Source organism: Dreissena polymorpha, chromosome 10 (assembly GCF_020536995.1).
Source record: "Dreissena polymorpha isolate Duluth1 chromosome 10, UMN_Dpol_1.0, whole genome shotgun sequence".
In the NCBI taxonomy this organism is placed as follows: Eukaryota; Metazoa; Mollusca; class Bivalvia; order Myida; family Dreissenidae; genus Dreissena; species Dreissena polymorpha.
This window is the reverse complement of record NC_068364.1, coordinates 25,847,482-25,991,660: the sequence shown is the minus strand read 5'-3', so window position 1 is coordinate 25,991,660 and position 144,179 is coordinate 25,847,482. Positions and strand designations below refer to the sequence as shown.

The following is a 144,179-nucleotide window of genomic DNA, read 5'->3' as shown; positions in this document are numbered from 1 at the left end:
GTCCGATGCTTGTCGAAATATGGCGACATAATAATGATCAGTGCTCACGTTATACGGGAACACTTACTAAAGGATCAGTATATTACTTGATATTGCGAATGGTTTAAACTGAATGGATTGGCAAAGACATACCAAAGACACTTGAACGTGTATTGATCATGACCTATATGTGTATACCGTCAAAAAGTAAAGTACCTTTACTTTGATTAATAAAATGTATTGCCGAAATATACATACTACAATGATACTTACGTTGTATGTCGTGTTTCTGAATTTCGCCGCGTATCATTTTGTTTTGAAATCAGGTCGTCCATTTCTTCGCTACTTTCATTTGTTAACGACATATCATCACTTTCATAATAATAATCATCGTCATAATCTATAAATTCAATAGCATATTTTGAAGATTGTCCGGCACTTTCTACAAGTGTGCCGTCTATTTCTACCCTAGTTGATTCACTATTCGACGTCATATCTCCGTTTGTTTTTCATAGGATGAGCATGCGTATCAATGAAAGCGTTTAATCATATTACTGAAACTGCATCATCTACTATTCTCTCCACTCTGAAGATTATTTTACAAACGCCGTGTTTATATTACTCCCTTATCAAGCGTTAAAGCTATTATACTGTGCACAATATTTATGGGACTGCACTGCAAATGGCCACACTGTTTTTGTAAAATTCTTGGTCATGGATGAATTATAAAATCACTTGTGACACGTTTTTAAATGGATAATAAGTTGGTTCCGTTTTCCTAGTTCCTTATTCCTTTTTAGAATAAGGTATAAGAGTTTTGAAGAAAAATAATACATACAATTCTTGAGTAAATTAAAACAAAATAACTCAAATGCATTTACTTAATGTATTACGTTTAAAATACGTATCGCAAAACTTTTCTACTAAGTTTTAAGGAATGATAATCCAGTTCCTTGTTCAGATTAAATAAGGAACATAAAGAGACTCATATATCAAATATATAATTGTAAATGTCGATTGAGAATTAAAAAAAGTGTAGTCAATTTCTTCTAAGTTATCTGTTGTACTGATAACCCAGTGTCATTTTCGCGGCTGAACAAGTACACATATGACTGATAATCACCGAGAACAGCGCCATGTTGTCGGTTCGCACGATCTTTAATCGTGCGTCAATTTTGAAGGTCGCCGGATGTAATGTAGGCATCCAATTGTTCTGAGATAGAACAGCTATTGAAATGTACACACCAACTAACAGCAGTGTAAGTTTCGGTTTTTTAATAAAAAAAGAAATACAGCGCATTTCTATGAAACTTTCCAGTCTTCTAGAGTCATCCTGGCCGGTGGTACCGGTGCACTTTCGCCTTCAAGGTGACGTCAGTGACGTCGAATTGATGACAACGCTGTCCAAAATATTGGCATTCAGTACGAATCGAAAAAGAAACTTGCTTTTTCTTACTAAAAAGTAGTAACATGAACCAAGGAGACCAATATATCAATGCAAATCATTGTAAATGTACGTTTGGTACCAAAAGCATTACCTGCAGTACATCTCTACAAAGATTTATTTAATGATAACCTAGTTCCTATTTCGGTTTGAAAAAGGAATAAGGAACTGGTTCCTTATTCTGTATTCAAATCTAAAAAGGAACTACCATTTTCTTACAAACACCAACACAAAATATAAACCAAAGAGACCGATAAATAAATGACACTAATTGTAAATCTAGAATGGGTATCAAAATATGTATTGTAATACATGTGTGAATAGTTTTTTGTGTGTATTGATAACCATTTTTTTAAGATCGCCGGATGTACGGTTGGCATCCAAGATCGAAAAGACGCGTTTACGGAGATAGAAAATATATTTTTAATAAACACACTCAATTAAAGCGTCTATACGCATTTGCTTTTTATTGAAACACATAATACAGTGGCATCTCGATACAACTGTACAGACTACTACAGGCATCTGGGTCGCTGTTTCCGGTGCAGTCTCGTCTTAAAGGTGACGTCAGTGATATTGGCATTCGGTACGAATACAGCGCTGAACTATTACACTTAGATCAACGAGGGACTGTTACCCAATGAGGTCATAGCCATTGTGTTGATCCCACGGCCTAAAGTCGTATGCCGAGCTTAAAGGTCGCCGGATGAACCGTTGACCTGCATGAGCGAGAAAACGCAAATTCGCATATGAAAAAAATCTATATAGAAAATACACTTGTACAGCTAAGCTAATTTGCTCGCTGGTGTTAAAATTATAAAATAAAATATTGAGGCATCTCGATACAACTTTCAAGTCTACTAGAGGCACATGCCTCCAGTGAAGTATTGCAAAATAGTTGCTAGCTAAGACCATCGGTGTACAATTTTAAATTTTGCTCTTCGCACCAGTCCATCATCGTCAACAGTGGCGTCTACAACTATCGCAAGTGGCCACTGGATTCGCGAAAAATCGATGTTTTAACCAACACATTATCATACACGTGTATGTTTCGACGTCGTTCATGACACTTTTGTCTAAGAGCAATTTGAGAAATATATTCGCTAGTCCACCTTGTCCATAACTGTTCGAGAAGTTATTGCACCCTTCTCCAAAGTTTCTGAAGAGGTCAAAATTGTAATGGGTAGGCTCATGCATATGCGATTTTGCATAAAGAGAAAGATTGGGTGCCAGTGGCTCAACGACATCTGGATTGTCTATTTTACTGACACTTAGCGTACTGGATATGGTGTCCGTCCCACTGTGGGAGCGTTCTTTAGGTCCCCCAACGAAACCAAGTACTGGTTTTACTCAGGAACTGCCTCGAGAGCCTTTACCACCGAGTAAAAGCAAGATTTTGAATCTTCGACGTATCCATCCAGACTATTAAAATTGCTTTGATTAGCACAATTCGAGAGGAGAGAACGAGTTAGCTTTGTCTTGGGAACTACTTAAATCCCAAGAGTTAGTAAGTCGTTCCCTTGAGTAATCTAAAAAATAATCCTGTTTTGTTTCATACATCTCTCCTTTATTTACTACAACGCTCTCTTTTAATTGCATTCTTCTTTGATTTTGTCTTGCACTCTTATTTATTTTCTATCTCGTTCCCTCTACTGTGTAAGTTGTTTCCACGACATAACTAACTCGTTCCCATGAGTTAGTAAATCGTCCCCTCGAGTTAGTATGTCATGGGACGAGATAGAAAAAAGAAGTGTGAAATTTGAAAATAAAATAAAGAAAGATGAGTGAATGTAACCTTTATGCTACGGTACAATAAGGTACTGACTTTTAACGGTATTTTTTTCTCGACTGTATTAACCATTTCGACCGTTAAATTAATATCTCCCGGTCGTACATACCAACAATATATTAGGAGACCATCAGATATCATTCGGACCACGTTGTCGTCAATAAGACGTCATTGACGTCACCATAAATGCGAGACTGCACTGAAAGCACCGGCCCGGGTCTCTCTGGTTGACTGGAAAGTTTCATCGAGATGCCTTTGTATTTAAATTGTGAAATTAAAAAAAAATGCGTAAATAATCTGCTATTGAGTGTTGCCATTTAAGTTATTTACTATCACTGAAAACACGTTTTCTCGATATTAGATGCCAACGTTATGTCCGGCGACCTTAAACATTGGCGCATGATAACAGGTCGCGGGAAGCGAAGAAATGGCGCTGGTCTATTTGATGATCAGTCCTTTTGGTCCGAAGTTATAGCAGCTTGCTACTAGTTCCTTATTTAGTAGCAATAGAGGGAACTAGGTTATAATTTGACTTAACTAAGAAGATATGTACTGTACTAAATATTTTGGTACTCAACCTATATTTACAATGATTTTCATTGATTGATTGGTCTATTTGGTTCATATGAATTTATTTTTAGTAAGAAAATGCCAGTTCCTTATTTGATTTGAACAAGTTCCCTATTCCTTTTTCAATCCGAATAAGTAACTAGGTTATCATTAAATAAAACTTTGTAGAGATGTACTGCAATTAATGTTTTTGATACCTAACCTACATGTAAAATGCTCAGTGATTATCTTTTCTTTGGTAAATTTTAATTATTTTTAGTAAGAAAATGCAAGTTCCTTATTCGATTTGAATAAGGAATCAGTTCCTTATTCCTTATTCTAGTCGAATAAGGAACTGGGCCATTAAATCAAACTAGTTCGAAATGTATTGCAATACGTATTTTAATTTCCAACGTACATATACCATGATTATCATTGATATTTAGTAATGCTAGGTTACTGCAAATTTATGTTTGAGGGAGAAAGTTTCTTATTATGGTAGTCATAATACTTGTTTTCAGCGTTAATCGTCAATAACATATACAGTAGGCATCTTTCAGAACATTTTCATAAAACATAATCAAGCTTAAAATTAATAACACACACACCATCTGAAAAATAAAATATCCGAAAGTGATCTTCCGAAATACAGGCTTCCGAATAAGGTACTAACTTAACACCAATTCCTTATTCGGATACCATAATTTATTCTACTTAAATTCAGATCAGTATCGCAGAGCACAGCTTTTTATTCATTTTTATTGGCGATGTTTCAACTAAAATTTGTTATTTATATCTCTGAAACAGTTCTTAAAGTTTTATCTCATCCTAACCTCTGAAGAAGACTATCCGAAGCTTAATACTAGACATGTTAAAGCTTTCTCATTCCGTCCTCATACGTAAACTGTAACGAGGGGAAATTATCAAGGATGCAAACAGATTTCAATGCGTCACCATGAAAGCAAGACTGCACCGGAAGCAGCTGTCTAGGTGCCTCAAGTAGACTTTAAAGTGTAATCAAGATGATCCAATATATTATTTTATAATTCAAACACCTGCGCGCATACTGGCTGTAATAATAAGTCTTTTTAAAAAGATTTGTAAGTGGGAATACGCATTTTTTCGCTCATGCAGGCCAACGGTACATCCGATAAACTTCAACCTCGGCACATGATTATTGACGATGATCTATAAAAAGGCGATGCCCTCGACGGTTACAGTCTTTCGCCGATCTTATTGTAACAGTTGCGCTCTATTTTCTTACGAATGCCAATATTGCGTCACCATAAAGGCGAGACTGTACCGGAAGAAGCGACCAAGGTCCGTTATAAGACTATAAAGTTCCATCGAAATGCCACTTTACTATTTTTTTCAAGTTAAACGACAAATCGTATACTCCTTCAATTGAATGTTTCTATTAGAATAGTTTTTTATCTGCGTTCTCGTTTTTTTGCTATTATATGCAAAAGGAGCATCCGACGATCTTCAACATTCCATACATAGAAATGTATTGCAATACAAATTGTGATACCCAACGTACATATACAATGATATTCATTGATTTATTGGTCTTTTGGTTCATTTTTTAATGTGTTTTAGTAATACAATGCCAGCTTCTAATTCGTTTTGAATAAGGAATAAAGAACCAGCTCCTTATTCCTTATTAAGACCGAATAAGTAACTGGCTTATCATTAATTACAACTAATTAGAAATGTACTGCAATGAATATTAGTGATACCCTTTCTACATTTAAAATGATTTTCATTTTTTAATTATCTTTTTGGTTATTTAAATTTAAAAAATCTAGAAATAGAATGTCAGTTTCTTATTCGATTTGATTAAGGAACCAGTTCCTTATGCCTTTTCAAACCGAATAAGGAACTGTGATATCACTTAATAAAATCAATTAATAATGTACTGAAATAAATTGTTTTGATACCCAACTTACATTTATAATGGTTTTAATTGATTTATTTGTCTATTTAGGTTCATTGTAGTTAATTTTTAGTAAGAACATACGAGTTTTCCATAATCGCTTTGAATAAGGAATAAGAAACCAGTTCATTATTTCTTATTCAAATCGATTAAGGAACTGGGTTATCATGAAGTTAAATTAAGTACAAATGTATTGTAGTTAATATTTTAAATACCTTACCTATAAAAACAATTATTAATATGTGGTACAATTAATTTCCATTTAATTGATTTTTATTTAAGAAAGTGCTAGTTCCTTATTCGGCTTGAATAAGTAATAAGGAACTGGTTCCTTTTTCCTTATTCAGCCGTGAAAATGAAATTGGATTTTAAATAAAAACGAACATGTTGAAATGTACTTAATTGCATTTAAACATCACATACATGTAAAATAATTTTATAGGCGTTAGGCTTTGTTGATGTAAAATGGCATTCGAAGTAGAAAATGCCAGTTCGGTTTAACGAGATTTATGCAAGCGCGAAGAAAAAGCATAAATTTGTAACGTAAACATGTACCTAACGTAAGAGTTATTTTGTTTTTATTTTCAAAACAATTGTTGTGTACAATTTGTTAAGCTGGAATAAGGAATGAGGGACTGTTCCTATAACTTACCCGAAAAAGAAATAAGGAACAAGGAAAACGGAACCAACTTACTCTCTATTATTGTTACCGTGCACTTGTCATGACTTGTGTGATTCACTTATAAATCATCCACCATTGTAAAGGAGTACACCACACCGAGATGATAACACTTTTAATTGACAGTTGCCTTATGTTTTCTGTAACTATTTGTAACTTTAATGATTCACTGAACAAGTTACATTTAAGTATGTATTTATTTCTTGCACAACACACATACTTATAAATTATTGCATTTTCGTCTCTTAATCGGACATTTTCACGTTTGGGTAAATTGACACAATTAAACAAAAATGTTTCAGATTCGCAAATGTCGTTATAGTTATGAGTTGTAAGAAAAGAATAATACTGAACATAAACAAGGCTCTTAAATATCCATAATATGCACCTTTTGAGGATTTAAATACCTGACAATTATAAAGCGTTGCAACGCGAAACGATTAAATAAATTGGAGAGTTCTGTTGTTGTCGTTATATTTTGTAACACTACGAGGATTGCTTATATAAAGTATATAACATATCAATACTTGTATGAGCACGAGTGGCCGAGTGGTCTAAGCGTTAGACATTCACTCTATGAATCAGTGGTTCGAGCCCAGTTGAGGGTTACTTTTTTTCTTTCTTTAATTTTATTCTTCTTTGTTTACATGAGCTTTTAAGATCAAACGTTTATATTTGTCAATATATAGCATTCAATGACAAACATCAATACGTGCCAAAGTCAGTGAAAGGGTCCTTTTTATACAAAAATGCGAATGGAAATTCCTTGTGTTTCTTAATTTTAATAAATTATTTCCAAAATAGACAGTGCTTCCTTAGTCGTTCTATTGCATTTTATTGTTGATGTATTAATTTCAAATATATGTATATGACTACCTTATGTCGCTTAGTACAATCGGACCAAGATACAAGATCAAGGTCACACGAAAGTTTAAAGTCAACAAAACTTTATCTTAATGAAGACAATTACTGTCATACCTTAAAGTAAACATGCATCAATTAGTTCATGTAATCGATCTAGCCATCGCAAAAGCTTTAACTTTTGATGTTATGTCCATTCCCTCTATCGAAGTTTTTTTGCAAGACACAATTAAAGGCCACAGATAAAGATTACCAATAATTGTCAACCATGAATATAAGCTGACTGTATTGTCAGTATTTAAACAATTATAGTAGTGCCGAATGAGTGAATCAATTTACATATTTCTCAGCAAACGACTCTGTATGTTTCTACATCCTACATTATGGGTATTTATTTTTTAGGATTGATATGTTTTACGTTTTCAGTTGTATTAGTGTATATCTACAGTGCATGTGTCTGCAAAGACGGAGCAACAATAGAAAGCACTAGCATTACCCGATTACATCCTTTAGAAGACGACATAGCTTATTATAATGTTTAACATCACAGTTTAGAGTGAAATATGCAACTCTTTAAAATCGAGCCACTGAAACTTGTTCAGATAAAGAAAATCAACCCTGGCGGATATAATCATATTAGGCAGATAAGAATGACGACCTGTTCGTAACGTCAACTTGTGTCTATTAAATATCATATGCAAACGAATCGCTGATAGGGCTACATAAAAATATTGTATTTGATAAATGTGCTCGCATTTGTTTGATTGTGCACGCTCTTATCACGGCTTGAAGTAAACATTGAGTGTGTTTAAGTGGATTTTACATCATCCCATAAGTAGATCAATTCGTTAGCGACTTGAACATAATTTTTGTTTTTTGATTATTACTAAACTTAAAATTTCAAAATTGAATCAAGAATGGACAACACGACAAGCGTATTTTTTATTCTAAACGTCTTTTAATTATACCACGGACATCCAAGTTGAACAGAGTGTATTGTATAATAGAGCCAAGTTTGTGGTGCTTACTTCTTCATTGTTCAAGCGATTAAATATAAACATTATAAATTGTCATCTCTATGAAGAGCAGATGTATAAGACATCGTTTATGCCCATAAATAAACATGTGTCTGATGTAAAGTGACTATTTTTTACTAAAGTATTGCAAAATGCTCTATATCTTTTTAGCGAACTACTTTCAAATGTCTTAAGTAATGTGGATAAATAATGACATAAGGCTTAAAAGGTTATAAAAAGGTCCAGGGTGTAGTATACAAAGCTTGATAAACGTATGCCATCGGCGTTAAACACGGGCTAGCCCCGGGGGCCATCAATTTTATATTTAACATTTACTTTATAGGGATGACTTAACAATCTTCCTGTCTTGAATTGCAACGCTCAAGAATTTCAAATGTGAGAGGAAGCATGATCTAAAGGTTCTCCCCAAAGTTTGTTCCAATTTTGTACCTGAGTCAAAACTGACCACGGCCTAGTTATCACCAATGTTGCATTGGTTAATTAAGGAATCCGTTAAAATTTAATTCAAATCAATAAACCCATATATTTTGTATCTGATATGATGTCCTCTACACAGTTTGTTCAAATATGCTCTGGAGTCAAAAATGACCACGCCCTTGGGGTCACCATTTTTACATTAACTTACCAGTATATAGGGAAAGATTACTTGAAATCATGAAGCAAATTGCGTTCTTATTCAGCATGTAGCGTGTTGTTGCTTTGAACTGTGACCACGCCACAGGGATCACCAGTTTTTGTTAATGTTATATATATGGAAGATAGTTAAACATCTACTTAAGTGAAACTGCAAAGCTCATGGCTTTTGTATTTGGATTGCATAATCATCTTGAGCGTATGCACACTTTATTCTAATTTTGGTTCAAACTGATCACGCCACAGGGTTCATTTGTTATATGACAATACATGTCTATTAATACTTTGAATATCTACATGTTCAAATTATGCCACTCTACAGGAGTAACATGATTAATATAAACTTATAAATTAAAATAACTTCAAACCTTTTCTACAATGACAATGCACATAAGTGTAAATAAATGACAAGCATTATCGTAAAGGGTACCTCTACTGAGTTTGTAAAATTATCCCTCTGTAGTTGAACGATGCAAAAAACCAGGGTCTTGAGTATTATACCTCTGGGCAACAGTTTATCGGTTAAGCATTTCAGGATCCTCATGGTCTTCAATTTGTAAAGTTCGAGTTTACGTTATGAAAAAAAGCATAACAAGATCTGTTCTAATTTCGGAATAAACTGCAACTTGACATAGTCAACATAGACACGTACTGTTATTGATTATTTTATAATGACATCATTGATCTTTCTCAATATAACAATATAACAAAAATACACTGTCGAACGACTCATTAACGATGACAAAGGGGCTCCGAACCGAAGCACAACATAATAAAAGTTCGAATTCAATTTGGCATATAGATCGTAGATATAGTAATTTCTAAAGAGGAAAAAAAAACTGATTTAATTTTATTTGATTGCAATTTAATTCCACTGTTTTATATGCACTGGATAAAATAATAACAACTTTCTGGGTGTAAACATTAAAGTAAAGTAAATACAAGTATCAAATCGTGGGCTTAGCGCAAAACAGTTGTAACTGACATTTTGTAAACTTTTCATTATGATAAAAACAATATTAATTTGTATCAGTAATTAAAGAATATTTTGCATGGATTTTGGCATTGTAGGTTTTTTTAAGTGCACATAATATACTTCTACTGGAATAATTGTAATCGGAGATATTTGTTAAATATCAACATACGTCTGTTTTGCGCTTAAAATCTTGAAATGTTTGATATTATTTTTTATGCAAAAAGTTCATATCTCAAAATCAGTTAAAAAAATCTGTTTATATGTCTTAAAATGTAAACTTTCATTCTGAATACTTAAAATATGTGTTTATTGAACTATTTTTAGTGATGGATAAAAATACAACAATTTACATTTATTTGAATTCAAGTTGGATAACCTGGGGTGAGGAACAAATATATTGTATTGTGCCTTTTGTTTACCGACATCTATAATTTTAAAGAATTATCAGTTTATTTGAACACAATTGTAAGTATTAAAAGGTATGAAAACATACTAGAAACAGCAAATGATCATAAAACAGTAACTGGGGGCCTGAACAGAATTATAAAGTAGAGGACCAATAGAAAAAAGATATTAGAAATTGTCATATCTTTTCTTTAAATCAGTTCATACTTGTATTGTAATATTATATGATACAACTGTGTCAAAACGAGTTGATCATAACTGCTTATTTTAATTTAAAAAATAATGAACTTTTGGCCTATAACCCCCTTCTGAATTCAAATACAAACAAGACAAATATGATTGTGATATATATGAAAAATGATAAGACAACAAAAGGTACAAAAACTTAATAATCTTTTCCCTACCTTTTGAGCATCATTGTTATAATTATGTCAGTATGACATGCAATGCACTGGTAGCATTGCCACAGTCTGACATGCTACAAACTGGTACAATTGTCTCAGTCTGACATGCTATGTACTGGTACCATTGTGCCAGTCTGACATGTTACATTCTGGCATAATTGTATCAGTCTGACATACTACGTACTGGGACTAATGTTACAGTCTTACATGCTATGAACTGGCACCATTGTCACAGTCTGACTTGCTACGTACTTGAACCATTGTCACTGTCTGACATGCTATGTGCGGATACCATTGAAACACTCTGACATTCTACGAACTTGTATCATTGTAATAGTCTGACATGCTATGTACTGGTACTCTTGTCACAGTCTGACATGCCCACACTGGTTCCATTGTCACAGTCTAACATGTTAGGTACTGGTGTCATTGTCACAGTCTGGCATGCTATGTAGTGGTTCCATTGTCACAGTCTGATATGCTACATACTGGTACCATTGTCACAGTCTAACATGATACATGGTATAATTGGCGTAGTCTGATATTCTATGTACTGGCACCATAGTCACAGTCTGCCATAATCTGTACTGATATAATTGTCTTAGTCTGACATACTTTGTACATGTACCATTGTCACAGTCTGACATGATATGAACTGGTACCGTTGTCACAGGCTGAAAGGCTACGTACTGGTACCTTTGTCTAAGTTTAACACGCTACCTACTGATACCATTGCCACAGTCTTACATGCTATGTACTGGAACCATTGTCACAATCTGGCATACTATGCAATGGTACCATTGTCACAGCATGACATGCTAGGTACTTGTACTATTGTTACAGGCTGACATGCTATGTACTGGTATTATTGTCACAGTCTAAAATAATACGTACTGGTACCATTATCACAGTGCTACATACTAGTTTAATTGTAAACGTCTTACATGCTACACACTTGTACCATTGTCACTGTCTGACATGATATGCACTCGGTCAATTGTAACAGTCTGACATGCTACACACTTGTACCATTTTCACAGTCTGACATTTAATGTACTGGTCCCATGGTCACAATCTAACATGATACAAACTAGTACCATTGTCACAGCCTGACATGCAATGTACTGGTACCATTGTAACAGTCAGACATGCTTCATACTGATATCATGGAAACATTCTTACATGATACCTACTGGTACCATTGTCACAGTCTGACATGCTATATACTGGTACCATTGTAACAGTCTGACATGCTATGGACGGGTACACTTGTCATAGTCTGACATGCTATGCACTGGTTCAATTGTAACCGTCTGACATGCTACTAGTACCATTATACACATCTGACAAGCTAGTTCATGATACCATTGTCACAGTCTCATACGCTACGTACATGTGCTATTGTCACAGTCTAACATGATACATACTGGTGTTACTGTCGCAATCTTACATGATACACACTGTTACCATATTAACAGTCTGACATACTATGTACTTGTTCCATTGTAACAACCTGACATGCTATCTACTGGTACAATTGCCACATTCTGACATATGCAATGTACTGGTACGGTACCATTATCACAGTCTGACATGCTACGTACTTGAACCATTATTACAGTCTGACATAGCTTCTATTACTGGTCACACTTGCTAGGTACTGTAGCCATTGTTACAGTCTGACATGCTACAAACATTTACTTTGTAACAGTCTGACATGCTACACACTTGTACCATTGTCACAGTCTAACATAATACATACTTATACCATTGGCTCAGTCTTACATGCTTCGTAATCTGCTGGTCACTGTATGCCTTGCTAGGTACTGGTACCATTCTAACAGTCTGACATGCTACAAACGTGTACCATTGTCACATTCTTATATGATACATACTTGTACCATTTTCTCAGTTTGACATGCTATGCATGTATACTGGTACTGATCACAGTCTGGAATTATTGTACTAGTACCAATGTCTCAATCAGACATGCAATGTACTCGTACCTTTGTCACAGTCTGATATGCTATGTACTGGTACTGGTTACAGTCTGACATGCTATGAACTGGCACTATTGTCACAGTCTGCCATGCTATATACTGGTACCATGGTCATAGTTTGACATGCTATGTACTGGTACCATTGTCACATTTAAAATGCTATGCTCTGGTACCATTGTCACAGTCTGACATGCTATGTACTGGTAATATTTTCTCAGTCCAACATGCTACATACTGGTATCATTGAAACATTCTTACAGGATACATACTTGTACCATTGTCACATTTTGAATGCATGTATTCTGGTACTGATCACACTCTGGAATTATTGTACTGGTACCAATGTCTCAATCAGACATGCAATGTACTGGTACCATTGTCATAGTCTGACATTATATGTACTGGTACTGGTTACAGTCTGACATGGATACATACAGGATACATACATTCTTACAGGATGCATACTAGTACCATTGTCACAGTCTGACATGATATGTACTTGCGTCATTGTAACAGTCTGACATGCTAGGTACTGTTACCATTGCCAAAGTCCGACCTGCTATATACTGGTACCATTATCACAGTCTCACACGCTACGCACTGATACCATTATCAAAGTCTTACATGATATATACTGGTATCATGAACACAGTCTTACATGTTAGGTACTGGTGCAATTGTCACAGTTTAACATGGAACATACAGGTATTATTGTCACAAACTTTCATTCTACATACTGGTACCATTGTCACAGTCTAGCATACTATGTGTTTGTACAATTGTAACTGTCTGACATGTTAGATACTGGTACAATTGTCATAGTCTCACATGCTACGTAATGGTACCATTGTCACAGTCTGACATGTTATGTACTGGTATCATTGTAACAGTCTCAAATGCTACATACTGGTACCATTGTCTCAGTCTGACATGCTACACATGTGTATCATGGTCAAAGTCTAACATGATACATACTGGTACCATTGTCTCAGTAAGAAATGCTAGGTACTATTACTGGTGACAGTATGACTTGCTAGGTACTGGTACCGTTGTTACAGTCTGGCATGCTACATCCTTGTACAATTGTCACATTCTTTCATGATACATACTGGTACCATTGTCTCAGTCTGATAGGTAGGTACTGTTACTGGTCACAGTCTACTTAGCTACACACATGTACCATTGTCACATTCTGGCTTGCAAGGTACTGGTAGCAATGTAACAGTCTGACATGCTACACACATGTACCATTGTCAAAATGTAACATGATACATACTCGTACAATTGTCTCAGTCAAATATGCTAGGTACTGTTACTGGTTACAGAATGACTTGCTACATACTGGTACCATTGTAATAGTCTGACATGCTACACAATTGTACCAGTGTCACAGTCTGACATGCTTCACACTTGTACCACTATCTCAGCCTGACATGTTATGTACTGGTACTGATCACAGTCTTGCTAGGTACTGGTACCGTGGTCACAGGCTGACATTCTATGTACTGGTACCATGGTCACAGTCTGACATGCAATGAAATGGTTCCATTGTCACAATCTGCCATGCCATGCACTGGTTCAATTGTAACAGTCTTGAAAGCTGCACACTTGTAACATTGTCACAGTGTAACATGATACAAACTGGTACCAATGTATAAGTCTGACTCGCTAGGTACTGTAACTGGTCACGGTCTGACTTGCTAGGTACTGGTGCAATTGCTACAGTCAGACATGCTACACACTTGTACACTTGTACCATTGTGACCGTCTGACATGCTACACACTTGTACAATTGTCACATGCTTACATGCTAGTTACTGGTACCATTGGTACAGTCTTACATGCTATGTATTGTTACCATTGTCACATTATTACATGCTAGTTACTGGTATCATTGTCACACTCTGACATGCTATGTATTGATATTATGGTCACAGTCTGACATGCTAAACAATTGAACCATTGTCACATTTGTAAAGGATGCATACTGGTACCATTGTTTCAGTCTGACATGCTATGTACTGGTACTGGTCACAGTCTGACATGCTATAAACTTGCACCATTGTCTCAGTCTGACAATCTGTGTACTGGTACCGTTGTAACAGTCTAACATGGTACGTACTGGTACCATTGTCACAGTCTGACATGCTACGTACAGGTACCATTGTCACAGTCTGACATTTTATGTATTGGTACCATTACCATTGTCACAGTCTGACATGCTATGGACTGGTACCATTGTCGCAGTCTGACATGCTTTGTACTGATACTATTGTCTCAGCCTGACATGATACGTACTGGTTCCATTGTCACAGTCTGACATGCTTTGTACCAGTACCATGGTCAGAATCTCACATGCTATGTACTGGTACCATAGTCATAGTTTGACATGCTATGTACTGGTACCATTGTAACAGTCTGACATGTCATGTACTAGTACCATTGTCACAGTCTGACATGCTATGTTCTTGTACTTTTGTCACGGTCTGACATGCTACTTACTGGTATTGTGGTCACAGTGTGACATGCCATTTACTGGTAACATCGTCACAGACTGACATGCTATGTAATGGTACAATTGTGACAGTATGACATTCAATGGACTGGTACCATGGTCACAGTCTGACATGCTATGCATGGTTATCATTGCCAGAGTCTGACATGCTATGTACTTGTAGAATGGTCACAGTCTGACATGCTATAAACTGGTAACATGGTCACAGTCTGACTTGCTAGGTACTGGTACTGGTCACGGTCTGCCATGCTATGTACTGGTAACATGGTCATAGTCTGATATGATATGTACTGGTATTATGGTCACAGTCTTACTTGCTACACAATTGTACCATTGTCACATTCGTATAGAATGCATACTGGTACCGTTGTTTTAGTCTGACATGCTGGTACTGGTCACAGTTTGACATGCTATGAACTTGCACCATTGCCTCAGTCTGACATTCTGTGTACTGGTATCGTTGTAACAGTCTAAAATGATACCTACTGGAACCATTGTCACAGTCTGACATGCTACGTACTGGTACCATTGTCACAGTCTTACATGCTATGTACTGGTACCATAGTCAGAGTTTGACATGCTATGTACTGGTACCATTGTGACAGTCTGACATGCTATGTACTAGTACCATTGTTACAGTCTAACATGCTATGTTCTGGTTCTATTGACACAGTCTGACATGCTACTTACTGGTTTTGTGGTCACATTCTGACATGCTTTGTACTGGTAACATGGTCGCAGTCTGACATGCTATGATATGGTACCATTGTGATAGTCTGACATTCAATGTACTGGTACCATTGGCATAGTCTGAAATGCTATGTACTGTTACGATTGCCACAGTCTGACATGCTATGTACTGGTACAACGGTTACAGTCTGACATGCTATGTACTGGTAACATGGTCACAGTCTGACATGCTATGTACTGGTAGCATGGTCACAGTCTGACTTGCTAGGTACTGGTACTGGTCACGGTCTGCCATGCTATGTAATGGTACCATGGTCACACTGTGTCTTGCTAGGTACTGGTACCATTGTTACAGTCTAACATGCTAGGTACTGGTACGATTGTCACAGCCTGACTTGCTAGATACTGGTACCATTGTCACAGTCTGACTTTATATGTACTAGTACCATTGTCACAGTTTGACTTGCTACGTACTGATACCATTGCCACAGTCTGACTTGCTAGGTACTGGTATTATTGTCACAGTCTGAATTTCTACGTACTGGTACCATTGTCACAGTGTGACTAACTAAGTACTGTTACCATGGTCACAGTCTGAAATGCTTCACACGGATACCATAACAATTTAATATCTTATTCATTTTCAGCGCAAAACGGTTGAAACAGAAAATACGACCGTTTTGCAATGAAAAGAATTTCATTTTCAGATACGACCTTTTACCAAATGATGGGTTGTTAAAGGCAGAATTTATATTATTTTTTTTCAGATTATAAATATATTCCTTCTGATTTACAAGATTTGAGAAAGTAGGATCATATAGTACAAACCACGGATTTCTGCAAATCATCTCTGGAAGAAAGTGTAATAACAGGGTTTAAAAACTAGACAATATGTACATGTTAAAATGGTAATGCAAACACTAATATCGACACAACACTCAATTGAATTTCTGTTCTATCAAACTCTTTTATTCAGATTTTTCAAAACGTGTTTTTATTGGAAAGTATATATGTTTAAGTAGTGTTATTTCAATGTAACGAAACTCATAAAGAAATCCTGTCAATGAAATTGCATTACTATTTTTGCCGCAAAGTCAAAGGTAAATGAAGTGTGTTTTATTCAGCAATACATCATACTTACATAATATAAGGTTTAAACATGAATATCAAACAAAATATATCATGGCCTTTTTTAAGTCAATATTTTGACAATATACTTGAATTTGTAAGAACTAATTAGCTTGTTCTATTTTATTCTTGGGATCAGTGTGAATTGAATATTGATTGAATTAACATGCACAATAATATTAACTGCTTAATGGACAAACATTTTGCAACCTTTATCTGTATATCACATGTTAGGGCAAAGTACAAATAGTTAAATCATCCCATGTTCTATTTTAGTCTTGGGATCAGTGTGTGCAGTAAGACATGCAAATCAACCCAAAGATTGAATAATAAATAATATGAACTGCTTATTGGACAAATATTTTGCAACCTTTATCTGTGTATCACATGTAAGGGCAAAGTACAATTAGTTAAATCATCCGATGTTCTATAAATGGAAAATCCAATAGATAAATTCAGATACTATTATCTAACATTCACTTCACCTATATGAATTATCTCAGGTTGTAAAATCACCTGACATGAATAAGCAGGTTAAATGTTAGAACATCCATGGGACATTTTGGGTTATCGTCCTCATTATCGTAGAAACATCGTAGGTCAGATTGTTGAATTTGAACATTTATCTCAAACTAAGATAACTACAATATGGGATTGAATTTATCAGCTTAGTTACATATGAAAAGTCTTTGTACTGTGATTTTGCAAACACTGATTTGATTGTGGTGCATGCCATCAGTACAATTGCAATTAAAGGCCTGTAAATGTTTTGATAACATGTTTCATTTTATTTCAACCCTACAAACTAACAGTGTTTAGCTCCATTGGAGCACTTGATCACCTATTTTAGAAATAATAAAGCACAATTTTATAACAATTCCATAGACCAAGGACTGATTTCAGATATGAAGAGGAAACCTTCAATCATATACAGATTACAAATAAGACAGTATATGATGCAAAGTGGTGCTTGCTTTAAACTGGCTGACAAGGAGTTTACCCCTTGCATCAACAGCTTCACATATGCTGTGAGACTGAGAAATCTTATTCGACATAGACGTTTAAGGGATCAATACATTTTCAAATAAACAAGCCATTTTCTGGGGTTCAATTACCACTGAAATGACCTCTGAAATGCTACTTTTATACTGAATCTACCCCATTAAAAGGCAGAATATGACAAAAGGTAAATATTTTGAGTTCAAACTCGTAGACAATATTAAATGGTGTTTTTGCAAATGGTTATTACCATATCTTTCCTACCATGCATGCTTGTATTTTATGTGTTGATAGATATCAAGAAAAAATACATAAAATAATCATTAATATTGTATACATTAATCATTGAGTATATTTGAAAACTACTCTTTTGATATGAAACATACTTGAAAATTAAAAAATCATCCAGTTTCCCCTAGGTTGTTTTGCTCTTGGTAGTTTTGCCCCCATAACATAATATTTAGTTAAGCTATTGGAGTATTATAATTATGTAATAAATAAAGCTCGAATGCATAAATCACATGTCAGCAACATGACGGTCAAGTGAGAGTTAATACTAATATGATATATTGATAGAATAATATTTTGGCCATTCCTTGTCCGACCAGTATGTACTTTGATGGAATGGAACTTAACGAACCCAAAATTAGGACATTTACGTCCCTTTTAACTGGCCTGACAAAATGTTAAACATTTATATTTTCAAAACTAGTTTTGAAGAATCCTGATCAAGCTCTTTAACAAATTTTAGTCTGCTTCTTTGTAATTATATTTATATTAATTTTAGTTTCGTTTTGCCATGATTTATTAAAATGTTTGCCAAGATGTGAAAAGGTGCCTTTAATATAATCTTAGGTGACTGTTCAAATGTCTTATTACAAGCTTTACAGGTGAATAAGTTTTTAAAGCCCCAGTAAATACCAATTTGCTGTTATTTTATTAATTTCAATGGAGATTTTTTTTGTAATTATATTGCTAAGATATTTTCATTACACAAATAAATTTGAAGTTTGTTATAATGATATGTGACTAAAAACAATAGCAACTTTTAGCAAACAAGTAAAAACATGATATAATACAGCCTTAGTTGCACATTCCCTTGAACACAATTTAGTTTTAACCAGGTTTTCCGAAGGAAAAAACTGGTTATTAGATTGGTGAATGTCGGCTGGCGGGCGGGAGGGCGACACACGTGTGTCGTTTTGTGAGATTTTAAAATTATTTGGCAAATTTGTTCACCATCATTGGGCGGTGTGTCTTGCAAAAGAATTACGTCGATATCTGCAACGTCAAGGTAACACTTTGAGTTCAAAGGTCAAAATGGCAATAAATGATCTTGTCCGGGCCATACCTATGTCATTCATTATGAGATTTTAAATTACTCTGTACATTTGTTCACAATCATTGGATGGTGTGTAATGCGAAAGAATTACGTCGATTTCTCCCAAGGTCAAGGTCACCGCGACTAAAAATATATTATATTTGACACAAGGGAGATAACTAGGAACAATCAGTAAAAATGCACATTTTTAATTGTCTCCCTTTATCAGACTTTTTTTCCAAATTGAAATCAAGGTCGCTACGACTAAATATAGATTAAATTTGACACACGGGGGTAACTACAATGTTCATTTTGAATTGTCTCCCTTTATTAGACTTTTTTTTTCAAATTGAAAACCTGGTCTTGTGACAATTTGTCCCTTGTTATACCATAGTGAACCATTTTTCGAACTCAAAAGTTCTGACTTAGTTTCTTGAGGGCTTGGTCATAAATGTTGCCCCTAGAGCATTCACAATTCAAGACTCTATAGTCCTCATTTATTGTCCGATCTTCATGAAACTTGGTCAGAAGATTCGTCTCAATGATACGTTGGGCGAGTACGAAAGTGATTCCAGTCAAAGGTGGTAAGCGTGTGGCTATGATGTTGAATAGAAAAAAAATCATTTTCAATGAAAAATAATCAAATTATAACGAAAACTCATTATGAGCTTTTGTGATCGCCTTTTGTCCGTCGTCCGTTTTGCGTCGTGCGGCGTCAACATTAACCTTTTTAACACATTAGAGGCCATATTTATTGTCAAATCTTCACGAAATTTTGTCAGAAGTTTGTTTTCAATGATATCTTTGATGAGATCGGAAATGGTTACGTTTACTTGAAAAACATGGCTGCCAAGGTGAGGGCATTTTCCTTGTATGGCTATATATGGCTACAGTAAAACCGTGTTAATCCTCTAGAGGCCACATTTATTTCCAATCTTGATGAAACTTGGTCAGAAGATTCATCCCAATTAAATGTTGGACGAGTTTGAAAATGATGCCAGTTTGTTGAAAAACATGGCCGAAAGGGGGCGGGGCATTTTTCAGTCTTCTTGAGGTACTTGGACCGCTGTTTCTGGTGCAGTCTTTCTTTTATGGAGAAGTGTTCAAATCATTTTGCAATCTAAATAATATCTCTTCGTAACAGTTTGCGTATAACAAGTTTAGTTTTTAGCTGTCATATAGTCTTGACCAACGTCTATGGTCAGATAAGACTTCAAGAACTGTACCAGAGATATAAATAACAAATCTTACACTAAACACCGCCAATAATAACGAATATAAAGTTGTGCTATTCTAGAATGATCCAAATGTAAATATCCGAAATTATGGCCTCTGAATTAGGAATTGGGCGTTAAGTTAGTCACTTATTCGGATGGCTGTATTTCGGACAATCACTTTCGGATATGTTATATTTTAGATGGTGTGTGGGTTATTCAAGCATGATTATGTTATATGGACATATTCTGTTACATTTCTTGCATGTTTTATGTGATGATACAAGCTGAAAACAAGTATTATGAAGACGATAATAAGGGAATGGTATTACCTTACTCAACATAAATTGAAATTAACCAAATAATAGTAATGTCGATGAAAATCATTGTTTATGTAGGTTCGAATTAAAACGTATTTATTGCAATATATTTCTACTTAGTATTATTTAATAATAACACAGTGTACGAATAAGGAATACGGAACTGGTTCCTCATTCCTTATTCAAATCGAATAAGGAACTGCATTTTCATACTTAACAAATTATTAAAATGAACCAAAGAGACCAATAAATCAATGAAAATCATTAAAAATGTGGGTTGGAATCAAACAAAAACATCAATTGCAGCTAATCTCTACTAAGTTTCATTTAGTGATAACAAAGTTCCTTATTCTGATTGAAAAAGGAATAAGGAACCGGTTCCTAATTTCTTATTCAAATCGAATAAGGAACTGGCATTTGCATACTAAACAAAATATTAAAATGAACCAAAGAGACAATAAATCAATGGAAATCATTTTTAATATAGGTTAGGTATTAAAAATAGTAAATGCAGTACATCTCTACTAAATTTCCTTTAATGATAACCTAGTTCCTTATTCGGATTGAAAAAGCAAATAAGGAACTATGTTATCATTAAATAAAACAAAGTACAAATGTACTGCAATTGATATTTTTATACCGAACATACATTTAAAATAATTTTCGTTGAGTTATTCGTCTCGTTTGTTCATTTTGATTTAAAATTTATAGAAAGAACATTTCAGATCCTTATTTGATTTGAATAAGGAACCAGTTCCTTATTCCTTTTTCAAACTGAATAAGGAACTGGATTATCATTACTTAAAACATAGTAGAAATGTATTGCAATTAGTATTTTACATAAACAACCAATACATAAATAATATGTTCATTTATATGTGGTCAACTTTAGATCAATTTCATTGATGTTTAAGTAAGAAAATGCCAGTTCCTTATTCGGCATGAATAAGGAATAAGAAACTGGTTCCCTTTACCTTATTCAGCCGCGAATACGGAACTGGATTATAAATAAAAACATAAAATCATACATGTTTTAATGTACAAGTTTGCACGTTTATATCACATACATGTAAAATATAAGTATATGCTTTAGGTTTTGTTGATTTGAAGTTTGGTTTCGAATAAGAAATCCTATGCAAGCAAGCACGAAGACGAACCATGAATATGTAACGTAATACATAAATTAAATGTATTCGAGTTATTTGTTTCGATTTACTTCAGAAATGATTGCATTATTTTTCTTTTAAACCCTGTAACAAATTTGTTACGCGTGAATAAGGAAAACGGAATAGTTCCTTATTCCTTATTCAAATAAGGAATAATGAACTATGAAAGAGGAACAAACTTACTCTCCATCTGTTATTCAAGCAGTTCCAGTCTGAGGGAAATCTCTTATAAGCCGCCAAGATATTCGAGAAGGTGTGTTGTAATGTTTCTTGTTAATTACTTAGTAACGTCTATATACACTAAAGTGGTGTCTTGAAAATGTCATGTCAAGTCTTACTTACCTTTACTATTTAGTGTTTATTGTTTTCATATATTGCTTTTTTTAAAGTAAAACTGTTGGCTTACACTTAATTTGAAATCGGAAACAAGTTGAATATAGTTTAAAATTATTTTGTGTTAATTCCATAGTTTAGATAAACTGTCAGAGATAACAAAAAAAATGTCCATGTGATACAGACAGTGTTTTATGTACGCAAGTAAGTGCCTCTTTTTTGCGCATGCACACATTCAGCGAAAAAGAGGTATGCTTATGATAAAAATTAAACAATGAAATAAGAAAATGCAAGACTTACAAATGCAAAACTTAACTGGGAAATGTAAAAGAATAATACATTCAAAGACAATAAGTTAGATATAAACAGTAAGGAGTTTTTAAACTATTTTAATGATCCTATGTCTAGATTTTATCAAGCTGATGAAGATGTTTTGTTTTATCAGGACCGGTACTTAAATAGAGAATTAAATATAATGTTAAGTGAGTTACATGTAGCGTTTACTGATCAAGAAATAATTAGTGCTTGTAAGCAAATACATTATAGTAAATCAGGTGGCGCTGATTATCTGCTAAATTATTTTTTTTTTAATTTGGAATTAGTAATAAAAGTGAGGTGTGAGGGTTTTATTATTTCGTTACATAAAAAGGTGATACACAGGATGTGAATAATTACAAAGGGATAACATTATTAAGTAATTTTGGGAAATTAAAATATAAGGTCATTAACAATAGGCTTAACAATTGGGATGACACTATCATGACTACATAGAGGCACATGCAGGATTCAATATAATGTTAAGTGAGTTACATGTAGCATTTACTGATCAATAAATAATTAGTGCTTGTAAGCAAATACATTATAGTAAATCAGGTGGCGCTGATTATCTGCTAAATTAGTTTTTTTTTTAATTTGGAATTAGTAATAAAAGTGGCTTTACAAATGTTTGTAATTTGTTTAATAATTATTTGAATATGGACATTTTCCTGAAGTGTGGTGTGAGGGTTTTATTATTTCGTTACATAAAAAGGTGATATACAGGATGTGAATAATTACAAAGGGATAACATTATTAAGTAATTTTGGGAAATTAAAATATAAGGTCATTAACAATAGGCTTAACAATTGGGATGACACTAGCATGACTACATAGAGGCACATGCAGGATTCAGGCAAAATATGGGAACTGTTGATAACATTTTGGTGTCATTTATTATTTGTTAAGTGAACACACAAGATTGCATGCTGTATTTGTTGATTACACAAACGCGTTTATTTGGTGAGGGATATCATCTGGTATTAAACTACGTCTAGCGCGATTTCTGCCATCCACCTCACTGCCACCGTGGACAATTTTTCGTGAGCGTGAAAAATCACCGCGATTGGAAAGTGTTTCCATCATGAAAGATCGCGTCGACAGTGGCTGAACAACGCGGGCGTTATCGTGAAATCGATCTCACGGTGGACCACCATGATCGCGGTGGACCACCGCGTCCTCGGTGGTTCGCGGTGAAATACAGGTAAATGTGAATGAACATGTATATTTTGATATTGCAGACCGTATAATTTTTGCAAAGTTTTAGAATGTTTTGTTACATTTGAATGTACATTTGTATACATTGTAACTTGATTGTTAACAATCGTCATTATTTTCTATTGTTTACCCTCGTTCCAGAATCATTTGACATGTCGTACATCGAGCGTGATGTGCTTTATGTTTTGTTTCTACAGTTTCCGCATGAAGATGTACTTGTTGTTTATTCAAAGAATTGTTTGTTTTTGTTAAAATTTCGTAAATTCTTTCTCGTTTGTACACGTATAGCTTTCGGTATCCGGACAAACGGCACCCGGACAATCGGCACCCAGTGTTTTTTTGCATACGCGGACAGTCGGCACCCTGTAAATTTGTCGACCCGGACAATCGGCACCCGATTCGATTGTATACCCGGATAAACTGCACCCGATTTAATTGTATACCCGTACAAACGGCAACCGATTAAATGCGATCGATAAAGCCCCCAACAGTATGTAAAGTGTATTTATAGGCACTTGTGTGAGAATTAAATAAATAAACCAAATAACCATTTTATGAAAAATATGTGTGTTATCAGTTGCTTACGTAAGGCTTTCAATACACATGGCTAAACCAAGGTGTAGGTGATAAAAAGTGTTGTTATGTCGATCGGTCGGTCTGTCGGTCTTCCGCCCGCTCACTTTTAGTGTCCACACTCTAATTCAAGTAGTTCTCGTCCGATCTTCACCAAACTTGGTCAAAAGTTGTATCTAGATAATGTCTAGGCCAAGTTTGAACAGGGGGAATGCCGGGCCAAAAACTAGGTCACGGGGTTACTTAGTGCATTTCAAACATTCAGCATGGTTCCGCTCTCTATTTCAAGACGTTTTCATCCGATTTTCCCCAAACTTTGTCAGAAGTTGTACCTAGATAATGTATACGCCAAGTTCGAACATGGGCCATGCCGGGCGAAAAACTAGGTCACGGGATCACTTAGTGCGTTTTAAACATTCAGCATTGTGTCCGCTCTCTAATTCAAGTAGTTTTCACCCGATCTTCACCAATCTTGGTCCCAAGTTTTATCTAGATGATATGATTCTCTAGGCCAAGTTCGAACATGGGCCATGCCGGACCCAAAACTAGGCCACGTCGTCACTTAGTGCGTTTTAAACATTCAGCATGGTGCCCGGTATTTTATTCAAATAGTTTTCTTCCGATCTTCACAAAACTTGGTCACATGTTTTATCTAGATAAAGTCTAGGCCAAGTTCGAACTTGAGCCATGCCGGTTCAAAGAAATAGATCAAGGGGTCAAAAACTAGGTGTGGGTGTCACTTAGTGCGTTTTAAACACTCAGCATGGTGTCCGCTCTTAGGTGACGGGGTCACTTAGTGCGATTTAAACATTCAGCATGGTGTCCGCTCTCTAATGCAAGTCCTTTTTCATCCGATCTTTACCAAACTTGGTCACAAGTTTTATCTATCTCTAGGCCAAGTTCGAACTCTAATTCAAATAGTTTTTATCTTTACCAAAGTATTCTAAACCCTCAAACGGGCGGTATAGATATGCAACCCTCAAACAGGCGGTATGGATATGCATGTTTCAACCATATACCGTACCGCTTAAAAGGGGGGGAGTGGGTGTTGCAACTATTTTTGCGGTTTCAAGTATGAGTACTTGGCATAATTCTGACAATTTTTTTTCTTATATTAGTTACTTTTCTTTTTTTGCGCAAACACAATGGAATCTCATACAGAAATATTATTAATACATGTACATCTAATCAAAACGTGATAGAGTCTGATATGGACATTACCAGATATATGTGATCTAGCAACATACAATCTGAGATTATGCATTCAGCTGCAACACATAACAATACACCAGTATCCACCTGCTTAAATGTGCTACGTGTCATGATAAAAACTGCCATAGAAACAAGTACAATGTATTCAACGCCTTGCTCTAGTAAGTATTAGAAAATGTGTTTTTTTCTGCAGTTGGCAGAACAAACATCTACAAACTGCAGCAGATGACATATGTAACAAACAACACAATTTAAATAGTGATCACCTGTTATGCAGCAAACTAATAGTTTAATAAAGTAAAGGCGATGTATATCTCAAAAACACGTACACAGGTTTGCTTTTATGTAGTGACAAAGTTACAGTTGGGGGGCATCTGTGTTGTGTGGACACATTTCTTGTTCCTTATATGGCTATAGCAAAAACCTTGTTAACACTTTAGTAGTCACATTTTTATTCTTATCTTCATGAAACTTGGTAAGAACATTTGTTCTAATGATATCTGGGCTGAGTTCGAAAAGGGTTCAATAATGGTTCTCGTCCGTTGAAAAACATGGCTGCAGGGAATCTGGACATTTTTACTTATATGGCTATAGTTAAACATTGTTAGCTCTCTAATTGATATTTTGGCCAAGTTTTAAAATGGTTTCAGAAAAATCTCAAAAGTTCAGTTCCCTGAAGTCTTAGGTTAGCGACCATGGGCCTCTGGTCTCTTGTTTGCAAATGTGAGCAAAATTTTGACATCAAAGGCTTGATTTGAAAGAACTTTGTAGAGAACCATTTTACGCTGTTACATACCAACTTGAACTACTGGTACCAATAATTTTATAGATCTATTTTGCTGTATTAGTCTATGTAAACAGTGTGATCTAAGATAATACCATATTAAGTTTGGACTTTAAATAGGACATCTAGAGTATAAACAACCTTTTTCTTTAACATGGACTTTAAATAGGACATCTAGATTATTAACATCATTTTTCTTTAACATGACATAGTGATTAATTTTTTTACCTCACCTGACCCAGTTTCAAACACAGACAAGACATAATTGGGAAAAATCTTCTGAGCAAGTTTCATGTGGGTCGGAAACAAATGGGTAAAAGTTGACAACCAAGGATTTACAAAGCACAATGGACAAAAGGCGATCAGAAAAACCTCTATGAGCACATTGTGCTCAAGTGAACTAAATATAAGGTTAAACTATAAACGGTTAAGGTTTAACGCAGACAATATGAAAATTATATACAAATCTGAACCGAGCTCTGTGAAATACCGGCTTAATAAATGCGTGCAAAGTGTCAAAACACTTTTCGCCATGTCCAGACGTCCTTTAAATACAAAATACATAAAAGCAGAAAGTGCAGTCCCTCATAAGCCTGTGTGGACTGCACAGGCTAATATGGGGCCATACTTAACCCACATTAAGCCCTGTTTTCCCAGAAAGAAGCTTATATTTTAATTCTACACTGACTCATGAGACTGTTCACATAAACCCTGTGTCCTTGGCCATGGCATAAAAAGCAGAGTTGATATCCCCCAACAAGGTCTGGGGTCGGTCATACTCCAGAATTCTTCCATCACTGAGAACTAGAACTCTGAAAACATATAAAACAAGACGGGGATATACTATTATGGATTCTTCCATCGCTGAGAACTAGGACTCAAAACACATATAAAACAAGACAGGAAAATATTATTCTAGGATTCGTCCATTACTGAGAACTAGGATTCTGAAAACACATCAAACAAGACAGGGATATATTATTTCTCTCATGAGATATCTAGGGTCGGTTAACGCTCAACATAAACAGTAGGCTAATTTTAACACGAGACAATTTTATCTCTCACTAGCATTCTGAAATCATACAAGCCTTCTCATGGGAAAATGGGGCTTAACACATGTGCATAGTGTTGTTCCAGAAAAGCCTATACAGTCTGCTCAGGCTAACCAGGGACAACACTTTCTGATAGTAAGGTGTTTTGACTTTTTAAAGTTATTATCTTCTTATTGAAAATAATTAAGAAGAAGGTTTTGTCCCTGAGCAGCCTTTGCTGACTGCACAGACTTTTCTGAGACTATTCACGCACATCAATTAAGACCCGTTTTCCCAAAGCAAGGCTAATATAAAACAAGAAAGGGATATATTATTTCTCGCATAAGATATAATAGGGTTGGTAAAAGCTCAACAGAAAATATTTAAAGCTAATTTTAACGAGCCATTAAAAAACTATTTTTGTCTCCCGTCGTGTTTTTTTTACATTCAAATATTCACCTTGACCTTGAGCCAGTGTGAGTGACACATGCCTTCTGAATATCTCCTAGCTAAATGTAATTGCCTCGTTGGCGCAAAAAAGGACCATGTGTTATTCAAATGTAATGACACATGGTACCTTTTTGCACCCATTGGGCGAAAGTAACTTTATATTTAAATCTTTTCAGTGTGACCTTGACCTTCAGATGGGATTACTGACTTGTGTCTTCTGCTGAAGGTAGGAATGGAAACTATGTATTATTTAAGTTAGAAGAAAATCATACTAAAGGTACAGTAGATATCGAGCTGACTCAACAATTATTGACTGAACGATTGAACTTCAGGTATGACCTTGAGAAAGTGTGACCGACAAGTTACTTCTGCACATCATCTCAAGGATCTCAAAATATCAAAGTGTCATGGTGATCCATCCAAGAGTATAGGACACGCACTGGGCATAAGAGTTATGGCCAGACTAGCAGATGGACCAAGGGCATTCGTAAAATCCCGCTCCCGATTAGAGTATTGATAATATACAGTAGTACAGTACATTTATTTGACTTCTTTAATCAGGTCTATTTCTGACCAGTTTGCGAAAAAAGACTAAGTTGAAATCGGGAATTTGTTTATGAAATTTGTTGATGAATACAAATATCAATGAGTAAATCATAAAAACAAGTCCTTATTAAACTATATCAGTACTGTCTTCTTATTTCATGTTGTTATATAATGCCTTTGGGATACACAATAAATGTTGATTCTTTGCCAAGAAAATAAGTGCTGAGACCAGCCAGATGTTTGTACTGAAACCAGGAAGGTGTTTGTTCTGAAACCAGCAAAGTATTTGTACTGAAACCAGCCTAATGTTTGTACAGAAATCAGCCAAGTGTTTGTATTGAAACCAGCCACGTGTTTGTATTGAATCCAGCCAAGTGTTTGCATTGAAACCAGCCAAGTGTTTGCATTAAAACCAGCCAAGTGTTATTACTAAAACCAGCGAAGTGTTTGCACTGAAACCAGCCTAGTAACTGTATTGAAACCAGCAAATTGTTTGTATTGAAACCAGCCAATTGTGTGTAAAAAAAGCAAAGTGTTTGTACTGAAGCCAGCCAGGTGTTTGTATTGAAACCAGCCAGGTGTTTGTACTGAAACCAGCCGAGTGTTTGTATTGAAACCAGCCAAGTGTTTGTACTGAAACCAGCCAAGTGTTTGTACTGAACCCAGCCAATTGTTTGTATTGAAACCATCCAAGTGTTTGTATCAAAAACAGTCAGGTCTTTGTATTGAAACCAGCACAGTGTTTGTACTGAAACCAGCCAAGTGTTTGTATTGAAACCAGCCAGTTGTTTGTATTGAAAACAACGAAGTGTTTGCATTGAAACCAGTCAAGTGTTTGTATTGAAACCAGCCAAGTGTTTGTACTAAAACAAGCGAAATGTTTGCACTGAAACCAGCCTAGTAACTGTATTGAAACCAGCCAATTGTTTGTATTGAAACCAGCCAATTGTGTGTACTGAAACCAGACAAGTGTTTGTATTGAAACCAGTAATGTGTTTCCATTGAAAACAGCCAATTGTTTGTTTTGAAACCAGCCAAGTGTTTGTACTGAAAGCAATCAAGTGTTTGTACTGAAACCAGACAAGTGTTTGTACTGAAACCAGTCAAATGTTTGTACTGAAATCAGACGAGATTTTTCTACTGAAACCAGCCAAGTGTTTGTACATAAAAAGTAAGCTTACTAAGCTATCATGACAAGCAAAAAACACTGGGTGTAATTATCTTTTGATATAACGGCTGTTTTTTCTAAACGTGGTGTTGTGGTTTGAGTGCCTCTATTGCCCGGTGAACTATGTCAGCGGGAGTGTAAACTCCTGACAGGGCTTTTCAAGCTGGAAAGGTTGAAGGGAAGAGGACAGAACAAATACTGGCCAACTCTCCTCGAGGTTAAGAGAAATGCGAAGAATCACTCAGCCAGAAAAAACTTGGTTAGCAAGTCTCCTATGAAAAGGAAGTTGGAAAATAAACAACTGCTGAAGACTGATGCACTGGGCCAAACCGAGCGTCTTTTTCCACTTCAATGATAGAGTGATCAACAAGAAGAAGAATACTTTCTCATATTTAAATGTTTATCACATGGTATAAGGGTGGCAGTAAATCAATGCCTGTCTGCAACATTTCAAGCTCGATGTAAAGAATTCCCTAAGCTGCACCTTACACATGTTCGACCTTTGACATCTAAGAGTGACCTTGCCTTTTGTGCAATGGCCCAGTACTTGCAGGCAACACGGTTTATCCATATGGAGAACGTTTTTGGTGCATAACTTATTTCACTCTGCATAATGAAGTAATAGTCCTGACAAACCATATATTGCCATATTGGGCAATTAACCTTTAAGTGTGACCTTGTTCTTTTCCCCTGGGCAACAGTGTTTTGCCATATGGACATGGTGATCATTTGTGGTTAATTGTTTTGAATGATGAATTTGCAGCTTGTAAAAGCTGTATTATGCTGAAATTTGACCTTTGACCTCTGAATGTGACCTTGACCTTTCAGCAAGGGTCAAACATGCAACATGCTGTCTTCAGACAGTGACCTGTTGGGATAACTTTTTTTTAATTCATGATGAAGGCACTCTAATACACTCAGCAAATCAACTTGACAAAAACGACTGAACTCTCTCAATGTTTTCTATAAATAATGTCTCATATCGTGTCATAAAAGTTAAGATTTTAGCCTTGTTTTGGGATTATAGGGCTTAATGCTTGTCAAAACAGGCCAATCCAGGACGACATTTTCAGCTTTAATTGTAATTTTCTTTAAAGACAGTTTCCTAGCAAAAATCCAGTTTAGCCTGATAAGCCTATGTGGACTGCACACGCTTATATGGGACAATACTTAGGCACATGCATTTGCCCCGTTTTCCCAGAGCAAGGCTAAAATAAAGTTTTACATCTTACTTATTGTACTCCATCACTTTCTTATCGTACTACATCACATCTCATAGACCTCATGCCTTAAGCCCAGTTTTCCCAGAACGAGGTTCAAATAAATGTTTTCACATGTTATTTATAATACTCCATCAACGTATTGAGTCGGTGAGCGATGTTAAACACATTACAATCCCCGAACTCTGAGCTGATGGTATACTGAAGGAGAATGTCTCCAGATCCACGACTTTGGTCGCCTCATCCAGGACGAGAATCTTCGTCTTGCAGAGCAGGCTTCTGGCAAGACATAAACTGTCGCTGACCGACACTGAAAAATAAGGATAAAAAAATAACCCTTTACAACTTAGATACGCATTTTGATGCGTTTGTTGTCCCTATGAAAATCTAAAAAAAATGAAATAAAGCTATTGAATCAGATATTGACCACTTACTTTCACTTCATATTAGAGTTTTAACTCAGATTTTCACCACTTTCGCCCACTTCATATAAAACACAGTACCAAAGATTCTGACCACTTTCACACTTAAAAGAACAGTACCTCAGATTTTAACCACTTTCCCCTCTTCAAGTGCGCGTGTTCCAGCGACGATCAACATTGCATCATCACGGGCTCCGAGGTGATCCAAATTCATGCGAAGACTTCCTGAGCAAAGGACTGGTTCCTAAAAGTCAGGAGATAAATTAGCCACGCATTGGGATAACAAGACTATGCAGAAGCGTAAAGTGTCGTCCAATATAGCACAGGCTTATCAGGAACAACACTTACCAATTTCATGCTATTTTTTTGTTTTAATAGGTTTTAAATAGGTCTCAACTAAATCACAGTACCTCAGATTTTGACAACTTTCCCTACATTATACTCGAGCTGGCAAGTGCGCGTGATCCAGCGATACCCTAAACGCATCATTTTCGAGCGATTCACATTAATGCGAAGAGTGGCCGAACAAAGGAATGGTTGCTATAAGTTTTGAGATTCATTAAATTTTCTTAACACATGTAAATTTGGCTATAAAAATGATGAGACACTGCAGAGTCCTCAAGCCATTTAACCTCAGATGCTAACCACTTTCCCCCACTTCATTCTCATGCTGGCCGGGCCGACCCTTTATCAGTTTTCAAGTGTGCGTTCTCGAGTGATACCCACATTGCATAATTATTGAGGTTTCCAAGAGGATCCACATTCATGTGAAGACTATCCGAGAAAATGACTGGTTCCTAAAAGTTTGGATAGAAGTCAACCATGCGTTGGGAAAACAGGGCTTAATGTAGGTGTGTAAAATATCGTCCCAGATTAGCATGTGCAGTCGGCACAACATTATTAGGAACAACACTGCAATTTCATGGTATTTTTAGGTTTTAATAGGTTTTCAATAGGTTTTATCTGAATCACAGTACCTCAGATTCTACCACTTTCATACAATTACCTCAGATTTTGACCACTTTCCCCACTCCATACTCGAGCTGGCCTGGCATTAGATCAATGAAAGTCTTCAAGTGTGCCAGCGCAAGCCATACCCACAGTGTATCATCAGCATGGCTTTAAGAGGATCCAAATTCACGCGGAGACTCCCCGAGACAAGGACTGGTTCCTACAAGTTTGGAGATTCATGAGTTTTTCTCTTACAGGAGTCTCTTCTTAACAACAAGAGCATCGCATAACGGGTGCCACGCTCGGCTACAGTGCAGTTCTGAATAAATGAAAGCTTGTCAGAATATTTTTTTTAGAAGTCACAGTGACCTTGACCTTTGACCTAGTGACCCCAAAATGGGTGTGGCATGTAGAACTCATCAAGGTGCATCTATATATGAAGTTTCAAAGTTGTAGGTGGAAGAACTTTGATTTTAGAGCCAATGTTAAGGTTTTAGCACGACGCGGACAGCGGACGTCAGACGGCGGACGTCGGACGACGAGATGGCTATGACAATACCTCGGGTTTTCTCCGAAAACGCCGAGCTAAAAATGAATTAACAGTGGAAAGTGTAGAACGAATTTAGACATAAAAAGATTAATTTGGCTATAGAAGGTTGCGCCACTGGGGAGTCCTGAAACAACATCATTACCTCAAATTCTGACCACTTTCCCCTACTTCATATTCGAGCTGTCCAGGCAGTCCTTCAATGAAAGTCTTCAAGTGTACGTGCTCGAACGATACCCACAATGCATCATGTGAGTTCCAAGAGGATCTACATTCATGCGAATACTTCCCGAGAAAAGGACTAGTTCCAACAAATTTGGGGGTAAAAGATTCTTGCTCTGCAAAAACCAGAATAAATGCATTTGTGTTAAGTGTCGTCCCAGATCAGCAGTCCGCACAGGCTTATCAGGAACAACACTTTCTGCTTTCGTTGTAAAAGCAAATTTAAGTCACTAATGCAGATTAAGCTTCAGTGCTGGTCCATTACCAAAACATAAGCAGTGATGAATGCTTGTCTAGAAATTTTATCACAAGAAAATTAGCAATTAAGAATGAATTCCTTTATTTATTACAAACTCTGAAACAGGTCAAATCCCACAAATTTAATGCCTCGTCTAGTCTGTTTGAACTGGAAGCGGTGTTCCATACATGTAACAATGGTGGGCTTGGAGACAAAATATTCATTCTGAAATTCTTAAACAGCTCCCGATCTCCATACAACAAGAATTAATTGCCTAATTTAGTAAATCGTGGGCAGAAGGTACCCTCCCTGACGAATGACACGAGGCCACCATTATTCTAATCATACAAGCTAACAACCCAAAGATTCTCAAGCCCCCTACGGACAAATCTCACTGACCTGTACCTTTACAAACATAATGCATAATATGATCAAACTGAGTCTCTGTGCATAAGTTTCTAGATTGTTTGTTCAAAAGTATAATCAGGTTACAGGTTGTATCATTCTTGCGAAGATATTATAGTCTGCTTAAAAGCCGAAATAAAACAGTTCAACATCTGGGAAAAACAGTGACAACCGTGGTTTTGGATCTCACGTCTGCCTTTGATAATTTAAGAGACGAGCATGCTTTCAAGCTCCTTTATCAATTAGGAATAGAGGGTGCCATAAGCATGGCTAGCAGCCTACATTACGTCTTGGGAAAATAACGTGAGACTACGCAGGGAAAACTTCCGAGACACTTGAAACTGTCAAGGGTTGCCCCCAGGGAAGTGTAATATCACCAATGATTTGTTCGATTGCCATGAACACGCTAGATTGATTAATAAAGGAACATTACTCTAAAAATATCATCGACATAATATAACCATCACTTTTTGTAAATGACAGCGCAATATGGGCTACATCTCAATCCCCACAATAAGCCGTCAATCAAATAAAAAAGCACTTACTGCGATCGAAAGCTGGAGAACAACTTTTGGATTCCAAATGAGACGTAACGATCTCCCACAACTAATACTTTGTGATATACCATTGTACAGACTAATCTGGAATAACAATTTATGAACATGCATTAAGACCCATTTTTCCAAAGCAATGGTCATGTGTAAAATCTCCCATATCAAAATGTTCAGCGATTTCTGTAAGGCATTCTTTGGTGTGCTAGGAGTTCCTGTGTGTGTTTCGCATAAAATTACTAAAATAAATTTTCAGTCATCACTCATCTGAAGCTTTTTGTTCAACATTTATATGATCCTGTAAAATCATTGATATTCGTGGGACATCAATTTAAGTTGATTTTGCGGGTTTTACTAATCCACAAATTTAAAACAAAAAAACTTCAGAAAATAAGCCATGTAAAGTCAAAGTCCTTTTCGAAAAGCAGAAATACAAGAAGTCACATGTCTTGGTAGTAATTTAAAAAATACACAGACAAGATTCCATGCAAACAAAGATAAGTGATTTTACAGTATTCTGCTCTATTTTAACTAATAATTTATAATACTGTTTATCTTTCACATTATATATTTACTGGGTAATGTTATGTTTTGAAATCACGAAAATATGTGAACAACTACCTGTAAGTCTAACCATTAGTGGGAGACTTTGGGAATGCATGTGGGCCTTGGTCTCTAAAAACTGGGCTAAATACATGCGTTTAAAGTTTTCCCGGATAAGCCTGTGCAGTCCATACAGGATAACCAGGATTACATTTTCAGCTTTAATGTTTTTTTGTTTAAAAAAAGTCTCCTCTTACTGAAGATCAATTTTAATCGGAGTGTGTCATCCCAGATAAGCCTGTGTGGACATGCACAGCTAATCTGGGAGGACACTTGATACACATGCATTAAGCCATTTTTTCCAAGATTAAGACTCATATCAACAGAAGTAGCGCTGTAGTTAATTGTTATGTATTCATCTATATCTCACCTCCTACAAAAATGACCTAATCCGATTGGCTTAGAGTGGTCGCGTGCCCATGGTATATTTTCCATACAACCCGAGTAATTTCCATTCACCCCAAGTAATCGAGTAGTCGGTTGAGATATAATCGTTACATAGTTAGTAACTGATTGTGTATGGGATATATACACTCAGCACTTTCATACCATACAACAGCGAATGTGTATATCCCACACACCATCAGTTACTAACAGTGTAACTAATAATATTTGATATTGATGTTTTTTTATAATAATTACTGATTTTATTGATTAATTTATTTTTTTATCAAGTTGATGTCTAGTGGTTTCCTACTTCACAACTCACTTCTTCAGACATGTAAAAAATCAAAATATGTGTGCTGAAGTGAGTCCTGCTTTAGGAAAATGGGCTTAAATCATGAGCATAAAGTGTCTTCCCATATTAGCCTGTGCAGTCTGCAAATGCTTATCAGAGACAACACTTTCCTTTTTTGTTTAAAAGAGACTTCCTTTAAATGAAAATTGCATTAGAGCAAAAGGTGTCGTCACTGATAGTCCTATGCGTACTGCACAGGCTAATCTAGGACCGCACTTTACACTCATCCAGTAAGCCAAGTTTTCCCAGAACGAGGTTCATGTATTTATGTGTAGAAAAATCAACGTGTGCTGCCCACATTTTATCCCATGTCTGCAACACAAAAGATGTCATAAAATGGACAGTTTTTGAAAAGATAAATATATTTTATTCTGTGACAAAACTTGGTTACATATTGCACAAGATGATATACCAGGATATACATAGACCATCATTTATCATTTATACACATACTGTGTAAATCAATCACGTTATACAAGTAGACATTAACAATAAAGCTACTAAATATTACTTTTACATTGATGTGATACAACAATTTAATTTGCCTACACTTTAATTGGTACTTTGTTTGGTACTTTATTTTTGTTAATAAAATATCACAGATTTTGTTTACGGAGAAAACAAGGTAATTACTTTAGCCCTTCCAACTTAGAAGCAAACCGAAAATGGTTATGTGCAAACAGCATAAAACCAGAACAGTCTGCGAGTAACTCGCAGTCTTTTTTGGTTTTATGTTGTTTGCTGCTCATCTGAGGGTTGGAAATGCATCCTTTAAAATATTGAATCTAGTAAAGAAGATTTAAAATTAAATATAACTTTCTAAGGGACTACAAATGCGTGAAAATAAGTATCTAAGTAGTAAAGAGGTAACTTAAATATAATCTAAACTACACCAAATAGTGTCAGTTAAATAGTGTCAGATAGCCTACCATTAGTGTAACCGGATTTTTCTTCCAATCAATTTCTAAATGTGCTGCGTTCTGGACAAAACTGGTCTTAAGGCATATGCATAAAGTGTCTTCCCAGTCCAGACCGGCTAATCATGTAAGGCACTTTCTGCTTGTATGGTATTTTCGTTTGAAGTTATTCTCTTGTTAGCAAAAATCAATTTGAGAAGGAAAACGCCTTCCCTGATTCGCCTGTGCCAACAAAACAGGTTAATCTGGGATGACGTTGTACGTTCATGCATTAAGCCCAGTTTTCCAAGAATAAGGTTCATATTTGTCAAGAAACAGTCTATTATATCTACTAATTATAATAGTTGCAATAATCCAACTTCCAGCTATTGACCCTCCGGTCCGGAGCTGTACGTATGTACTTATAAAAGCTCAGAGCATTCAATAAGAACTACTTATTATAACAATAGGAACATAATTTTACTGACCATGTAAACATTCATGTAATTCAAGCAATTGTTTTAGTAGAGTAAAAGAAAATGAAAGAAAATATTTATGCTAAAACAGTCTTGTGTCAATATAAACATTTTATAACGATAATGCACACACAGTATTCAGGTATTGTGGAGATTTCTCTGGACAAAGTCTAACAGAATACCAAAATATCGTGAAATTATGGCTTCATTTTGACAAACAAACACACAACAAATTAACAGTCATATTTAGTCAACAAATTAACAAAAAAGAACCCATTATGACCTCTTTGTAAATAATAACAGAGTATAATACAACTTTTAATCTCGTGTATATAATTATTCAGTAAGAAATCTTATGCTTAGATATTAAACTAACCCTATAGTTATTTTGCTGTTAATTGAATTTCATGTTACTTACACCTTTACCTTTAACATCAAAATGAAAAGTAAATAGGGATTCAATCCCACTTCTTCAAAAGGTGCATAATAACAAAAAACATGTATTTCTAACAATCATTTGCATTGCTATCGTTGCATTCTCTAAACACACAATCTTCTTGAAGATTGTGGTATCTTAAAAGATTTAGTATGTAATGCCACGTTAGTATAAAACAGTTTTTAAGTTAACAAATCTGAAACACATCGCTCTAAACAACAAATCTTTTTATCAATGTTTCAAAGCAAGTATAACTCTTAATCACACTTATTTTGAATATGGCCTGACACTAAATCACACATACTTTGTATAAGACCCCACACTTGATCACACTTACTTTGAATAAGACCTCATACTTTATCACATATACTTTGTATAAATTTAAATAATACATAATATTTGTGATATGAATAAAAAAATATAGCACAGTCGAATTCAAAGAGGAACATGTGCGTAAAAACTATTAACAAATATTAGTACATAATTGTATAATAAACACTTGTTATCGCTATTTACAATGGCTATGGATATGTAATCAAGATATCAACATACACATATGCAACAACAGAACTATTCAAAAATGTGTTTTGACAATATTTTCGTAGTATATATAGTTTTTTGCTGTCAGACAGTAACAAAGTTTACTGCAGCAATGTTATTGAGCAAATTGTTGATGATTAACAAGAAAAACTTGTAACATCAAAACCAAACTAATGCTGGATAAAGAGCAGTAAAAACGCCAAAAAATATACTACACAAAACTCTTAATATTAAAGAGGAATTGTGCCATTAGTTTTATCTTAATAATTCACACATTGAAATAACATTAACAAGAATAAGCCAAAAGTTCTCCATTCACAAAAAGTGGCATATTTCTGCCCAATTATTGTTTTGCTACCTGAACTGAAGAAACTATTTGACCACCTTCCGAAATAAACAAATTTTTCATAAGTCAACATTGACAAAATTATGCACAGTTATAAAACATACACGAAAAGATGTTACTATTATTTTCCTCTGAACATATTTTGACACAAAACAAAATTTCTCTATTATATCGCATGCAGACGTAAAGGGGTTATTTTTTAAATGTTAACACTTGATGTTCAAATATAAGAGTAAAAGTGCCAAAAATATATTACACAAAACCCCTCACACATTGTGCAATTTGTTTAAACTAAATCATTCTGACATTAAAATACCATTTGTTGATTCAGATGTTGTAAAAAGCACTTTTCTTCCCAAACCCCAATTCTTAAACAACAACGCCAAATGTCAACGGTCTCTCATCTGAAACTCTCAGCAACTTTTTTTGAAACCATTTTAAAACTTGGCGAAAATATCAACTAGACAGTTAACACGTTTTTACTATAGCCATAAAAAGGAAAAATGCCCAGCCCCCTGGCGGCCATGTATCTCAACGGACCAGAAGTAGCAAAAATTCTTTAAGTACAAAACGGCATAATTCTGCCCAATGATTTGTTTCTACCTAAAGTGACTATATGAACTCCTTGAGAAAAAAAATTAACAAGTTGTTCATAACCTGACAAAACCAATCAAAAAAGAAGGTTCTATAAAAAAAAAATTCCTCCTAATCATATTCTACACAAAACCCAGTTTATGTAATACGTCAAAAGCAGACGTAAAGGGATCTTTTTCAGCATCTTAACAATTTATGCAGAAGTAAAAAGCAGAAGTTAAAGGACTATCTTTTTTAGCATCTTAACACTTTATGCAGACAAATCAGTTTAAAAATCTTGCCACAATAAAAAGTGAACACACTATTTTTTTATCAAATTTACCCATCTAAGATTGAGTGTGAATTTAGTTTACCTGATGACGACATTTTTAAACACATAAGTTCTATATTCAATACAAGACTTGTCACACCATTTTTGGTAACTTGCCAAAAGCAAACTTTAAAGGGACTATTTTTTTAAATATAATCTGGTAGAGGAGGTCTTAGCGAACTTCATTTGGCGACTTGATGCCGATAATAATCAGTTTTCCATCGCGCAGGCCCGCCATGACGTGACTGTTGCCATTGGTGATGGCAAGGCAGTGAACTGGCACATACAGAGGTAAAGAGGTCAGCTGACGTAATCTAAAAATAGAATTGTATACTAAAGGGACAGTGTCATAAACTGAAAACACCCACCAAAAAAACTCAATTCACTATGGATAACAAAACATCACATTCTCATTGTGCTAGTGGCAAGCCATGTTGCAACTGGTGTAAAACTGGATTAATGATTATAAATATAATTTATTTTCTATTAAATTGTTGTTTTTCCTTCTTGTATACTGCGTTAAAATGTCTTGAGACTTAAACAATGTGATGTGTTTTATAAAGGCACACCATAGAAAGGGGCCAGTCATATATTTCAAACTAGAGAAAAACAACTATGCTAAGTGACCAGCAATCATAGATGTAAAGGATGAGTGATTTCAACTAACGATTGCAATTCTAAATTTGACCTCATTCTCACATGACTGATAACACATACCATCACTCTTAATGAAAAAGTAATAGACAGTGTTTTTTATCAACATAATATTACATATTTAATAGTGCTGCAACAATACGCCAAAACCCGTATTGCAATATATTGTCAGTTCAAAAACCCGTATTGCAATATATTGCTAACTTGTACCAGAATTATTACTCGCCACCTAATCACCAAAACCAACTTAATAACATGAACATAACCTTTGTATTGTTAAAGGTTCTAGTCATATCCAAATGGCAATTCTAGCCTTTTGTAAAAAATGCTTTACAAACACAGTTAACGCTTTTATTGGTATGACATGCAAAAGAAGATCTTGCGGACTCCCATGCCGCATGTAACAACGCTACTCCGTATAATAGACTTTTGAGAATGCTATTTTTATGCAACAATTTATTTTAACTAAACACTGATTTGTTTTATTTACCTTGATAACATTATTTCGGATGGCTTTTCTGGACGAATTGTGGATGAATATTTGTAAAATTTGTGTACCGGTATGATGAAAATCGTATCGCAATACAATATGCGGATTGCGTATTGTGATATATACAGATATACAGGTATATTGTTGCAGCACTAATATTTAACATGAAATTAACTGATTTGTTTGAGAAAATCACCAAATGATGTCCTATCTATTTTCAATATAGCCTATCAAGGAAAAGCCCAAATTTTAGCAAGATTGCATTAAAAATGTAAATAGTTTTTAATGTATACAAGCTTTTTTTCAATTGACAAAGTGACCTAGTTTTTGACCTCACTCGTGTGACCCAGTTTTGAACTAGACCGAGGTATCATCGGGACAAATGACCAACTGTTATGAGGATTGGACATTAAATGTGGCATCTAGAGTATAAACAAGGCCCTCAGAAAAGCTCACCAAGAGCATTTTGTGCTCAGGTTAGCTAAAAGAACATAAAATGTTTTTTACCTGAACAGTTCATACACAGTTATGTTCCCTTGGTCGTCCCCCGTGATCAGGTGCTCTCCCTTGCAGATCATGTGACCAATATTGGAATGGACAGTCCGTGTGCAGAGGAGCTTGCCGTTGAGGGAAAATTAGTGCAGAGTTAAGTCCTCCTGAATCAGAAATATATTTTGTCATACAAGACACAAAATACCCTGCTTGCCATAGGCTTAGCAAAGTCAAGTTTGTCAATTTTTTATACTATTAAATCACCATTATTCCGTCGGTCATTTCCTAATGTGATTGGAGTAAATTTTTGGATCATTCAACCCATGAAATAAACAAAAATTAATAGCCCATGAAAAGTAATGATGCTACAGCATTTTAACAATTTCAGCCCTTTGCGTCCAGAGCTAACGGGTCTTGGATAATAAACGGACTCGACAGTGTTTTAAAAAAATGCTGGCATTCAATGCCATCGCTCTTAAATAAATAAGTTTAAACCGACTAAGCTAGTCTGGCCTTGATAAAGAGTTCACTTCAGTATATATAAGCCTGGTCACTTACTTTAAAATTGACAGGTTGAAATTCTATCCCTATCACTTACTATCTATTCGCAGGTTGAGATTCTCGAGAGTAGACGATGACTTGCCCCATGTCGTTGACAGCAATCATAGGAATGTCAAGGCTACACCCCACACTGCACTCAGGTCGCAGGGTTCTGATGAAGTTCCCCTTACGGACAGTGTGCATCATCACCGTACCATCCTGTAATCAAGAATGCCTTAAAGTGAGTCTCGTTCTTAGAAAACTAGGCTAAATACATGTGCCTAAAGTTTCGTCCCAGATTAAATAGAGTTGAATCTTAAGGCCTAAATAAGATCTTTACTAAGACCGGACTTTACTTACACATAAAATACAGAGAGAGAGTATCCTCCTTATTTAGTAATAGGACGACACTGGGACAATTTGGGACACTTTGATGTCTTATTCCAAATTCACAAAATGCAGACGTGTTGAAAGTGTGAAACCTATGTTGCGGCATATTTCACAGCTGAACAAACTGCTATTTGTAAGACAAAAGTGTTTTATTTTGCTTGCACAATTAATGGTGTCACCATGCCATTCAAATTAATATCAACCGAGATGTACAAATTTTGTGTACTTCATTTAATATTGGTTAAACAGTTCTATATTCTCCATAGACCAGTCTGGTACAGGGTCATACAGTTGTTCATAATCAATAAACCAGTCAAGTATAAACCTGCCTTGCTAGCGGAGACTGCGAGATCGAGTTCAGAGGAGATGTGGACAGCGGATACTTCGTTGTCGTGGCTGTAAAGCGTTTGTAGTGGCTTTGGTGATATGTTTACGCACACCCCACCCTGTGAAATATACACATATTTTTATTTAACACTTTACCACTCAGACACGCACTTGAAGCATTTGTAATCCAATTCAAGACCATTCTGTTCAGGGATGCATAAATACATGTAATTCTGACAAAGGATTAATTCAGAAAAAAACTTAATTTTTGCACAAATGCAATCATGACTCCACCTATTTACAGTGAATGGTTTATCATCTCAGTTTGCAACACAATTTAAATAGACTATGTTTGTGCTACTAAATCACATGGGGAGTCATTATTAGTGCAGGGGAAGTCACTCTCACCTGCTGCTCGATATGCCAGATAATGCAAGTTGTGTCTCTTGAACCAGAGATAAGATGGCTGCCACAGTAATCAAGGGCGAGGCAGGTCACAATGTCTGAAAAAACAACAACAACAGAAATTCCAACATTTTTCTCAAAGTTAAGGAAGTAGTTGGTCTGGTCCACTAGGAACATCTCCAGGGCAGATCTGCGCAGGTTGTAGCGCCGGAAGTGGATCTCGCGCAGCTGAGGCAGACTCCACTTGAAATCCTCACCACCTGGGGATAGGATAACTTTAGTATTAGCCTCCCTCTCAGAAAATTGCAGCTAATGGACACTATTATTTTGATCCAATACGTGTGTTAGATGAAATACTGTGAAAACATTAGTATTCATAGGAAATTAAATTGTGTTAATTTCGTGGGTTTACCGATCAAATTCCTTTTTTTATTTTTTTAAATTCAGAAATCCACAAATTTACTTGTCCAAGAAAATGTCTTTTTTTTTAAACCAAAAAGTTTTATGCTCACTTTTATAAATGACTAAACAGTTTAACTGGTTGTACTACAAAGACATCAATGTTCAGCACAGAATATATATGGGCCATGCTCTGTGAAAAGGGGTTTTAATGCATATGCGTAAAGTGTCGTCCCAGATTAGCCTGTGCAGGGACGAAACTTTACGCCTAAACTGGATTTTTGCTAAGATGAAACTTTCTTTAAACGAAAAATATCGTAAAGCGGAAAGTGTCGTCCCTGTGCGGACTGCAAAGGCTAATCGGGGGCGGCACTTTACGCACATGCATTAAACCCCTTTTTCACAGAGCACGGCCCATATGTTTGATGTTCAGCATGTGATACATATATTTGAAGTTCCTACCATCTTCCCTAATGGTGCTACAGTCGAAGAAGTACACGTGTGTCGTGGTGACCTCCAGGCTACCATTGATGACCTCCTGCAAAGTCACAAGTTCACATTCCTCAGTCAGGACCAGTTTTCCTTATCCCCGTAAACTTCTGCTGTTGAGCTAAAAAGATAGTCTTCAACTCTGGATTAACCATTGTATCTCATCATCAGATGTTCATTGTCCAAAAAAAATAAAAAAATATAACAAAAGCCTTGTGTTTTTCAGTGTTGCCGAGTATAAGATGTCACAATCAGATTACTGATTTGAGCCTGGCTCTGTGAGAACAGGGTTAAATCAATGTGCATAAATCCTCATCCCAGATAAGCATGTGCAGTCTGCACAGGCTAATCAGGGACAACACTTTCCGCCTAAAACTGGATTTTCACTAATAAGAGACATCATTTTAACAAATTATTCCATAAAAGTGTCATCCCTGGTAAGCCTGTGCGTACTAATCAGGGACAACACTTTAAGCACATGCATTAAGCCCCATTGTGCCAGAGCAAGGCTCAAATATAAACTCAGCTTATTTAAGCTTGTTTAAGTAAAACATGTCACAAGCAGGACACATATTTCAATTTGTTTATTATCATTAAGTAAGGTTAACCTTGCATATCCAGTATTGCTCACATTTTCTTTCATTTATTTTAGAAGAAAAAAAAAACAGAAATGAGTAAATGAAGGCATAAAGCAAATAACAGAAACGTGCCCATATATGGTAAGTGCTTGAAACAAAACCATTACCATACTTTACCATTTATTGTGTGCAGTTTTATACACCAAAATTTCAATTTCTATAGTTGGTGCGTGTAATTGATTGATGCAACTGATTGTTCAATAGTAAACTGGTGCCTAATTTCACAGTTTTCTTTATTTCAAAACTTGTTGTCTCCATTTTTGGCTTTGAAAAATAAGGCTCGCACACACCCGCTCGCTAACACCGACGCCGGGGTGAGTAGGATAGCTCCACTATATATATTTCATATAGTCTAGCTAAAAAGGGATACTATTAAATTTTGCATGCACTTTTGTGAATGTTAATATGTAAATGTGTATTCCTTGCAAGGAGTTTTTTTAATTGAATAATGCGCACTAGATACAGATAGCTGTAGACCAGCTAACATTCAATAAATATACATTATCGCTACCTTATCAAAGAATCCCAATTTTTCTCTAACCTTTGTGCCCTGATGACCGTCCAATCCTTGTCACCTATCCCATCATCCCCCATGTTCTCCTTTGATACGAGAGCTTCCTTGGTTACCGACAGGTGCCTCAACTCCTCAAGAATGTTGATGCTTTCAACACCTGCAGAATCATTTGAACCTTGTTCAGGGAAAACTGGGCTTTATTCATGTGCGTAAAATACTGTCCAAGATCAGCCTGTGCACATCACAAGGCCAATCAGTTAGATTTTTGTTAAGAGAGTTCTTTTATATGAAAAATAGCATAAAAGCTGAAAGTGTTGTCTCTTATAAGTGTGTGTGTGCAACTGCACAGGCTTATATGGGAAGACACATTACGCACATGCATTCGGCCCAGTTTTCCCAGAATGAGTTTCATAAACAATGACCCAAAAGATGCCAATAAATGGGCGAGTAGAATATTCTACCTAGTTTAACTCTCTCAGAGCTGGAACCAAATTTTGAAGGCCTTTGAAAACAGTTTGGATCCAGATGAGACGCCACAGAACGTGGCGTCTCATCAGGATCCAAACTGTTTGCTATTCTGATAGTATTCTTTGAAAAAAAAATCAAAGAAAATGCTAATTTTAGAAATTCAGCAGACAACATTTTTGCAGACGACAAATTTCCCAGCATGCAAAGGGTAAACTAGTCCATTCTGTTTGCATAAAATCTTGTTTAAAAGTGTATTACCCTGTGTACCTCAGTGACTGAGGAGTTAGCCTTAACGTCGATGCAGTATCTCTGGACTAGCTGCATGTCGAAGGCGATGGGCTCGATGTAGTAACGGTGATTGTCCCACTCACACTTGATCAGGCCGGCGGATGAGAGAAATTACTGGGCTTTCGTCAACTTTTGAATTTGAAAAAAAAAGACGTTGGAAAATGGCGCCCTTGGAAAATCCTCATTTCCTGGGCTCCGATTTTTGAAATTTTCACATTTTTGTGTTACCGTACCAAGTATTCCTTGCAGAAGTATGCCCCGAAATGTTAATTGAACAAGTTGGTCTGCATTATACATTGATACAAAGCTATTCTGACTGCTAACTTGCGAGAAATTCATTGTGTCTTTCCTCAATCGGCCATATTTGGCGCGCGCTTGTTGTTGTTGTACTACTATGTTGAAAGGGCTGTTGTCGACATAGCGAATAGCGCGTCTGAGGGGCATTTGATGGCACTGATTTTTGAGAAGAGCAAAGATATAAGCCAAGTGATTTAGTACGTTGTTATTTCTGTATTTATTCTATGTATGTGATATGTTGCTTTGTTGATTTGCGTGCGTATGTGAGCAAAGTCATGTCATTGCGGATTGCGCCAGTAAAGTGAAACTGAAAGCATCCTCGTGAAAGCAAAAAGAAAGTAGAAGTGGATGTGGAAAGAAGTTCGAAGCGGATTTCGTATTGTGTTTTGAGTGATTTGTTATTGAGCGGAGATGATTAGCGCAAGAGATAAATGAATGTATGTTGTGTGCACTGTAATGTAGCGTCGCTGCGCTTGCGAAGAGACTCAGAGTTGCGTATGCGGACTATGTTGTGGGCATGCGCGTATGGCTGGTTAATTATGTTAATTTTCACATTTTGCTAGGGATTCCGGAAATAGTTATGGTAATGTTCACATTTTGCCGGGGATTCCGGAAATAGTCGCTGCATCACGATTGGCTGATTTATGGTGAAAAGACACTAAGATATTTGCTTCACGTGGTGATTGTCGAAAGTAGTGCCTATTTGTAAAGAGCTCTCTTTCTCTTCTGGATGAAAGGCCATTTTGCGATCGCGCCAAGTCCTTTAGTGGTTATCAACTGTTTCCTAAGTGTGTCTGCAACATGTATTTCATTGGCAGCGACGTTGACAGACGAGAGTTTGTGGTGCATTTATTGAAGTGAAGGTTTATCGCTCGCTTGCATTTGGGCGAATGGGATTTTCTTAGAAGCTGCGTGATATAGGTTTTTGATTGCATCTTTCGGAATAAGATCGATTGATCTTTAAAACTGATACTAGCCTTGCACAGTCTGATGCAAAGAAAAGGCAGGAGCATAAACGTCGGCCGTTCCATATTTGGGAATTAGATGCAGTGTCAACTAAGTAATATACTCTTGACCGGTCAGGCAACCCCAAATCGTATACTGACCGAAGCCGCATACAGTTTGAGGCTGCCTGGTTGGTCACTATTGGGTTTTCTCATTTACCCAGAGTGTACTGAACATTTTGTCCTGGGAATCAATCAGTGTATAATCAACGATTTTAATAGCAATCAATGTCGGTTGCTCTTTTAAAGTGATATTATGGGCATCTAACAGTGTATAGGTGTCTATCGCAACCGTTGTTTATTTTTGGTTTTTTCACTTCATACACATGTATATTTGTTAATGCAGCATCAACATACTAAAACAACATCCCGGAAAGTGAAAAATTGCATTTGAATATCATCCGTACTTTGTGAATGTCAATTAAGTTTTAGTGCAGATTCGTTCATACGACACAAAGACACTCTTTTGTTTTACGGATCATTTCGGCTTAGAGGACTGGGTGAGTCATGTAAAATATCGAATATAATTTATATATTTTTTATAAACAACTGGTAGCAAGATGAGTTGCAGATACGTGGTCTGTTACCACATTTTAACTAACTCTTTTGACCAGTTAATTCTTTTCAGCTCAATTCATCAGTGAAAAATGCCCATAATATCACTTTAAATAACACAATGATAGTGTCGTCGTCAGAGATGCGAAACTAACGACCGCGTTGTAGAACATCGGGCCAAGACTCACCCATGGAAACCATTCGGCAAACCTATTTTGCTTTTTGAGTTAAAACTCGAAACACCTGCATTAGATATGAGTCGCATAATGTGCGTAAAGCGTCGTCCCAGATTAGCGTGTGCATTAAGCCATGTTTCCTATCATGCGACCCTCGTATATCTATATATCAGCTGTCAAGAAAACCTTATCAGTAAGTACTGCTTCAGCACAATTCATTTGAAAGACAAAATGAGCCTCGCTCTGGGAAAACACATGTGCATGTCCTTTCAGCGCAGTGGTTGGTATACACGCTTCTCACCAAGGCGACCCGGCTTCAATCCCAGACTCAGTTGTTGGCATGATGCGAGTGATTTAGTTTCTTAACTATATTGTAAACGTTTGTTTTATAATGCAGAACTGTTGGATAGAATTAAGAACATGATATTGAAGCGATAGATGCGGAATGTTATGTCCGTAACATTTAAAACATAAATAAATAATTTATTTATTAAAAAATAAAATAACGTCGAAATCAAATGAACAGATGTTTATTTCTATATGCCTATGACCACGCTGATCACTAATTCGTTGGAAATTTTAAGATATCTACAGCCGTTCAAAAGTTATCAATTTTTAAAAAATAAATAAAAAAATACATATGTATCATATAATGAAAAAAATATTTTTTTTTTGTTTTTAATAAAAAATAAACAGTTTATAGTGTTGTTTAAAAGTTTGAAAAAAAAAATTGAAAAAAATAAATGAATAAAAAAAGTTATCATCAAAAAATGTTTTGTATTAAGCACCCTTTTCATAGACCGTCCCATTTACGTGCACAATTGAAATACGCTCGCTCGCTAGCTCGTTCGCTCCATCGAAATCAAACAATAAGATAGTGAAATCTCTATGAATTTTTGTCGCTGAATCCGAATCCGGTGTTAAGTTTTCGATATCTCGACTCGTAAAAGAATTATTGAGTTTAAATTGTGCATTTCGATAAGAATGCAGCACTCTTTTAACAGAAGCGCAAAACCCAGTACACCTTACATTCCAGTGAAATAAAACAATAAGATAGTCCAATCTAAGTGATTTTGTCTTCCTGAATCCGATTCCGGTGCTACTTTTCCGATATCTGGACCCCTTAAAGAATTATTGATGTTTGACTGATCGGTGGTTAAGTCTAACCATAATATTTAAGCATTTGTTGTATTTTGAACTACGGAAAATAATACATTTCATTACATCTAATCGCTGCATTCAATATTTGAGAGGTATTTATCTCACTAACACGGACGATCATGTTAATAAATGAATGGATGAATAGATAAACAAGACAATGTGAATATAAACAATTGTTAAAGTGACAGTATGGGCATTTTTTCACTGTTGAATTGAGCTGAAAAGAATTAACAGGTCAAAAGAATTAGTTAAAATGAGGTAACTGACCCATTATCTACATCTCATCTTGCTACCAGTTGTTTATAAAAAAATATGTATTATTTTCTATATTTTACATGACTCACCCAGTCCTCTAAGCCGAAACGATCCGTAAAACAAAATTGTGTCTTTGTGTCGTATGAACGAATCTGCATGAAAACTACATTTAGACTCACATCGTTCATCGAATCATTTCTGTCGTCAGTTGTCAAAACGAAAGTACGGTTGACATTCAAATGGATTATTTTGCTCTTTCCAGCATATTGTTTTAGTATGTTGATTAACAAATATAAGTGTATATGAAGTGAAAACACCAGAAATAAACACAACGGTTGCGATAAACGCCTTCAGACTGTTAGATGCCCATAATATCACTTTAAGCTTCCAACACAAAGCACAGGAAGAACCCAGGGACGCATTTCCAGGAGAGTAAACTCTCGGGACCTACGGTCGCTCTAAAATGGCCACCTGGTGACACAGAATATTCGCTTCGCGAATAACCGTCTTCGGCCTCGGCAGGTGCTCAGTTGTTAGTTAGTCGCTATAACACGATGTCAGCCAGTATAAGGCGTTGTCAGTCGCTATAACACGTTGTCAACCGGTACAAGGCGTTGTAAGTCGCTATAACACGTTGTTAACCAGTATAAGGCGCTGTAAGTCTTTATAAAACGTTGTCAACCAGTATAAGGCGCTGTCAGTCGCTATAACACGTTGTCAACCAGTATAAGGCGTTGTCAGTCGCTATAAGACGTTGTCAACCAGTATAATGCGCTGTCAGTCTTTATAACACGTTGTTAACCAGTATAAGGCGCTGTCAGTCGCTATAACACGTTGTTAACCAGTATAAGGCGCTGTCAGTCTTTAAACCACGTTGTTAACCAGTATAAGGCGCTGTCAGTCGCTATAACACGTTGTCAACCAGTATAAGGCGCTGTCAAACTTTATAACACGTTGTCAACCAGTATAAGGCACTGTCAAACTTTATAACACGTTGTCAACCAGTATAAGGCGCTGGCAAACTTTATAACACGTTGATTGATTAATAAAGGAACATTACTCTAAAAATATCATCGACATAATATAACCATCACTTTTTGTAAATGACAGCGCAATATGGGCTACATCTCAATCCCCACAATAAGCCGTCAATCAAATAAAAAAGCCCTTACTGCGATCGAAAGCTGGAGAACAACTTTTGGATTCCAAATGAGACGTAACGATCTCCCACAACTAATACTTTGTGATATACCATTGTACAGGCTAATCTGGAATAACAATTTATGAACATGCATTAAGACCCATTTTTCCAAAGCAATGGTCATGTGTAAAATGTCCCATATCAAAATGTTCAGCGATTTCTGTAAGGCATTCTTTGGTGTGCTAGGAGTTCCTGTGTGTGTTTCGCATAAAATTACTAAAATAAATTTTCAGTCATCACTCATCTGAAGCTTTTTGTTCAACATTCATATGATCCTGTAAAATCATTGATATTCGTGGGACATCAATTTAAGTTGATTTTGTGGGTTTTACTAATCCACAAATTTAAAACAAAAAAACTTCAGAAAATAAGCGATGTAAAGTCAAAGTCCTTTTCGAAAAGCAGAAATACAAGAAGTCACATGTCTTGGTAGTAATTTAAAAAATACACAGACAAGATTCCATGCAAACAAAGATAAGTGATTTTACAGTATTCTGCTCTATTTTAACTAATAATTTATAATACTGTTTATCTTTCACTTTATATATCTACTGGGTAATGTTATGTTTTGAAATCACGAAAATATGTGAACAACTACCTGTAAGTCTAACCATTAGTGGGAGACTTTGGGAATGCATGTGAGCCTTGGTCTCTAAAAACTGGGCTAAATACATGCGTTTAAAGTGTTTTCCCGGATAAGCCTGTGCAGTCCATACAGGATAATCAGGATTACATTTTCAGCTTTAATGTTTTTTTGTTTAAAAAAAGTCACCTCTTACTGAAGATCAATTTTAATCGGAGTGTGGCATCCCAGATAAGCCTGTGTGGACATGCACAGCTAATCTGGGATGACACATAACACACATGCATTAAGCCTTGTTTTCCGAGATTAAGACTCATATCAACAGAAGTAGCGCTGTAGTTAATTGTTATGTATTCATCTATATCTCACCTCCTACAAAAATGACCTAATACGATTGGCTTAGAGTGGTCGCGTGCCCATGGTATATTTTCCATACATCCCGAGTAATTTCCATACACCCCAAGTAATCGAGTAGTCGGTTGAGATATAATCGTTACATAGTTAGTAACTGATTGTGTATGGGATATATACACTCAGCACTTTCATACCATACAACAGCGAATGTGTATATCCCACACACCATCAGTTACTAACAGTGTAACTAATAATATTTGATATTGATGTTTTTTTATAATAATTACTGATTTTATTGATTAATTTATTTTTTTATCAAGTTGATGTCTAGTGGTTTCCTACTTCACAACTCACTTCTTCAGACATGTAAAAAATCAAAATATGTGTGCTGAAGTGAGTCCTGCTTTAGGAAAATGGGCTTAAATCATGAGCATAAAGTGTCTTCCCATATTAGCCTGTGCAGTCTGCAAATGCTTATCAGAGACAACACTTTCCTTTAAGAGTGACTTTTTGTTTAAAAGAGACTTCCTATAAATGAAAATTGCATTAGAGCGAAAGGTGTCGTCACTGATAGTCCTATGCGTACTGCACAGGCTAATCTAGGATCGCACTTTACACTCATGCAGTAAGCCAAGTTTTCCCAGAACGAGGTTCATGTATTTATGTGTAGAAAAATCAACGTGTGCTGCCCACGTTTTATCCCATGTCTGCAACACAAAAGATGTCATAAAATGGACAGTTTTTGAAAAGATAAATATATTTTATTCTGTGACAAAACTTGGTTACATATTGCACAAGATGATATACCAGGATATACATAGACCATCATTTATCATTTATACACATACTGTGTAAATCAATCACGTTATACAAGTAGACATTAACAATAAAGCTACTAAATATTACTTTTACATTGACGTGATACAACAATTTAATTTGCCTAGACTTTAATTGGTACTTTGTTTGGTACTTTATTTTTGTTAATAAAATATCACAGATTTTGTTTACGGAGAAAACAAGGTAATTACTTTAGCCCTTCCAACTTAGAAGCAAACCGAAAATGGTTATGTGCAAACAGCATAAAACCAGATCAGTCTGCGAGTAACTCGCAGTCTTTTTGGGTTTTATGTTGTTTGCTGCTCATCTGAGGGTTGGAAATGCATCCTTTAAAATATTGAATCTAGTAAAGAAGATTTTAAATTAAATATAACTTTCTAAGGGACTACAAATGCGTGAAAATAAGTATCTAAGTGGTAAAGAGATAACTTAAATATAATCTAACATCAAATAGTGTCAGTAAAATAGTGTCAGATAGTCTACCATTAGTGTAACCGGATTTTTCTTCCAATCAATTTCTAAATGTGCTGCGTTTTGGACAAAACTGGTCTTAAGGCATATGCATAAAGTGTCTTCCCAGTCCAGACCGGCTAATCACGGAAGGCACTTTTTGCTTGTATGGTATTTTCGTTTGAAGTTATTCTCTTCTTAGCAAAAATCAATTTGAGAAGGAAAACGTCTTCCCTGATTCGCCTGTGCCAACAGCACAGGCTAATCTGGGATGACGTTGTACGTTCATGCATTTAGCCCAGTTTTCCAAGAATAAGGTTCATATTTGTCAAGAAACAGTCTATTATATCTACTGATTATAATAGTTGCAATAATCCAACTCCCAGCTATTGACCCTCCGGTCCGGAGCTGTACGTATGTACTTATAAAAGCTCAGAGCATTCAAGAAGAACTTCTAATTATAACAATAGGAACATAATTTTACTGACCATGTAAACATTCATGTAATTCAAGCATTGTTTTAGTAGAGTTAAAGAAAATGAAAGAAAATATTTATGCTAAAACAGTCTTGTGTCAATATAAACATTTTATAACGATAATGCACATACAGTATTCAGGTATTTGTGGAGATTTCTCTGGACAAAGTCTAACAGAATACCAAAATATCGTGAAAATATGGCTTTATTTTGACAAACAAACACACAACAAATTAACAGAAAGATTTAGTAAACAAAATGAACAAAAAAGAAACCATTGACCTCTATGTTAATAATAACAGAGTATGATACAATTTGTAATCTCGTGTACATAATTACAATATGTATTCAGTAAGAAATCTTATGCTTAGATATTAAACTTGCCCTTCAAAAAACAAGTTATTTTGTTGTTAATTGAATTTCATGTTACTAACACCTTTACCTTTAACATCAAAATGAAAAGTAAATAGGGATTCAATCCCACTTCTTCAAAAGGTGCATAATAACAAAAAACATGTATTTCTAACAATCATTTGCATTGCTATCGTTGCATTCTCTAAACACACAATCTTCTTGAAGATTGTGGTATCTTAAAAGATTTAGTATGTAATGCCACGTTAGTATAAAACAGTTTTAAGTTAACAAATCTGAAACACATCGCTCTAAACAACAAATCTTTTTATCAATGTTTCAAAGCAATTATAACTCTTAATCACACTTATTTTGAATATGGCCTGACACTAAATCACACATACTTTGTATAAGACCCCACACTTGATCACACTTACTTTGAATAAGACCTCATACTTTATCACATATACTTTGTATAAATTTAAATAATACATAATATTTGTGATATGAATAAAGAAATATAGCACAGTCGAATTCAAAGAGGAACATGTGCGTAAAAACTATTAACAAATATTAGTACATAATTGTATAATAAACACTTGTTATCGCTATTTACAATGGCTATGGATATGTAATCAAGATATCAACATACACATATGCAACAACAGAACTATTCAAAAATGTGTTTTGACAATATTTTCGTAGTATATATAGTTTTTTGCTGTCAGACAGTAACAAAGTTTACTGCAGCAATGTTATTGAGCAAATTGTTGATGATTAACAAGAAAAACTTGTAACATCAAAACCAAACTAATGCTGGATAAAGAGCAGTAAAAACGCCAAAAAATATACTACACAAAACTCTTAATATTAAAGAGGAATTGTGCCATTAGTTTTATCTTAATAATTCACACATTGAAATAACATTAACAAGAATAAGCCAAAAGTTCTCCATTCACAAAAAGTGGCATATTTCTGCCCAATTATTTTTTTGCAACCTGAACTGAAGAAACTATTTGACCACCTTCCGAAATAAACAAATTTTTCATAAGTCAACATTGACAAAATTATGCACAGTTATAAAACATTCACGAAAAGATGTTACTATTATTTTCCTCTGAACATATTTTGACACAAAACAAAATTTCTCTATTATATCGCATGCAGACGTAAAGGGGCTATTTTTTAAATGTTAACACTTGATGTTCAAATATAAGAGTAAAAGTGCCAAAAATATATTACACAAAACCCCTCACACATTGTGCAATTTGTTTAAACTAAATAATTCAGACATTAAAATACCATTTGTTGATTCCGATGTTGTAAAAAGCACTTTTCTTCCCAAACCCCAATTCTTAAACAACAAGGCCAAATGTCAACGGTCTCTCATCTGAAACTCTCAGCGACTTTTTTTGAAACCATTTTAAAACTTGGCGAAAATATTAACTAGACAGTTAACACGTTTTTACTATAGCCATAAAAAGGAAAAATGCCCAAACCCCTGGCGGCCATGTATTTCAACGGACCAGTAGTAGCAAAAATTCTTTAAGTACAAAACGGCATAATTCTGCCCAATGATTTGTTTCTACCTGAAGTGACTATATGAACTCCTTGAGAAAAAAATAAACAAGTTTTTCATAACCTGACAAAACCAAGCAAAAAAGAAGGTTCTATAAAAAAAAAAAATCCTCCTATTCTATATTCTACACAAAACCCAGTTTATGTAATACGTCAAAAGCAGACGTAAAGGGATCTTTTTAGCATCTTTACACTTTATGCAGAGGTAAAAAGCAGACGTAAAGAGACTATCTTTTTTAGCATCTTAACAATTTATGCAGAAGTAAAAAGCAGAAGTTAAAGGACTATCTTTTTTAGCATCTTAACACTTTATGCAGACAAATCAGTTTAAGAATCTTGCCACAATAAAAAGTGAACACACTATTTTTTTATCAAATTTACCCATCTAAGATTGAGTGTTAATTTAGTTTACCTGATGAAGACATTTGTAAACACATAAGTTCTATATTCAATACAAGACTTGTCACACCATTTTTGGTAACTTGCCAAAAGCAAACTTTAAAGGGACTATTTTTTTAAATATAATCTGGTAGAGGAGGTCTTAGCGAACTTCATTTGGCGACTTGATGCCGATAATAATCAGTTTTCCATCGCGCAGGCCCGCCATGATGTGACTGTTGCCATTGGTGATGGCAAGGCAGTGAACTGGCACATACAGAGGTAAAGAGGTCAGCTGACGTAATCTAAAAATAGAATTGTATACTAAAGGGACAGTGTCATAAACTGAAAACACCCACCAAAAAAACTCAATTCACTATGGATAACAAAACATCACATTCTCATTGAGCTATTGGCAAGCCATGTTGCAACTGGTGTAAAACTGGATTAATGATTATAAATATAATTTATTTTCTATTAAATTGTTGTTTTTTCTTCTTGTATACTGCGTTAAAATGTCTTGAGACTTAAACAATGTGATGTGTTTTATAAAGGCACACCATAGAAAGGGGCCAGTCATATATTTCAAACTAGAGAAAAACAACTATGCTAAGTGACCAGCAATCATAGATGTAAAGGATGAGTGATTTCAACTAACGATTGCAATTCTAAATTTGACCTCATTCTCACATGACTGATAACACATACCATCACTCTTAATGAAAAAGTAATAGACAGTGTTTTTTATCAACATAATATTACATATTTAATAGTGCTGCAACAATACGCCAAAACCCGTATTGCAATATATTGTCAGTTCAAAAACCCGTATTGCAATATATTGCTAACTTGTACCAGAATTATTACTCGCCACCTAATCACCAAAACCAACTTAATAACATGAACATAACCTTTGTATTGTTAAAGGTTCTAGTCATATCCAAATGGCAATTCTAGCCTTTTGTAAAAAATGCTTTACAAACACAGTTAACGCTTTTATTGGTATGACATGCAAAAGAAGATCTTGCGGACTCCCAGGCATGTAACAACGCTACTCTGTATAATAGACTTTTGAGAATGCTATTTTTATGCAACAATTTATTTTAACTAAACACTGATTTGTTTTATTTACCTTGATAACATTATTTCGGATGGCTTTTCTGGACGAATTGTGGATGAATATTTGTAAAATTTGTGTACCGGTATGATGAAAATCGTATCGCAATACAATATGCGGATTGCGTATTGTGATATATACAGATATACAGGTATATTGTTTCAGCACTAATATTTTACATGAAATTAACTGATTTGTTTGAGAAAATCACCAAATGATGTCCTATCTATTTTCAATATAGCCTATCAAGGAAAAGCCCAAATTTTAGCAAGATTGCATTAAAAATGTAAATAGTTTTTAATGTATACAAGCTTTTTTCAATTGACAAAGTGACCTAGTTTTTGACCTCACTCGTGTGACCCAGTTTTGAACTAGACCGAGATATCATCGGGACAAATGACCAACTGTTATGAGGATTGGACATTAAATGTGGCATCTAGAGTATAAACAAGGCCCTCAGAAAAGCTCACCAAGAGCATTTTGTGCTCAGGTTAGCTAAAAGAACATAAAATGTTTTTTACCTGAACAGTTCATACACAGTTATGTTCCCTTGGTCGTCCCCCGTGATCAGGTGCTCTCCCTTGCAGATCATGTGACCAATATTGGAATGGACAGTCCGTGTGCAGAGGAGCTTGCCGTTGAGGGAAAATTAGTGCAGAGTTAAGTCCTCCTGAATCAGAAATATATTTTGTCATACAAGACACAAAATACCCTGCTTGCCATAGGCTTAGCAAAGTCAAGTTTATAAATTTTTTATACTATTAAATCACCATTATTCCGTCGGTCATTTCCTAATGTGATTGGAGTAAATTTTTGGATCATTCAACCCATGAAATAAACAAAAATTAATAGCCCATGAAAAGTAATGATGCTACAGCATTTTAACAATTTCAGCCCTTTGCGTCCAGAGCTAACGGGTCTTGGATAATAAACGGACTCGACAGTGTTTTAAAAAAATGCTGGCATTCAATGCCATCGCTCTTAAATAAATAAGTTTAAACCGACTAAGCTAGTCTGGCCTTGATAAAGAGTTCACTTCAGTATATATAAGCCTGGTCACTTACTTTAAAATTGACAGGTTGAAATTCTATCCCTATCACTTACTATCTATTCGCAGGTTGAGATTCTCGAGAGTAGACGATGACTTGCCCCATGTCGTTGACAGCAATCATAGGAATGTCAAGGCTACACCCCACACTGCACTCAGGTCGCAGGGTTCTGATGAAGTTCCCCTTACGGACAGTGTGCATCATCACCGTACCATCCTGTAATCAAGAATGCCTTAAAGTGAGTCTCGTTCTTAGAAAACTTGGCTAAATACATGTGCCTAAAGTTTCGTCCCAGATTAAATAGAGTTGAATCTTAAGGCCTAAATAAGATCTTTACTAAGACCGGACTTTACTTACACATAAAATACAGAGAGAGAGTATCCTCCTTATTTAGTAATAGGACGACACTGGGACAATTTGGGACACTTTGATGTCTTATTCCAAATTCACAAAATGCAGACGTGTTGAAAGTGTGAAACCTATGTTGCGGCATATTTCACAGCTGAACAAACTGCTATTTGTAAGACAAAAGTGTTTTATTTTGCTTGCACAATTAATGGTGTCACCATGCCATTCAAATTAATATCAACCGAGATGTACAAATTTTGTGTACTTCATTTAATATTGGTTAAACAGTTCTATATTCTCCATAGACCAGTCTGGTACAGGGTCATACAGTTGTTCATAATCAATAAACCAGTCAAGTATAAACCTGCCTTGCTAGCGGAGACTGCGAGATCGAGTTCAGAGGAGATGTGGACAGCGGATACTTCGTTGTCGTGGCTGTAAAGCGTTTGTAGTGGCTTTGGTGATATGTTTACGCACACCCCACCCTGTGAAATATACACATATTTTTATTTAACACTTTACCACTCAGACACGCACTTGAAGCATTTGTAATCCAATTCAAGACCATTCTGTTCAGGGATGCATAAATACATGTAATTCTGACAAGTGATTAATTCAGAAAAAAACTTAATTTGTGCACAAATGCAATCATGACTCCACCTATTTACAGTGAATGGTTTATCATCTCAGTTTGCAACACAATTTAAATAGACTATGTTTGTGCTACTAAATCACATGGGGAGTCATTATTAGTGCAGGGGAAGTCACTCTCACCTGCTGCTCGATATGCCAGATAATGCAAGTTGTGTCTCTTGAACCAGAGATAAGATGGATGCCACAGTAATCAAGGGCGAGGCAGGTCACAATGTCTGAAAAAACAACAACAACAGAAATTCCAACATTTTTCTCAAAGTTAAGGAAGTAGTTGGTCTGGTCCACTAGGAACATCTCCAGGGCAGATCTGCGCAGGTTGTAGCGCCGGAAGTGGATCTCGCGCAGCTGAGGCAGACTCCACTTGAAATCCTCACCACCTGGGGATAGGATAACTTTAGTATTAGCCTCCCTCTCAGAAAATTGCAGCTAATGGACACTATTATTTTGATCCAATACGTGTGTTAGATGAAATACTGTGAAAACATTAGTATTCATAGGAAATTAAATTGTGTTAATTTCGTGGGTTTACCGACCAAATTCCTTTTTTAATTTTTTTAAATTCAGAAATCCACAAATTTACTTGTCCAAGAAAATGTCTTTTTTTTAAACCAAGAAGTTTTATGCTCACTTTTATAAATGACTAAACAGTTTAACTGGTTGTACTACAAAGACATCAATGTTCAGCACAGAATATATATGGGCCATGCTCTGTGAAAAGGGGTTTTAATGCATATGCGTAAAGTGTCGTCCCAGATTAGCCTGTGCAGGGACGAAACTTTACGCCTAAACTGGATTTTTGCTAAGATGAAACTTTCTTTAAACGAAAAATATCGTAAAGCGGAAAGTGTCGTCCCTGTGCGGACTGCAAAGGCTAATCGGGGGCGGCACTTTACGCACATGCATTAAACCCCTTTTTCACAGAGCACGGCCCATATGTTTGATGTTCAGCATGTGATACATATATTTGAAGTTCCTACCATCTTCCCTAATGGTGCTACAGTCGAAGAAGTACACGTGTGTCGTGGTGACCTCCAGGCTACCATTGATGACCTCCTGCAAGGTCACAAGTTCACATTCCTCAGTCAGGACCAGTTTCTCCTTATCCCCGTAAACTTCTGCTGTTGAGCTAAAAAGATAGTCTTCAACTCTGGATTAACCATTGTATCTCATCATCAGATGTTCATTGTCCAAAAAAAATTAAAAAAAATAAAATAAAAACCTTGTGTTTTTCAGTGTTGCCGAGTATAAGATGTCACAATCAGATTACTGATTTGAGCCTGGCTCTGTGAGAACAGGGTTAAATCTATGTGCAGTCTGCAAAATTCCCCTATCGCCTGATCGCCAATGCGATGAAATCTAGGCTCTGGCGATAGAAAAATTGAATATAGATCGCCTGAATTGCGATGAAAAAGAATCTGAGAAAATAAACAAACAAATAATCAATTTACGCATTTCAGGTGTAAATTCTTATAGCGACACCGCTTGGTTACTTCCCTTAGTTTTCTATCATTAGTGATCTCCCTTAGCTGTTATAGAGAGTTTAAAGTCCGGCTCGCGTATTAAAAATATCGTTATACTTTTGGTAAACTGAACTTGAATTCTACGCCGATAAATGAAATAAAAGTGCGAATTTTTGTTTTTAAATTAAGTAAAACGGTTGAATGTGTGTTATCAATAGTTTTGAAAAAATTAAATAACCGTAACAGTGTAACACTTCAATATTTACACATGCCATAAAGTCGCCGATGACGCTTTTAAAATATCGGTTTATAATCCAGTCAACTAGCATACATGGGCATTCATCCAAACAATTAAGGCTTAGATCAAAAGATGAAAGCGAGTGTCATTTTGCCGACAGTTTTGATAGTTTTCTGTTCTGGAAGCGCAATTAGTACGCCGCCTTGCAGGCAGAGTTAAGCGGTTCATTAACATCGATAGTAACCAATGAGAACGCGCGCAGTGTATATACATATGCAGTAGTTTACCTAAGCGATGAAATGACGTCGTTATGAACATGTATATACGCACAAAAAGTTAACACGTGCAACACATTCCCAACAGTAAATATGAATACGATTTACTCTAGAAGGGTGTTATACTGTTAACTTGTTTCGTGTTTCAAAACTCTTAAAAAATAATTCCCCAGTCGATGCGCAATTTATTTTAAATTCATAACCATACGCACGTAAACTAACCCGCCCGTGCATAGTGCCAATGTATCCATACGTAGACGACTTTATTTTATATCCATCTTAGTGTATTATGTAAGTAAATGCATACAAATAAAAAATATTTTTCAAAAAATAGTGATCAATTAAATCAAAACACTTGAACTCATGAGCCCTGTTGTTAATCATTCATATGATTAAGATCGATACCCGTGAGAACTGGTTTTGTATTTTTACTGTTAACTACTTGCTGCCGAGAATTACACTTTTATTGTACTGCTAAAGCCAATAATTTTTTAACTGAAACTGAAAGCTACGACGGAATAAAAGTTTGAAACCTGGAATACTGATTAGTTTACAAACTTACGGTTACCCCCCAAATGCAATCTATATATAACGACTGTGTTCGTCCTTTCATGATAATGTCATTGTACGTTAATTCATTTTTTTCTGGCTATGAAAAATTTCCTCTGGCTATGACATTTTTGAAGTTTCATAGCCACATTGGCTATGAAGACAAAAAAGTGAGTTTTGCAGACTGTATGTGCATAAATCCTCATCCCAGATAAGCATGTGCAGTCTGCACAGGCTAATCAGGGACAACACTTTCCGCCTAAAACTGGATTTTCACTAATAAGAGACATCATTTTAACAAATTATTCCATAAAAGTGTCATCCCTGGTCAGCCTGTGCGTACTAATCAGGGACAACACTTTAAGCACATGCATTAAGCCCCATTGTGCCAGAGCAAGGCTCAAATATAAACTCAGCTTATTTAAGCTTGTTTAAGTAAAACATGTCACAAGCAGGACACATATTTCAATTTGTTTATTATCATTAAGTAAGGTTAACCTTGCATATCCAGTATTGCTCACATTTTCTTTCCTTTATTTTAGAAGAAAAAAAAAACAGAAATGAGTAAATGAAGGCATAAAGCAAATAACAGAAAAGTGCCCATATATGGTAAGTGCTTGAAACAAAACCATTACCATACTTTACCATTTATTGTGTGCAGTTTTATACACCAAAATTTCAATTTCTAAAGTTGGTGCGTGTAATTGATTGATGCAACTGATTGTTCAATAGTAAACTGGTGCCTGATTTCACAGTTTTCTTTATTTCAAAACTTGTTGTCTCCATTTTTGGCTTTGAAAAATAAGGCTCGCGCACACCCGCTCGCTAACACCGACGCCGGGGTGAGTAGGATAGCTCCACTATATATATTTCATATAGTCTAGCTAAAAAGGGATACTATTAAATTTTGCATGCACTTTTGTGAATGTTAATATGTAAATGTGTATTCCTTGCAAGGAGTTTTTTTAATTGAATAATGCGCACTAGATACAGATAACTGTAGACCAGCTAACATTCAATAAATATACATTATCGCTACCTTATCAAAGAATCCCAATGTTTCTCTAACCTTTGTGCACTGATGACCGTCCAATCCTCGTCACCTATCCCATCATCCCCCATGTTCTCCTTGGATACGAGAGCTTCCTTGGTTACCGACAGGTGCCTCAACTCCTCAAGAATGTTGATGCTTTCAACACCTGCAGAATCATTTGAACCTTGTCCAGGGAAAACTGGGCTTTATTCATGTGCGTAAAATAATGTCCAAGATCAGCCTGTGCACATCACAAGGCCAATCAGTTAGATTTTTGTTAAGAGAGTTCTTTTATATGAAAAATAGCATAAAAGCTGGAAGTGATGTCTCTTATAAGAGTGTGTGTGCAACTGCACAGGCTTATATGGGAAGACACATTACGCACATGCATTCGGCCCAGTTTTCCCAGAATGAGTTTCATAAACAATGACCCAAAAGATGCCAATAAATGGGCGAGTAGAATAGTCTACCTAGTTTAACTCTCTCAGAGCTGGAACCAAATTTTGAAGGCCTTTGAAAACAGTTTGGATCCAGATGAGACGCCACAGAATCCAAACTGTTTGCTATTCTGATAGTATTCTTTGAAAAAAAAATCAAAGAAAATGCTAATTTTAGAAATTCAGCAGACAACATTTTAGCAGACGACAAATTTCCCAGCATGCAAAGGGTTAACTAGTCCATTCTGTTTGCATAAAATCTTGTTTAAAAGTGTATTACCCTGTGTACCTCAGTGACTGAGGAGTTAGCCTTAACGTCGATGCAGTATCTCTGGACTAGCTGCATGTCGAAGGCGATGGGCTCGATGTAGTAACGGTGATTGTCCCACTCACACTTGATCAGGCCGGCGGATGAGAGAAATTACTGGGCTTTCGTCAACTTTTGAATTTGAAAAAAAAAGACGTTGGAAAATGGCGCCCTTGGAAAATCCTCATTTCCTGGGCTCCGATTTTTGAAATTTTCACATTTTTGTGTTACCGTACCAAGTATTCCTTGCAGAAGTATGCCCCGAAATGTTAATTGAACAAGTTGGTCTGCATTATACATTGATACAAAGCTATTCTGACTGCTAACTTGCGAGAAATTCATTGTGTCTTTCCTCAATCGGCCATATTTGGCGCGCGCTTGTTGTTGTTGTACTACTATGTTGAAAGGGCTGTTGTCGACATAGCGAATAGCGCGTCTGAGGGGCATTTGATGGCACTGATTTTTGAGAAGAGCAAAGATATAAGCCAAGTGATTTAGTACGTTGTTATTTCTGTATTTATTCTATGTATGTGATATGTTGCTTTGTTGATTTGCGTGCGTATGTGAGCAAAGTCATGTCATTGCGGATTGCGCCAGTAAAGTGAAACTGAAAGCATCCTCGTGAAAGCAAAAAGAAAGTAGAAGTGGATGTGGAAAGAAGTTCGAAGCGGATTTCGTATTGTGTTTTGAGTGATTTGTTATTGAGCGGAGATGATTAGCGCAAGAGATAAATGAATGTATGTTGTGTGCACTGTAATGTAGCGTCGCTGCGCTTGCGAAGAGACTCAGAGTTGCGTATGCGGACTATGTTGTGGGCATGCGCGTATGGCTGGTTAATTATGTTAATTTTCACATTTTGCTAGGGATTCCGGAAATAGTTATGGTAATGTTCACATTTTGCCGGGGATTCCGGAAATAGTCGCTGCATCACGATTGGCTGATTTATGGTGAAAAGACACTAAGATATTTGCTTCACGTGGTGATTGTCGAAAGTAGTGCCTATTTGTAAAGAGCTCTCTTTCTCTTCTGGATGAAAGGCCATTTTGCGATCGCGCCAAGTCCTTTAGTGGTTATCAACTGTTTCCTAAGTGTGTCTGCAACATGTATTTCATTGGCAGCGACGTTGACAGACGAGAGTTTGTGGTGCATTTATTGAAGTGAAGGTTTATCGCTCGCTTGCATTTGGGCGAATGGGATTTTCTTAGAAGCTGCGTGATATAGGTTTTTGATTGCATCTTTCGGAATAAGATCGATTGATCTTTAAAACTGATACTAGCCTTGCACAGTCTGATGCAAAGAAAAGGCAGGAGCATAAACGTCGGCCGTTCCATATTTGGGAATTAGATGCAGTGTCAACTAAGTAATATACTCTTGACCAGTCAGGCAACCCCAAATCGTATACTGACCGAAGCCGCATACAGTTTGAGGCTGCCTGGTTGGTCACTATTGGGTTTTCTCATTTACCCAGAGTGTACTGAACATTTTGTCCTGGGTATCAATCAGTGTATAATCAACGATTTTAATAGCAATCAATGTCGGTTGCTCTTTTAAAGTGATATTATGGGCATCTAACAGTGTATAGGTGTCTATCGCAACCGTTGTTTATTTTTGGTGTTTTTCACTTCATACACATGTATATTTGTTAATGCAGCATCAACATACTAAAACAACATCCCGGAAAGTGAAAAATTGCATTTGAATATCATCCGTACTTTGTGAATGTCAATTAAGTTTTAGTGCAGATTCGTTCATACGACACAAAGACACTCTTTTGTTTTACGGATCATTTCGGCTTAGAGGACTGGGTGAGTCATGTAAAATATCGAATATAATTTATATATTTTTTATAAACAACTGGTAGCAAGATGAGTTGCAGATACGTGGTCTGTTACCACATTTTAACTAACTCTTTTGACCAGTTAATTCTTTTCAGCTCAATTCATCAGTGAAAAATGCCCATAATATCACTTTAAATAACACAATGATAGTGTCGTCGTCAGAGATGCGAAACTAACGACCGCGTTGTAGAACATCGGGCCAAGACTCACCCATGGAAACCATTCGGCAAACCTATTTTGCTTTTCGAGTTAAAACTCGAAACACCTGCATTAGATATGAGTCGCATAATGTGCGTAAAGCGTCGTCCCAGATTAGCGTGTGCATTAAGCCATGTTTCCTATCATGCGACCCTCGTATATCTATATATCAGCTGTCAAGAAAACCTTATCAGTAAGTACTGCTTCAGCACAATTCATTTGAAAGACAAAATGAGCCTCGCTCTGGGAAAACACATGTGCATGTCCTTTCAGCGCAGTGGTTGGTATACACGCTTCTCACCAAGGCGACCCGGCTTCAATCCCAGACTCAGTTGTTGGCATGATGCGAGTGATTTAGTTTCTTAACTATATTGTAAACGTTTGTTTTATAATGCAGAACTGTTGGATAGAATTAAGAACATGATATTGAAGCGATAGATGCGGAATGTTATGTCCGTAACATTTAAAACATAAATAAATAATTTATTTATTAAAAAATAAAATAACGTCGAAATCAAATGAACAGATGTTTATTTCTATATGCCTATGACCACGCTGATCACTAATTCGTTGGAAATTTTAAGATATCTACAGCCGTTCAAAAGTTATCAATTTTTAAAAAATAAATAAAAAAATACATATGTATCATATAATGAAAAAAATATTTTTTTTTGTTTTTAATAAAAAATAAACAGTTTATAGTGTTGTTTAAAAGTTTGAAAAAAAAAATTGAAAAAAATAAATGAATAAAAAAAGTTATCATCAAAAAATGTTTTGTATTAAGCACCCTTTTCATAGACCGTCCCATTTACGTGCACAATTGAAATACGCTCGCTCGCTAGCTCGTTCGCTCCATCGAAATCAAACAATAAGATAGTGAAATCTCTATGAATTTTTGTCGCTGAATCCGAATCCGGTGTTAAGTTTTCGATATCTCGACTCGTAAAAGAATTATTGAGTTTAAATTGTGCATTTCGATAAGAATGCAGCACTCTTTTAACAGAAGCGCAAAACCCAGTACACCTTACATTCCAGTGAAATAAAACAATAAGATAGTCCAATCTAAGTGATTTTGTCTTCCTGAATCCGATTCCGGTGCTACTTTTCCGATATCTGGACCCCTTAAAGAATTATTGATGTTTGACTGATCGGTGGTTAAGTCTAACCATAATATTTAAGCATTTGTTGTATTTTGAACTACGGAAAATAATACATTTCATTACATCTAATCGCTGCATTCAATATTTGAGAGGTATTTATCTCACTAACACGGACGATCATGTTAATAAATGAATGGATGAATAGATAAACAAGACAATGTGAATATAAACAATTGTTAAAGTGACAGTATGGGCATTTTTTCACTGTTGAATTGAGCTGAAAAGAATTAACAGGTCAAAAGAATTAGTTAAAATGAGGTAACTGACCCATTATCTACATCTCATCTTGCTACCAGTTGTTTATAAAAAAATATGTATTATTTTCTATATTTTACATGACTCACCCAGTCCTCTAAGCCGAAACGATCCGTAAAACAAAATTGTGTCTTTGTGTCGTATGAACGAATCTGCATGAAAACTACATTTAGACTCACATCGTTCATCGAATCATTTCTGTCGTCAGTTGTCAAAACGAAAGTACGGTTGACATTCAAATGGATTATTTTGCTCTTTCCAGCATATTGTTTTAGTATGTTGATTAACAAATATAAGTGTATATGAAGTGAAAACACCAGAAATAAACACAACGGTTGCGATAAACGCCTTCAGACTGTTAGATGCCCATAATATCACTTTAAGCTTCCAACACAAAGCACAGGAAGAACCCAGGGACGCATTTCCAGGAGAGTAAACTCTCGGGACCTACGGTCGCTCTAAAATGGCCACCTGGTGACACAGAATATTCGCTTCGCGAATAACCGTCTTCGGCCTCGGCAGGTGCTCAGTTGTTAGTTAGTCGCTATAACACGATGTCAGCCAGTATAAGGCGTTGTCAGTCGCTATAACACGTTGTCAACCGGTACAAGGCGTTGTAAGTCGCTATAACACGTTGTTAACCAGTATAAGGCGCTGTAAGTCTTTATAAAACGTTGTCAACCAGTATAAGGCGCTGTCAGTCGCTATAACACGTTGTCAACCAGTATAAGGCGTTGTCAGTCGCTATAAGACGTTGTCAACCAGTATAATGCGCTGTCAGTCTTTATAACACGTTGTTAACCAGTATAAGGCGCTGTCAGTCGCTATAACACGTTGTTAACCAGTATAAGGCGCTGTCAGTCTTTAAACCACGTTGTTAACCAGTATAAGGCGCTGTCAGTCGCTATAACACGTTGTCAACCAGTATAAGGCGCTGTCAAACTTTATAACACGTTGTCAACCAGTATAAGGCACTGTCAAACTTTATAACACGTTGTCAACCAGTATAAGGCGCTGGCAAACTTTATAACACGTTGATTGATTAATAAAGGAACATTACTCTAAAAATATCATCGACATAATATAACCATCACTTTTTGTAAATGACAGCGCAATATGGGCTACATCTCAATCCCCACAATAAGCCGTCAATCAAATAAAAAAGCCCTTACTGCGATCGAAAGCTGGAGAACAACTTTTGGATTCCAAATGAGACGTAACGATCTCCCACAACTAATACTTTGTGATATACCATTGTACAGGCTAATCTGGAATAACAATTTATGAACATGCATTAAGACCCATTTTTCCAAAGCAATGGTCATGTGTAAAATGTCCCATATCAAAATGTTCAGCGATTTCTGTAAGGCATTCTTTGGTGTGCTAGGAGTTCCTGTGTGTGTTTCGCATAAAATTACTAAAATAAATTTTCAGTCATCACTCATCTGAAGCTTTTTGTTCAACATTCATATGATCCTGTAAAATCATTGATATTCGTGGGACATCAATTTAAGTTGATTTTGTGGGTTTTACTAATCCACAAATTTAAAACAAAAAAACTTCAGAAAATAAGCGATGTAAAGTCAAAGTCCTTTTCGAAAAGCAGAAATACAAGAAGTCACATGTCTTGGTAGTAATTTAAAAAATACACAGACAAGATTCCATGCAAACAAAGATAAGTGATTTTACAGTATTCTGCTCTATTTTAACTAATAATTTATAATACTGTTTATCTTTCACTTTATATATCTACTGGGTAATGTTATGTTTTGAAATCACGAAAATATGTGAACAACTACCTGTAAGTCTAACCATTAGTGGGAGACTTTGGGAATGCATGTGAGCCTTGGTCTCTAAAAACTGGGCTAAATACATGCGTTTAAAGTGTTTTCCCGGATAAGCCTGTGCAGTCCATACAGGATAATCAGGATTACATTTTCAGCTTTAATGTTTTTTTGTTTAAAAAAAGTCACCTCTTACTGAAGATCAATTTTAATCGGAGTGTGGCATCCCAGATAAGCCTGTGTGGACATGCACAGCTAATCTGGGATGACACATAACACACATGCATTAAGCCTTGTTTTCCGAGATTAAGACTCATATCAACAGAAGTAGCGCTGTAGTTAATTGTTATGTATTCATCTATATCTCACCTCCTACAAAAATGACCTAATACGATTGGCTTAGAGTGGTCGCGTGCCCATGGTATATTTTCCATACATCCCGAGTAATTTCCATACACCCCAAGTAATCGAGTAGTCGGTTGAGATATAATCGTTACATAGTTAGTAACTGATTGTGTATGGGATATATACACTCAGCACTTTCATACCATACAACAGCGAATGTGTATATCCCACACACCATCAGTTACTAACAGTGTAACTAATAATATTTGATATTGATGTTTTTTTATAATAATTACTGATTTTATTGATTAATTTATTTTTTTATCAAGTTGATGTCTAGTGGTTTCCTACTTCACAACTCACTTCTTCAGACATGTAAAAAATCAAAATATGTGTGCTGAAGTGAGTCCTGCTTTAGGAAAATGGGCTTAAATCATGAGCATAAAGTGTCTTCCCATATTAGCCTGTGCAGTCTGCAAATGCTTATCAGAGACAACACTTTCCTTTAAGAGTGACTTTTTGTTTAAAAGAGACTTCCTATAAATGAAAATTGCATTAGAGCGAAAGGTGTCGTCACTGATAGTCCTATGCGTACTGCACAGGCTAATCTAGGATCGCACTTTACACTCATGCAGTAAGCCAAGTTTTCCCAGAACGAGGTTCATGTATTTATGTGTAGAAAAATCAACGTGTGCTGCCCACGTTTTATCCCATGTCTGCAACACAAAAGATGTCATAAAATGGACAGTTTTTGAAAAGATAAATATATTTTATTCTGTGACAAAACTTGGTTACATATTGCACAAGATGATATACCAGGATATACATAGACCATCATTTATCATTTATACACATACTGTGTAAATCAATCACGTTATACAAGTAGACATTAACAATAAAGCTACTAAATATTACTTTTACATTGACGTGATACAACAATTTAATTTGCCTAGACTTTAATTGGTACTTTGTTTGGTACTTTATTTTTGTTAATAAAATATCACAGATTTTGTTTACGGAGAAAACAAGGTAATTACTTTAGCCCTTCCAACTTAGAAGCAAACCGAAAATGGTTATGTGCAAACAGCATAAAACCAGATCAGTCTGCGAGTAACTCGCAGTCTTTTTGGGTTTTATGTTGTTTGCTGCTCATCTGAGGGTTGGAAATGCATCCTTTAAAATATTGAATCTAGTAAAGAAGATTTTAAATTAAATATAACTTTCTAAGGGACTACAAATGCGTGAAAATAAGTATCTAAGTGGTAAAGAGATAACTTAAATATAATCTAACATCAAATAGTGTCAGTAAAATAGTGTCAGATAGTCTACCATTAGTGTAACCGGATTTTTCTTCCAATCAATTTCTAAATGTGCTGCGTTTTGGACAAAACTGGTCTTAAGGCATATGCATAAAGTGTCTTCCCAGTCCAGACCGGCTAATCACGGAAGGCACTTTTTGCTTGTATGGTATTTTCGTTTGAAGTTATTCTCTTCTTAGCAAAAATCAATTTGAGAAGGAAAACGTCTTCCCTGATTCGCCTGTGCCAACAGCACAGGCTAATCTGGGATGACGTTGTACGTTCATGCATTTAGCCCAGTTTTCCAAGAATAAGGTTCATATTTGTCAAGAAACAGTCTATTATATCTACTGATTATAATAGTTGCAATAATCCAACTCCCAGCTATTGACCCTCCGGTCCGGAGCTGTACGTATGTACTTATAAAAGCTCAGAGCATTCAAGAAGAACTTCTAATTATAACAATAGGAACATAATTTTACTGACCATGTAAACATTCATGTAATTCAAGCATTGTTTTAGTAGAGTTAAAGAAAATGAAAGAAAATATTTATGCTAAAACAGTCTTGTGTCAATATAAACATTTTATAACGATAATGCACATACAGTATTCAGGTATTTGTGGAGATTTCTCTGGACAAAGTCTAACAGAATACCAAAATATCGTGAAAATATGGCTTTATTTTGACAAACAAACACACAACAAATTAACAGAAAGATTTAGTAAACAAAATGAACAAAAAAGAAACCATTGACCTCTATGTTAATAATAACAGAGTATGATACAATTTGTAATCTCGTGTACATAATTACAATATGTATTCAGTAAGAAATCTTATGCTTAGATATTAAACTTGCCCTTCAAAAAACAAGTTATTTTGTTGTTAATTGAATTTCATGTTACTAACACCTTTACCTTTAACATCAAAATGAAAAGTAAATAGGGATTCAATCCCACTTCTTCAAAAGGTGCATAATAACAAAAAACATGTATTTCTAACAATCATTTGCATTGCTATCGTTGCATTCTCTAAACACACAATCTTCTTGAAGATTGTGGTATCTTAAAAGATTTAGTATGTAATGCCACGTTAGTATAAAACAGTTTTAAGTTAACAAATCTGAAACACATCGCTCTAAACAACAAATCTTTTTATCAATGTTTCAAAGCAATTATAACTCTTAATCACACTTATTTTGAATATGGCCTGACACTAAATCACACATACTTTGTATAAGACCCCACACTTGATCACACTTACTTTGAATAAGACCTCATACTTTATCACATATACTTTGTATAAATTTAAATAATACATAATATTTGTGATATGAATAAAGAAATATAGCACAGTCGAATTCAAAGAGGAACATGTGCGTAAAAACTATTAACAAATATTAGTACATAATTGTATAATAAACACTTGTTATCGCTATTTACAATGGCTATGGATATGTAATCAAGATATCAACATACACATATGCAACAACAGAACTATTCAAAAATGTGTTTTGACAATATTTTCGTAGTATATATAGTTTTTTGCTGTCAGACAGTAACAAAGTTTACTGCAGCAATGTTATTGAGCAAATTGTTGATGATTAACAAGAAAAACTTGTAACATCAAAACCAAACTAATGCTGGATAAAGAGCAGTAAAAACGCCAAAAAATATACTACACAAAACTCTTAATATTAAAGAGGAATTGTGCCATTAGTTTTATCTTAATAATTCACACATTGAAATAACATTAACAAGAATAAGCCAAAAGTTCTCCATTCACAAAAAGTGGCATATTTCTGCCCAATTATTTTTTTGCAACCTGAACTGAAGAAACTATTTGACCACCTTCCGAAATAAACAAATTTTTCATAAGTCAACATTGACAAAATTATGCACAGTTATAAAACATTCACGAAAAGATGTTACTATTATTTTCCTCTGAACATATTTTGACACAAAACAAAATTTCTCTATTATATCGCATGCAGACGTAAAGGGGCTATTTTTTAAATGTTAACACTTGATGTTCAAATATAAGAGTAAAAGTGCCAAAAATATATTACACAAAACCCCTCACACATTGTGCAATTTGTTTAAACTAAATAATTCAGACATTAAAATACCATTTGTTGATTCCGATGTTGTAAAAAGCACTTTTCTTCCCAAACCCCAATTCTTAAACAACAAGGCCAAATGTCAACGGTCTCTCATCTGAAACTCTCAGCGACTTTTTTTGAAACCATTTTAAAACTTGGCGAAAATATTAACTAGACAGTTAACACGTTTTTACTATAGCCATAAAAAGGAAAAATGCCCAAACCCCTGGCGGCCATGTATTTCAACGGACCAGTAGTAGCAAAAATTCTTTAAGTACAAAACGGCATAATTCTGCCCAATGATTTGTTTCTACCTGAAGTGACTATATGAACTCCTTGAGAAAAAAATAAACAAGTTTTTCATAACCTGACAAAACCAAGCAAAAAAGAAGGTTCTATAAAAAAAAAAAATCCTCCTATTCTATATTCTACACAAAACCCAGTTTATGTAATACGTCAAAAGCAGACGTAAAGGGATCTTTTTAGCATCTTTACACTTTATGCAGAGGTAAAAAGCAGACGTAAAGAGACTATCTTTTTTAGCATCTTAACAATTTATGCAGAAGTAAAAAGCAGAAGTTAAAGGACTATCTTTTTTAGCATCTTAACACTTTATGCAGACAAATCAGTTTAAGAATCTTGCCACAATAAAAAGTGAACACACTATTTTTTTATCAAATTTACCCATCTAAGATTGAGTGTTAATTTAGTTTACCTGATGAAGACATTTGTAAACACATAAGTTCTATATTCAATACAAGACTTGTCACACCATTTTTGGTAACTTGCCAAAAGCAAACTTTAAAGGGACTATTTTTTTAAATATAATCTGGTAGAGGAGGTCTTAGCGAACTTCATTTGGCGACTTGATGCCGATAATAATCAGTTTTCCATCGCGCAGGCCCGCCATGATGTGACTGTTGCCATTGGTGATGGCAAGGCAGTGAACTGGCACATACAGAGGTAAAGAGGTCAGCTGACGTAATCTAAAAATAGAATTGTATACTAAAGGGACAGTGTCATAAACTGAAAACACCCACCAAAAAAACTCAATTCACTATGGATAACAAAACATCACATTCTCATTGAGCTATTGGCAAGCCATGTTGCAACTGGTGTAAAACTGGATTAATGATTATAAATATAATTTATTTTCTATTAAATTGTTGTTTTTTCTTCTTGTATACTGCGTTAAAATGTCTTGAGACTTAAACAATGTGATGTGTTTTATAAAGGCACACCATAGAAAGGGGCCAGTCATATATTTCAAACTAGAGAAAAACAACTATGCTAAGTGACCAGCAATCATAGATGTAAAGGATGAGTGATTTCAACTAACGATTGCAATTCTAAATTTGACCTCATTCTCACATGACTGATAACACATACCATCACTCTTAATGAAAAAGTAATAGACAGTGTTTTTTATCAACATAATATTACATATTTAATAGTGCTGCAACAATACGCCAAAACCCGTATTGCAATATATTGTCAGTTCAAAAACCCGTATTGCAATATATTGCTAACTTGTACCAGAATTATTACTCGCCACCTAATCACCAAAACCAACTTAATAACATGAACATAACCTTTGTATTGTTAAAGGTTCTAGTCATATCCAAATGGCAATTCTAGCCTTTTGTAAAAAATGCTTTACAAACACAGTTAACGCTTTTATTGGTATGACATGCAAAAGAAGATCTTGCGGACTCCCAGGCATGTAACAACGCTACTCTGTATAATAGACTTTTGAGAATGCTATTTTTATGCAACAATTTATTTTAACTAAACACTGATTTGTTTTATTTACCTTGATAACATTATTTCGGATGGCTTTTCTGGACGAATTGTGGATGAATATTTGTAAAATTTGTGTACCGGTATGATGAAAATCGTATCGCAATACAATATGCGGATTGCGTATTGTGATATATACAGATATACAGGTATATTGTTTCAGCACTAATATTTTACATGAAATTAACTGATTTGTTTGAGAAAATCACCAAATGATGTCCTATCTATTTTCAATATAGCCTATCAAGGAAAAGCCCAAATTTTAGCAAGATTGCATTAAAAATGTAAATAGTTTTTAATGTATACAAGCTTTTTTCAATTGACAAAGTGACCTAGTTTTTGACCTCACTCGTGTGACCCAGTTTTGAACTAGACCGAGATATCATCGGGACAAATGACCAACTGTTATGAGGATTGGACATTAAATGTGGCATCTAGAGTATAAACAAGGCCCTCAGAAAAGCTCACCAAGAGCATTTTGTGCTCAGGTTAGCTAAAAGAACATAAAATGTTTTTTACCTGAACAGTTCATACACAGTTATGTTCCCTTGGTCGTCCCCCGTGATCAGGTGCTCTCCCTTGCAGATCATGTGACCAATATTGGAATGGACAGTCCGTGTGCAGAGGAGCTTGCCGTTGAGGGAAAATTAGTGCAGAGTTAAGTCCTCCTGAATCAGAAATATATTTTGTCATACAAGACACAAAATACCCTGCTTGCCATAGGCTTAGCAAAGTCAAGTTTATAAATTTTTTATACTATTAAATCACCATTATTCCGTCGGTCATTTCCTAATGTGATTGGAGTAAATTTTTGGATCATTCAACCCATGAAATAAACAAAAATTAATAGCCCATGAAAAGTAATGATGCTACAGCATTTTAACAATTTCAGCCCTTTGCGTCCAGAGCTAACGGGTCTTGGATAATAAACGGACTCGACAGTGTTTTAAAAAAATGCTGGCATTCAATGCCATCGCTCTTAAATAAATAAGTTTAAACCGACTAAGCTAGTCTGGCCTTGATAAAGAGTTCACTTCAGTATATATAAGCCTGGTCACTTACTTTAAAATTGACAGGTTGAAATTCTATCCCTATCACTTACTATCTATTCGCAGGTTGAGATTCTCGAGAGTAGACGATGACTTGCCCCATGTCGTTGACAGCAATCATAGGAATGTCAAGGCTACACCCCACACTGCACTCAGGTCGCAGGGTTCTGATGAAGTTCCCCTTACGGACAGTGTGCATCATCACCGTACCATCCTGTAATCAAGAATGCCTTAAAGTGAGTCTCGTTCTTAGAAAACTTGGCTAAATACATGTGCCTAAAGTTTCGTCCCAGATTAAATAGAGTTGAATCTTAAGGCCTAAATAAGATCTTTACTAAGACCGGACTTTACTTACACATAAAATACAGAGAGAGAGTATCCTCCTTATTTAGTAATAGGACGACACTGGGACAATTTGGGACACTTTGATGTCTTATTCCAAATTCACAAAATGCAGACGTGTTGAAAGTGTGAAACCTATGTTGCGGCATATTTCACAGCTGAACAAACTGCTATTTGTAAGACAAAAGTGTTTTATTTTGCTTGCACAATTAATGGTGTCACCATGCCATTCAAATTAATATCAACCGAGATGTACAAATTTTGTGTACTTCATTTAATATTGGTTAAACAGTTCTATATTCTCCATAGACCAGTCTGGTACAGGGTCATACAGTTGTTCATAATCAATAAACCAGTCAAGTATAAACCTGCCTTGCTAGCGGAGACTGCGAGATCGAGTTCAGAGGAGATGTGGACAGCGGATACTTCGTTGTCGTGGCTGTAAAGCGTTTGTAGTGGCTTTGGTGATATGTTTACGCACACCCCACCCTGTGAAATATACACATATTTTTATTTAACACTTTACCACTCAGACACGCACTTGAAGCATTTGTAATCCAATTCAAGACCATTCTGTTCAGGGATGCATAAATACATGTAATTCTGACAAGTGATTAATTCAGAAAAAAACTTAATTTGTGCACAAATGCAATCATGACTCCACCTATTTACAGTGAATGGTTTATCATCTCAGTTTGCAACACAATTTAAATAGACTATGTTTGTGCTACTAAATCACATGGGGAGTCATTATTAGTGCAGGGGAAGTCACTCTCACCTGCTGCTCGATATGCCAGATAATGCAAGTTGTGTCTCTTGAACCAGAGATAAGATGGATGCCACAGTAATCAAGGGCGAGGCAGGTCACAATGTCTGAAAAAACAACAACAACAGAAATTCCAACATTTTTCTCAAAGTTAAGGAAGTAGTTGGTCTGGTCCACTAGGAACATCTCCAGGGCAGATCTGCGCAGGTTGTAGCGCCGGAAGTGGATCTCGCGCAGCTGAGGCAGACTCCACTTGAAATCCTCACCACCTGGGGATAGGATAACTTTAGTATTAGCCTCCCTCTCAGAAAATTGCAGCTAATGGACACTATTATTTTGATCCAATACGTGTGTTAGATGAAATACTGTGAAAACATTAGTATTCATAGGAAATTAAATTGTGTTAATTTCGTGGGTTTACCGACCAAATTCCTTTTTTAATTTTTTTAAATTCAGAAATCCACAAATTTACTTGTCCAAGAAAATGTCTTTTTTTTAAACCAAGAAGTTTTATGCTCACTTTTATAAATGACTAAACAGTTTAACTGGTTGTACTACAAAGACATCAATGTTCAGCACAGAATATATATGGGCCATGCTCTGTGAAAAGGGGTTTTAATGCATATGCGTAAAGTGTCGTCCCAGATTAGCCTGTGCAGGGACGAAACTTTACGCCTAAACTGGATTTTTGCTAAGATGAAACTTTCTTTAAACGAAAAATATCGTAAAGCGGAAAGTGTCGTCCCTGTGCGGACTGCAAAGGCTAATCGGGGGCGGCACTTTACGCACATGCATTAAACCCCTTTTTCACAGAGCACGGCCCATATGTTTGATGTTCAGCATGTGATACATATATTTGAAGTTCCTACCATCTTCCCTAATGGTGCTACAGTCGAAGAAGTACACGTGTGTCGTGGTGACCTCCAGGCTACCATTGATGACCTCCTGCAAGGTCACAAGTTCACATTCCTCAGTCAGGACCAGTTTCTCCTTATCCCCGTAAACTTCTGCTGTTGAGCTAAAAAGATAGTCTTCAACTCTGGATTAACCATTGTATCTCATCATCAGATGTTCATTGTCCAAAAAAAATTAAAAAAAATAAAATAAAAACCTTGTGTTTTTCAGTGTTGCCGAGTATAAGATGTCACAATCAGATTACTGATTTGAGCCTGGCTCTGTGAGAACAGGGTTAAATCTATGTGCAGTCTGCAAAATTCCCCTATCGCCTGATCGCCAATGCGATGAAATCTAGGCTCTGGCGATAGAAAAATTGAATATAGATCGCCTGAATTGCGATGAAAAAGAATCTGAGAAAATAAACAAACAAATAATCAATTTACGCATTTCAGGTGTAAATTCTTATAGCGACACCGCTTGGTTACTTCCCTTAGTTTTCTATCATTAGTGATCTCCCTTAGCTGTTATAGAGAGTTTAAAGTCCGGCTCGCGTATTAAAAATATCGTTATACTTTTGGTAAACTGAACTTGAATTCTACGCCGATAAATGAAATAAAAGTGCGAATTTTTGTTTTTAAATTAAGTAAAACGGTTGAATGTGTGTTATCAATAGTTTTGAAAAAATTAAATAACCGTAACAGTGTAACACTTCAATATTTACACATGCCATAAAGTCGCCGATGACGCTTTTAAAATATCGGTTTATAATCCAGTCAACTAGCATACATGGGCATTCATCCAAACAATTAAGGCTTAGATCAAAAGATGAAAGCGAGTGTCATTTTGCCGACAGTTTTGATAGTTTTCTGTTCTGGAAGCGCAATTAGTACGCCGCCTTGCAGGCAGAGTTAAGCGGTTCATTAACATCGATAGTAACCAATGAGAACGCGCGCAGTGTATATACATATGCAGTAGTTTACCTAAGCGATGAAATGACGTCGTTATGAACATGTATATACGCACAAAAAGTTAACACGTGCAACACATTCCCAACAGTAAATATGAATACGATTTACTCTAGAAGGGTGTTATACTGTTAACTTGTTTCGTGTTTCAAAACTCTTAAAAAATAATTCCCCAGTCGATGCGCAATTTATTTTAAATTCATAACCATACGCACGTAAACTAACCCGCCCGTGCATAGTGCCAATGTATCCATACGTAGACGACTTTATTTTATATCCATCTTAGTGTATTATGTAAGTAAATGCATACAAATAAAAAATATTTTTCAAAAAATAGTGATCAATTAAATCAAAACACTTGAACTCATGAGCCCTGTTGTTAATCATTCATATGATTAAGATCGATACCCGTGAGAACTGGTTTTGTATTTTTACTGTTAACTACTTGCTGCCGAGAATTACACTTTTATTGTACTGCTAAAGCCAATAATTTTTTAACTGAAACTGAAAGCTACGACGGAATAAAAGTTTGAAACCTGGAATACTGATTAGTTTACAAACTTACGGTTACCCCCCAAATGCAATCTATATATAACGACTGTGTTCGTCCTTTCATGATAATGTCATTGTACGTTAATTCATTTTTTTCTGGCTATGAAAAATTTCCTCTGGCTATGACATTTTTGAAGTTTCATAGCCACATTGGCTATGAAGACAAAAAAGTGAGTTTTGCAGACTGTATGTGCATAAATCCTCATCCCAGATAAGCATGTGCAGTCTGCACAGGCTAATCAGGGACAACACTTTCCGCCTAAAACTGGATTTTCACTAATAAGAGACATCATTTTAACAAATTATTCCATAAAAGTGTCATCCCTGGTCAGCCTGTGCGTACTAATCAGGGACAACACTTTAAGCACATGCATTAAGCCCCATTGTGCCAGAGCAAGGCTCAAATATAAACTCAGCTTATTTAAGCTTGTTTAAGTAAAACATGTCACAAGCAGGACACATATTTCAATTTGTTTATTATCATTAAGTAAGGTTAACCTTGCATATCCAGTATTGCTCACATTTTCTTTCCTTTATTTTAGAAGAAAAAAAAAACAGAAATGAGTAAATGAAGGCATAAAGCAAATAACAGAAAAGTGCCCATATATGGTAAGTGCTTGAAACAAAACCATTACCATACTTTACCATTTATTGTGTGCAGTTTTATACACCAAAATTTCAATTTCTAAAGTTGGTGCGTGTAATTGATTGATGCAACTGATTGTTCAATAGTAAACTGGTGCCTGATTTCACAGTTTTCTTTATTTCAAAACTTGTTGTCTCCATTTTTGGCTTTGAAAAATAAGGCTCGCGCACACCCGCTCGCTAACACCGACGCCGGGGTGAGTAGGATAGCTCCACTATATATATTTCATATAGTCTAGCTAAAAAGGGATACTATTAAATTTTGCATGCACTTTTGTGAATGTTAATATGTAAATGTGTATTCCTTGCAAGGAGTTTTTTTAATTGAATAATGCGCACTAGATACAGATAACTGTAGACCAGCTAACATTCAATAAATATACATTATCGCTACCTTATCAAAGAATCCCAATGTTTCTCTAACCTTTGTGCACTGATGACCGTCCAATCCTCGTCACCTATCCCATCATCCCCCATGTTCTCCTTGGATACGAGAGCTTCCTTGGTTACCGACAGGTGCCTCAACTCCTCAAGAATGTTGATGCTTTCAACACCTGCAGAATCATTTGAACCTTGTCCAGGGAAAACTGGGCTTTATTCATGTGCGTAAAATAATGTCCAAGATCAGCCTGTGCACATCACAAGGCCAATCAGTTAGATTTTTGTTAAGAGAGTTCTTTTATATGAAAAATAGCATAAAAGCTGGAAGTGATGTCTCTTATAAGAGTGTGTGTGCAACTGCACAGGCTTATATGGGAAGACACATTACGCACATGCATTCGGCCCAGTTTTCCCAGAATGAGTTTCATAAACAATGACCCAAAAGATGCCAATAAATGGGCGAGTAGAATAGTCTACCTAGTTTAACTCTCTCAGAGCTGGAACCAAATTTTGAAGGCCTTTGAAAACAGTTTGGATCCAGATGAGACGCCACAGAATCCAAACTGTTTGCTATTCTGATAGTATTCTTTGAAAAAAAAATCAAAGAAAATGCTAATTTTAGAAATTCAGCAGACAACATTTTAGCAGACGACAAATTTCCCAGCATGCAAAGGGTTAACTAGTCCATTCTGTTTGCATAAAATCTTGTTTAAAAGTGTATTACCCTGTGTACCTCAGTGACTGAGGAGTTAGCCTTAACGTCGATGCAGTATCTCTGGACTAGCTGCATGTCGAAGGCGATGGGCTCGATGTAGTAACGGTGATTGTCCCACTCACACTTGATCAGGCCGGCGGATGAGAGAAATTACTGGGCTTTCGTCAACTTTTGAATTTGAAAAAAAAAGACGTTGGAAAATGGCGCCCTTGGAAAATCCTCATTTCCTGGGCTCCGATTTTTGAAATTTTCACATTTTTGTGTTACCGTACCAAGTATTCCTTGCAGAAGTATGCCCCGAAATGTTAATTGAACAAGTTGGTCTGCATTATACATTGATACAAAGCTATTCTGACTGCTAACTTGCGAGAAATTCATTGTGTCTTTCCTCAATCGGCCATATTTGGCGCGCGCTTGTTGTTGTTGTACTACTATGTTGAAAGGGCTGTTGTCGACATAGCGAATAGCGCGTCTGAGGGGCATTTGATGGCACTGATTTTTGAGAAGAGCAAAGATATAAGCCAAGTGATTTAGTACGTTGTTATTTCTGTATTTATTCTATGTATGTGATATGTTGCTTTGTTGATTTGCGTGCGTATGTGAGCAAAGTCATGTCATTGCGGATTGCGCCAGTAAAGTGAAACTGAAAGCATCCTCGTGAAAGCAAAAAGAAAGTAGAAGTGGATGTGGAAAGAAGTTCGAAGCGGATTTCGTATTGTGTTTTGAGTGATTTGTTATTGAGCGGAGATGATTAGCGCAAGAGATAAATGAATGTATGTTGTGTGCACTGTAATGTAGCGTCGCTGCGCTTGCGAAGAGACTCAGAGTTGCGTATGCGGACTATGTTGTGGGCATGCGCGTATGGCTGGTTAATTATGTTAATTTTCACATTTTGCTAGGGATTCCGGAAATAGTTATGGTAATGTTCACATTTTGCCGGGGATTCCGGAAATAGTCGCTGCATCACGATTGGCTGATTTATGGTGAAAAGACACTAAGATATTTGCTTCACGTGGTGATTGTCGAAAGTAGTGCCTATTTGTAAAGAGCTCTCTTTCTCTTCTGGATGAAAGGCCATTTTGCGATCGCGCCAAGTCCTTTAGTGGTTATCAACTGTTTCCTAAGTGTGTCTGCAACATGTATTTCATTGGCAGCGACGTTGACAGACGAGAGTTTGTGGTGCATTTATTGAAGTGAAGGTTTATCGCTCGCTTGCATTTGGGCGAATGGGATTTTCTTAGAAGCTGCGTGATATAGGTTTTTGATTGCATCTTTCGGAATAAGATCGATTGATCTTTAAAACTGATACTAGCCTTGCACAGTCTGATGCAAAGAAAAGGCAGGAGCATAAACGTCGGCCGTTCCATATTTGGGAATTAGATGCAGTGTCAACTAAGTAATATACTCTTGACCAGTCAGGCAACCCCAAATCGTATACTGACCGAAGCCGCATACAGTTTGAGGCTGCCTGGTTGGTCACTATTGGGTTTTCTCATTTACCCAGAGTGTACTGAACATTTTGTCCTGGGTATCAATCAGTGTATAATCAACGATTTTAATAGCAATCAATGTCGGTTGCTCTTTTAAAGTGATAGTATGGGCATCTAACAGTGTATAGGTGTCTATCGCAACCGTTGTTTATTTTTGGTGTTTTCACTTCATACACATGTATATTTGTTAATGCAGCATCAACATACTAAAACAACATCCCGGAAAGTGAAAAATTGCATTTGAATATCATCCGTACTTTGTGAATGTCAATTAAGTTTTAGTGCAGATTCGTTCATACGACACAAAGACACTCTTTTGTTTTACGGATCATTTCGGCTTAGAGGACTGGGTGAGTCATGTAAAATATCGAATATAATTTATATATTTTTTATAAACAACTGGTAGCAAGATGAGTTGCAGATACGTGGTCTGTTACCACATTTTAACTAACTCTTTTGACCAGTTAATTGTTTTCAGCTCAATTCATCAGTGAAAAATGCCCATAATATCACTTTAAATAACACAATGATAGTGTCGTCGTCAGAGATGCGAAACTAACGACCGCGTTGTAGAACATCGGGCCAAGACTCACCCATGGAAACCATTCGGCAAACCTATTTTGCTTTTCGAGTTAAAACTCGAAACACCTGCATTAGATACGAGTCGCATAATGTGCGTAAAGCGTCGTCCCAGATTAGCGTGTGCATTAAGCCATGTTTCCTATCATGCGACCCTCGTATATCTATATATCAGCTGTCAAGAAAACCTTATCAGTAAGTACTGCTTCAGCACAATTCATTTGAAAGACAAAATGAGCCTCGCTCTGGGAAAACACATGTGCATGTCCTTTCAGCGCAGTGGTTGGTATACACGCTTCTCACCAAGGCGACCCGGCTTCAATCCCAGACTCAGTTGTTTGCATGATGCGAGTGATTTAGTTTCTTAACTATATTGTAAACGTTTGTTTTATAATGCAGAACTGTTGGATAGAATTAAGAACATGATATTGAAGCGATAGATGCGGAATGTTATGTCCGTAACATTTAAAACATAAATAAATAATTTATTTATTAAAAAATAAAATAACGTCGAAATAAAATGAACAGATGTTTATTTCTATATGCCTATGACCACGCTGATCACTAATTCGTTGGAAATTTTAAGATATCTACAGCCGTTCAAAAGTTATCAATTTTTAAAAAATAAATAAAAAAATACATATGTATCATATAATGAAAAAAAAAATTTTTTTTTGTTTTTAATAAAAAATAAACAGTTTATAGTGTTGTTTAAAAGTTTGAAAAAAAAAATTGAAAAAAATAAATGAATAAAAAAAGTTATCATAAAAAAATGTTTTGTATTAAGCACCCTTTTCATAGACCGTCCCATTTACGTGCACAATTGAAATACGCTCGCTCGCTAGCTCGTTCGCTCCATCGAAATCAAACAATAAGATAGTGAAATCTCTATGAATTTTTGTCGCTGAATCCGAATCCGGTGTTAAGTTTTCGATATCTCGACTCGTAAAAGAATTATTGAGTTTAAATTGTGCATTTCGATAAGAATGCAGCACTCTTTTAACAGAAGCGCAAAACCCAGTACACCTTACATTCCAGTGAAATAAAACAATAAGATAGTCCAATCTATGTGATTTTGTCTTCCTGAATCCGATTCCGGTGCTACTTTTCCGATATCTGGACCCCTTAAAGAATTATTGATGTTTGACTGATCGGTGGTTAAGTCTAACCATAATATTTAAGCATTTGTTGTATTTTGAACTACGGAAAATAATACATTTCATTACATCTAATCGCTGCATTCAATATTTGAGAGGTATTTATCTCACTAACACGGACGATCATGTTAATAAATGAATGGATGAATAGATAAACAAGACAATGTGAATATAAACAATTGTTAAAGTGACAGTATGGGCATTTTTTCACTGTTGAATTGAGCTGAAAATAATTAACAGGTCAAAAGAATTAGTTAAAATGAGGTAACTGACCCATTATCTACATCTCATCTTGCTACCAGTTGTTTATAAAAAAATATGTATTATTTTCTATATTTTACATGACTCACCCAGTCCTCTAAGCCGAAACGATCCGTAGAACAAAATTGTGTCTTTGTGTCGTATGAACGAATCTGCATGAAAACTACATTTAGACTCACATCGTTCATCGAATCATTTCTGTCGTCAGTTGTCAAAACGAAAGTACGGTTGACATTCAAATGGATTATTTTGCTCTTTCCAGCATATTGTTTTAGTATGTTGATGCTGCATTTACAAATATAAGTGTATATGAAGTGAAAACACCAGAAATAAACACAACGGTTGCGATAAACGCCTTCAGACTGTTAGATGCCCATAATATCGCTTTAAGCTTCCAACACAAAGCACAGGAAGAACCCAGGGACGCATTTCCAGGAGAGTAAACTCTCGGGACCTACGGTCGCTCTAAAATGGCCACCTGGTGACACAGAATATTCGCTTCGCGAATAACCGTCTTCGGCCTCGGCAGGTGCTCAGTTGTTAGTTAGTCGCTATAACACGATGTCAGCCAGTATAAGGCGTTGTCAGTCGCTATAACACGTTGTCAACCGGTACAAGGCGTTGTAAGTCGCTATAACACGTTGTTAACCAGTATAAGGCGCTGTAAGTCTTTATAAAACGTTGTCAACCAGTATAAGGCGCTGTCAGTCGCTATAACACGTTGTCAACCAGTATAAGGCGCTGTCAGTCGCTATAAGACGTTGTCAACCAGTATAATGCGCTGTCAGTCTTTATAACACGTTGTTAACCAGTATAAGGCGCTGTCAGTCGCTATAACACGTTGTTAACCAGTATAAGGCGCTGTCAGTCTTTAAACCACGTTGTTAACCAGTATAAGGCGCTGTCAGTCGCTATAACACGTTGTCAACCAGTATAAGGCGCTGTCAGTCGCTATAACACGTTGTCAACCAGTATAAGGCGCTGTCAGTCGCTATAACACGTTGTCAACCAGTATAAGGCGCTGTCAGTCTTTATAACACGTTGTCAACCAGTATAAGGCGCTGTCAGTCGCTATAACACGTTGTCAACCAGTATAAGGCGCTGTCGGTCTTTATAACACGTTGTCAATCAGTATAAGAAGCTGTCAGTCGCAATAACACGTTGTCAACCAGTATAAGCGCTGTCAGTCACTATAACACGTTGTCAACCAGTATAAGGCGCTGTCAGTCGCTATAACACGTTGTCAACCAGTATAAGACGCTGTCAGTCTTTATAAGTCTTTATAACACGTTGTCAACCAGTATAAGGCGTTGTCAGTCGCTTTAACACGTTGTCAACCAGTATAAGGCGCTGTCAGTCGCTATAACACGTTGTCAACCAGTATAAGGCGCTGTCAGTCGCTATAACACGTTGTCAACCAGTATAAGGCGCTGTCAGTCGCTATAACACGTTGTCAACCAGTATAAGAGCTGTCAGTCACTTTAACACGTTGTCAACCAGTATAGGGCGCTGTCAGTCGCTATAACACGTTGTCAACCAGTATAAGACGCTGTCAGTCGTTATAAGTCTTTATAACACGTTGTCAACCAGTATAAGGCGTTGTCAGTCGCTTTAACACGTTGTCAACCAGTATAAGGCGCTGTCAGTCTTTATAACACGTTGTTACCAGTATTATGCGCTGTCAGTCGCTATAACACGTTGTCAACCAGTAATAGGCGCTGTCAGTCGCTATAACACATTGTCAACCAGTATAAGGCATTGTCAGTCGCGATAACACGATGTCAACCAGTATAAGGCGCTGTCAGTCGCTATAACACGTTGTCAACCAGTATAAGGCGCTGTCAGTCGCTAATACACTTTGTCAACCAGTATAAGGCGCTGTCAGTCGCTATAACACGCTGTCAACCAGTATAAGGCGCTGTCGGTCTTTATAACACGTTGTCAACCAGTATAAGGCGCTGTCAGTCTTTATAACACGTTGTCAACCAGTATAAGGCGCTGTCAGTCGCTATAACACGTTGTCAACCAGTATAAGGCGCTGTCAGTCTTTATAACACGTTGTTAACCAGTATTAGGCGCTGTCAGTCGCTATAACACGTTGTCAACCAGTATAAGGCGCTGTCAGTCTTTCTAACACGTTTTCAACAAGTATAAGGCGCTGTCAGTCGCAATAACACGTTGTCAACCAGTATAAGGCGATGTCAGTCTTTATAAAACGTTGTCAACCAGTATAAGGCGCTGTCAGTCGCTTTAAAACGTTGTCAACCAGTATAAGGCGCTGTCAGTCTATATAACACGTTGTCAACCAGTATAAGGCGCTGTCAGTCTTTATAACACGTTGTCAACCAGTATAAGGCGCTGTCAGTCGCTATAACACGTTGTCAACCAGTATAAGGCGCTGTCGGTCTTTATAACACGTTGTCAATCAGTATAAGGCGCTGTCAGTCTATATAACACGTTGTCAACCAGTATAAGGCGCTGTCAGTCGCTATAACACGTTGTCAACCAGTATAAGGCGCTGTCAGTCTTTATTACACGTTGTCAACCAGTATAAGGAGTTGTCCGTCGCTATGACACGTTGTCAACCATTATAAGGCGCTGTCCGTCGCTATGACACGTTGTCAACCAGTATAAGGCGCTGTCAGTCTTTATAACACGTTGTCAACCAGTATTAGGCGCTGTCAGTCGCTATAACACGTTGTCAACCAGTATAAGGCGCTATCAGTCGCTATAACACGTTGTCAACCAGTATCAGGCGTTGTCAGTCGCTATGACACGTTGTCAACAAGTATAAGGCGCTGTCAGTCTTTCTAACACGTTTTCAACAAGTATAAGGCGCTGTCAGTCGCAATAACACGTTGTCAACCAGTATAAGGCGATGTCAGTCTTTATAACACGTTGTCAACCAGTATAAGGCGCTGTCAGTCGCTTTAAAACGTTGTCAACCAGTATAAGGCGCTGTCGGTCTATATAACACGTTGTCAACCAGTATAAGGCGCTGTCAGTCGCTATAACACGTTGTCAACCAGTATAAGGCGCTGTCAGTCTTTATTACACGTTGTCAACCAGTATAAGGAGTTGTCCGTCGCTATGACACGTTGTCAACCAGTATAAGGCGCTGTCGGTCTATATAACACGTTGTCAACCAGTATAAGGCGCTGTCAGTCGCTATAACACGTTGTCAACCAGTATAAGGCGCTGTCAGTCTTTATTACACGTTGTCAACCAGTATAAGGAGTTGTCCGTCGCTATGACAAGTTGTCAACCATTATAAGGCGCTGTCCGTCGCTATGACACGTTGTCAACCAGTATAAGGCGCTGTCAGTCTTTATAACACGTTGTCAACCAGTATTAGGCGCTGTCAGTCGCTATAACACGTTGTCAACCAGTATAAGGCGCTATCAGTCGCTATAACACGTTGTCAACCAGTATCAGGCGTTGTCAGTCGCTATGACACGTTGTCAACCAGTATAAGGCATTGTCAGTCTTTCTAACACGTTGTCAACCAGTATAAGGCGCTGTCAGTCGCTATAACACGTTGTCAACCAGTATAAGGCGCTGTCAGTCGCTATAACACGTTGTCAGCCAGTATAAGGCGCTGTCAGTCGCTATAACACGTTGTCAGCCAGTATAAGGCGCTGTCAGTCTTTATAACACGTTGTCAACCAGTATAAGGCGCTTTCAGTCGCTATAACACGTTGTCAACCAGTATAAGGCGCTGTCAGTCGCTAGAGTGTTAACAAGGTAAATGTTGACGACGCATGACGGATTAAAGGCGATCACAATAGCTCACCATCAGCACGTTGTACTCAGGTGAGCTAAAAAAAAAACGAACATTTGTGAACCATTGATGGGTGACTTTGGGTATGCAAGTTGCATTTGAGCCTTGGTCTCGAAAATCTGGGTTAAATACATGTGTGTTTTCCCAGATAAGCCTGTGCAGTCCATACGGGATCATCAGGATGACATTTTCAGCTTTAATGGTTTTTTGTTTAAAGAAAGTCTCCTCTAACTGAAGATCAAGTTTAGTCGGAAGGTGTCCATCCTGTTTAGCCTATGTGGACTGCACAGGCTAATCTGGGAAAACACTTAACACATATGAATTAAGCCACGTTTTCACAGAGCATAACTAATTTCAACAAAAGTATCTTTGTAGTCATTTCTTATGTATTCATCTATATTTGATATTGATGTTTTCTATAAAAACAACTGATTTTGTTGATTTTTTTAATTATTGATCAAGTGTCTGTCTTGTGGTTTTTTACTTCACAACTCACTTCTTAAAACATGTAAAAATCAAAAGATGTGTGTTGATGTGAGTCTTGTTTTAGAAAAATCGGCTGAATGCATGAATGCATGATCCCAGATTAGCTTATGCAGTCTCACAGGCTTAACAGAGGCAACACTTTCCTTCTATTGTGAATTTGTATTTAGAAGATACTTTCTCTAAACGAAATTTGCATTAAAGCAAAAGGTGTAGTCACTGATTAGCCTATGCGGAATGCACAGGCTTATCTAGGACGGCACTTAACACTCATTCAGTGAGCCAGGTTTTCCCAGAACAAGGTTCATATATTTATGTGTAGTATTTTCAACATGTGCGCACACATTGCCTCACATGTCTGCAGTACACAAATGTGTCATAAAATGGACAGTTTTTGAAAAGATAAATATATTTTATTCTGTGACAAAACTTGGTTACATATTGCACAAGATGATATACCAGGATATAAATAGACCATCATTTATCATTTATACACACATCATGTAATTCTGTACAATTATACGGGTAGATGTTAACAATAAAGCTAAAATATATCACTTTTACAATTATTTGATAAAACAATTTAATGTGCCTAGATTTTAATTTGTATTTTGTTTGGTACTAAATGTTTGTTAATAAAATTTATTATGCCACGACAGCGCATTTACGTTGGAGACGCTGACATGATATTTTAAAGTGTTATCGGATACCCATCCGATAACAGTTTTAAGCTCCGCCCATCAATATCCGTTTAAAACTCCGCCCATATTTGGTTAACTTAATGATTTTTTTAGCGTTCCATGTTTTAGCCCCGCCCATTCTGAGAACTACTTTTTTGTAGGCGTGGTATGTCGCTTCTTTGATTTGAATGGAAACAAACAGCGATTCATATTTTATTCAGAAGTTAGAACATTAATAAACAATAAGTTGTTTTTTAAACAAAACTAACACTTTATTAAGTATATATCTATAGGGAAATATAAATTAAATGAGCATTAATCAATGGAAAAAAATTAAACAAATACAAATGTGCACCGCTAGCCTACCATTAATTGGCTGCAGATGAACACAATTTAAAACAGTAATGATAAACATTTAAAATGTAACACAAATATACTTAACACGTTTTAAATAAAATATGACAAATTTGATCAAGTTAAAGAAGAATTTATGACAAATATTCACTAAACATCTCGTCTAAGATTATATAAAAAAAAATTAACTAATACTTTACAAATGCTTTCCTTTTTTGTGTCATTCTTATAAAAAGCAAGGCAAACAGGTGAATAGCATACACAGTGAATTAACATTGACAAAGTAAAATAATTAATACTTGATTGAGATGCTTTGCTAATGCCTGCCATGCCTAATAATACATGACAATTTCAATTTTTAAGTGTCTGAAATCAAACTTTCACAAAAAAAAAATGATTCTATCTCCACAACCAAACAGGAAATTTGTGTGGTCAACCTGAAAATAAAATAAAGATTCCTTTAGAAAAAAAAAACATCATCAAACATTCATTGCATAACTGCTTTAACCCTTTCAGTGCTGGAACCGAATTTTGAAGGCCTTTGCAAACAGTTTGGATCCAGATGAGACGCCACAAAACGTGGCGTCTCATCTGGATCCAAACTGTTTGCTTTTCTGATAGTAATCTTTGAAAAAAATGAAGAAAATGCTTATTTTACAAATTCAGCAGACGACATTTTAGCAGACGACAAATTTCCCAGCATGCAAAGGGTTAAAAATAAAAATCCAGATATATAATTTGTATTAAAATTGAAACTTTATAAATATAGTGACATATAGATTTATAACATGTTCAGATAAAACAATTACATAAATACTCTCAAAAATAAATTTGTCAACAAAAAAGTATTACCTTTCCCACAAATTAATTAGATGGGTTGATGTGAAGCTGTGCCGGGATGCAGTTGGGGGGGGGGGAATATCTCGAGTTGGTTGAGAGGCAGAGAAAGATCGGAAAAGTGCAACTGACGAGGGTAGAACTGTGCCGCCAAGAATTTTGGTAGATATCATCACCCATGGAATGTGTGGTCGCAACTTTCTGCCATTAAAAGAAAAACATTTCATATTATAATAAAATAAAACAAATCCAACAGGAGATAACATTTCAAAATAGAGTGTTTTAATAACATTTTTATGGCACAACTTGAACAAATTACAACTTTAATAGACACAATATTATTAATACAAAATGAAAATGTATAAACTCCACTTTATATAAAAATAATTAAGAATTTCTTTTAACTTAAAATATTTTTATTATGGACTCTGGGCTTTTTTTGCTTATTAAGGGAATATGTGTTTGTTTTCCTAATTTGAGAAATTCGGGACTCAAATTTTCACAATTTAAAAAAGTTTGCAACTCATTTTTTCACAATGTTGATCTGTGGGCGACACAATTTTGAACAGTTTTCGACACATGTTTTCAAAAAAGTTGCACAGCGCGCAACTCATTTGTTCACAGTTTTCAACAGTGATTTTTTTTATGAACAGTGCGTGACTCAATTTGTTCACAATTTTGAACAGTGTGCAACTCATTTTTAAAATTGTGAACAGTGCGCGACTCATTTTTCCACCATGTTGAATAAACAGTGCGCGACTCCTTTTTTTCCCAAATTTTGAACAGTGCGCGACTCATTTTTACAAATTTTGAACAATGCGCAACTCATGTGTTTTCACAATTTGAAGAGTTTCTGACTTATTTTTTTGTAATTTTGAATGAACAGTGCCCCACAAAATTGTCCCCCATTTTTGAACAGTGCGCAAATGATCATTCCAAATTTTGTACAGCGCGTGACATGATTTTTTCACAATTTTGAACAGTGCTCAACTCATTTTTCCACAATTTTGAATGAACAGTGCATGACATATTTTTTTGCAAAAATTTGAACAGTGAGCAACTCATTTTACAAATTTTGTACAGCGCGTGACTCATTTTTTCAAAATTTAATTTATGAAAAGTGTGCGACTCATTTTTCCACAATTTTGAAATCATAATGAACAGTGGGCAACTAATGTTTCCCACAATTTTGAACAGTGCGCGACTCATTTTTTCAAATTTTGGTACAGTGCGTGTCTCATTTTTTCACAATTTCGAACAGTGCGCAACTCATTTTTCCACAATTTTGAATAAACAGTTTGCGACAGTAGAACAACTGGCACTGATCATTGGTTCATCAGCATGAGAATGGGTGTAAAAAAATGGCATAAATAACGAAACATGTGTGTTTAAGCATGCATACATAACAATGAAACTTACCAACCACTCGGCCAGGAAACATATGGTGCAGAAGCTGCGGGATTCAGCATGCTCTCCCACTGATATTATGCAGATCAGTGGTCAAACTGGCAGTCAACTTATGTTGGGATTTCCCAATTGTGAAAATAACCTCTGCAATCTCCAAACACAAACATGTTCATTTATTGTCAGTCAAACAGCAATTAATCCATCATGTCACCCTGACAGTCTCAAAACACGATGCAAAACCAAAGCATTTTCGTTTCGTCTAACACACAGCTGGTAACGTCGCTGAATATTGCACAAAAGCAGCTTCATTATATAGTTCCAGCGACTCGAAATACACGTTCCCCACCCACTTTGATTTCGCACGTGAAGGCCTGTTTTTTGGGGAAAACTGTGAACATCTCACAACTAAACGTATATTACGGAGATGGACAAGTTGAAAAATAAATCACTCTTATCACTTCCAAATTGCACACTACGTTAAAATCCCGTTCCATTTGATTATTGTATTTATTGTTTGAAATTTTCACTCTACACATTCGCTTTGAAAATAGCGGTTGGTGTGTACTCTTGGAAGTACATGTCGAATGTGTTATTGTAAAAAATATTAGTATTGTGTTTTTAGTGCAAAAATTGTTCTTTTAAGTTTCGATTTCTCGCTTTAGTTTTTGTATTATGTGCGTTTAAATTTGATTGATTGTTGCTTACTTTCGAACTATTTTTTTATGTGTAAATATATATGCATAGACGCTAGCGGATGTAATCAGGTTGCTACTAATTTGCATATTTATCAATGAATTTAGCGGTTGTTTGTTTTTGTTTGTTTTGTGAATATTTTCTTATTTACTTTAAAATGTGGCATAATAAATAGAATATATGGTTGGTGACTTTTGATATCATGTGATATAAGACTCGTCCGATATGGCGTGTGAAAAGGCTCGGCAAGCCTCGCCTTTTCCTACGCCATATCAGACTCGTCTTATATCACATGATATCAAAAGTCACCAACCATATATTCTCTATATCACATATTTTGTGTACTGAGAAAACCAAGCTAAAAAGTTTAAATATAAAATAAACTACACCAAATAGCATCAGTAATACAGTGTCCGATAGCTACCAGTAGTGTATACGGATTGTTCTTCCAATTTATTTCTACATGTGCCGCGTTCTGGAAAATCTGGATTTAAAGCATGTGAGTAAAGTGTTGTCCCAGTCCACACACGCTTATCTAGGATGGCACTTTAAGGCATGTGAGTAAAGTGTTGTCCCAGTCCACACACGCTTATCTAGGATGGCACTTTAAGGCATGTGAGTAAAGTGTTGTCCCAGTCCACACTCGCTTATCTAGGATGGCACTTTAAGGCATGTGAGTAAAGTGTTGTCCCAGTCCACACTCGCTTATCTAGGATGGCACTTTAAGGCATGTGAGTAAAGTGTTGTCCCAGTCCACACTCGCTTATCTAGGATGGCACTTTAAGGCATGTGAGTAAAGTGTTGTCCCAGTCCACACACGCTTATCTAGGATGGCACTTTAAGGCATGTGAGTAAAGTGTTGTCCCAGTCCACACTCGCTTATCTAGGATGGCACTTTAAGGCATGTGAGTAAAGTGTTGTCCCAGTCCACACTCGCTTATCGGAAATGGCACTATCTGCTTGTATGGTAATTCTTTGTTGAAAGTAAGTCTCCTACTAGCAAAATCAATTTGAGGAGGGAAGCATCTTCCCTGACTCGCCAATGCGGACAGCAAGGCTAATCTGGGTTGACACTGTACGCACATGCATAAAGCCCAATTTTCCCAGAATGAGTTTCATAAACAATGACCCAAAAGATGCCAATAAATGGGCGAGTAGAATATTCTACCTAGTTTAACTCTCTCAGAGCTGGAACCAAATTTTGAAGGCCTTTGCAAATAGTTTGGATCCAGATGAGACGCCACAGAACGTGGCGTCTCATCAGGATCCAAACTGTTTGCTATTCTGATAGTATTCTTTGAAAAAAAAATCAAAGAAAATGATAATTTTAGAAATTCAGCAGACAACATTTTAGCAGACGACAAATTTCCCAGCATGCAAAGGGTTAACTAGTCCATTCTGTTTGCATAAAATCTTGTTTAAAAGTGTATTACCCTGTGTACCTCAGTGACTGAGGAGTTAGCCTTAACGTCGATGCAGTATCTCTGGACTAGCTGCATGTCGAAGGCGATGGGCTCGATGTAGTAACGGTGATTGTCCCACTCACACTTGATCAGGCCGGCGGATGAGAGAAATTACTGGGCTTTCGTCAACTTTTGAATTTGAAAAAAAAGACGTTGGAAAATGGCGCCCTTGGAAAATCCTCATTTCCTGGGCTCCGATTTTTGAAATTTTCACATTTGTGTGTTACCGTACCAAGTATTCCTTGCAGAAGTATGCCCCGAAATGTTAATTGAACAAGTTGGTCTGCATTATACATTGATACAAAGCTATTCTGACTGCTAACTTGCGAGAAATTCATTGTGTCTTTCCTCAATCGGCCATATTTGGCGCGCGCTTGTTGTTGTTGTACTACTATGTTGAAAGGGCTGTTGTCGACATAGCGAATAGCGCGTCTGAGGGGCATTTGATGGCACTGATTTTTGAGAAGAGCAAAGATATAAGCCAAGTGATTTAGTACGTTGTTATTTCTGTATTTAGTCTATGTATGTCATATGTTGCTTTGTTAATTTGCGTGCGTATGTGAGCAAAGTCATGTAATTGCGGATTGCGCCAGTAAAGTGAAACTGAAAGCATCCTCGTGAAAGCAAAAGGAAAGTAGAAGTGGATGTGGAAAGAAGTTCGAAGCGGATTTCGTATTGTGTTTTGAGTGATTTGTTATTGAGCGGTGATGATTAGCGCAAGAGATAAATGAATGTATGTTGTGTGCACTGTAATGTAGCGTCGCTGCGCTTGCGAAGAGACTCAGAGTTGCGTATGCGGACTATGTTGTGGGCATGCGCGTATGGCTGGTTAATTATGGTAATTTTCACATTTTGCTAGGGATTCCGGAAATAGTTATGGTAATGTTCACATTTTGCCGGGGATTCCGGAAATAGTCGCTGCATCACGATTGGCTGATTTATGGTGAAAAGACACTAAGATATTTGCTTCACGTGGTGATTGTCGAAAGTAGTGCCTATTTGTAAAGAGCTCTCTTTCTCTTCTGGATGAAAGGCCATTTTGCGATCGCGCTAAGTCCTTTAGTGGTTATCAACTGTTTCCTAAGTGTGTCTGCAACATGTATTTCATTGGCAGCGACGTTGACAGACGAGAGTTTGTGGTGCATTTATTGAAGTGAAGGTTTATCGCTCGCTTGCATTTGGGCGAATGGGATTTTCTTAGAAGCTGCGTGATATAGGTTTTTGATTGCATCTTTCGGAATAAGATCGATTGATCTTTAAAACTGATACTAGCCTTGCACAGTCTGATGCAAAGAAAAGGCAGGAGCATAAACGTCGGCCGTTCCATATTTGGGAATTAGATGCAGTGTCAACTAAGTAATATACTCTTGACCAGTCAGGCAACCCCAAATCGTATACTGACCGAAGCCGCATACAGTTTGAGGCTGCCTGGTTGGTCACTATTGGGTTTTCTCATTTACCCAGAGTGTACTGAACATTTTGTCCTGGGTATCAATCAGTGTATAATCAACGATTTTAATAGCAATCAATGTCGGTTGCTCTTTTAAAGTGATATTATGGGCATCTAACAGTGTATAGGTGTCTATAGCAACCGTTGTTTATTTTTGGTGTTTTCACTTCATACACATGTATATTTGTTAATGCAGCATCAACATACTAAAACAACATCCCGGAAAGTGAAAAATTGCATTTGAATATCATCCGTACTTTGTGAATGTCAATTAAGTTTTAGTGCAGATTCGTTCATACGACACAAAGACACTCTTTTGTTTTACGGATCATTTCGGCTTAGAGGACTGGGTGAGTCATGTAAAATATCGAATATAATTTATATATTTTTTATAAACAACTGGTAGCAAGATGAGTTGCAGATACGTGGTCTGTTACCACATTTGAACTAACTCTTTTGACCAGTTAATTCTTTTCAGCTAAATTCATCAGTGAAAAATGCCCATAATATCACTTTAAATAACACAATGATAATGTCGTCGTCAGAGATGCGAAACTAACGACCGCGTTGTAGAACATCGGGCCAAGACTCACCCATGGAAACCATTCGGCAAACCTATTTTGCTTTTCGAGTTAAAACTCGAAACACCTGCATTAGATATGAGTCGCATAATGTGCGTAAAGCGTCGTCCCAGATTAGCGTATGCATTAAGTCATGTTTCCTATCATGCGACCCTCGTATATCTATATATCAGCTGTCAAGAAAACCTTATCAGTTAGTACTGCTTCAGCACAATTCATTTGAAAGACAAAATGAGCCTCGCTCTGGGAAAACACATGTGCATGTCCTTTCAGCGCAGTGGTTGGTATACACGCTTCTCACCAAGGCTTCAATCCCAGACTCAGTTGTTGGCATGATGCGAGTGATTTAGTTTCTTAACTATATTGTAAACGTTTGTTTTATAATGCAGAACTGTTGGATAGAATTAAGAACATGATATTGAAGCGATAGATGCGGAATGTTATGTCCGTAACATTTAAAACATAAATAAATAATTTATTTATTAAAAAATAAAATAACGTCGAAATCAAATGAACAGATGTTTATTTCTATATGCCTATGACCACGCTGATCACTAATTCGTTGGAAATTTTAAGATATCTACAGCCGTTCAAAAGTTATCAATTTTTAAAAAATAAATAAAAAAATACATATGTATCATATAATGAAAAAAATATTTTTTTTTTGTTTTTAATAAAAAATAAACAGTTTATAGTGTTGTTTAAAAGTTTGAAAAAAAAAATTGAAAAAAATAAATGAATAAAAAAGTTATCATCAAAAAATGTTTTGTATTAAGCACCCTTTTCATAGACCGTCCCATTTACGTGCACAATTGAAATACGCTCGCTCGCTAGCTCGTTCGCTCCATCGAAATCAAACAATAAGATAGTGAAATCTCTATGAATTTTTGTCGCTGAATCCGAATCCGGTGTTAAGTTTTCGATATCTCGACTCGTAAAAGAATTATTGAGTTTAAATTGTGCATTTCGATAAGAATGCAGCACTCTTTTAACAGAAGCGCAAAACCCAGTACACCTTACATTCCAGTGAAATAAAACAATAAGATAGTCCAATCTAAGTGATTTTGTCTTCCTGAATCCGATTCCGGTGCTACTTTTCCGATATCTGGACCCCTTAAAGAATTATTGATGTTTGACTGATCGGTGGTTAAGTCTAACCATAATATTTAAGCATTTGTTGTATTTTGAACTACGGAAAATAATACATTTCATTACATCTAATCGCTGCATTCAATATTTGAGAGGTATTTATCTCACTAACACGGACGATCATGTTAATAAATGAATGGATGAATAGATAAACAAGACAATGTGAATATAAACAATTGTTAAAGTGACAGTATGGGCATTTTTTCACTGTTGAATTGAGCTGAAAAGAATTAACAGGTCAAAAGAATTAGTTAAAATGAGGTAACTGACCCATTATCTACATCTCATCTTGCTACCAGTTGTTTATAAAAAAATATGTATTATTTTCTATATTTTACATGACTCACCCAGTCCTCTAAGCCGAAACGATCCGTAAAACAAAATTGTGTCTTTGTGTCGTATGAACGAATCTGCATGAAAACTACATTTAGACTCACATCGTTCATCGAATCATTTCTGTCGTCAGTTGTCAAAACGAAAGTACGGTTGACATTCAAATGGATTATTTTGCTCTTTCCAGCATATTGTTTTAGTATGTTGATTAACAAATATAAGTGTATATGAAGTGAAAACACCAGAAATAAACACAACGGTTGCGATAAACGCCTTCAGACTGTTAGATGCCCATAATATCACTTTAAGCTTCCAACACAAAGCACAGGAAGAACCCAGGGACGCATTTCCAGGAGAGTAAACTCTCGGGACCTACGGTCGCTCTAAAATGGCCACCTGGTGACACAGAATATTCGCTTCGCGAATAACCGTCTTCGGCCTCGGCAGGTGCTCAGTTGTTAGTTAGTCGCTATAACACGATGTCAGCCAGTATAAGGCGTTGTCAGTCGCTATAACACGTTGTCAACCGGTACAAGGCGTTGTAAGTCGCTATAACACGTTGTTAACCAGTATAAGGCGCTGTAAGTCTTTATAAAACGTTGTCAACCAGTATAAGGCGCTGTCAGTCGCTATAACACGTTGTCAACCAGTATAAGGCGTTGTCAGTCGCTATAAGACGTTGTCAACCAGTATAATGCGCTGTCAGTCTTTATAACACGTTGTTAACCAGTATAAGGCGCTGTCAGTCGCTATAACACGTTGTTAACCAGTATAAGGCGCTGTCAGTCTTTAAACCACGTTGTTAACCAGTATAAGGCGCTGTCAGTCGCTATAACACGTTGTCAACCAGTATAAGGCGCTGTCAAACTTTATAACACGTTGTCAACCAGTATAAGGCACTGTCAAACTTTATAACACGTTGTCAACCAGTATAAGGCGCTGGCAAACTTTATAACACGTTGATTGATTAATAAAGGAACATTACTCTAAAAATATCATCGACATAATATAACCATCACTTTTTGTAAATGACAGCGCAATATGGGCTACATCTCAATCCCCACAATAAGCCGTCAATCAAATAAAAAAGCCCTTACTGCGATCGAAAGCTGGAGAACAACTTTTGGATTCCAAATGAGACGTAACGATCTCCCACAACTAATACTTTGTGATATACCATTGTACAGGCTAATCTGGAATAACAATTTATGAACATGCATTAAGACCCATTTTTCCAAAGCAATGGTCATGTGTAAAATGTCCCATATCAAAATGTTCAGCGATTTCTGTAAGGCATTCTTTGGTGTGCTAGGAGTTCCTGTGTGTGTTTCGCATAAAATTACTAAAATAAATTTTCAGTCATCACTCATCTGAAGCTTTTTGTTCAACATTCATATGATCCTGTAAAATCATTGATATTCGTGGGACATCAATTTAAGTTGATTTTGTGGGTTTTACTAATCCACAAATTTTAAAACAAAAAAACTTCAGAAAATAAGCGATGTAAAGTCAAAGTCCTTTTCGAAAAGCAGAAATACAAGAAGTCACATGTCTTGGTAGTAATTTAAAAAATACACAGACAAGATTCCATGCAAACAAAGATAAGTGATTTTACAGTATTCTGCTCTATTTTAACTAATAATTTATAATACTGTTTATCTTTCACTTTATATATCTACTGGGTAATGTTATGTTTTGAAATCACGAAAATATGTGAACAACTACCTGTAAGTCTAACCATTAGTGGGAGACTTTGGGAATGCATGTGAGCCTTGGTCTCTAAAAACTGGGCTAAATACATGCGTTTAAAGTGTTTTCCCGGATAAGCCTGTGCAGTCCATACAGGATAATCAGGATTACATTTTCAGCTTTAATGTTTTTTTGTTTAAAAAAAGTCACCTCTTACTGAAGATCAATTTTAATCGGAGTGTGGCATCCCAGATAAGCCTGTGTGGACATGCACAGCTAATCTGGGATGACACATAACACACATGCATTAAGCCTTGTTTTCCGAGATTAAGACTCATATCAACAGAAGTAGCGCTGTAGTTATTGTTATGTATTCATCTATATCCACCTCCTACAAAAATGACCTAATACGATTGGCTTAGAGTGGTCGCGTGCCCATGGTATATTTTCCATACATCCCGAGTAATTTCCATACACCCCAAGTAATCGAGTAGTCGGTTGAGAGAAATCTTATCAGTTAGTACTGCTTCAGCACAATTCATTTGAAAGACAAATGAGCCTCGCTCTGGGAAAACACATGTGCATGTCCTTTCAACGCAGTGGTTGGTATACACGCTTCTCACCAAGGCGACCCGGCTTCAATCCCAGACTCAGTTGTTTGCATGATGCGAGTGATTTAGTTTCTTAACTATATTGTAAACGTTTGTTTTAAATGCAGAACTGTTGGATAGAATTAAGAACATGATATTGAAGCGATAGATGCGGAATGTTATGTCCGTAACATTTAAAGAGACAACACTTAATAATTTATTTATTAAAAATAAAATAACGTCGAAATAAAATGAACAGATGTTTATTTCTATATGCCTATGCCACGCTGATCACTAATTCGTTGGAAATTTTAAGATATCTACAGCCGTTCAAAAGTTATCAATTTTTAAAAAATAAATAAAAAATACATATGTATCATATAATGAAAAAAAATTTTTTTTTGTTTTTAATAAAAATGAAACAGTTTATAGTGTTGTTTAAAAGTTTGAAAAAAAAATTGAAAAAAATAAATGAATAAAAAAGTTATCATAAAAAAATGTTTTGTATTAAGCACCCTTTTCATAGACCGTCCCATTTACTGCACAATTGAATACGCTCGCTCGCTAGCTCGTTCGCTCCATCGAATCAAACAATAATGATATGAAATCTCTATGAATTTTTGTCGCTGAATCCGAATCCGGTGTTAAGTTTTCGATATCTCGACTCGTAAAAGAATTATTGAGTTTAAATTGTGCATTTCGATAAGAATGCAGCACTCTTTTAACAGAACGCAAAACCCAGTACACCTTACATTCCAGTGAAATAAAACAATAAATAGTCCAATCTATGTGATTTTGTCTTCCTGAATCCGATTCCGGTGCTACTTTTCCGATATCTGGACCCCTTAAAGAATTATTGATGTTTGACTGATCGGTGGTTAAGTCTAACCATAATATTTAAGCATTTGTTGTATTTTGAACTACGGAAAATAATACATTTCATTACATCTAATCGCTGCATTCAATATTTGAGAGGTATTTATCTCACTAACACGGACGATCATGTTAATAAATGAATGGATGAATAGATAACAAGACAATGTGAATATAAACAATTGTTAAAGTGACAGTATGGGCATTTTTTCACTGTTGAATTGAGCTGAAAATAATTAACAGGTCAAAAGAATTAGTTAAAATGAGGTAACTGACCCATTATCTACATCTCATCTTGCTACCAGTTGTTTATAAAAAAATATGTATTATTTTCTATATTTTACATGACTCACCCAGTCCTCTAAGCCGAAACGATCCGTAGAACAAATTGTGTCTTTGTGTCGTATGAACGAATCTGCATGAAAACTACATTTAGACTCACATCGTTCATCGAATCATTTTTCTGTCGTCAGTTTCAAAACGAAAGTACGGTTGACATTCAAATGGATTATTTTGCTCTTTCCAGCATATTGTTTTAGTATGTTGATGCTGCATTTACAAATATAAGTGTATATGAAGTGAAAACACCAGAAATAAACACAACGGTTGCGATAAACGCCTTCAGACTGTTAGATGCCCATAATATCGCTTTAAGCTTCCAACACAAAGCACAGGAAGAACCCAGGGACGCATTTCCAGGAGAGTAAACTCTCGGGACCTACGGTCGCTCTAAAATGGCCACCTGGTGACACAGAATATTCGCTTCGCGAATAACCGTCTTCGGCCTCGGCAGGTGCTCAGTTGTTAGTTAGTCGCTATAACACGATGTCAGCCAGTATAAGGCGTTGTCAGTCGCTATAACACGTTGTCAACCGGTACAAGGCGTTGTAAGTCGCTATAACACTTGTTAACCAGTATAAGGCGCTGTAAGTCTTTATAAAACGTTGTCAACCAGTATAAGGCGCTGTCAGTCGCTATAACCACGTGTCAACCAGTATAGGCGCTGTCAGTCGCTATAAGACGTTGTCAACCAGTATAATGCGCTGTCAGTCTTTATAACACGTTGTTAACCAGTATAAGGCGCTGTCAGTCGCTATAACACGTTGTTAACCAGTATAAGGCGCTGTCAGTCTTTAAAACCACGTTGTTAACCAGTATAAGGCGCTGTCAGTCGCTATAACACGTTGTCAACCAGTATAAGGCGCTGTCAGTCGCTATAACACGTTGTCAACCAGTATAAGGCGCTGTCAGTCGCTATAACACGTTGTCAACCAGTATAAGGCGCTGTCAGTCTTTATAACACGTTGTCAACCAGTATAAGGCGCTGTCAGTCGCTATAACACGTTGTCAACCAGTATAAGGCGCTGTCGGTCTTTATAACACGTTGTCAATCAGTATAAGAAGCTGTCAGTCGCAATAACACGTTGTCAACCAGTATAAGCGCTGTCAGTCACTATAACACGTTGTCAACCAGTATAAGGCGCTGTCAGTCGCTATAACACGTTGTCAACCAGTATAAGACGCTGTCAGTCTTTATAAGTCTTTATAACACGTTGTCAACCAGTATAAGGCGTTGTCAGTCGCTTTAAACACGTTGTCAACCAGTATAAGGCGCTGTCAGTCGCTATAACACGTTGTCAACCAGTATAAGGCGCTGTCAGTCGCTATAACACGTTGTCAACCAGTATAAGGCGCTGTCAGTCGCTATAAACACGTTGTCAACCAGTATAAGAGCTGTCAGTCACTTTAACACGTTGTCAACCAGTATAGGGGCGCTGTCAGTCGCTATAAACACGTTGTCAACCAGTATAAGACGCTGTCAGTCGTTATAAGTCTTTATAACACGTTGTCAACCAGTATAAGGCGTTGTCAGTCGCTTTAAACACGTTGTCAACCAGTATAAGGCGCTGTCAGTCTTTATAACACGTTGTTACCAGTATTATGCGCTGTCAGTCGCTATAACACGTTGTCAACCAGTAATAGGCGCTGTCAGTCGCTATAACACATTGTCAACCAGTATAAGGCATTGTCAGTCGCGATAACACGATGTCAACCAGTATAAGGCGCTGTCAGTCGCTATAACACGTTGTCAACCAGTATAAGGCGCTGTCAGTCGCTAATACACTTTGTCACCAGTATAAGGCGCTGTCAGTCGCTATAAACCGCTGTCAACCAGTATAAGGCGCTGTCGGTCTTTATAACACGTTGTCAACCAGTATAAGGCGCTGTCAGTCTTTATAACACGTTGTCAACCAGTATAAGGCGCTGTCAGTCGCTATAACACGTTGTCAACCAGTATAAAGGCGCTGTCAGTCTTTATAACACGTTGTTAACCAGTATTAGGCGCTGTCAGTCGCTATAAACACGTTGTCAACCAGTATAAGGCGCTGTCAGTCTTTCTAACACGTTTTCAACAAGTATAAGGCGCTGTCAGTCGCAATAACACGTTGTCAACCAGTATAAGGCGATGTCAGTCTTTATAAAACGTTGTCAACCAGTATAAGGCGCTGTCAGTCGCTTTAAAACGTTGTCAACCAGTATAAGGCGCTGTCAGTCTATATAACACGTTGTCAACCAGTATAAGGCGCTGTCAGTCTTTATAACACGTTGTCAACCAGTATAAGGCGCTGTCAGTCGCTATAACACGTTGTCAACCAGTATAAGGCGCTGTCGGTCTTTATAACACGTTGTCAATCAGTATAAGGCGCTGTCAGTCTATATAACACGTTGTCAACCAGTATAAGGCGCTGTCAGTCGCTATAACACGTTGTCAACCAGTATAAGGCGCTGTCAGTCTTTATTACACGTTGTCAACCAGTATAAGGAGTTGTCCGTCGCTATGACACGTTGTCAACCATTATAAGGCGCTGTCCGTCGCTATGACACGTTGTCAACCAGTATAAGGCGCTGTCAGTCTTTATAACACGTTGTCAACCAGTATTAGGCGCTGTCAGTCGCTATAACACGTTGTCAACCAGTATAAGGCGCTATCAGTCGCTATAACACGTTGTCAACCAGTATCAGGCGTTGTCAGTCGCTATGACACGTTGTCAACAAGTATAAGGCGCTGTCAGTCTTTCTAACACGTTTTCAACAAGTATAAGGCGCTGTCAGTCGCAATAACACGTTGTCAACCAGTATAAGGCGATGTCAGTCTTTATAACACGTTGTCAACCAGTATAAGGCGCTGTCAGTCGCTTTAAAACGTTGTCAACCAGTATAAGGCGCTGTCGGTCTATATAACACGTTGTCAACCAGTATAAGGCGCTGTCAGTCGCTATAACACGTTGTCAACCAGTATAAGGCGCTGTCAGTCTTTATTACACGTTGTCAACCAGTATAAGGAGTTGTCCGTCGCTATGACACGTTGTCAACCAGTATAAGGCGCTGTCGGTCTATATAACACGTTGTCAACCAGTATAAGGCGCTGTCAGTCGCTATAACACGTTGTCAACCAGTATAAGGCGCTGTCAGTCTTTATTACACGTTGTCAACCAGTATAAGGAGTTGTCCGTCGCTATGACAAGTTGTCAACCATTATAAGGCGCTGTCCGTCGCTATGACACGTTGTCAACCAGTATAAGGCGCTGTCAGTCTTTATAACACGTTGTCAACCAGTATTAGGCGCTGTCAGTCGCTATAACACGTTGTCAACCAGTATAAGGCGCTATCAGTCGCTATAACACGTTGTCAACCAGTATCAGGCGTTGTCAGTCGCTATGACACGTTGTCAACCAGTATAAGGCATTGTCAGTCTTTCTAACACGTTGTCAACCAGTATAAGGCGCTGTCAGTCGCTATAACACGTTGTCAACCAGTATAAGGCGCTGTCAGTCGCTATAACACGTTGTCAGCCAGTATAAGGCGCTGTCAGTCGCTATAACACGTTGTCAGCCAGTATAAGGCGCTGTCAGTCTTTATAACACGTTGTCAACCAGTATAAGGCGCTTTCAGTCGCTATAACACGTTGTCAACCAGTATAAGGCGCTGTCAGTCGCTAGAGTGTTAACAAGGTAAATGTTGACGACGCATGACGGATTAAAGGCGATCACAATAGCTCACCATCAGCACGTTGTACTCAGGTGAGCTAAAAAAAAAACGAACATTTGTGAACCATTGATGGGTGACTTTGGGTATGCAAGTTGCATTTGAGCCTTGGTCTCGAAAATCTGGGTTAAATACATGTGTGTTTTCCCAGATAAGCCTGTGCAGTCCATACGGGATCATCAGGATGACATTTTCAGCTTTAATGGTTTTTTGTTTAAAGAAAGTCTCCTCTAACTGAAGATCAAGTTTAGTCGGAAGGTGTCCATCCTGTTTAGCCTATGTGGACTGCACAGGCTAATCTGGGAAAACACTTAACACATATGAATTAAGCCACGTTTTCACAGAGCATAACTAATTTCAACAAAAGTATCTTTGTAGTCATTTCTTATGTATTCATCTATATTTGATATTGATGTTTTCTATAAAAACAACTGATTTTGTTGATTTTTTAATTATTGATCAAGTGTCTGTCTTGTGGTTTTTTACTTCACAACTCACTTCTTAAAACATGTAAAAATCAAAAGATGTGTGTTGATGTGAGTCTTGTTTTAGAAAAATCGGCTGAATGCATGAATGCATGATCCCAGATTAGCTTATGCAGTCTCACAGGCTTAACAGAGGCAACACTTTCCTTCTATTGTGAATTTGTATTTAGAAGATACTTTCTCTAAACGAAATTTGCATTAAAGCAAAAGGTGTAGTCACTGATTAGCCTATGCGGAATGCACAGGCTTATCTAGGACGGCACTTAACACTCATTCAGTGAGCCAGGTTTTCCCAGAACAAGGTTCATATATTTATGTGTAGTAATTTCAACATGTGCGCACACATTGCCTCACATGTCTGCAGTACAAAAATGTGTCATAAAATGGACAGTTTTTGAAAAGATAAATATATTTTATTCTGTGACAAAACTTGGTTACATATTGCACAAGATGATATACCAGGATATAAATAGACCATCATTTATCATTTATACACACATCATGTAATTCTGTACAATTATACGGATAGATGTTAACAATAAAACTAAAATATATCACTTTTACAATTATTTGATAAAACAATTTAATGTGCCTAGATTTTAATTTGTATTTTGTTTGGTACTTAATGTTTGTTAATAAAATATCACATATTTTGTGTAGTGAGAAAACCAAGCTAAAAAGTTTAAATATAAAATAAACTACACCAAATAGCATCAGTAATACAGTGTCCGATAGCTACCAGTAGTGTATACGGATTGTTCTTCCAATTTATTTCTACATGTGCCGCGTTCTGGAAAATCTGGATTTAAAGCATGTGAGTAAAGTGTTGTCCCAGTCCACACACGCTTATCTAGGATGGCACTTTAAGGCATGTGAGTAAAGTGTTGTCCCAGTCCACACACGCTTATCTAGGATGGCACTTTAAGGCATGTGAGTAAAGTGTTGTCCCAGTCCACACACGCTTATCTAGGATGGCACTTTAAGGCATGTGAGTAAAGTGTTGTCCCAGTCCACACACGCTTATCTAGGATGGCACTTTAAGGCATGTGAGTAAAGTGTTGTCCCAGTCCACACACGCTTATCTAGGATGGCACTTTAAGGCATGTGAGTAAAGTGTTGTCCCAGTCCACACTCGCTTATCGGAAATGGCACTATCTGCTTGTATGGTAATTCTTTGTTGAAAGTAAGTCTCCTACTAGCAAAATCAATTTGAGGAGGGAAGCATCTTCCCTGACTCGCCAGTGCGAACAGCAAGGCTAATCTGGGTTGACACTGTACGCACATGCATAAAGCCCAATTTTCCCAGAATGAGTTTCATAAACAATGACCCAAAAGATGCCAATAAATGGGCGAGTAGAATATTCTACCTAGTTTAACTCTCTCAGAGCTGGAACCAAATTTTGAAGGCCTTTGCAAACAGTTTGGATCCAGATGAGACGCCACAGAACGTGGCGTCTCATCAGGATCCAAACTGTTTGCTATTCTGATAGTATTCTTTGAAAAAAAAATCAAAGAAAATGCTAATTTTAGAAATTCAGCAGACAACATTTTAGCAGACGACAAATTTCCCAGCATGCAAAGGGTTAACTGGTCCATTCTGTTTGCATAAAATCTTGTTTAAAAGTGTATTACCCTGTGTACCTCAGTGACTGAGGAGTTAGCAGTATCTCTGGACTAGCTGCATGTCGAAGGCGATGGGCTCGATGTAGTAACGGTGATTGTCCCACTCACACTTGATCAGGCCGGCGGATAAGAGAAATTACTGGGCTTTCGTCAACTTTTGGATTTGAAAAAAGACGTTGGAAAATCCTCATTTCCTAGGCTCAGAATTTTAAATTTTCACATTTTTGTGTTACCGTACCAAGTATTCCTTGCAGAAGTATGTCCCGAAGTGTTAATTTTACAAGTTGGTGTGCGTTACACATTGATACAACGCTAGTCTGACTGCTAATTTGTGAAAAATTCATTGTGCAATCGTAAATATGCATGATGGGCGCCATGCTTGTTGTTGTTGTATGCGCGGGAAAACGCGCCGTAGCCACAAGTAGAATTTACTACCCACAAGAAACTCGTCCAGTCTGGTTCCCACCTCGCAGAGCCTGGTTCCCGACGTCAAAATAGCGAATGCTACAGCGGGTACGACTACGAGGGGAGTTTGTGCTAATGATTTTTTCGAACACTATGCTCGTGTTTTTTTATGTTTGCTTAGTATGTGTGACCTACAGCATGTATTTGCTGATTGTGCAAATAAACTGAAACTGCAACCATGAAATTACTCTTTCACACTGTATGCGAGTCCGGTAAACCCTTTCTTCTTCTGATACAGCACTCCTTCTCAATAGAAGAGTTTGTGCTGGTGCCTATTGGTTAAGGGGTGAAAACTATACAAAGGTTTTCCAGATACGGATTACTAAATTCATGCTTGACACAGGCCCGGATCTGGAATGATTGAATCCATTGATCTGGTTTGCCTTTGATAGTGCGGATTAGAGAATCTTAAACTCTCGGGACCTACGGTCCCTCTAAAATGGCCACGTGGTGAAACAGAATATTCGCTTCGCGAATAACCGTCTTCGGCCTTCGGTCTCGGCAGGTGCTCAGTTGTTAGTTAGTTTAAAATGATTTCCTGTGTGCTCCTGATATTGGAAAGACATGTTTCTTGTGAGGACTATATAGAGAGTAGCGATAGATAAGGGGAGGTAACCAATCTAGGGATTGGATTGCCTGTGTTTTGTTTAGTACCCGGCAGAGATCCGAATGAAATTGAAATTAGAAATGAAAGTGAATGTGGTAGTTTAAGCAAAAGGAAAGCAATTATGGGAAGTAGTTCCAACATGAGTTAGTGTTGCCTGTTTAATTATTGGTAACTGAAAGGAGACATAATGTGCATAATATGCGTAAATGTATGTTAAATGCAATATGCAGTAAAATGCGAGTACTAGTTGCACTATTGGCATGCAGCGTACGCCGACTGTCTGGGCATGCGCGTATTGTGCGTTTAGTATGTATATTTTGGTAAAACACACAGACATATATACATACATGTAGATATATCTCCTTCAGCACGTGGCGACTGTGAAAAGTAGTGCCTATTTATAAAGAGGTCTCTTTCTCTTGTACGAAAAGCCATTTCGCTATCGTCCCTTTCCTTTTGAGTTTTTTTTTTACTGTATGCTTGTTCTGCAACATTTGTGCTGTCAAATTGAAAGATAACGTTCGGGGCGCGTTTATTGAAGTATTGTGTTTGTGTTTTTGTCGAAATGTCACTGCCGAAATCACGAGGGCTCTAGCATTATGGCAATTTTCTTCAAAGTTGCACGACACATTTACAACGTTCGGAATAAGACATTCATCTTTTACCTGATACAAGTACTAGCCTTGCACACTCTGATGTAAAGACATGACAGGAAAAATGCCTTACACGTTGGCCGTTCAATTATGAGAGCCCTGTAAGGAATCGGGAACTATAATCTTGACCAGCCAAGCAGCCCCAAATTGTATATTGGCCGAAGCCGAAGGCTGAGCTCCGCATACAGATTGAGGCTGCCTGACTGGTCACTATTAAGGCTGAGCTCCGCATACAGTTTGAGGCTGCCTGACCGGTCACTTTTTTGCAGTTGGACCCAAAGGACCGAAAATGTTCGTCCAGTATATCGATCAGTGTATTATCAACGATGTTAATAGCAATCAATGCCGGTTGCTGTTTTAAAGAACACATTGATAATGTCGTCAGAGATTCGTAACTAACGACCGCGTTGTAGAACATCGGGCCAAAATTCACCCATGGAAACCATTCGGCAAACCTATTTCGCTTTCCGAGTTATTTAAAACTCGAAACACCTGCATTAGATATGAGTCGCATAATGGAGAAAACCGGGCTTTATGCATGTGAGTAAAGCGTCGTCCCAGATTATCCTGTGCAAACCGCTCATGCATTAAGCCATGTTTTCCTTTCATGCAACCCTATTATATTTATATCTCAGCCGTCACGAAATGCTTACCAGTAAATACTGCATCAGCACAATTCATTTGAAAGACAAAATGAGCCTCGCTATGGGAAAAAAAGGCTACGCATATGCTTGTCCTTTCAGCGCAGTGGTTGGTATACACGCTTCTCACCAAGGCGATCCGGGTTCAATCCCAGACTCATTTTTGGCATAACGCGAGTAATTTAGTTTCTTTACTATAGTGTTTACGCTTTTTTATAATGCAAAACTGTTTGATAGAATTAAGAACATGATATTGAAGCGATATATGCGGAATGTTATGTCCGTAACATTTGAACCATAACCTTGTTTGAAAGTAAAAAAAAAATACTTTAAAATTAAACAAACAGATATTTAAATCTATATGCCTATGACCACGCTTATCACGAATTCGTTGGAATTTTTAAAATATCTAAAGCCGTTCAAACGTTATCCATTTAAAAAAAAATCAAAAAATACATATGTATCATATAATACAATTTTTTTTTGTTTTTTAATAAAACATTAACAGTCCAAAGTGTTGTTTGAAAGTTTGAAAAAAAAATGAAAAAAAAGGAAAAAGTTATAATCAAAGCATATTTTGCATTAAGCACCCTTTTCATAGACCGTCCTATTTAAGTGCACAATTGAAATACGCTCGCTCGCTCTCTCGTTCGCTCCATCGAAATCAAACAATAAGATAGTAAAATCTATATGAATTTAACTCGCTGAATCCGAATCCGTTGTTAATTTTCCGATATCTTGATCCGAAAAAGAATAATTGAGTTTAAATGGTAAAATTCGATAAGAATGCAGCACACTTTTAACAGAAGCTCAAAATTCAGTATACCTTAAAATCCAGTGAAATAAAACAATCAGATAGTCCAATCGATGTGATTTTGTCTACCTGAATCCGATTCCAGTGCTACTTTTCCGATATATTGAACCGTTAAAGAATTATTGATGTTAAATGGTGCCGTTCGATAAGAATGCAGCAACCTTTTAAAGTAACATTACTTCTCAAAATCAACGAAAATTTCCTACACTATTTCGTAAAATAAACTTAATCAATTAAAAATCAGTGTTCCTTGTGGCAATTGCCGAAATTTCAGCACCAGGTATGGTAAAATAGATGTCTGTAGATACCAAAATGCTCGTTTTTATTATTGTTTTGCATACTTAATTCCATTTTAATTTCCCGAAACGATATCTATTCATACGACACATGAACACTAACCAGTATAAGGCACTGTCAGTCGCTATAACACGTTGTCAACCAGTATAAGGCGTTGTCAGTCGCTATAACACGTTGTCAACCAGTATAAGGCGCTATCAGTCTTTATAACACGTTGTCAACCAGTAATAGGCGCTGTCAGTCGCTATAACACGTTTTTAAACAGTATAAGGCGCTGTCAGTCTTTATAACACGTTGTCAACCAGTATAAGGCGCTGCCAGTTGCTATAACACGTTGTCAACCAGTATAAGGCGCTGTCAGTCTTTATAACACGTTGTCAACCAGTATAAGGCGCTGTCAGTCTTTATAACACGCTGTCAACCAGTATAAGGCGCTGTCAGTCGCTATAACACGTTGTCAACCAGCATAAGGCGCTGTCAGTCGCTATAACACGTTGTCAACCAGTATAAGGCGCTGTCAGTCGCTATAAAACGTTGTCAACCAGTATAAGGCGTTGTCAGTCGCTATAACACGTTGTCAACCAGTATAAGGCGCTGTAAGTCTTTATAACACGTTGTCAACAAGTATAAGGCGCTGTCAGTCGCTATAACACGTTGTCAACCAGTATAAGGCGCTGTCAGTCGCTATAACACGTTGTTAACTAGTATAAGGCGCTGTCAGTCGCTATAAAACGTTGTCAACCAGTAGAAGGCATTGTCAGTCGCTATAACACGTTGTCAACCAGTTTAAGGCGCTATCAGTCTTTATAACTCGTTGTCAACCAGTATAAGGCGCTATCAGTCTTTAAAACACGTTGTCAACCAGTATAAGGCGCTATCAGTCTTTAAAACACGTTGTCAACCAGTTTAAGGCGCTGTCAGTCGCTATAACACGTTTTCAACCAGTATAAGGCGCTGTCAGTCTTTATAACACGTTGTCAACCAGTATAAGGCGCTGCCAGTTGCTATAACACGTTGTCAACCAGTATAAGGCGCTGTCAGTCTTTATAACACGTTGTCAACCAGTATAAGGCGCTGTCAGTCTTTATAACACGTTGTCAACCAGTATAAGGCGCTGTCAGTCGCTATAACACGTTGTCAACCAGCATAAGGCGCTGTCAGTCGCTATAACACGTTGTCAACCAGTATAAGGCGCTGTCAGTCGCTATAACACGTTGTCAACCAGTATATGGCGCTGTCAGTCGCTATAACACGTTGTCAACCTGTATAAGGCGCTGTCAGTCGCTATAACACGTTGTCAACCAGTATGAGGCGCTGTCAGTCGCTATAACACGTTGTCAACCAGTATAAGGCGCTGTCAGTTGCTATAACACGTTGTCAACCAGTATAAGGCGCTGTCAGTCGCTATAACACGTTGTCAACCAGTATAAGGCGCTGTCAGTCTTTATAACACGTTGTCAACCAGTATAAGGCGCTGTCAGTCGCTATAACACGTTGTCAAACAGTATAAGGCGCTGTCAGTCGCTATAACACGTTGTCAACCAGTATAAGGCGCTGTCAGTCTTTATAACACGTTGTCAACCAGTATAAGGCGCTGTCAGTCGCTATAACACGTTGTCAACCAGTATAAGGCGCTGTCAGTCGCTATAACACGTTGTCAACCAGTATAAGGCGCTGTCAGTCGCTAAAACACGTTGTCAACCAGTATAAGGCGTTTTCAGTCGCTATAACACCTTATCAACCAGTATAAGGCGCTGTCAGTCGCTATAACACGTTGTCAACCAGTATAAGGCGTTGTCCGTCGCTATAACACGTTGTCAACCAGTATAAGGCGCAGTCATTCGCTATAACACGTTGCCAACCAGTTATAAGGCGCTGTCAGTCGCTATAACACGTTGTCAACCAGTATAAGGCGACGTCAGTCGCTATAAAACGTTGTCAACCAGAATAAGGCGCTGTCAGTCGCTGAAACACGTTGTCAACCAGTATAAGGCGTTGTCAGTCGCTATAACACTTTGTCAACCAGTATAAGGCGCTGTCAGTCGCTATAACACGTTGTCAACCAGTATAAGGCGTTGTCCGTCGCTATAACACGTTGTCAACCAGTATAAGGCGCTGTCATTCGCTATAACACGTTGTCAACCAGTATTTGGCGCTGTCATTCGCTAAAACACGTTGTCAACCAGTATAAGGCGTTGTCAGTCGCTATAACACGTTTTCAACCAGTATAAGGCGCTGTCAGTCGCTATAACACGTTGTCAACCAGTATAAGGCGTTGCCAGTCACTATAACACGTTGTCAAAAAGTATAAGGCGTTGTCAGTCTTTATAACACGTTGTCAACCAGTGTAAGGCGCTGTCAGTCGCTTCAAAACGTTGTCAACCAGTATAAGGCGCTGTCAGTCTTTATAACACGTTGTCAACCAGTATAAGGCGCTTTCAGTCGCTATAACACGTTGTCAACCAGTATAAGGCGCTGTCAGTCTTTATAATACGTTGTCAACCAGTATAAGGCGCTGTCAGTCTTTATAACACGTTGTCAACCAGTATAAGGCGCTGTCAGTCGCTATTACACGCTGTCAACCAGAATAAGGCGCTGTCAGTCGCTATAACACTTTGTCAACTAGTATAAGGAACAACACTTTCCACTTTAATTGATATTTTTTTTAAAGGGAGTCTCTTCTAAATGCAAATCCAGTTTAGGTTGAACCTGTAGTCTCTGATTAGCATGTGCCAACTGCACAGGCTAATCTGGGATGACACTTTAGGCACATGCATACGGCCTTGTTTTCCCAGAGAAAGGGATATTTGCGAAATGTCCCTCAGCGATAAGTTCTGTGATTTCTATAAGGCAATCGCTTTTGTGTAATGAGTTCCTAAGTGTGTTTTGTAGAAAATTCTTTTGGGAAATTCGTGACTTGAAGAGAAGTTTTCAATGTTATCTCTCTTATCTGAATCATTGTGTTCAATATTCACATGCTACTGTTGTTTTTTCGTTAATTTTATGCGTTCGACCTATCCATGAATTTAACATGAACACATCCAAAAATTTCAGACACATTCCTCATTTTTGTCAAATATAAGAAATAGACGTATTTATGTGTTCTGAAAAGTCATTTCTTAAAAAAACCTCATAACAGTTCATGCCTACGAAGGTCAATGATTTTACAGTATGATGCCTTATGCTCATTGAAAAATCTAATACTGTATTTTTTGCACTCAATATATTTACTGGGTTATGGTATGCTTTAAAAAATAAATCTGTAAATAAGTACCTTTTATGCTAATTCTAACCATTGATTACCTTTCATGCTAAATCTAACCATTGATTACCTTTCATGCTAATTCTAACCATTGATGCGTGACTTTGGGCATGCAAGGAGCAATTGAGCCTCGTTCTGGGACAAATAGGCTTAATACCTGTGCTAAAAGTGTCATTCTATGTTAGCCTGTGTAGTCTACACTGGATAATCAGGAACCACATGTTTACGTTTATGGTTTTGTTAAATGGAAGTATCTTCTCACTGAAATTCAAGATGAGGCGGAAAGTCTTGTCCTTAATGAGCCTGTGTGGACTGCACAGGCTAATCTGGGACGGCACACATGCATTAAGCCTTGTTTACCTAGAGCAAATCTCATTTTAACAGAAATATCTTTGTAGTCATTTGTTATGTATTCATCTTTATTTGATGTTGATGTTTTTTATATAATAATTATTGATTTTGTTAACATTTGAATAAACAATTCATCAAGTTGATTTCTTGTGGTTTCTTACTTCACAACTCCCCTCTAAGGACAAGTAAGAAGTCAACGGATGTGTGCTCATGCGAGCAAAACGGGCGTTATGAATGAACGTATTAAAGTGTCATCTTAGAGTAGCCTGTGGCGATTGCACAGGCTAGTCAGAGACAACACTCTCTGCCCAGAGTGGACTTTCATTTATATGATACTTCCTTTAAATGAAAAATTCCATAAAAGTGAAAGGTGTCATCACTGATAAGCCTGTGATGACTGCACAGGCTAATCTGAGATGGCACTTTACACTCGTGTAATAAGCCAAGTTTTCCCATTATGAGGTTCATATATGTATGTGGAGTAGTTTTAGCATGTGCGCCCACATTTTCTCCCATGTCTGCGATACAACAATGTGCCTTAAAATGGACAGTTTTTTTAAAAGACATATATTTTATTCTGCGACAAAACTTTGGTACATAGAATACATGATTATATACCAGGATATACATAGATGATTATTTGTACACATATTGTGTAATCCGTAAACAAACAGATGCCAACAATCAAGATAGATATCACTTTCACAATTATCTTATAAGAAAACGTACCTTGAATGGTATTTATTATTTATTTGGGACTATATTTTTTGTTTTGAACAATCTATTACAGATTTTATCTACTGAGAAAACAAGGTAATTAGTCTAAATATAATCTAAACAACACCAATACGTGTCCCTATAGTCATAGAATGTTTACCTTTACTAAAACAGGGTTTCTAAATTTTTGAGAAACAGTTTAATTGTATTAATACTTAACACGAATAAAAAAATAATGGTACTAACAATTTAAACATTATTTATTTTAAGGAATTCAAATATAAATGTTAAAAAAACATTGAAGAAGAAAAATGAAATGAAGATATGTAAGCTTAAAATATTCTTGCATATTAACAGTAAAAACATAGAATAAAGAAAATACACAAACGATATTTAGGTTTTTGTGGAGATTGCCTCTGGACACAGTCTTACTGTAGACAACAATATTGTGAAATAATGGCTTCAATTGGAAAACCAATACATCAGATTAACAGTCAGATTTGGTAAATATGGACAAACATTTTAGAATGCAAAACAAGAAGCATATAATGAACTTTAGGTAGGTAAATAAGTTCAGAATATGATACAATTTGTTGATAAGAAATATCCTCATTTTATAAATGGCAACCAGCCCAAAAATATGTTCAGGCTTAGAAATTAAACTAACCTTACCATATACTTATAGATGTTTTGTTCTTAACCAAATTTCATGTTACAAGCAATTTGACTGCTAACATCAAATAAAATGTAAACAGTGATTCGATCCCGCATCTGCAAAGGGTGTAAGATAACAAAAATGTATTTCTAACAATCATTTGGATTACTAATTTTGCATTATATACACAACCGTCTTTAGGAGTGGCATCTTGAAAGACTTAGTATAAAATACCACATTAGTCTTACAAGTAAATATATAAAGATTGTAGTTAACAAATCTGAAACAAATCTACCTAAACAAATAAGTTTTTATTAATGTTTTAAAGCAAGGGTAATTCTTAATCACACTTACTTTGTATACGCCCCATTCATAATCACAATTACTTTGTATAAGACGCGACAATTACAAACACTTACATTGTATAAGCCCCGCACTTAATCATACTCACTTTGTAAAAGACCACTCTTAATCACACTTACTTCGTATAAGGATCCACACTTAACCACACTTAATTCTTATAAGGCCCCACTCTTAATAACAGTTACTTTGTTTAAGGCCCCACACTTAATCCCACTTATTTTGTATAAGGCCCAACACTTAATCACAATTACTTTGTATAAGGTCCCACACTTTATCACACTCACTTTGTATAAAGCCTCACACTAAATCATGCTTACTTTGAATAAGGCCACACATTTAATTATGCTCACATTGTATACGGGCCCACACTTGATGACACCTAATGTGTGTAAGGCCACCCACTTGATCACATTTATTTTGTATAAGGCCCCACACTTGATCACACTAATTTGTATAAGGCCCCCACTTGATCACATATACTTTGTATACGGCCCCACACTTGATCACTCATAAGGTGTATAAGGCCCCACACTTGACCACATCTACTTTGTATAGTGCTTGGTATACATTTATATAATGCATAATATTTCTGATATGAATAAAGAGTCAAATAACGCAGCCAAATTCAACTAGAAATATGTGAACAAAAAATATATAAACAATGTATGTACATATTTGTATAATTGACTATTTCTGCCATTGCAATGGCTATGTATATGTGTCAATATTATATATTAACATAAACACTTGAGCATCGTTCTGGAAAAACTGGCAATCCACACAGGCGAAAATCCAGTTAAGGCAGAAAGTGTCGCCCTGATTGACCTGTGTTGACTGGACAGGCTAATCTAGAAGGACACTACATTACGCCCCGTTCTCGCAGATCAAGGTGCATTAAGCCCCGTTTTCCCAGATCAAGGTGCATTAAGCCCCGTTTTCCCAGATCAATGTGCATTAAGCCCCGTTTTCCCAGAGCAAGGTGCATTAAGCCCCATTTTCCCAGAGCAAGGTGCATTAAGCCCCGTTTTCCCAGATCAAGGCTCATATACAAATGCAACAACACCATTGTACACGTGGCAATAGTTTCAGGTAGCATCATGAATGAGTCATAAATTTGGCCTCTAAACTGGTATCAAGGCTATTTTAAGAATTAACTTAGTGATCGAGTTTTTTGTTGCATGTGATCCAGATTCAAACTAGGCCTAGATATTGACTAGATGATTAAGATTTGCCATCTTCAGCACTCCATGTTCAGGTTTAAAGAAATGACAGCCAATATTCATAAATTGAGTGTGATTTTGATGTCAGGTTAATTATTCTTTTAACTAAAATCATTTTAACGTGTTAAGTGAAATAGAAATACACAAAGAATTTTCATAGATTTAACAACTTAATACATTCATAGCACTTATAATGTTCACATATACTTTTTATAAATACTATCATTGTTATGGTACAATATCAATATGCTCTAATTGTATAACAGCATATTCTCATGGCCAATTTAAATAATCTGAATAATAAAACAAGATGCTTGTTAAAAAACACTATTGTGCTTTGATCACCTGGATGCTGTTGTTGTTCGCAAATCCGACAATTATGCAGGAGGTGTGTCTGTTGTAGCAGATTGACCATGGGCAACTAGCTCCATCCTTCTCCGTTGCAAGAGTGGCCAGCTCCCTTCTTCCCTCACTGTCCAACTGTATGATATAGTAGTTGGGGTATCGGCCTCCACATACCAGCACTTGCCCTGAAGGTGTCACGTTTACACCAGTTGGCCAGGCCAGTGCTGGGTCAGTAAACGTGACCAGGACTGACCCATCCCTGGCCAGGATAAGAAGCTTGTGCTTGTTGTAGTTAGTGATGTACAACTTGTCCCCTGTGGGACTCACAGCACAACTGTCTACTGCAATACAGAGTAGCATCAAGCAATTAAATAATATGTATAGCAATTGATAACAAATCTCGTTAAAACTGTATTAATTGTATATTGTTAAATACAATAAATTATGCAACAAATGATTAAGGTCTGCATTAAAATCCAATAGTAATCATTAACTAGGTTTGGCAGGAAGTTTTGTTCCAGTGCTTTGTTTTCGCTCAATGATTGGGATGTTTGCATGTGACTGGTGCTTCAAGAATTGATGTCTACAACAACAACACAGAAGGAAATACTAACACTGAAAAATGTGTCAGGTGATGCAACTACATGAACTAATTATAGATTGGCCATACAGTTACACAGGATTACAATGTTATTGAAACATATATTGAGATATTTTACATGACAATCATACATATAAGTAACTTTAAAGTATTTTTGTTTCTGAAATTGAAATATTATATATAGTTTCTTGATCAATTATAAAAGACAGTTGTTTTCTCTACAAGTCCATACTAAATTGTTGAACATTTCAAATACACCAAAAACTATTGACTTAAGGTAACAGTAATTTAAAAACACATTAATGTTCATTTAAAGACATGTCATACATTGAATGAACTAAACGTGACATTGCATTCTAAACTGTGGCTGGAATAATACAATGATGCTACATTCTATAATACAATGATGGTACATTTTATATCTATGTATTCAACTTAAAATATAAATTTTATAATTTTGCTATTCTTACCTGTCAGATCACCTGATGGTTCCTCATACATCTTGCTGACAAATTTCCCACTGAGTGTGTACATGAACAGGGCATTACTAGAAGTAATATACAGGTCTCCTTGGTGGAAGGCAATACTTCTACATTCATGTTGTAACGGAAGCTTTTTTCCCATCACCAGCTGCCTGTTGTTTACTGTGATGAACTGGACCTCATGTATGTTTGTGTCTGGACCATTAAGAGTCACAGCCACCTCACTGGGTGTGATCTCACACATACCCGCTGGATTGCCAGTAGCACTCCAGTGACTCACCACCTGGTACTGCTGGTCAAGAAGCTTGATATTTGCATTATTATTGTCTACAACTAGGACCTGTCCTTCTGGGAGGACACAGATGGCACAGATATAGCATACCTCTTTATCACTTGATATTTTCACATTGTGTTCAAACTTCCCCTGCACAGTGATTACCTTGTTTGGATCCTCTTGTCCCATCAATGGCTGAGTACTGTGTTCAATCTGTCCAAAACCAGACAGTTTAGACAAGTACTGTACAATTTCATGGTTAGGCAGAAATGTTATTGAAACTTTAGCCTGAAGAGAATTCTCCTTCAGAAAGGTTTCAGACTGCTGTATTTTATCCTTGCATTTCCTGATGGCTATAAAGGATAGTTCCAGTTTGCTTTTATCACTGATATCCTGTATGGCGTCACGAAGTTGTTTCAATTCATCCCTAAGCCTGTTGCATTTGTCAACATCACTTTTGGAAGAGGCTTGAAGTTTGGTGAGAGTATCTTTCATTTCCTTCAGTGTCTTCTGTTCGATTGTGTCTAAGGCTGAATTTATATTTTGGCGAGTTTTCTGTATCGTGTGTAACTGCTTGTCATATGAACTTTGAACATATTGAATGCTAGCCTCTTGGTTGTCTTGAAGTTTTTTTATTTCTTCCAGAATAGTTTTGATAGAAACTGACAGTTTTTGAAGGTCTGTGGACTGACCTTTCACTTTGTCGGATATAAGAGCTACCTTTTGGCAGAGTCTGAAAGAAAAGAGAATTAAAAACACTGTAAACTATATTAAATACTTTAAATATTTTCTTTAAAGCTTTGGCCTGGGAATCTTTAAATACTTTGGCAACATCAGAATGAGATTGATTATAAAGTCCAGCATTAAGAGTCCAGCAATATATTCACACATATGGCCAGTTACAGGGTTTCTGATTTAGAAATAGGTCATGGGATTGTATCTCCATACCCTTTTTGTATCCGATATTAACACAAATTAAAATATATAAGGGTACCTAATATATTATTATATATAAATACGTCATTTATTTAACGTTTTATACAAGAACATATATAGCGACATTAATTGCGAGGTATATAAAATTTCAATTTCAGACGTGATTGTGGTTTTCGATTTAAGACCTTAATGTGACATTTGATTGAATAACCTCCCACACACCCCCTCATAGTAATTAAAGGTGCCTTGAACGCGGGGTTGTATACTGACCCCGTTTTTTATACTGACCTCGTAAGTATAGTCTGAAAACTACCGAGACCGCGTAACTGGCACTATGTAATAGTATATATATATACAAACATTTATATATTGAAATCTAAAACCTAAGTATTTATTTCATCAGTTATATTACTGGAGGTATTCAAAGCCCCATTTAGTGATTTACTAAGATGGCTTTAAACTGCAGTCTTCTATTTATAATTACTGTACATGCAAAAATTAATAGTTTCTTGAAATAAACAAAAAATATTTCATTGATATTATAAACAAGAGCTGTCACCATAGGATGACATATGCCCCCTATAAACGCTTTGATAGAAGTTATGCTTATTGTTCGAAACCTAAACGCAGATTTTGAAATCTAAACGCGGACCCTAAGCTCAAGGTCAAGGTCACAGGGTTAAAAATATGTATGCGTTTGGAAAGGCCTTGTCCATATATTTCAAGGGACATAGAAGTTATGAGCAATTTTCGAAAACTTAACGCAGATTTCAAAAACCTAAACGCGGACACAAAGTTCAAGATCAAGGTCACAGATGTAATTTTTTTAAGCAGATTTCGAAATTTAAACCCGGACCCTAAGTTCAAGATCAAGGTCACAGGGGTAAAAACATTTGTGCGTATGGAAAGGCCTTGTCCATATACACATGCACACCAAATATGAAGGTTATATCTCAAGTGACATAGAAGTTATGAGCATTTGTCGAAACCTTAACGCAATGTGTGACGGAAAGACGGACAGACGGACAGTCCGATCACTATATGCCCTCCTTTGGGGGCATTAAATGATTTTGCTCATAATGTTACCTTCTTGCAACAAAGATTAAAAACCCTGCATTTTTGTAATGGTAGTGTTTTTTCTATAATTAAAATGAAGAAACAATATATTAATATACCTGTGTTTAAGGAATGCACAATTTGTGCAGCACAGCTCACTGTGATCATCACAATACATTTTCAGGCTTTCTTCTTTATGAATATCACATTTCAGAAGAAAATCTTCAACCTTCTTGGCCACTGGCCATTTCTTCATAGCTCCTCTTCCATAGGGGGTATGTTTTGTAAACAACTTGTTGTGCATGTTAACACATTTTCCACAGTAAAACTTCAAACAAGATTCACAGTAGAAATCAGCCATTTTATCCAGTTTTTTTTCTTCGCAGGTCGAGCACAAGAAGTCTTGGATCATGTCAGATCCCTTGTCAATGTTGGATTGTGAAAAGCTTTTTGTAATGTCAGATCCCTTGTCTAAGGAGGATTGTGAAAAGGTTGCCATTTTACTAAATTAATTTTCACAAACACGGCAGCTTAGGATCCCATTACATTTGATTCAACTCAAATATGTTAGTGCCTCTTAATGATTGTCAGCTAAATTAAACAGCTCAACAAATCTCGCCCATCCAATTGTCCAAAGCCCGTAAACAAGTTACGCATAACATTACCAGTATGAAACAAATATAAAACTCCTGTTTGTTTGAAGGTTTAAACTAATGTAAACAAAGTAACTATGTAATCTGTGAATCGTATGGTAAGATAAAACCACATGGTTAAACCTGAGTTTGCCATTGGTTTACTTGGGTATACAAAAGGAAATATTTCAACTCAAGGCTGCGTTAAATCAATAAAGCAAGATAAAAAATTGCTTTAATTAGTATCGATTACATGGGTAAAATATGAAGCATGTTAAACAGTATACCACTTGAAAGCCTATATAGGCCTTCAATCTAGCGGTAATGAATGTAATTTTCACAAATAAGCCTTTCATTTAGAGACAATTTTATTAAGTAAATGATAAATTGAAAATCAATAAAACTGTCTTTGTCACGCCTGAAATATTCCACCTCATACCTATTTGTCTGAAAACATCGGTAGTTAGGTTTAATAGGACGAACTATATAGAAAACAATAATTCCGCTCACCTGAGACACTCAGGTAAAACTGTTATGTGCTGACTATGTTGTTTTTGTACCAAGATTTTTACTCTGTGTGACACAAATTTCGTATGGTTTAAAACAATGTTTGAATAAATTAAACTATTTAGTACATTATAAGTTGTTTACTATATAAGTCCATATAACACGTGTCCCCTCATGCCTAGTTAGTTTTGAACCCAGGGGCCTGATTTGAACATTCCAGTAAAGGAAACCCACACACACCATGTCTTGCAGTGTCAGAGATTTTTTAGTTATTTATTGTATACGTCTAAATACATTTTTTTTGGAATACAGTAACTTTAGTGATTACAGCATTTTTAAAGATACTGCAGTGTTTTGCGTTTTCAGGCAGCAATGTGAAGATAACCCACCGTGAGGTTTTAGAATATCTGAGATAAACAGATTTCTCAAAACTTGCCTGAAAATTCAATCAGAACAAAGATTCGTGTTTTGGATTGGACAAAGGACCTGGGCAACTATTCTGACCCCTATGGTGTCATTGTAGGGGCTGACATTGTTTACATTCAAGAAGTTTCTGAATATTTACTGAGAACTTTGTTAAAACTCAGTCACAAAGACAAGCTATTTCTTCTGTCCTGTAACATTTTAATGAACGAGATAATAATTTCTTAGACAGACTGCGTGAACATTATTCTTTGAATAAAATGTTGTATGATAAATTAAAGGATGTGACTTTATGTCTGGCTACAGTCTTACAGTGACATGCAATTATATGCAATATTACAGCCCGGATTTTATTAACACTGTATATATATTCGATCTTTACTAAATATTATACACAATAATAAAGAAGGCTCAAATTTATTAAAGATCGTTTATGTTTATCAATCTGGGGACACAATAACATGAAAATATAAAACTATTAAAAGAAAGACAAACACACTTTTACAATACATCCATACACATGAAACAATTATTTACAGTTTAAATTGAGGCAAGATAAAAAGTGTAGACAATAAACTTTTGTACCCATTTTTGGAAACACAATTTACTTAATGCATGTTTGTGAAGTGTCCCATATTAGCATGTGGAGTCTGCACAGGCTTATCAGAGTCAACACTTTCGGTGTAAAGTGGATTAACCACTAGGAAGAGACTTCTGTTAAACACAAACTACCATAAAAGCGGAAAGTATTATCCCTGATTAGCCTGTGCGAACTGCACAGGTTAATCTGTGACAACACTTTAAGCATCAACCTTAACGCAACAATAATAAGTAGAGCTTTCGTCGGTTTGCAACAATGGCCGCCATTCCTCCTAAATGTTAGTATAAATAAAATCAAAGAAGTACACACTTTTATACGTGAGTTTCACAGTTGATATGTGATAAGTTTCGCGTTTGAACATGGTTTTTAAAATCGTCACACTCAAGAACTGTGTTTAATCAAAATGCTTCATGGTCTTAAAAAAATATGTTAAAGTGATAAACCCAGCTAACACTTTGGTTCGCGCAACCGCTTAATTGGTTAATAAAAAGACGAGATTGATTTAGTGCTCTAACTACCATTTTCATTCAGAAAAAACGCATTTAAAGGTTTAACCTTTATTTTCTCACTTATTAAAATGTGGGAGATAGAGCAAAGTGGAATCGAAAAATTTGTTCTGTGATGACTGAATATTGAATCCGATTATGTCATATTAAAGATCTCGTTCTCACGAACACATCGATATAAAATAATCATTTTTGAAAAAATTGAGATAGAGCACTACTGTAGCAATAAAGCGAAGATGTGTCTCTCTCAATTTCCTGGACAAGCTCACTGTCGTCTTGCAATAAGAAACATATATCAACTGTGCTCTTGGAAAATGGTGTTAAATGCATTTGCGTAAAGTTTCATACAATTGTCGTCCCAGATTAGCTCGTGAAGTCCGCCCAGGCTTATCATGAAGTTTCTGAATATTTGCTGAGAACTTTGTTTAAACTCAGTCACAAAGACAAGTTTTTATTGTATTTGTATTAGGAAGTCCCTCCTTACAAAAACATCCGATTCATGAGAAAAGTGTCTTCCCTGAATAGCTTATGCGGGCTGCACAGACTAATCTGTGACAACACTTTCCGCTTTTATGAACCTTATTTTTCCCAACACGAGACTCATGTAATTTAATTTCTTACATATTATGTGCATATACTTCTCAACTGAATAACTTTTATATAAACGCAAAAGAAGAAACTCACAAATTGATGACGATAATCCACATGAGCTCTTTATTGACTTGAAACATTATTTGTTTTTCCACAAATGCTGAACGTTTGCAGGCTGAAAGAAACATGTGACTGGGCGTGCCTGTTTATTGTTTGGAACCCGGCAGTGATGAGGGGCTGTGTAAATAATATAGAGACGCGACCGAGACGCATCCACCGGGCATCCGCATGGGGTTCCTTGTATGGGAAACGAATGGGAAACGGGATTGCCCACTGCACATGCGCGTATGCCTGGTTTTCCTTGTGGTTTTCCTTGTGGTTTTCCTTGTGGTTTTCCAGGTTTTTTATGGTTATTTATGCTAATTAAGGGTGAACATACACTAACATATTCCTCTCACTTGAGGGCCGAACGCGATTGTTTGGCCACTTTGTCAATATCCCCAAACCTATTTGTTATGCTGTATTATGGAAAGACAAAATAACTAATTGATTTCTGAAATTCTTCGTCGATAACTTGGAAAATACGTGTAGTTCTAACAAGGCGTTTACAATCGGCAGAGTACTGTTAACGCTAAAGTGTCCCGGGTTCGATGACAAGTATTTCATAGAGGATATGTGTTGGTTTCGGTGGCATATCGATTGTCATTCACGAATGATCATATAACATATATGTTTTCTATGATCACGAGTGAATTAAAATCGATATTCGTCGGGTCCAACACATTGTCTTCTAATTAAATTAAACGTTGTTTTGATATGAGTCGCATAATGGGGAAAACCGGGCTTTATGCATGTGCGTAAAGCGTCGTCCCAGATTATCCTGTGCAAACCGCTCATGCATTAAGCCATGTTTTCCTTTCATGCGACCCTATTATATCTATATCTCAGCTGTCACGAAATGCTTACCAGTAAGTACTGCATCAGCACAATTCATTTAAAAGACAAAATGAGCCTCGCTATGGGAAAAAAGGGCTACGCACGTGCATGTCCTTTCAGCGCAGTGGTTGGTATACAAGCTTCTCACCAAGGCGATCCGGGTTCAATCCCAGACTCATTTTTGGCATAACGCGAGTAATTTAGTTTCTTTACTATCGTGTTTACGTTTTTTATAATGCAAAACTGTTTGATAGAATTAAGAACATGATATTGAAGCGATATATGCGGAATGTTATGTCCGTAACATTTGAACCATAACCTTGTTTGAAAGTAAAAAAAAAAATTACTTTAAAATTAAACAAACAGATGTTTAAATCTATTTGCCTATGACCACGCTGATGACGAATTCGTTGGAATTTTTAAGATATCTAAAGCCGTTCAAACGTTATCCATTTTGAAAAAAAATAAAAAAAATACATATATATCATATAATACCAAAAAAAATATTTTTTTTTGTTTTTTAATAAAACATAAACAGTTTATAGTGTTGTTTAAACGTTTGGAAAAAAAATGAAAAAAAACGAAAAAAAAAAGTTATAATCAAAACATATTTTGCAATAAGCACCCTTTTCATAGACCGTCCCATTTACGTGCACAATTGAAATACGCTCGCTCGCTCTCTCGTTCGCTCCATCGAAATCAAACAATAAGATAGTGAAATCTATATGAATTTGACTCGCTGAATCCGAATCCGTTGTTAATTTTCCGATATCTTGATCCGAAAAAGAATTATTGAGTTCAAGTGGTAAACTTCGATAAGAATGCAGCACACTTTTATCAGAAGCTCAAAATCCAGTGTACCTTAAAATCCAGTGAAATAAAACAATCAGATAGTCCAATCGATGTGATTTTGTCTACCTGAACCCGATTCCGGTGCTACTTTCCCGATATATTGAACCGTTAAAGAATTATTGATGTTAAATGGTGCCGTTCGATAAGAATGCAGCAACCTTTTAAAGTTACATTACTATTCAAAATCAACAAAAATTTCGTACACTATTTCGTAAAATAAACTAAATCAGTTAAAAATCAGTGTTCCTTGTGGCAATTGCCGAAATTTCAGCGCCAGGTTTGGTAAAATAGATGTCTGTATATACCAAAATGCTCGTTTTTTATTATTGTTTTGCATATTTAATTCCATTTTAATTTCCCGCAACGATATCTATTCATACGACACATGAACACTATCATGGTGTTCGTGTGTCGTATGAATAGATATATTCGCGGGAATAATGCCTTAATAGAAAAGAATACATTTGAAATAGATGCATACTATCACTCATTTAGTCACTCAGTCAGTCACTCACTCAATCACTCACTCCCTCACTTACAGTCAGTCACTCACTCAGTCAGTCACTCAATCACACAGTCACTCACTCAGTCCATCAGTCATTTAGTTTCTCGGATCAAGATTTTGGTATTAATTATCGAATACAGTTAGCCCTTAAATAATAGTGTAAGTTCGTTCGCACTTTTGTGTTTGAAAAGTCTTTATGACCACCATCAGAAAACAGCGCTTAGCGTGTATCGTCCGTCTCCAAACCTCAAATGTAAGGGTCACACTTTAAGTTTAAATAAAAGTCAGGTCAAAAGAGTTAGTTAAACTGTGGTTACTGAGCAATTATCTGCAACTCATCTTGCTACCAGTTGTTTATACAAAATATTTATTATACTCGATATTTTACATAACTCACCCAGTCCTCTAAGCCGAAATAATCCGGAAAACAAAATAGTGTCTTTGTGTCGTATGAACGAATCTGCATAATATCACTTTAATAGTAAAAAATACATTTTAACGCATAACTTTTTTATTTGTGCTTGAAAAACTACAATTTTAATAAAACAATAACAGTTTACAGTGTTGTTTAAAAGTTTGAAAACAAATTTGAAAACAACTCAAACATACAAAAGTTATTAATAAGAATATTAATAAAAAAAAACATATGTATCATATAACAAAAAAATTCAAAGTTTTTGTTTATATTAAAACATAAACAGTTTATGGTGCTGTTTAAAAGTTTGATTTTTTTTTTTTGAAAAATGATAAAAATAAAAAAGTTATAAGCAAAATAAGTTTTGCATTAAGCACCCTTTTCATACAAACGTCCTATTTACGTGCACAAACGAAATACGCTCGCTCGCTCGTTCGCTCGCTCCATCAAAATCAAACAATAAGATAGTGAAATCCATATAAATTTGGCTCGCTGAATCCGAATCCGGTGTTAATTTTCCGATATATTGATCCGTTAAAGAATTATTGATTTTAAATGGTAAAATTCGATAAGAATGCAGCACAGTTTTAACAGAAGCTCAAAATCCAGTATACCTTAAATTCCAGTGAAATAAAGCGATTAGATAGTCCAATCTATGTGATTATGTCTCCCGGAACCCGAATCCGGTGCTACTTTTGCGATATCTCGACCCCTTAAAGAATTATATTGCACGTGGCTTATAAAGTTTGGAGTTATAATTTTGTACGCTGCTATTACCCCTGCGCTTAATTCTAGTCGCTAAATATAAGAACTCTTTCTGCTAAAACAACTTGAGTTTTGAAGGCGGTGTTGCACTGATATTTTGTATGCAGGTAGCTTACCTGCAGACCTCACTTGCGATTTACACAATTATGTGAATTTAATTACATTATTTAATATGAGCATCTAGTCTCATGACATTGCGGTAAAAAAGAATCATATTTTTAAGATATTCTTATATTCTATATTGCTATAGCATTGATTTCAAATGATTAACAACGCAATTGCAAATCTAGTAATAAAAACATGCTTTACAAATAATAGACATATATTCAAAATGTTTCTAAGCTTGTTTTAAACGAGGCCTTAACCCTTATGGTATAACAAGGAATGGCATAATACAGTTTTTGCTCTCGTTGACTTCCATTTCACATTAACTGGATGGTAAGACATTTGATTTTATGGCAAAGTGTACGATAGCATCAGATAATTATATATGAGTGGCGCTCTGGAAAAAAGGGGGCTTACTGCATGTGCGTAAAGTGACGTCCTGAATTAGCTTGTGAAGCTCGCAAGATAATCAGGGACCACATTTTCGCTGTTATGGTTTTGTTTAAAGGAAGTCTCTTGGAACTGAAAATAGAGTTTAGGCAGAAAGTTTCGTTCCAGATTAGGCTGTGTGGACTGCATAGGTTTATCTTGGACGACTGTTTACGAACTTGTATAAATTCTTGTTTTCCCAGAGCCAAAATAAGCATCTTTGTAGTCATTTGATATGTATTCATCTAAATTTGATGTTGATGTTTATTTGTAATAATTACTGATATTGTTAAAATTTGAATAAACAATGTATCAAGTTAATGTCTTGTGGTTTCTTACTTCACAACTCTCTTCTAGTAAAAAGTCAACAGATGTGTGCTCATGTGAGTCTTGCTCTAGCAAACAGACTCAATGCATGAGCGTAAAGTGTCCTCCCAGTCTGTGCCATCTGAACAGGCTAATCAGGGACGACACTTTCAGCCTGGAGTGGTTTTCATATAGATGATACTTCCTTTAAACCACAAATTCCGTGAAAGGGTCTTCACTGATTAGCCTGTGCAGACTGCACAGGCTAATCTGGGACAGCACTTTACTCTCATGCAGTAAGCCAAGTTTTTCCAGAACGGGTAGTTTCAAAATGTGCCCCCACATTTTCTCCCATGTCGGCAATACCAAAATGTGTCATAAATAAGACAGTTTTTTGAAAAGATAAATACATTTTATTCTGTGACAAAACTTTGGTACATATTGAATTTGATGCTTTACCAATATATACATAGATGATAATTTGTACAAATACTGTTTACTCTGTATACAAACAGATGCCAACAATACTAGATTGATAATACTTGCACAATTATCTAATGAACAACTTTAATTTGCCTTGAATGGTATTTGTTGTTTATTTGGGACTATATTTTTGTTAGCAAACAAATTACAATTTTTTTATACTGAGAAAACAAGGTAATTAGTTTAAATATAATCTAAACACCGCCAAAAATCATCACTATAGTGTCAGAAAGCTTACCTATACTAAAACAGGGTTTCTTTTTTTTTAGAAACAGTTTAATTGTATTAATACTTAAATAGAAAATTAATTTAACTCGCATTTTAAACATTCATGTATTTTTAAGGAATTAAAAATAAATGTTAAAAAACATTGAAGAAGAAAAATGAAATGAAGATATGTATGCTGAAACAGTGTTAACATACACCCAAGAAAATACACATACACTATTCAGTTTTTTGTGGAGATTTTCTCCGGACACAGTCTTACTGTAGACAAAAATATTGTGAAATTACAGCTTCAATTGGAAAACAAATACATCAGATTAACAGTCAGATTTGGTAAATATGGACAAACATTTTAGAATGCAAAACAAGAAGCCTATAATGACCTTTAGGTAGGTAAATAAGTACAGATTATGATACAATTTGTTGATAAGAAATATCCTCATTTTATAAATGGCAACCAGCCAAAAATATGTTCAGGCTTAGAAATTAAACTAAACTTACCGTATACTTATAGATGTTTTGTTCTTAACCAAATTTCATGTTACAAGCAATTCGACTGTTAACATCAAATAAAAAGTAAACAGTGATTCGATCCCGCATCTGCAAAGGGTGCATAATAACAAACATGTATGTCTAACAATCATTTGGATTACTAATTTTGCATTCTATATACACAATCGTCTTCAGGAGTGGCATCTTGAAAGACTTAGTATAAAATACAACAGTGGTCTTACAAGTAAATATATAAAGAGTGTAGTTAACAAATCTGAAACAAATCTGACTTAACAAATAAGTTTTTGTCAATGTTTTAAAGCAAGGGTAATTCTTAATCACACTTAATTTGTATAAGCTCCATTTATAATCACAATTACTTTGTATAAGACCCGACAATTACAAACATTTACATTGTATAAGCCCCGCACTTATTCATACTCACTTTGTTAAAGACCACTCTTAATCTCACTTACTTCGTATAAGGATCCACACTTAACCACACTTAATTCGTATAAGGCCCCACAGTTACTTTGTATAAGGCCCCACACTAAATACCACTACTTTGTATAATTCCCCACACTTCATCACACTTAATTTGTATAAGGTCCCACACTTTATCACACTCACATTGTATAAAGCCTCACACTAAATCATGCTTACTTTGAATAAGGCCACACATTTAATCATGCTCACATTGTATACGGCCCCACACTTGATGACACTTAATTTGTGCAAGGCCTCCCACTTGATCACATTTACTTTGTATAAGGCCCCCACTTGATCACACTTACTTTGTATAAGGCCCCCACTTGATCACATTTACGTTGTATACGGCCCCACACTTGATCACACATACGGTGTATAAGGCCCCACACTTGATCACATCCACTTTGTATACGGCCCCCACTTGATCACATTAACTTTGTATACGGCCCCACACTTGATCACACATAAGGTGTATAAGGCCCCACACTTGATCACATCCACTTTGTATAGTGCTTGGTATACATTTATATAATGCATATGAATTGTGATATGAATGAAGAGTCAAATAACACAGCCAAATTCAACAAGAAACATGTGAACAGAAAATATATGAACAATGTGTGTACATATTTGTATAATTGACTATTTCTGCCATTGCAATGGCTATGTATATGTGTCAATATGATATATTAACATAAACACTTGAGCATCGTTTTGGAAAAACTGGCAATCCACACAGGCGAAAATCCAGTTAAGGCAGAAAGTGTCGCCCTGATTGACATGTATTGACTGGACAGGCTAATCTGGAAAGACACTTTACACACATGCATTAAGCCCCATTTTCCCAGAGCAAGGCTCAGATACAAATGCAACAACACCATTGTACAGGTGTGTTATGGCAATATTTTCAGGTAGCATCATGAATGAGTAAAAAATGTGGCCTCTAAAGTGGTATCAAGGCTATTTTAAGAATTTACTTAGTGATCGAGTTTTTTGTACATGTGACCCAGATTTAAACTCGGCCTAGAAAATGACTACATGATTACGATTTATCACCATCAGTACTCAATGTTCAGGTTTAAAGAGACCTTTTCACGTTGTGGTAAATTGACAAAGTTAAAAAAGTTGGTTCGGATTCACAAATTTTCGTTTTAGTTATGATATTTGTGAGGAAACAGTAATACTGAATGTTTACTATGCTCTAAAATAGCCATTATATGCATCTTTTGACGATTTAAAAACCTGAACATTATAAAGCGTTGCAGCGCGAAACGATTAAATAATTTGGAGAGTTCTGTTGTTGTCGTTATATTTTGTGAAACTACGATGATTGCTTATATAAAATACATCAGTCATTGTATGGGTGCGGATGGCCGAGTGGTCTCAGTGGTAGACTTTTTCTCCACGACTCCAGGGGTCAGTGGTTCGAGTCCTGTTGAAACTTACTTTTATTCTATTTTTTAAACTTTATTCTTGATGTTTTCTGTAACAGTGTTTAAGACTTGTAAGGGAGCCAATCTTTAATTTACCTGTACATGCATGTATATGTAATCTTGGAATATATCCAACTTTATTAAAATTGATTGCATTGTATTTCATTACTATTTAAAACCGGAGAATTTATGCAAAAAGACTAATGGTAATCAATTTATGTTTATTACATATTATTTGTAATAAGATCGATTAAACTGGTTCTTACTATTGGTATTTCTTAAATGTCTTGCAGCTACTTAATTCTACATGAATGCACTGTTGTAATTTTGGCTTATGTGAAACTCATTACTTAAAAATGTTTGAATATCAATTATAAAAAAAAACAATTATATGAATTTTTATAATGTAAGTGCATACATATAAGGGTAGGGAAGAGTGAGGAAGAACTATATGCTATAACATATACAATTTCACAGAATGCAATATATATATATATATATATGTGATCAGGCACAAGTTGTCATATTAAACCATATTTTATTAAACGAGTTCAGGAATTTTGTTAGTAAGCGAGCCTTTGACAAATTTCCTGGACGAGTTAAATAAAATATGGTTTAATATGACAACGAGTGTCGGATCTTTTTTGATCACATGCTTTTAAATGATCGAATTAAATAAATATTTACGCAAACATAATGATAAATCCCGAATGTTGATTACATCTCGTGAGGTCATTTGACGTTGCAACGTTATTTCAGCAAAATAACAAAATGCGATTGGTCAATAAACGAAAACTAAGCCAATGAAAACGTTTAAAATGTTGTCTTACACATGTGTAATTTAAAATAATATTTTATGGTTGTATTAAATAGGAAACAGGGTATATGATAAAATTCTAATTTTTTTATATAAGAACACCATTTGCAAAAATAAACACTCTGGAAAATATAAAGGGGCACACACAAAATGTCTTGATAGTGTAAATTTTTGTTCGAACAGCTTCGCACTGTAAACTCGGGTTAACAAAATGGCAAAATGCTGCATCGCTATAATTTTCATATTAACCGATGCTGAATTAACATTTATTCATTTAATTGAACTGGAAGAGAATATTGGAACATTTCATTGGGTATTAATTTTGATCCAAACCTGAGAAAAGGTCATTACAATTTTGAAAGAAAGGTGTTTTTAAAGCAGGAAACAACAATTTTCATCATATTTCAAAACCAAGGATTAAACAAATTTCAAGTAATCTTCTATACGTTTGTAATGTATGTTAAAAACATGAAAGCCAATATACATAAATCGAGTGCGATTTTGATGTCAGGTAAATAACATAAATTATTCTCTGAACTAAAATCATTTTCACGTGTTAAGTGAAATAGAAATACACAAAGAATTTTCATAGATTTAACAACTTAATACATGCATAGCACTTATAATGTTCACATATACTCTTTATTAATACTATCATTGTTATGGTATCATATCAAAATTCTCTAATTGTAGAACTGCATATTCTCATGGCCAATTTGAATAATCTGAATAATAAACAAGATGCTTGTTTAATAACACTATTGTGCTTTGAACACCTGGATACTATTGTTCATAAGTCCGACAATTATGCAGGCGGTGTGTCTGTTGTAGCAGATTGACCATGGTTTACCCATTCCATCCTTCTCCGTAGCAAGAGTGGCAAGCTGCCTTCTTCCCTCACTGTCCAACTGTATGATATATAAGTTGGGGTAAACGCCTCCACATACCAGCACTTGGCCGGAAGGTGTCACATTTACACCAATTGGCCATTTGGCCAGTGCTGGGTCAGTAAAGGTAACCAGGACTGACCCATCTGTGGCCAGGATAAGAAGCTTGTGTTTGGTGTAGTTAGTGATGTACAACTTGTCCCCTGTGGGACTCACAGCACAACTGTCTACTGCAATACAGAGTAGCATCAAGAAATTAAATAATATGTATAGCAATTGATAACAAATCTCGTTAAAACTGTATTAATTGTATATTGTTAAATACAATAAATTATGCAACAAATCATTAAGGTGTGCATTAAAATCAAATAATAATCATTAACTAGGTTTGGCAGGAAGTTTTGTTCCAGTGCTTTGTTTTTGCTCAATGTTTGGGATGTTTGCATGTGACTGGTGCTTCAAGAATTGATGTCTACAACAACAACACAGAAGGAAATACTTACACTGAAAAATGTGTCAGGTGATATAACTACATGCAGTAATTATAGATTATCCATACATATACACAGGATTACAATGTTATTGAAACATATATTGAGATATTTTACATGACAATCATACATATAAGTAACTTTAAAGTATTTTTGTTTCTGAAATTGAAATATTATATATAGTTTCTTGATCAATAATAAAAGACAGTTGTTTTCTTTACAAGTCCATACTCAATTGTTAAACATTTCAAATACACCAAAAACTATTGACTAAAGGTAACAGTAATTTAAAAACACATTAATGTTCATTTATAGACATGTCATACACTGAATGAACTAAACTTGACATTGCATTCTTAACTGTGGCTGAAATAATACAATGATGCTACATTCTATATCTTCGTATTCAACCTAAAATATAAATTTTATAATTTTGCTATTCTTACCTGTCACACTACCTGATGTATCCTCATACATCTTGCTGACAAATTTCCCACTGAGTGTGTACATGAACAGGGCAGTTTGAGAAGTAATATACAGGTCTCCTTGGTGGTAGGCAATACCACAACATGTATGTTGTAACTGAAGCTTTTTTCCGATCACCAGCTGCCTGATGTTTACTGTGATGAACTGGACCTCATGTATGTTTGTATCTGGACCATTAAGAGTCACAGCCACCTCACTGGGTGTGATCTCACACATACCCATTGGCTTGCCAGGAGCACTCCAGTAACTCACCACCTGGTATTGCTGGTCAAGAAGCTTGACATTCGCATTATTATTGTCTACAACCAGGACCTGTCTGTCTGGTAGAACACAGATGGCTGTGATACTGCATTCATTTGAATCACTTGATATGTTCACATTGTGTTCAGACTTCCCCTGCACAGTGATTACCTTGTTTGGATTCCCTTGTCCCATCAATGTCTGAGTACTGCGTTCAATCTGTCCAAGACCAGACAGTTTAGACAAGTACTGTATAATTTCATGGTTAGGCTGAAATGATATGGCAACTTTAGCCTGAAGAGAATTCCCCTTCAGAAAGGTTTCAGACTGCTGTATTTTATACATGCATTTCCTGGTGGCTATAAAGGATAGTTCCAGTTTGCTTTTATCACTTATATCCTGTATTGCGTCTCGAAGTTGTTGCAATTCATCCCGAAGCCCGCTACATTTGTCAACAGCAATTTTGGAAGAAGCTTGTAGTTTGGTCAGAGTATCTTTCATTTCCTTCAGTGTCTTCTGTTCAATTGTGTCTAAGGCTGAATTTATATTTTGGCGAGTTTCCTGTATCGTGTATAACTGCTCATCATATGAACTTTGAACATATTGAATGCTAGCCTCTTGGTTGTCTTGAAGTTTTGTTATTTTTTCCAGTATAGTTTTGATAGAAACGGACAGTTTTTGAAGGTCTGTGGACTGACTTTTTGCTTTGTCGGATATAAGAGTTACCTTTTGGCAGAGTCTGAAAGAAAAGAGAAATAAAAACACTGTAAACTATATACAATACTAAAATACTTTCTATACAGCTTTGACATGCGAATCTTAAAGTACTTTGGCAACATCAGAATGAGATTGATTATAAAGTCCAGCATTAAGAGTCCAGCAATATATTCACAGATATGGCCAGTTACAGGGTCTCTGATTTAGAAATAGGTCATGGGGTTGTATCTCCATACCATTTTTATCCGATATTAACACAAATTAAGATATATAAGGGTACCTTATAATCATAATATATATAAATACTTCATTTATTTAACGTCTTATACAAGAAAATATATAGCGACATTAATTGCGAGGTATATTAAATTTCAATTTCAGACGTGATTGTGGTTTTCGATTTAAGACCTTAATGTGACATTTGATTGAATTACCTCCCCTACACCCCCTCATAGTAATTAAAGGTGCCTAGAATTCGGGGTTGTATACTGACCCCGTTTTTAATACTGACCTCGTAAGTATAGTCTGAAAACTACCGAGACCGCGTAACTGGCACTATGTAATAGTATACATATATATACACAAACATTTATATGTTGAAATCTAAAACCTAAGTATTTATTTCATCAGTTATTTTACTGGAGGTATTCAAAGCCCCATTTAGTGATTTCCAAAGATGGCTTCTATTTATAATTACTGTACTTGCAAAAATTATTAGTTTCTTGAAATAAATTAAAAATATTTCATTGATAATATAAACAAGAGCTGTCACCATAGGATGACATATGCCCCCTATAAACGCTTTGATAGAGGTTATGCTTATTTTTCGAAACCTAAACGCAGATTTCGAAACCTAAAAGCGGACCCTAAGCTCAAGGTCAAGGTCACAGGGGTAAAACTATGTATGCATTTGGAAAGGCCTTGTCCATATACACATGCATACAAAATATGAAGGTTATATCTCAAGGGACATAGAAGTTATGAGCAATTTTCGAAAACTTAACGCAGATTTCGAAACCTAAACATGGACACAAAGTTCAAGATCAAGGTCACAGATGTAAATTTTTCACGCAGATTTCGAAACTTAAACCCGGACCCTAAGTTCAAGATCAAGGTCACAGGGGTAAATTTTTGTGTGCGTATGAAAAGGCCTTGTCCATATACACATGCACACTAAATATGAAAGTTATATCTCAAGTGACATAGAAGTTATGAGCATTTGTCGAAACTTTAACGCAAAGTGTGACGGAAAGACGGACAGTCAGACAGTCTCATCACTATATGCCCTCCTTCGGGGGCATAAAATGATTTTGCTTATAATGTTACCTCCTTGCAACAAAGATTAAAAACCCTGCATTTTTGTAATGGTAGTGTTTTTTCTATAATTAAAATGAAGAAACAATATATTAATATACCTGTGATTAAGGAATGCACAATTTGTGCAGCACAGCTCACTGTGATCATCACAATACATTTTCAGGCTTTCATCTTTATGGACATCACATTTTAGAAGAAAATCTTCAACCTTCTTGGCCACTGGCCATTTCTTCATAGCTCCTCTTCCATAGGGGGTATGTTTTGTAAACAACTTGTTGTGCATGTAAACACATTCTCCACAGTAAAACTTCACACAAGATTTACAGTAGAAATCAGCCATTTTATCCAGTTTTTTTTCTTCGCAGGTCGAGCACAAGAAGTCTTGGATCATGTCAGATCCCTTTTCAATGGTGGATTGTGAAAAGCTTTTTGTAATGTCAGATCCCTTGTCTATGGAGGATTGTGAAAAGGTTGCCATTTTACTAAATTAATTTTCACAAACACGGCAGCTAAGGATCCTTTTACCTTTGATTCAACTTAAATATGTTAGTGCCTCTTAATGATTGTCAGCTAAATTAAACAGCTCAACAAATCTCGCCCATCCAATTGTCCAAAGCCCGTAAACAAGTTATGCATAACATTACCAGTATGAAACAAATATAATACTCCTGTTTGTTTGAAGGTTTAAACTTAAGTAAACAAAGTAACTATGTAATCTGTGAATCGTATGGTAAGATAAAACCACATGGTTAAACCTGAGTTTGCCATTGGTTTATTTGGGTATACAAAAGAAAATATTTCAACTCGAGGCTGCGTTAAATCAATAAAGCAAGAAGAAAAATTGCTTTAAGTAGTATCGATTACATGGGTAAAATATTAAGCATGTTAAACAGTATAACACTTGAAAGCCTATTTAGGCCTTCAATCTAGCTGTAATGAATGTAATTTTCACAAATAAGCATTTCATTTAAAGACAATTTTATTAAGTAAATGATAAATTGAAAATCAATAAAACTGTCTTTGTCACGCCTGAAATATTCCACCTCATACCTATTTGTCTGAAATCATCGGTAGTTAGGTTTAATAGGACGAACTATATAGAAAACAATAATTCCGCTCACCTGAGACACGCAGGTAAAACTGTTATGTGCTGACTATGTTGTTTTTTTATCAAGATTTTTACTCTGTGTGACACAAATCTCGTATGGTTTAAAACAATGTTTGAATAAATTAAAATATTTAATACATTATAAGTTGTTTACTATATAAGTCCATATAACACGTGTCCCCTTATTGCTAGTTCGTTTTGATCCCAGGGGCCTGAATTGAACATTCCAGTAAAGGAAACCCACACACACCATGTCTTGCAGTGTCAGAGATTTTTTAAAGTTATTTATTGTATTCGTCTATATACATTTTTTTGGAATACAGTAACTTTAGTGATTACATCATTTTAAAGATACTGCAGTGTTTTGCGTTTTTTTAGGCAGCCATGTGAAGATAACCCACCGTGGGGTCAAAACTTGCCTGAAAATTCAATCAGAACAAAGATGCGTGTTTTGGATTGGACAAAGGACCTGGGCAACTATCCTGACCCCTATGTTGCCATTGTAGGGGCTGACATTGTTTACATTCAAGAAGTTTTGAATATTTACGGAGAACTTTGTTTAAACTCAGTCACAAAGACAAGCCATTTCTTCTGCCCTGTAACATTTTAATGAACGAGATAATAATTTCTTAGACGGACTGCGTGAACATTATTCTTTGAATAAAATTGTGTATGATAAATTAAAGGATGTGATTTTATGTCTGGCTACAGTATTACAGTGACATGCAATTAAATGCAATATTAAAGCCCGGATTTTATTAACACTGTATACATATTCGATCTTTACTAAATATTATAGACAATAATACAGAGGGCTCAAATTTATTTAAGATCGTTTATGTTTATCAATATGGGGACAAAATAACATGAAAATATAAACTTATTTAAAGAAAGACAAACACACTTATAAAATACATCCATACACATGAAACAATTATTTACAGTTTACATTGAGGCAAGATAAAAAGTGTAGATAATAAACTTTTGGACCCATTTTTGGCAACACAATTTACTTAATGCATGTTTGTGAAGTGTCCCGGATTAGCATGTGGAGTCTGCACAGCCTTATCAGAGTCAACACTTTCGGTGTAAAGTGGATTAACCACTAGGAAGAGACTTCTGTTAAACACAAACTACCATAAAAGAGGAAAGTATTATCCCTGATTAGCCTGTGCGAACTGCACATGTTAATCTGTGACAACACTTTAAGCATCAACCTTAACGCAACAATAATAAGAAGAGTTTTCGTCGGTTTGCAACAATGGCCGCCATTCCTCCAAAATGTTAGTATAAATAAAATCAAAGAAATACACACTTTTATACATGTATTTCACAGCTGATATGTGATTAGTTTCGCGTTTGAACATGGTTTTTAAAATCGTCACAATCAAGAACTGTATAAAATACAGTGTTAAATCAAAATGCTTCATGGTCTTAAAAATGTTAAAGTGATAAACCCAGCTAACAATTTGGTTCGCGCAACCGCTTAATTGGTTAATAAAAAGACGAGATTGATTTAGTTCTCTAACTACCATTTTCATTCAGAAAAAAACGCATATAAAGGTTTAACCTTTATTTTCTCACTTATTAACATGTGGGAGATAGAGCAAAGTGGAACGAAACAATTGTTCTGTGACGTCTGAATATTGAATCCGATTTCGTCATATTAAAGATCTCGTTCTCACGAACACATAGATATAAACAAACTCATTTTTGAAACAAATGAGATAGAGCACTACTGTAGCAATAAAGCGACGATGTGTCTCTCTCAATTTCCTGAACAAGCTCACTGCCGTCCTCTAATAAGAAACAAATATCAACTGTGCTCTTGGAAAATGGTGTTAAATGCATTTGCGTAAAGTTTCATACAATTGTCGTCCCAGATAAGCTTGTGAAGTCCGCACAGGCTTATCAGGAAGTTTCTGAATATTTGCTGAGAACTTTGTTTAAACTCAGTCACAAAGACAAGTTTTTATGGTATTTTTTATTAGGAAGTCCCTCCTTACAAAAAACATCCGATTCATGAGGAAAGTGTCTTCCCTGAATAGCTTATGCGGGCTGCACAGGCTAATCTGTGACAACAATTTACGCTCAAACATTAAACCCCGTTTTCCCGGAACGAGGCTAAATGAAGTTTGGTAAAGACTAGATGTTGGAAGTTATCAGAGAATGGATACAAAAGTGGTCATTTAAGAGACCAACATTACCAACTAATAAAAACTTCCATTATTGATTGGAAATTTAATAAACATATAGTGAATAAGTTGTATATATATTAAACCTTGTATTTAGAAAACTTGGCTTAATGAATGGGTGTAAAGTGTTGTCCCAGATTAGCCTGTGCATTCCACACAAACTAATCATGGACGACAATTTCGACTTTAATGGAATTTTTCGTTTGAAGGAAGTCTCTTCGAAACGAAAAACCAGTGCAGGTGGAATGTGTCGTTACTAATTAGCCAGTGCGGACTGCGGACGACACTTCACGTACATGCATTAAGACCCATTTTCCCAAGGCAAGGATCATATGTTAAGTCTCCCGCATCGAAACGGTCTGTGATATCTAAAAGGATTTCTCTTGTGTGTTAAGAAGTACCTGAGTTTGTTTTGCGGAAAAAATCCTTCGTGAAACTTTCAAAGTCATCACTTGAAGTGAAATTTTCAAAGTCATCACTTGAAGTGAAATTGTCAAAGACATGACTTGAAGTGACATTTAAAGTCATCACTTGAAGGGAAATTTTTAAAAACATCACTTAAAGTGAAATTTCAAAGTAATCACTTGAAGTGAAATTTTAAAGTCATCATTTGAAGTGAAAATTTTAAAGTCATCACTTGAAGTGAAATGTTCAATGTCATCACTTGAAGTGAAATTTTCAAAGTAATAACTTGATGTGAAATCTTCAAAGTCATCACTTAAAGTGAAATTTTAAAGTCATCACTTGCCGGTATCTGGAGCATTTTGTTCAATGTTCACATGATACTGTAAAATCATTGTTATTCATTGGACGTAATTTTTTGTTGATCGCGTTGGTTGACTTATCCAAGAATTTTATACAAAGACATCGGAAAATGACCGAGGCAAATCCTCACGTTTTCTTTAAATCAGTAATCGTCGAATGTTCGTGTCCACTGAAAAGTCATTTAAACGATAACACAAAATTTCACACCGGCGACTATAAATGATGTTACAGTATACTTTGTGCCCACTGAAAATTACTTATACTGTTTATTTTGTCTCAATGGGTCATTGTCGACCTGAAATGGCCCTCAAGTCATCCGGGGATGACTAGCAGCCGATTCATGTCACCCTGGGGTGACTTCAAGACGATTCTTGTCACCCGGGGATGACTAGAAGCCGATTCATGTCACCCTGGGGTACTTCGAGCCGATTATTGTCATCTGGGGGTGACTAGAAGCCGATTCATGTCACCTTAGAAGCCGATTTTTGTTCCCCAGGGTAATTAGAAGCCAATTCTTGTCAACCGGGGGTGAATAGTGCCGATTCATGTCACCTTAGGGTGACATGAAGCCGATTCTAGTCAACCCCCGGGGATGACTAGCGTCGGCTTGGAGTCATCCCATGGTGAAATGAATCAGCTTCTAGTCACCCTATGGATGACTTCAAGCCGAATCAAATCGACAATGACCCAATGAGCTTTATTTTGCAGTTAATATATGTACTGGGTTATGATAAGGTTTGAAAAAACGGAAATCTTTGAACAGGTTTCTTAGGTCTCTGTCAGTCTAACATTAACTTGGAAAGCATTGTACCTGATTCGCCTGTGCGACCGCAGAGGCTAACCTTGGATGACACTATGCACATGCATTAAGCCCAGTTTTCCCAGAATTAGGCTCAATTTTTTTAAGAATCAGTCTATAATATCTACTAATTGATAAGAATAAGAACATAATGTTACTGAAAATAAAAACATTCATGCAATTTAAGAAAAATTTCCTAAGAGTAAATGTAAGGTTACAAAAAAAAATATTTGTTTAGATCTCAATATTTTGTTAATCTCCCATCTATGTAAGTTCAACCTTAGTAAATAATTTGCTGGACACACTTGTATCCTCATTTTTGAAGCATTTAATAGCAAAACAACAACAACACTAATTTTTCCAAATTTAGTCAAAACGTAGTGAATTGTTCCAATCCACAGGGACCCGGCCCTATTCCAAAAACGTTTGGAAAAAAACAGTGCCTATGATGTTCATAGTTAAGCATTTCTAAATATGACTAGTGATTTCAATAGCCGCAGATTTTAGCATTTCGACGCAATTAAATTGATTTTTCTTTGTTTTTGACACAAGGGATTTTTTTTCTTAAACCAACCCATCAAAATTGTTACTAGTGATCATTCGGCATCAATAATACACATTATACCTGCCAGTGTAATGACCCAGCTATGTAACTAATTGACACCACTCCTGTGTATCGAAAACGCCCTCTATGAATAAGAGTGACCCCATGGGACGTCACTTATCTCAATTTCATTCATGTCACTTAAATAAATGTTTATGTGGGAACAGAACAAAATGAGCTGTATTTATATATTTCTCTTTAGTATGTGATTTGCAAAGCATATGATCTTTTAAGTTGAATAAACTATTTAACAAGGTTGAGTGCAAATAAAAAAAATCAAATTATTCTATGGTCCAATTATATTTGAAATCTGTGAAAAAACTGTCAATAGCTCAAAACTGAATTCTTCCTCCCAAGTGAATATATTTATGTTAAATGATGGTCTTATCAAATAGCCACATGCTTCGTTACAATTAAAGAAACAAAAATGTTACCCTCAACTGGGCTGGAACCACTGACGCCTGGAATAAAAGTCTATCGTTGATACCACTCGGCCTTCCGTGATCATACAATGAGAGATGTATTTTATACTTTATATAAGCAATCCTCGTAGCATGACAAAATATAACGACATTTAATAATCTCCAAATTATTAAATCGTTTAATTTTGTCAATTTACCAAAACGTTAAAAGGGCCCTTTAAAATCATCATACTTGCAAATTCAATGAGTTTTATACACTGTCAGATCTTACATCATGAAGAACTTTAAGGTTTAGTGGTTGACTGTTAGCCTGGGGCCAGTAGATTTAAGCCCAGGAATCTCAATTGCAATAGTTGGTTACAGTTGGGCTAAAAAGCAGGGTAAATAGCTTTTTTCAAAGCTGGAAAAAATTCAATCCAATTAAACATATTCTACAAATTGGCGACCATTATCACAGTTTGACATGCTACATACTAGTTCAATTGTAAACGTCTGACATGCTACACAGTTATACCATTCTCACTGTCTGACATAATATGCACTGGTTCACTTGCAACAGTCTGACATGCTACAAACTTGAACCGTTTTCACAGTCTGACATTTTATATACTGGTTCCATGGTCACAATCTAACATGATACATACTGGTACCATTGTCATTGTCTGACTTGCTATGTTCCGGTGAAATTGTAACAGACTGACATGCTTCATACAGGTATCATGTAAACATTCTTACATGATACGTACTGGCACCATTGTCACAGTCTGACATGCTATGTACTGGTACCATTGTAACAGTATGACATGTATGGACGGGTAAACTTGTCACAGTCTGACATGCTATTCACTGGTTCAATTGTAACAGTCTGACATGCTACTAGTACCATTGTAAAAATCTTGTAAAAAACCATTAACACAGTCTCATACGCAACGTACATGTACCAATGTCACAGTCAAGCATGGTACATACTGGTATTACTGTTAAAATCCTACAAGATACACACTGGTACCATATTCACAGTATGACATACTATGTACTTGTTCCATTGTTACAGCCTGACATGCTACCTACTGGTACAATTGTTACCGTCTGACATATGTTATGTACTGGTACAGTACCATTATCAGTCTCACATGCTACGTACTTGTACCAGTAGTACCGTTTGACATACTAGCTACTATTACTGGTTACACTTACTAGGTACTGGTGCCATTGTAACAGTCTGACATGCTACAAACTTGTACCATTGTAACAGTCTGACATGCTACAAACTTGTACCATTGTCACAGTATAACATAATACATACTTATACCATTGGCTCAGTCTAACATGCTACGTACTCTTGCTGATCACTGCATGCCTTGCTAGGTACTGGTACCATTGTAACAATCTGACATGCTGCAAACTTGTACCATTGTCAGATTCCTATATGATACATACTTGTACCATTGTCTAAGTCTGACATGCTATGCATGTATACTGGTTCTGGTCACATTCTGGAATTCTATGTACTGGTACCAATGTCTCAATCAGACATGTAATGTACTGGTACAATTGCCACAGTTTAACATGCTATACACTGGTTCAATTGTAACAGTCTGACATGCTACAAACGTGTAACCTTGTCACGGTGTAACATGATACATACCGGTTCCATTGCCTCAGTCTGACTTCCTAGGTACTGTTACTGGTCACAGTCTGATTTGCTAGGTACTGGTGCAATTGTAATAGTCTGACATGCTACACACTTTTACCAATGTAACAGTATGATCTGCTATACACTTGTATTATTGTCGCATTCTCTCAGGCTAGTTACTGGTACCATTTTGACAGTCCGACATGCTATGTACTGGTACTTGTTACAGTCTGACATGGTATGAACTGGCACCCGTGTCACAGTCTGCCATGCTATGTACTGGTACCATTGTCACAGTTTGAAATGCAATGTACTGGTACCATGGTCACATTTAAACATGCTATGCACTGGTACCATTGACACAGTCTGACATGCTATGTACTGGTACTATTGTCTCAGTCCGTAATGCTACATACTGGTATCATTGAAACAATCTTACTACTTGTACTATTGTCACAGTCTGACATGCTATGTACTTGCGTCATTGTAACATTCTGACATGCTAGGTACTGTTACCATTGTCAAAGTCTGACATGCTACATACTGGTACCATTGTCACAGTCTCACACGCTACGCACTGATACCGATATCACAGTCTTACATGCTATACACTGGTATCATGAATACAGTCTGACATGTTAGGTACTGGTGCCATTGTAACAGTCTAACATGGAACATACGGGTATTATTGTCACAAAGGTTCATGATACATACTGGTACCATTGTCACAGTTTGACATACTATGTACTTGAACAATTGTCACTGTCTGACATGGTAGATACTGGTGCCATTGTTATAGTCTCACATGCTACGTAGTGGTAACATTGTCAAAGTCTGACATGTTATGTACTGGTATCATTGTAACAGTCTCAAATGCTTTTTACTGGTACCATAGTCTCAGTCTGACAGGTTAGGTACTGGTACCATTGTCTCAGTCAGACATGCTAGCTACTGTCACTGATCACAGTGTGACTTGCTACAAACTTGTACCATTGTAACAGTCTGACATGCTACACACGTTTATTATTGTCACAGTCAAACATGATCCATACTGGTACCATTGTCTCAGTACGACATTCTACGAACTGGTTTTGGTTACAGTCTGACTTGCTAGGTACTGGTACCATCGCAACAGTCTGACATGCTACTCACCTATACAATTGTCACAGTTCAACATGACACATACTGGTACCATTGTCTCAGGAGGAAATTCTAGGTACTGTTACTGGTTACGGTATGACTTGCTAGGTACTGGTACCGTTGTAAAAGTCTGACATACTACACATTTGTATCATTGTCACAGTGTAACATGATACATACAGGTATCATTGTCTCAGTGTAACATGCTACTTACTGATAATGGTCACATTTTGTTTTGCTAGGTACTGGTACCATTGTTACAGTCTGGCATGCTACACCCTTGCACAATTGTCACATTCTTATATGATACATACTGGTACCATTTTCTCAGTATGACATGCTAGGCACTGTTGCTGGTCACAGTCTGATTTGCTACACACTTTGTCCATTGTTACATTCCGACTTGCAACAATGTAACAGTCTGACATGCTACACACTTGAAATTTTGTCACAGTGCAACATGATACATACTGGTACAATTGTCTCAGTCAGATATGCTAGGTACTGTTACTGGTTACAGTATGACTTGCTACATACTGGTACCATTGTAATAGTCTGACATGCTACACACTTGTACCTGTGTAACAGTCTGATATGCTACACACTTCTACCATTGTCACATTCTAACATGATACATA

General features: G+C 36.2%; 3 protein-coding genes and 2 long non-coding RNA genes across 30 annotated transcripts in view; 1 reads left to right on the top strand and 4 right to left on the bottom strand.

The window, feature by feature from the left end:
- Window positions 1–939, bottom strand: part of LOC127847373 (transient receptor potential cation channel subfamily M member 7-like) — a 156,678-nt gene extending 155,739 nt beyond the window's left edge. The window contains exon 1 of one of the 2 annotated variants that reach the window (XM_052379240.1): window positions 253–939. In XM_052379240.1, the coding sequence (XP_052235200.1) occupies window positions 253–473 (221 nt within the window). In that variant the 5' untranslated portion in view covers window positions 474–939. The remainder of the gene's footprint in view (window positions 1–252) is intronic. The other variant, XM_052379239.1, reaches the window with a different exon arrangement.
- Window positions 940–35,917: 34,978 nt separating this feature from the next.
- Window positions 35,918–105,689, bottom strand: LOC127847014 (neurobeachin-like protein 2). 19 transcript variants are annotated; one of them, XM_052378513.1, is made up of 9 exons: window positions 79,488–79,898; window positions 78,807–78,936; window positions 76,193–76,341; window positions 75,336–75,592; window positions 74,930–75,046; window positions 74,269–74,429; window positions 73,686–73,834; window positions 71,681–72,352; window positions 35,918–38,870 (listed from the first exon to the last, which is right to left on the bottom strand). In XM_052378513.1, coding segments are annotated over exons 2-7 (738 nt in total). In that variant the 5' UTR covers window positions 78,860–78,936; window positions 79,488–79,898; the 3' UTR covers window positions 35,918–38,870; window positions 71,681–72,352; window positions 73,686–73,833. The 19 variants fall into 19 exon arrangements, with proteins under 19 accessions (XP_052234473.1, XP_052234474.1, XP_052234487.1 ...); XM_052378514.1 differs by lacking the exon at window positions 71,681–72,352 and adding an exon at window positions 54,555–55,226; XM_052378515.1 differs by lacking the exon at window positions 35,918–38,870 and adding an exon at window positions 38,916–39,214 and having other exon boundaries at window positions 72,082–72,352.
- Window positions 36,957–52,811, top strand: LOC127847017 (uncharacterized). Its single transcript, XR_008033785.1, has 2 exons — window positions 36,957–37,087; window positions 52,756–52,811. It is a non-coding gene; the product is annotated as an uncharacterized LOC127847017 (long non-coding RNA).
- On the bottom strand, window positions 42,575–45,668 carry LOC127847016 (uncharacterized). Its single transcript, XR_008033784.1, has 4 exons — window positions 45,236–45,668; window positions 44,537–44,666; window positions 43,331–43,478; window positions 42,575–42,729 (listed from the first exon to the last, which is right to left on the bottom strand). It is a non-coding gene; the product is annotated as an uncharacterized LOC127847016 (long non-coding RNA).
- Window positions 105,690–115,166: 9,477 nt separating the features above from the next.
- The window catches only part of LOC127847013 (uncharacterized), a 136,389-nt gene continuing 107,376 nt past the window's right edge, over window positions 115,167–144,179 (bottom strand). The window contains exons 1-4 of one of the 7 annotated variants that reach the window (XM_052378505.1): window positions 134,971–135,434; window positions 133,010–133,577; window positions 116,945–117,395; window positions 115,171–116,214 (exon numbers count right to left, since the gene is read on the bottom strand). In XM_052378505.1, the coding sequence (XP_052234465.1) occupies window positions 115,856–116,214; window positions 116,945–117,395; window positions 133,010–133,577; window positions 134,971–135,350 (1,758 nt within the window). In that variant the 5' untranslated portion in view covers window positions 135,351–135,434 and the 3' untranslated portion in view covers window positions 115,171–115,855. Of the gene's footprint in view, window positions 116,215–116,944; window positions 117,964–119,341; window positions 119,714–133,009; window positions 133,578–134,970; window positions 135,491–144,179 lie in introns of those variants that run through there. The other 6 variants (XM_052378504.1, XM_052378501.1, XM_052378500.1 and 3 more) reach the window with 6 other exon arrangements.

Coding starts and splice junctions, on each gene's coding strand:
- LOC127847014 (XM_052378524.1), bottom strand. CDS start 61,733: ATGGGGGATGATGGGATAGGTGACGAGGATTGGACGGTCATCAGTGCA. Junction 57,921..58,209: donor TCTGGCATATCGAGCAGCAG/GTGAGAGTGACT, acceptor TATATTTCACAG/GGTGGGGTGTGCGTAAACAT. Junction 57,304..57,803: donor TCGCAGTCTCCGCTAGCAAG/GCAGGTTTATAC, acceptor TCTTGATTACAG/GATGGTACGGTGATGATGCA.